Source organism: Amblyomma mixtum, chromosome 4 (assembly GCF_055824585.1).
Source record: "Amblyomma mixtum isolate Tamu chromosome 4, ASM5582458v1, whole genome shotgun sequence".
In the NCBI taxonomy this organism is placed as follows: domain Eukaryota; kingdom Metazoa; phylum Arthropoda; class Arachnida; order Ixodida; family Ixodidae; genus Amblyomma; species Amblyomma mixtum.
Window position 1 is genome coordinate 70324088 of NC_143015.1, and position 144179 is coordinate 70468266.

At 48.5% G+C, this 144179-nt stretch overlaps 2 protein-coding genes and 2 pseudogenes across 7 annotated transcripts; 2 read left to right on the forward strand and 2 right to left on the reverse strand.

Moving 5' to 3' along the window:
- Window positions 1-12949: 12949 nt before the first annotated feature.
- On the reverse strand, window positions 12950-16045 carry LOC149346872 (uncharacterized; annotated as a pseudogene).
- Window positions 16046-27654: 11609 nt separating this feature from the next.
- On the forward strand, window positions 27655-47611 carry LOC149346873 (retinol dehydrogenase 11-like). 2 transcript variants are annotated; one of them, XM_089586739.1, is made up of 8 exons: window positions 27655-27818; window positions 29800-29869; window positions 34357-34527; window positions 37356-37592; window positions 41407-41499; window positions 41989-42168; window positions 43331-43440; window positions 46835-47611. In XM_089586739.1, the coding sequence occupies exons 3-8, from the start codon at window positions 34377-34379 to the stop codon at window positions 47000-47002; spliced, it is 939 nt and encodes a 312-aa protein (XP_089442865.1). In that variant the 5' UTR covers window positions 27655-27818; window positions 29800-29869; window positions 34357-34376; the 3' UTR covers window positions 47003-47611. The 2 variants fall into 2 exon arrangements, with proteins under 2 accessions (XP_089442865.1, XP_089442864.1); XM_089586738.1 differs by lacking the exon at window positions 29800-29869.
- A 149-nt stretch (window positions 47612-47760) lies between these two features.
- Window positions 47761-105254, forward strand: LOC149346874 (retinol dehydrogenase 14-like). 5 transcript variants are annotated; one of them, XM_089586733.1, is made up of 9 exons: window positions 47761-48570; window positions 48654-48687; window positions 54633-54765; window positions 59587-59663; window positions 63833-64069; window positions 69401-69493; window positions 70872-71051; window positions 74279-74388; window positions 104645-105254. In XM_089586733.1, exons 1-9 carry the CDS (start codon window positions 48346-48348, stop codon window positions 104810-104812), a joined length of 1257 nt encoding a protein of 418 aa, XP_089442859.1. In that variant the 5' UTR covers window positions 47761-48345; the 3' UTR covers window positions 104813-105254. The 5 variants fall into 5 exon arrangements, with proteins under 5 accessions (XP_089442859.1, XP_089442858.1, XP_089442860.1 ...); XM_089586732.1 differs by lacking the exon at window positions 104645-105254 and adding an exon at window positions 86854-87576; XM_089586734.1 differs by lacking the exon at window positions 104645-105254 and adding an exon at window positions 86854-87576 and having other exon boundaries at window positions 48436-48570; window positions 48627-48687.
- Window positions 105255-121931: 16677 nt separating this feature from the next.
- Window positions 121932-123250, reverse strand: LOC149346875 (uncharacterized; annotated as a pseudogene).
- Window positions 123251-144179: the final 20929 nt, after the last annotated feature.

Below are 144179 nucleotides of genomic sequence, written 5' to 3' on the forward strand. Positions count from 1 at the left end.
ATGATAATCAGCAGTGCTAGACGTGGCAGCAAACAGATAGCTATAGTGGTTTTCAAACTCGGTAACTATGACATCTGTACTTGTGACCAGGACACCACCACAGTAGAGCTCAGAAATTCGCTTGGCAGCCACGTGACGACGCTCATCTAGCAAGGCCTGTCTAGTAGGCTCCTCAGAGTGCAGAGCACGATTGCTGCGGGATCATACACGGCCCGCACGATAGCGTTCTGCATCAAACTTCTGAAGGTTGCAGCACTAATTTTCTCTGTGTACAAGCCAGGAGCCTCACATTCAAGCGCATGCAGATTATAAAGACTCTGAAGTAACCGTTTCTCCTCACCATGCTTAAGATAAGACTTCACGGAGCCGATCTCAATAGCTATGCTACGAACTTCTAGCTTAAACATCTCCCAAGCTGCAAATAATGGTTTGGTTTGGTTTGGTTTATGGGGTTTAACGTCCCAAAGCCACTAAGGCTATGAGAGACGCTGGAAAAAATGGGACATCCATGACCAAGCAAGATTCCAAAACTGTCATCACTCGCTGCTGAAAATGCTCATCATTTAGAAGATCAGAATTAAGCTTCCACAGTTCCCACTGCGGCTGAAATTTGGGACGGGCGCATTCTCCAATCCGCGCAATGACCATAGCATGATCTGAGAAAGAAACAGGCTTGACATCACATGAAATGTGCCGTTTAAGGAGATCGACAGAAACGTAAATGCGATCAAGGCGTAAATGTGAGGCTCCTCTCATGTATGTGAAGGCGGATGACAATCCGGTAGCAATTAAACGTACGTTTTCGGTAATAGACAATAATATACCAGAGTTCTTATCGGCGTTTTGGTTAGGACCTGTGCGATCGCGTGGGTCGCACACACAGTTGAAGTCACCCATGAAAACGACATAACGATCACATCCTAGGAGAGTTGCAATTGCATGAAAAAAACTGCTCGTTGCACCGGATTATTTGAAGCATACACATTGATAACCCTCCACGACTCGCCATGCAGTCGAAAGTCACAACATATCAGACTCCCTTCTATGTCAACCTGTTACTTAAAGTCAGAAATAGGTAGACTCTTCTTTAGGAAAAGAAAGCAACCTGCCGAAAGTCCCACTGAGTGCGACACACAGACGTTGTAATCTGTTAGGAAAGGTCGCAGGGCTATCTCTGTATCCACTTCACTTTCTATCTTAGTTTCTTGAATACCGACAATGTCTAGCCGATTGCCCCAAAGCAATCGGCGTAACTGTACCTGTTTCTGCCTTGAACGGAGTCCACATACGTTGAGTGTTGCGACAGTCAACTGCTGGTTAGACGCCATGGTGGCTAACTTGAGCTTCAATCAGGCATCTACGATGTCTGGGGGCATCACTCCGGAAGGTGAGGCCCCCCTAGAGTTGACGCCCTTTCTCCTTGATCTGGAGCGCCGAGGAGGTTTCTTATTCTTTGACTTTAGACGGCGGGACTTGTGCTTGGCGGGGACACTGTCCTCCTCAGAGGAGGCAGAACTCGGAGACACACCGCGCTTCGAGGCCACACTTAAAATTTGCTCATCGGCATCACAGTTGCCGTCGGGGAGTGAAGTGCCAGGTTGGCACTCTGTTACCTCTGTGGCACATCCGGCAGGAGCCTCAGAAGATGTAGCAGTGCAGGCACTCGGCGCCGGAGCCACACCGTCGTCCTTGTCTTCCTCTGGCCCACGCACAGCACAGGCACGTGCACCAAGAGTGCCATCACTGACACTGCATATAGCTGGAGCCTGCTCCGCCAGGCATCGACGCTCATCATCTGCAGACAGCTGCTCCATCTGTGAAGGCTGGGTAGGCTCATGCTGCACAGCAGGAACGGGGCCAGACAGCGCGTCAGTAGTCGCTGAGTCAGTGGGCGCAACGGCTGGCGTGCCACCAGCAGCGTCCAAAACTTCTGTTGCGTCCATCAAGTGCTCCTGCAATGCGTCGTCCATGGCACGGGTGCCACCGCGTAGCTTATCAGCATACTACACTACGCACTCCTCTGTAGTATGGCCAAAACGCCGAAAATCATCCCACCGAGGAGTGCGGCAATGACGGCGTATATAGCCAACCTTGTGGCAACGGAGACACAGTGGTGGCCTTCATGGCACTAAAACCAGACATTGTACACCGCAAATTGTCAAAATGTGAGGCACGTCGTTGACAGTGACGCCATCAGCAGGAGTCAAGGCAACGTCTCGATTCAAGGTGCACATGCCCTCCATTTCTGGAACCCTCCAGTGCTCCACTGTGATGGACGTAATCGTTCCGCAGGCGCGAAGGGCGTCCCGAATGTAAAAATCTTCAAGATGTTCTGGGAGCCAAAGTATCTGGAGCTTTATTGTCTTCGGTTCCGAGTCAATCACTAGACAACGGCGGTTTTTCACTTGTAACTCCTGAGTGCTCACGAGCTTAGCTTTCGCTAACGCTGTCTTGCACGTTATCCATACGTGAGATATCTGAAACTGTCCGATAGAGCTGATGTGACAGAGATCAATGACACCCCGTAAGGCATCTCTAAAATCCTGGGACGATAGGGACGGCCAGCAAGGTCCGCATGCAGAAATACGGAGTTAAAAACCAGCTTACCAGCAGGCAGACGGGGAAGAACAGTACGGTAAGTATTACTGGCAGCAGAAGCCGCAACAGTACCTCGGCCTAGGGCCGATTTATCCATTTCTGCGGAGAGCATCAAAAACGCGACGGTTCGGAACGCCGTCTTCGTCTTCCTCAATTCCAATTTTCCGCCATGCCAGCTCAATGGTTTGGAATGAACAAAGGCGCGTCTAGTGAATACGGTGCCTTCGCTCACTCCCATCCTCCTCCCTCTCTTTCGGCGAGGCTTAGGTGTCCACCGAGATATGAGAGACAGATACATTTCCTTTCCTCAAAAACTAATTTACCGATTAGCGAGGCGTAGAACCGAATGGGCGATGGCGTTCTATGGACTCCCTAGCAGCATTGCAAGACGCTGTCACGTTCCGCTCTTAGAGGCGAGGCTTAAGATCTTAACCACACATCACTTTAGGTCAAAAAAGTGCCCCCCCCCCCCCCCCCCCCACTGAGTTCTGACGGCTGTCCACCGAGATATCTGAGAGAGGTACTGCATAATTTCGTTTCCTCAAATACAATTTTCATTTTCTTCATTACGGGCCCTCTTTGTCTTCTTTCACTCCCAATTCCTCCCTTCCACTACGGTGCGGTTCAGGTGTCCACAGAGATGACAGAGAATTACTGCGCCATTTGCTTTCCTCAGAAAGCGTTGCATTCAAAGGGCAAGGCATCGCGCCGAACGGATGGTGGTGTTCCGTGGACTCCCTGGCAGCGCTACAGCACGCTGTCCCGTTCCACTCCTACAGGCGAAGCTTAAGCGTCATTAATTAGCATTTAATTAGTATTCAGACATTAATCAGTGATTAATCATTAATTAGTGGTTTGTCATCGCGAGGAAAGGAAATTACGCAGTAACTGTGTCACATATCTCGGTGGACACCCGTCAAAATTCAGGGGGGCACTTTTTTCACCTAAAGTTTGGTCACTGATGTGTGGTTAAGATGTTAAGCTTCGCCTCTAAGAGTGGAACGCGACAGCGTCTTGCAACGCTTCCAGGAGTCTATAGAACGCCATCGCCCATTCGGTTCTATGCCTCGCTCGTCGGCAAATTGGTTTTTGAGGAAAGGAAATCTATGTGTCTCTCATATCTCGGTGGACACCTAAACGTCGCCGGAAGAGAAGGGAGGAGGATGGGAGTGAGCGAAGACACCGTATTCACTAGACGCACCACTGTTCTTCCCAAACCATCGAGCTGGTGTGGCGGAGTGGATAGCATGCTCGCCTCACACTCCGAAGACCGGGGTTCGATTCCCGAGCTCGACCAATTTCTTACTCGGTTTTATTTACTTATATGGCCTGACTTGAAAAGTTAATTAGGCTAACTGAGCAATTAAGGAATTAACTAAGTTCAGTCCCACTTACTTGGAGCATCAATATACGATCCCTTCAATTGGTTGCCTGGTTACTAGCCGAAGTACAATTGGTCCTGTTTGAAATTCGCGCACTGTGACGTCACGACCGTTTCGACCAACTGAAAAGCGTGACATTTCTGTCGACGACTGCTGCTTACAACGATGAGACATTAAAGGCTTTCGCCTTAATAAGTGCGGCATATTAAGGCGGAAGCCTTTAATGCCTCATCGTTGTAAGCAGCGGTTGTCGACAGAAATGTCACGCTTTTCAATAGGTCGAAACGGTCATGACGTCACAGTGCGCGAATTTCAAACCGGGCCAATTGGACTTTGTTTGGCTAGTAACCGTGCAAACAATTAAAGGGATCGTATAGTGATGCTACAAGTAAGCGGAAATCAGTTTAGTTAATTGCTTAATTAACTCAATTAGCCTAATTAACCTTTCTAGTCAGGCGAGATATATAAATAAAACCGAGTAAGGAATTAGTCGAGTTCGGGAATCGAACCCCGCTCTCCGGAGTGCGAGACGAGCATGCTAACCACTCCGCCATGCCAGCTCGATGATTCGGAACGAACAAAGGCGCGTCTAGTGAATACGGTGTCTTCGTTGACTCCCATCTTCCTCCCTTTCCTTACGGCGAGGTTCAGGTGTCCACCGTGGTATGCGAGACAGGTATTTCGTTTCCTCAAAATCCAATTTACCGACGAGCAAGGCGTAGAACCGAACGGGCGATGCCGTTCTATGGACTCCCTGACAGCGTTGCAAGACGCTGTCGCGTTTCACTCTTAGAGGCGAAGCTTAACGTCTTAACAACACATCAGTGACACAAGCAGCAATTGTAAATTAACTTCTGATTCTCATTGTTGGTGTGGGAAAAAGGAATAAACCATTTTTCTGTATTGCGCATGGTATAAGCCGGTGCAGTTTGAGTGAGGCAAGTCAAGTCTAGAAACCCTCGGTTATTGTATTGTACAGATATTTTTTATATGATTGCTAAGTAATATTGGTACAAGCTATAAATTGGTATAATCTGGTAGTGTGAAAATAAGGCATCGGTAGGAGAATGGTAGTCAACATTGGCAATGTAACGGACAGACTACTTTTGCTGCATGTAAATGCTATGCATATTTGTTTCTGTTGTAGTGCCCCACACCAAAAAAAAAACAGTAGTTTAAACGAGACAAAAAAAATTACCGACGATTACGTTACTTCCTAATGCGAAATTTGAGCGCAGCAAATAAGCTGTTTCACCTTTTTGATAGATTGAGGCAAAGAAATCGAGCAACACATGTATGCGCTATCACAGAATTTTTTTTTTAGCAGACGGAGGACTTCCATCGGTCGTCTCGCTCATGGCTCAGTAAGAACTGGCAGATAATTTCGCAGTGGCGAACGGCAGCGGCAATTTCGGCTCGGGCGGTGCACATATACAGATCCGCCGCCACCGATCTGGCTCTGCACAGGGGTTGCATTGGAGGAGGAGCGAAGAAAGGAATTAAGTTCGAGCCGGCGCTTTGACAACCGGAGACTCGCAGGAAGAGGGGGGAGGGGGCGGCGTGTACACCCAGCGGCAAACGATGGGGGCAGAAGCGCGCGCAGCAAGCGGACAACACGATAAAGGGAGGAGGGAAGAGATAGCAGCGACTGACTGATGCCGCTGACGCCGATAGTGAGTCAACCCCAGCTACGGATGAAAGGGGGGCGGAGCTGGTTACGAGGCCGACGCCGACGACAACGCCGACGACGATGCTGTTAAGAGTGGACAACGTGGTCCTGGGAGCCGGGTGTGACTCATCGCAAAGCAAGGGATATGACGAGGCCTGGCGCCGGCGGCAGAAGCATAGACGACGACGGCCGGGGCTGTTGCACTCCAAATCACCGAACCTCCGAACCGATCGAAGGAGGCTGTCTCCCACGGGCCTGGGAGAAATTACTGTCAGACGAGTGTCGTCGTTAGGCAAAGCTGCGGCGAGGAGCTTGCGACAGCAGCAGCACGGCGGAAGCACCGGTATACGTTGGCCGAATCGACCTTCGGGTCCCCGGACTGGATGATGCTACGCAGGGTCACGCTGAGCGAGGCTGCTAATTGAAAGACGCTGTGTCGAATGGGTCTCGTGCTTCGGCCATCCGGCGGGGGAGTTCGAGAAGGTTCAACCACCTGCGAGGAGACTGCGGGATTCTGCTTTCCCACGGAGGCAACGCACAGAAAACTTGCGGCAGTGGTCAAGGTGACGCATCTGTGTTTGATGACTGTCTTCCCCTTCTCATCCCCCGAGCTGTGAGAGAGCGAGAGAGCTTCAGCACCGCCAGCGTCATCAATGGCCCATCCGATTGGACAGCGTTATTCGAACTAAGTTCCCCAGTCAGGGATCTGGGGAACGCGAACCGTATTTAACGGGATGTCGTTGTGTGATCAGAGCATTGCATTCGATTCCATTCTCTTCTGTAAATATGTAGAATAAACCCTTCTGTGCAGTTTCCTCGATAACGCAGTCCGACATCGTCATTCGGAGCCGGTACCTGCGAGGCTAAACGAGTTAGTCATCTCCAGGACCCCTCCGTCTTCAACTCTGGTTCCAGCGGTGGGATAGAAGCCCCATCTTTAACACTGGTTCCAGCGGTTGGCTTGTGGCCCGTTCCTAACACTGGTTGGCAGCAGCTGGGATGCACCGTGCAACATCGTGCTTTCTCCACGGGTGAGCGTTTTGGCTTTTGCTATGGGATTCGCCAGGCTTTAGATTCAGAGAAAAATCTTGACTGGGAATCAAGGGTTTGTCATTTGAGAAGGGTTATTCTCAAGGCATTTTTTTTGAGTTAGCAGAGTCAAAGCGGAGAAAGCGTCACAATGGACCTAATGAGATTGTTGAAGTCGGACTTGCTGTTGATATGCGAGGAACTGTCAGTGGAAGTTCAGAACAAAGTAACCAAAATTGAACTGGGCGAAATCATTCTTAAACACGTCAAGGATAACGATCACCTAGAAGTTACATGGAACTTGATACAGGAGGAAAAAGCCCGTAAAGAAAAAGCCGAACAGGAGGAAAAAGCCCGTAAAGAAAAAGCCGAACAGGAGGAAAAAGCGCGCACAGAGGAAAAAGCGCGTAAAGAGGAAGCTGATCGGGAGTGGGAAAAAGAGAAAGAAAGAAAAAAATGGGAAGCTGAAAAGGACGAATGGGATCTAAAGCGTATACAGCTTGAAAACGAACTGCGAAGAAAAGGCGGTATTGTGAGAGCCGGAACTCCTGAAAGAGCAAGCGATGCTTATGAAATAGGTCCGCAGGCAAGACCCGCAAAGTCTGTGACCGTAGCCGAGTTGGTAAATCGCGACACCACGAGGGAAGTGGCAGAGAACGTGTGCAACCGGTACGGTAGTCCAAGGAAAGCCGCAGAATCCGAGACCGTGTCCAGTGTAGTTGGACGTAATGCTAAGAGAGAGCATTCCGAGATAGCGTCTCAACGACACGAGTGCGAGGATTCTCCTCCGAGTGAGGCAGGAGTGGCAATGGACAGCTTTGTCGGGACAGTTACGAGCGCGACCCTTTCAGTAGAGTCGATACAGGCGTCAAACCGGCAGAACCGCGTAAAGGGAGATTTTCCTAGCGAGAAAGGTTTCGAAGTTGAAACAGCGGAAACCCCTTTTGAGAGTAACAACCGCGGTAAGAGCGAGTTGGGATGTCACAGCGGCTTCAGTGACAAAGGCTCCGGAGAGGCTACCTTGGTAATACTGGCACAAGAAGAGTGCGAGGCTGCCGAGGAAAAGGATAGCCATAAGAGCCAGGCGGGCTCAGTTGTAGCTGAGCACTGCAGTGCAGAGAATGGCGCGCAGAGCGACAGCCAGGCGGGCTCAGTTGTAGCTGAGCACTGCAGTAGAGAGAATGGCGCGCAGAGCGACAGCCAGGCGGGCTCAGTTGTAGCTGAGCACTGCAATGCAGAGAATGGCGCGCAGAGCGACAGGCAAGCTGGAGAGGACAACTCCCGAGGGAATGAGCTGGGGATCTCAGGGGCAGTTTCATGTCCGTCTGTCAGCTGCGTGGCGCTGGCACTCTGCTGCGAAGGCACAGAGGCCAGTTTGGAATTTGAGGAAAATTTCCAAAGTGCGACTGAGAAACTAGAGGTAGCTAGGTATGATCAGGAGACGCACGCGGTACAGTCTAGGCGCAGAAAAAGAAAAAGGGCAAGAACCAAGAGAAAACAAATCAAATTCAAAGCCCTAAATTTGGTTGCGCGGACAGGTGCGAAAGAAAGAAATGCGGTGGAAGGAAAGGCGAAGCCTTCCCGCGTTGCGCCTCATAGACTTGGAACTGCAGTTAACGATCTGGCGACACGGGCATCTCGTTCGAAGGCTGACTGCAGTAATGAAAAGGGAAGAGCGCGTCTTCCAAGCAAAACTGGCGCGAAGTGCATAAAGGGGCATCGGCCTGCAAGAAAGACTAGACCGCGCCGTCCGGACAAAAAGCCAGTTAGGAAAAAGGCAAAGCGGCCCAAGAGATCAGAAACCGCAAGGTTGCGCGGCACTCAGCGCATGCGAACGCAGGCGTCGAACAACCGAGACGACACATGCAGGCGTGTTCGGCGGGCGCACTTGAAAAGGAATCGTCCTTCACATTTGGCACCGCATTCTAGGAAGCGCGCATCGCGAATGGGTAGCCGAGCTTCCTGCTTGGGGCGAGAGAAAGAGGCACCTTCTCGCGCTGGTCACTGCTCGTTGTCCAGAGCCAGAGTCGGTTATCGACATTGTAGGAGCGACCAAGGTTTTCGGAGAGCCTCGAGGGGGCGCGGAAACGACAGTGAGAGTCGGAGATCGTTTTTTTCTGCAGCCTTTTGTCACGAGTTGACCGCAGTACAATCAGTCAAAGCGCGACCCCGGCGGGCACGTCTGAAAGACTAATCCTTTCAACTCGGCGGCGGGGAGTCAGCTTTCCCCCCCGCGTGGCGATTCGAAGTAGCTGTTTCTTTTTTTATTCCTCTTTTTTTTGTGTGTGTTTATGAAATCAGGCAGGGAAAGGCTACTTTTGAGTTAAAACGAGTTGATCGGAGGTTACTGTTTTTTTTTTCCTTACCTTAGACAAGGGCTATGGCGTCCCTGAGTTAGAAAGGCTATGGTGTCACTGAGTTAGAAATCACAGGTGTCGATTTCCCATGCTACCAAGAGATAAGGGCACTCACAGGAGTGCAGCTCGAGTAGAACTACGATTAACGTCGCGTAGACGGAGCGTAGATCCCTTGATTGACTGACACCTTACGAAAGGGAGCCTCACTGACATACACTGAAATGACCGAAGAGAAAACTCGTCTGAAGGAAGCGCTCGTGTCCCAACCTTTGTTTCAGGCCACTTATTTCAGTAAAGAAGTTCAGTGTGACGCCAGTGATAGAGGACTGGGTGCTATTTTAAGTCAAGTTGGCGACGGCCACGAAGAGCACCATGTTCAGTACATCAGCCGCAGGCTGATATGTAGAGAAGCGTTAAGCGCTTTAGGCAAAGAGCGCGCGTTTGGGTTAGGCGGCACAGATGTTGTCGGGTTACCATAGTTACTTGAACGGCGCAAAGTTCATATTTGAGACTGACCATCGTCTCAAACATGCTTATGACAGTTTTGTCCCCCCAAAAATGGTCGCTTGCTTAGACGGAGTCCTGCTCTCCAAAAACAATTTCTCGATGCGTTTCAGGAACGGAAAACCGCACGGAAATGCTGATGGATTCAGCCGATTGTTGTAGACAGGAGTACTTGGTAGGACCACCTACTGTGTGTGGGTTTTTGTTTTTAACCTTGGTCCAAGCAGTCCGTCTTTGGCGATTTCAAAGGGGATATTTCGCGCTTTCTCGGCACCAAAATTACGCCAAAATTCAGTGAAGTTTTAGTAAACCTTTGTTGTCATTGTGGGAAGCCTGGTGGGTCTTTGGCAAATTCCGAGCGCTTGCTTGTGGGTCAGTGCCCTGTCTCGTGGAACAGTCCACTGATGCCATTCTTTGTTGAATGTTCGAGCTTGGATGTTATTTCTGGAAACCAGCCCTTCCACCCGACTCCGACCTCATCTCTTCCTGCCCAGCGGTCGTGAACGCTGGCCATTCGAGATTTTTCGGGCCGCGGACGAGCTGTTAAGAGTGGACAACGTGGTCCTGGGAGCCGGGTGTGACTCATCGCAAAGCAAGGGATATGACGAGGCCTGGCGCCGGCGGCAGAAGCATAGACGACGACGGCCGGGGCTGTTGCACTCCAAATCACCGAACCTCCGAACCGATCGAAGGAGGCTGTCTCCCACGGGCCTGGGAGAAATTACTGTCAGACGAGTGTCGTCGTTAGGCAAAGCTGCGGCGAGGAGCTTGCGACAGCAGCAGCACGGCGGAAGCACCGGTATACGTTGGCCGAGTCGACCTTCGGGTCACCGGACTGGATGATGCTACGCAGGGTCACGCTGAGCGAGGCTGCTAATTGAAAGACGCTGTGTCGAATGGGTCTCGTGCTTCGGCCATCCGGCGGGGGAGTTCGAGAAGGTTCAACCACCTGCGAGGAGACTGCGGGATTCTGCTTTCCCACGGAGGCAACGCACAGAAAACTTGCGGCAGTGGTCAAGGTGACGCATCTGTGTTTGATGACTGTCTTCCCCTTCTCATCCCCCGAGCTGTGAGAGAGCGAGAGAGCTTCAGCACCGCCCCGTGCCGTGGGTGGTACCGCCAGCGTCATCAATGGCCCATCCGATTGGACAGCGTTATTCGAACTAAGTTCCCCAGTCAGGGATCTGGGGAACGCGAACCGTATTTAACGGGATGTCGTTGTGTGATTGGAGCATTGCATTCGATTCCATTCTCTTCTGTAAATATGTAGAATAAACCCTTCTGTACAGTTTCCTCGATAGCGCAGTCCGTCAACGTCATTCGGAGCCGGTACCTGTGGGGCTAAACGAGTTAGTCATCTCCAGGACCCCTCCGTCTTCAACAATGCGAAACCCAGGAACGGACGCCAAAGAGCTGCGCTCTAAAATGGCGTTATATATATAACTTGACTGAGACAGGAAGGAGGTGTCGGAATTTAGCAAGAATATCAACACACCGTCACAGATGAGCGACGACAGAATCAACTTGGGCGTTCCAGCTCATGGGATTGTGGAAAAGTATTCCTAGTGTTTTGGTTTGGTTTATGGGGTTTAACGTCCCAAAGCGACTCAGGCTATGAGAGACGCCGTAGTGGAGGGCTCCGGAAATTTCGACCACCTGGTGGTCTTTAACGTGCACTGACATCGCACAGTACACGGGCCTCTAGAATTTCTCCTCCAAAGAAATTGAACCGCCGCGGCCGGGATCGAACCCGCGTCTTTCGGGTCAGCAGCCGAGCACCATAACCACTGGGACACCGCGGCGACCTTTTTTCCCAGTGTTTTGATCATGTCTTTGAATTCTATGTTGGTGGTTTCAAGCTTTATGTCGAAGTTCTGAATAACTGCTGATTGCCTTGCATGGAAAAGTAAGGCTTTAGTTTTTTAAGTATATAAGAGTAGTACATTATTTTCACTCTAGGTTTTTATATACTCACTGAGTCATTTATAATTGGAAGAAGAAGCTAAAATTAACTGCCTTGAAAAAATAAACTTGTGTCATTTGCGTAAAAGACATATTTTGGTTTATCATATATTGTGACTATATCAATTATATATAATATGAGCAGGAGAGGCCCTAAAATGCTGCCTTGCGGCACCCCGGTACAAACTGCTTGAGATGATTATAGATGGGACCCTATTTGGACTTTCTGGGTAAAGATGTTGAAGGTAAGAGTTTATAAGGTTTAGGGGCGTTCCGCGTATGCCGTATATTTCCGGTTTCTGCAGTAGAACACCATGATTGAGGCGGTCGAAGTCGTTTGGAAAGTCTACAAAAACTCCGATACAGATTTCCCGATTTTCATTTGCATCCAGTATTATTTCTTTTCGCGTTAATAACGCCGTTTTGATTGATTTCACGTGGATAAAGCCATGCTGGGAAGGGGAAAAAAGATGGAACTTTAAGGAGAAATTAATTTTATTTTGTAGATTATTCTCTCTAATACTTTTAAAAAGGCCGGTAATATTGAGATTGATCGATAATTAGACATATCACTTTTATCTCCCTTTTTTGTAGAGAACTACGACTTTTGATACCTGCATTAACTTTGGGAATAGACCAGTTGATAGGGCGAGGTTGTAAATATACGTGAGATTACACGCTATGCACTCTATTACGTATTTTGTCGGCGCAATTTGAATGTTATCGATATCACAAGATCTGCTATTATTTAAGGAGGCAAAAATACTGCAAACTTCATTTTAATTGGTAGGATCAAAGAACACTGTGATCATCGGCTTTTATATTGGGATTCAAAGTTGAAACAGTACCCTTAAAAAAATTATGTAACTTTTCTGCAAGCTCCATTCCTACTACATTATGACCTTCGAGAGTGAGACTAGTAACACCTGCAGAACTTGATTCGCGATAATTTGTTGATTTTCATCCAGATTTGAGCGCTTTCATCCAGATTTGAGGTTTTCCGGTGCAGTATTCATCTGCAGAAGGAAAGGGTCGTGACACCACATTGTGCAATAAACAGCGTGGCTGATATCTGAGAAGCACGGAAGCCGGAGTCTTCCCGTTGGGAAGGGGAGTGCGCCGATAATGAGAAAGAATGTGGTCCAGGCGAGATTGCAAACTACCTCGCGTGTTTTTGTTTAACCCGTGCTTCACAGTCCGTACCGCCCTTTCCGCCAGACCGTGAGACTGTGGTTTGTAGGGAGCTGTCCGCATATGACTGATGCCATTGCGCTTCATATATGCCCTGAACTCCTCGCTAGTAAACTGCGGCCCGTTGTCCGTCACAAGGGTCCTCGGCAAGCCGAATCGGCTGAACATAGTCTGCAGTGCTTCAATTGTTTTTCCCGAGCTGGCTGTCTTAATTTGAGTGACTTCGATCCATTTGGTATGAGAATCTACCACAATCATCAGCATGTGACCTTCCACAGGACCTGCAAAATCAACATGAATTCTAGACCAGGGCTCCGCTGTTTCTGGCCAAGGCACGGGTTGTCGTGCAGGGGGCATGCTGCCCATTCTATGCACGTTGGACATGCGCTAGCCAGCTTCTCAATGTCTTGATCGAGTCCTGGGTACCAGAATACAGAACGGGCCAATATCTTCATAGCCGCTACTCCTTGATGAGCATCATGCAACATACGCAGCATCGGTAGCCGCGCACTCCTCGGAATTACCGCTCGATGGCCCCAGTACACAATTCCATGGCTGGTCGTCAGTTCGTCCTTCCTGTGCATGTATGCGCGTAAAGGCTCCTGAGCAGGTTGCAAGTATCGTGGCCAGCCGTTCTGAATGTAATCGCGGACTTGCGCGAGTTGGCTATCGTCCGCAGTCATCGTAGCCAGATCGCTCGCCGACAGCGGAGCGGAGTCTAAGTGATCGGTTAGAAGGACGTACTCACTAGCGTCCTCTTCTGCAGCCTTAGCGTCATGCGCCTGCCGTACAGGCAAGCGGCTGAGGGTGTCCGCCGGAATTAACGCCTTCCCTGGCTTAAACTCTATCTTGTAGTTGTAGGCGCTTAGTAGGAGTGACCAACGCTGAATCCGTGCAGCGGCCATGGCTGGAATGGGCTTAACAGGGCTGAAAAGGCCGAGGAGGGTCCTGTGATCTGTGACGAGCGTGAACCGATTCCCGAGTAGATATTCCCGGAACTTTGTAACACCGAAGACCACAACCAATGCCTCTCTTTCGATTTGCGCGTACTTTCGCTCAGCCGGTGACAGAGTTCGTGATCGGAACCCGATTGGTAGATCTTGCCCATTTACTCTGTGATATAGCACTGCACCAACGCCACACGAGGATGCATCGGTTTCCAAGATAAGGGGCTTATTTGGATCGTAATGCACCAAAAACTTTGCCTCTTGTAGCAGCCGCTGGGTTAATCGGAAAGCGTTATCTTGTCTCACTCCCCACTGCCAGCGTGCGTTCTTAGCAGTTCATACAGCGGCTCCAAAACAGTAGCCATGTTTCCCAGAAATGCGCGGTAATAGGTTACGAAGCCCAAGAATGCTCGCAGTTCCGCAACACAGTTTGGCTTCGGCATCTTTGCTATCGCGACCATGTTGTCTGTCTCAGGTAACAATCCGTCCGCACTTATACGATGTCGCAGAAATTCAACTTCTGGTTGCCTGAACTTACATTTCTGCGGATGCAACTTGACACCGTGCTGCCGGAAAAGTTCGAAAACTTGACGCAGCGTCTCCGAGTTCCCTCGTTTCTCCGCGATTACCACATCGTCCAGGTAAACTTGAACGCCCGGAATGCCTTGCAGGATGCCTTCCATACGTCTCTGAAAAATAGCAGGGGCGGAGGCCACACCAAAAGGAAGTCGATTAAAGCAAAACAGGCCTTTCTGAGTGTTTACGACCAAGAGCTTCCTGGTTTCCTCGTCGAGTGGCAACTGATTGTACGCATCTTTCAAGTCGATGGTGCTGAACACTTCACCCCCGTTTAAGTTAGCAAAAACATCCCGTATTTTTGGCAATGGGTACTGCTCTGTGACACATGCAGCATTCGCGGTCACTTTGAAATCGCCACACAGTCGAATGGAGCCATTCGTCTTGATAACGGGAACGAGAGGCGTGGCCCAGTCCGCACTATCGATAGGCGATAGAATGCCTTCTTTAACAAGCCGGTCTATTTCCTTAGACACTTGCTCTCGCATTGCATATGGCACAGAACGAGCTTTGCAGAATCGCGGCTGCGCATTTTCATGCAACCGCAAATGAACTGCGGGACCACCAATGCGTCCTAGGCCTGGTGTAAACAGATCGCTAAACTCTTCTAACAGCGCGCTAACCGAAGCTTGGTGTGGAAATTTCCTCTCACCCGTACTTGCCTCGCCGACAATGCTCAGGACAGCCCTTCCGTTGCGTTCAAATGAGCTGATAACGTCGCGCCCGCACAAGTTCGGTCCGTCACACTGCAGCACGGTTAGCTTCGCTTCCAGAGTTTTACCCGAGTACGAGACAGGAAGCCGGAGCTCCCCCTTCACGGGAAGCTTGCCAAGAAAGCAGGACAACTGCAAAGACGTCTCGCGGAGCGCAGGCCAGGCGTGCCGATGCTTGCAGTATGTCCCCCACGTAATTATGGAGACCGGTGAACCGGTGTCTACTTGCATCTTCAGCGGAATTCCACTCCAGTCGAAGGTGCGATCCACGGGCTTGACCAGGTTAACAGATGCAGTGTACACATTTAGCAGACAAAGCTCGCTGTCGCTCTCTGAAGAATGCTCTTCGCAATGTGCCACTCCTGGTTGTTGCAGTACACACATCTTCGCTAGATGCCCTTTTCTTCGGCAGCGAAAACACTCCGCCCGGGGAAACTTGCATTTCGCTGCTCTGTGCCCAGTGCTACCGCAGCACGAAAAAACAACACCATCGCTCGGTCTAGGTGAAGTATGCAGGCGACTCTTCTGGTAATGCGGTGGACCTCGCAGCTTGCTCTTCAAAACGTGAACGTTGCCTTGACCCTTTGTCTTATCCATGTGATCCACGTTGAGGGCTGCCATCTCTGCCGCTAAAGCTGCCTCCTCTGCTTCTTTGAGTGTCAGCGACGATTTTGGCAAGAGTGCTCGCTGAACTTCAGCGTCACGCAGGCCGCAAACTAGTCTGTCTCGTAGCATCCTGTCCCTTGACTCGCCGAAGTTGCAACCGCAGGCCATCTTACGAATTGCGACAATGAAGTCCTTCGTTGTTTCGTCAGGACGCTGATACCTGGTGAAGAACTTGTAAGACTCCGCTATTTCATTGCCCTGCGGCGCAAAATGCTTAGTCAGTAGCTCGACCATGCAGCTTCTCGTAGGTAAGCTCTTGAATCTTGGCCGGCGCGCAACGCCCCGTTATTCTGCCGACTGTTGCTGTACTTAAAGCTTCCGTTAGAAGCGCCCGTCGCTTCTTCGAATCATCGATTCCGTAGGCTTCAAAATAGGCCTCCAGACGTACTTGGTATGCTTCCCAACTGTCTTCTACTTCGTCGAAACCCGGCGGTCCAACGTGGGCTGCCATGGAGCAGCCAGTGCCCGGCGGTGGGCCGCTCGTCGCCACTGTAGTGAATCGACAAGTGGTTGGCGAAGAAGAAGGAACGAGCTTTATTAGCGGTTAGTAGTTTTATAGCCTCTCGGCTAGTGACGTCACCGGGACCACTGCCGATAACAGATGGCTTGGTCGGTGGGCCTCATAAGATAAGCACGGCACGTGTCAGTAGCGCATTCGGTTCACTACAGAAGGGAACTCAGAGCTGGGCCCAGGGGTACTTCTCAAGTTTTAAGCAGCAGTTAGGCCGTATTTAAATGTTAACATAGCAGGTCTCTCAGTAACGTTGAAACTTGGGCTTATTGGTTCACATTTGCGGTTGCAGAGCATCAAAAGAAAAAGGGCGGTGAACAAGGTGGACTCACACAAGTGCTCAAAGGACAGGTAACTGTGGACGAGATGGACGCGCAAAGAGCATTGTGTTCATCTCATCCACTTTTTCCTCCTGCCTTTTGATGCGCTACAACTGGAAGATCTCTAGGTGTTTCTCATGCGATAGTATTTTATTGCGCCTTTAGGTGTTCTTTTTTTCGTAAAAGATTTATGATACATTGCCTCTCGCTAATGTAGAGCTGGTCAAGCACAGCAGGTATATGTCTACGCGCAGGCTAACACCGAAGTTGACAAGTGTTAACATTATTTAGTTGCATTTAAATTTTGAGTCTCTGCGTCACGCAGGCGCACACGTTGATGACTTTGGCTGGCCGCAGCATGCTCTGGTGCGAAAAACGATGTGTCACACTTCTCCGCGCCGATTTTTTTACGTCATGAGCGTTGTTGGTTTTGCTTTACACGTGATCGGCATTATCGGACAAAAAATTTGAAAATTGCAAAATATTAAGATACTGTTATGAAAATATTGAAGGTAATGGCACATTCTTCTGAGATGTACCGAAATCTTTCTTTTAAGGCGTTTCCATCGACTGCATCCATTCCATAGAAAAACAATCGGGAACGCTTTTGACGGCAGAAAACACATTAACAAAAAAATAATTGCAAGACTGCCGTCGGGTGATCTCGGGATATATTGATTGTTATAGTTAAACCTTACATTATACGAAAAACGTCCGCTCAGAAAAGGCCTCCTGCTCAAAATTTATTTTGTCCAGAATTGTGGGGTGTGAATACCCCTTATGCTGCGTTTCGCGAGTTTTGGAACTGAGCTCAATGTAAGCACTGCCAGTTAAACAAGACTCATGTGACAACGCTCGACAACAAAGAAGGTTACTTTGAGGTGCGCAGAAGTTTTCAGCTAGCCATCTAGAGCACCTTGATTAACGATTATTGATTAACCTAATCATTAACGAGCTGCCTAATTCCAGTGTCGCGCTAAGGTGTAGTAGTCCGTGCAAAAACCTCAGCCAGGTCTAGCCTCAGCTGGTGACCGCTGAAAATAGACTCGGTTTCATTGCTTAAATTTTTCAGCTGGTCATCTTGTGGTCAACTGCTCATCTCGCCATCAAGTGGTCATCTTGGTATGGACTTTCATGTATAAACCTTATCCTACAAGTGATCAAAATTCTGCTGTATTGCTGTGAAGACTCTAGCAATGTTTAGCAAAAAACAAACAGCGCCCTAAGTTCATTTTATTCTCTCATTCTATATTTATGCTTTTACATTTGTACTATATTTAACAAGGGACGTATATTTCACGCAGTGACTCCTAACTAAATCTCCATTCGGAGTGCGGGGGCTGGCTACGTAGAGACCATCTTATTTTTCCAAATATATGTTTGTTTATATAATAAGGGTCTTTTTATATACAATCGGTCTTTTGCTGATAGTGAACGGCCAGAAATGGGACAATACATTTAATGCTATCAGTGAGAAAGTTCTTAAAGCAAGGTGCGATCTGAAGCTCCGGAAGGTAACAGGAGCATGTTTATAGTTTTTAAAGGATGTTTGTGAGATGTTGATCTATCTGGTAACGCTCCAAACAATGACCTAATTTTGCCACCTTGCAAGCCTGTCTCCCTCAGTGCTCCAGAAGCAGTTGCTGAATATTAGAATTTTCATTTTCAGTTAACGTCAAGATCCCGATAAAGATTCGAAGTGTGATCTCGCAGAACTCACTGCATCTGACCAAGGCCAGTTGCTTTCTGCAACACAAGGATGTGAAGGTAGCATTAGCAGACTGTTTAAAGTTTGAGAGGTAAAACATTGTGTTTCAGGTGCACCCAAAGACTCGATCGTTGCTTAAAACCTTCAAGGCGTATTTCTTTAGTTTTCCAGAAGTTACAAAAGGGTGCTGCCCAAACCCTTCAATGCGTCAGCCATAATAACGACCGTGGAGCGAGGGTATTTCAGGCTTCATGGAGGTCATCCGCCGACCATGGATGAATCAGGGCTGCCGTTCAAAGATACAACAAAATCTACCAGAAGCGGGAGGGAGCCTCTGTCAGCTAGCGATCGTTTCGACAACAGGAATTGTCTTCGCCTTGGCTCAGACAAAGTCAGGCCTCTAGTCGAAGCGGTGGTTAGCGAACCGATGATTCCATCCAGACTTTTGCCCATCTTATGTTCTCAAGAATCTTACCTTTGTCTTCGCCTTTGAAAGCTGACTTTCAAGTCCAATTATTTTCTCTTAAAATTCCTTGCCTGCTTCTATTCAAACGAGGCCATCAGGGAGAGTGGCGCGTTCTTCTCCAGCTGCTCCAACTTTCTAAACGCAAACCTCTACTACTGTGTACGTAGATGGTGTATTGTGTCCTTTATGGCGGCGTTTGCTATTGACATCCAAAACGTTTGATTACGTGTGTCATGATGTTGTGAAGTTTTACAATTACGTCCACATTACCCTGCTCAACTTCAATAAACTTCGCCAAGGCGTACCCATTACCATTCAAACCATACCTACCATAAAAGAAGGCACGTACATGGAACGCCGACATCAAAAAGATCTTATCGCCTTAGACACCGACCGCGTCAGCAGCACTCACAGGCTACTTAGTGCATCAGCGTTCTGTTGAACAGTACAAATCACTCCATTCGGCGCTACAGCGCCTTAACACGTACTCCAGAGGCATCATCAGTGGAATATACCCAGATGTCACGCAAGAGATTTTCTGGAACGAGCTGAACATTCCAGGACAAACCACTGCCAACGTACAGAGGCTGATAAAGACCAACTGCAAACTCGGGATAGTCGAAGGTGCAGAACACCCAAGCATGTCCCACTCTTTTCAGTAATCAGCAGCACGTATTCCGAAAGGCGAAAAATCACGCAATGCGCTAGCTGTCAAGAGCTTGGACACCGGCCGGAGACCGTACAAATCGTCCGCTGCTTTCACCGCTGGAAGGAACTACCCCGTGATGGAAATTCTGTTAACCAGGCTCATGATTGTGAGCAATATTGTTTTCAATGCCAGAAGCTTGACATTCACCTGCCTCTCGCACTTGTACGCACAAATACAAAAAAACCAATCAACTCTGCCACGAGCACCAGCAGTTCACAGACGAAGGCATACACGCACCCGAAGCAGGGCACAGAAGCACGGCCGCAGCTCGCACCTGAAGCTTTAAAGACATTGGATCGGTTTGCGCCATTGCAAGATGCCAGTACTACGAGGAGCGCCAGCAGAAGCCGGAGCCATGGAGGAAAGCGACAACGCGACGCAGACCCAACAAAACCTAAACCGGCCATCCAACTTACAGCGCTGCAAGCACGTCTTCACAGTATCAGGGAATGTCGCACTCCAAGAGGTCACACTCAAGCGCACCGCCGGACGATACAAGAACTTCGAGTGTTGGTACTCGGACAGCCTTTAAAGATGCGGAGTTCCATGGGAAGGCCAGCGTAGCAGAGCAACAAAACGTTAGCAACCTAGGCCTCTAAACCTCACAAAACGCCCATTGTACCCAGACACCAACGAATATTCGAAAGCCCTCACATGAAATTCTTATGCAAATTTTTCCTTGCCTATTGCAACAAGCCAGACTATAAGCTTTACAGCAAGCACTATCACAGCTTGGCGCTCGTTTTACTCATCTGGAAAACGCACTCGCATGCATTCCTCAGCCCCCGCATCATGGATAACTGGAAAGCACTTAACGAAACGCACATTTGGCACTGCAACAGTCGCGGCTTGCGGAGAAAGAAGACAGCCTTAAATACCTCTAAGGCTGAGCACTGCCGTGCAGCTACCGCAATGTAGGAAAGAAATAGAGAATACAAAGTAACAGGTTCCGAGGGCTGCACAAAACCTGGCATCGCCAACATACGGCGTGGCCGCCAGTCTTCGCAACCCGGGCACTCCGGTTCAGTAGACGAGCTGTAGTGTGGCGATCATAGCCCCAGTTGAAGTTGGGCTTCTCTCAGTCCCAAGCTATACACTTTCATGCAGACACACCATTTCTCACTATTGAACATAATTTTTGATCACGCGAGGCGGAGTAACCGCTGAGAACATGATTGGAATCCCGACGTTGCCTGGTACAAGAGACTCGTTCCCACAGCTTGGTGCAATGCAGGCAAGGATGGCTGAAGCGCGACTATGTGTGCGCTATTACGCTCAGCACATGCGCTAATCCAGCCCGTACAAAGTCTGCACGCCAAACGGCTACCATGGACTGGTAGAAGGTGCGAAAGAAACTGGATTGCCAGCCCGGCGCAGGAAACAAAGAATAATGGACGAAAAATTTGTGCTCCACTACGCACGAATTCACTAACTCACTGTATGCATCGAACAATATCCTTTCGTAAATAGACATGTGTTTAATCAATTCTATGGGAGGGCCGCCGGAGAATAGTTCAGAGGCTCCAAAGGAACAAGAACAACACCGGTATTCAGAATTAACTGGCAAAACATAACGACCGCATTCAGGCTTGCCCAGACGAATTAGAATGACGGAACTGGCGGAGACATGCGATAGCATTAATGGGCACCTCGAAATCGCGATAATGTGGAAAATGCTCACCGCCCTGCTGGAGCATACAAAACCGCACATCTTGGCAAAAATCCAGCTTGCTTTAAGGCTTAGTGACGATGAACTTGAAAAAGCTTTGCACTATACGTTCTCTCCACAGCCGAGAGTAGACGCGTTTCCAGATTACACGACGCAGAACTACTCTGGCTTCACAACTCAGACTTCACCGCAGCTGAATTTTCCTCCACACTAGCAACCATGAGTGAGAGAACTGCTAAAGGAGCGGATTGAATCACATATTCCGTGCTGGGAAATCTCTCACGGGACCAAGAAGACATCATTCTAAATTTTGGCAAAATCAGGAAAGATGGCACTTTAGCGAAAGATTAGAAAACTGCCTCCCGCTGCGTCATAGCCAAACGAGGCAATACACCGGACTGCCTCATCAACCTGAGACCAATCTCAATAACGTCGTGGAAAACTGGCAGTCAAAAGATACGAACGCCACATAGAGCAAAACAGACTACTAAAATCTACGCTCATTGGGTTCCGCCGACACTTCACATGAAACAATAACTTCACAGTATTGTGCTTTTACACATTACAGGATGGACATGACGTCTGAAAGGCATGCTGTGGAACTAATTTTTACAGGCATGCTGTGGAACCACCAAGCTCCGGGGGTGGAGCTTGGCGTCGAAAAGTCTTGTCGCACAAAAGAAGTTTTCAAGACGGATTTCTAAAAGAACTTCTATTTGGGCTAGATGGTTCATTGTACTCGAAAATGGAAAACCAGTAGCGCCGAAAAACACACACACACAGCTCAAGAACGACGTAGGACAAGCGCTCACTTCATCTGACTTTAATCTCTGAAAAGCTAGCAAATATACAAAAGCGTAGGCATGCGCTGAAGTAACCTCATGTGCAATCAACAGAACCGTTCAAGATATGAAATTTCAGTTTTAAAAAGGTTCACAGACGTATCGCTGACACAACTTTTTCCTCATTTCCTTATGTGGTACGCCTCCAAAACCTCCCGTGCCTTACTATCACCGCTCCTGCCCAGAATCCTTATCCCATCAAGTCGTGGTTCACACTTTTTGCATAGCTCACAATTTTCACGTATGTAGCTCACGTATGTTCTGCCCCTCGGTGATACACCTCGAACTCTGCGCAGTGTTTGGGTAGATGCGCACTTCCTACTTCTTTGAGCGAGCGCGCGGGCTCCGCTGCACGGTCATTGATGCACCTGCCCGTTTGGCCCACACAGGCCTTGCCGCAGGTTAGCGGTATTTCATAGACCACGCCGGTGCAGCACTTCACAAAGTGCTTCCCATGTTTTTTACCGCAGCCATTCCTCTTCCCATTGCTCGCTACGCGTGCACAGATCTGTGCTAGCTTCTGGTTTATGGGGTTTAACGGCCCAAAGCGACTCAGGCTATGAGAGACGCCGTAGTGGAGGGCTCCGGAAATTTCGACCACCTGGGGTTCTTTAACGTGCACTGACATCGCACAGTACACGGGCCTCCAGAATTTCTCCTCCAAAGAAATTCAACCGCCGCGGCCGAGATCGAACCCGCGTCTTCCGGGTCAGCAGCCGAGCACCATAACCACTGAGCCACCGCGGCGGCTTGTGCTAGCTTCTGAGGAGCCGGAAAGACGACAGGCACGCCATATCTGTTTGCCACCTTTTTACGTTGTGGGAAACCCTGTGCACATACGGAACAACTTCAGGTTTTGCGTCTTGCTTCCTTCGCTCTGAAGGCCGCTTAAACATGGCGCCCTTGATTTTTTGTAGGAGGGCTTCAGCAACACCTGTTATTACCGTGCTTGGGAACCCGGCCCCCACTATCCGATCCACTTGCTCGATTAATTCGATTAAAGTCAGATGAATTGAGCGCTTGTACTACGTCGTTCTTGAGTTGTGTGTGTGTGTTTCGGCGCTACTGGTTTTCCATTTTCGAGATTTGTAAAAGCGCACGAAATTTGCCTGCATCGAATAAACGGAGCCTTCTCCATTGTACCTGATAGTGTGAGATTGGGGACGCCCTGAGCAGACTTGATTGCCATCGGCACGAATGGCGTGCTCCACGAAGACGGCGATGCGAGATGATGCCACGACAGCGACGGTCCGTAACAGGTTAAGCGGGAGCGACGCGATAGTTATCGGGGGATGTTTGTTCAAGTACTCTACAGGGACAGATAGAGCGGCTCATCGTGGTGAAGAGCAGCTATTTTGCAAAGAATTATTCGACGCCCGAGTTTGTTCAACTGTGGTAACGGCCAGGTAGGTTTTGCCCTGCTGCCCTGCTGCCCTGCTGCCCTGGTTACATGGGACGGGAGCTGACGCCTGTGCGTCGATTACCGTCAGCGCAACCGCATCATGAGGACGTCTACCCACTGCCTAGATTCGCGTGACCAACTTCCTCGGACAAAAAAAAATTCAAACTTAAAATATGTAAGAAACTGTTATGAAAACATTGAAGGCACTGGTCGGTTCTTCTTATATGTAGCAAAATCATTATTTTATAGTGCTTCCAATGGTCGCGAACAGTTTAGTCTGCAAAAGAAAACCAATTGGAGACGCTTTCAAGGATAGTAAAAACGTTAATAGAAAAAAACGTAACTCTGCTGTCGTGTGATATGCGGATATGTTGATTGTTATATTGAAAGCTTCCATTATGCGAAAAAATTGCGTTCTTAAACGTTCTTGCTCAAAAATGATTTTGTAGAAAATTGCTGGGTATGATGCCGCATTGGATTGCCTTCGCGCAGCCAAGTATTTTTCTTCAATCGATCTATGGTATGTGTACTGGCAAATCGCTGTCGTGATTGCTGACGGCTTATATCAGTTAAAAGTTATGCCGTTCGGCTTGTGCAATGCGCCGCCTACGCCTACGGTCTACGTGTCTTTGTAATTTGACGACTTTGTCGTTTTCTCGCCTATCTGCCGTACAGCCGGGCTCCAGCCCAAATCCTTGAAATGCAAATTCTGTCACCGGCAGCCCACCATTCTCAAACACCCGGCTAATGCCTGAGGCATACGCCCAGATCCCGCTCAAATTCAAGCCATCAATGATTTTGTTCGAACACGTTTGTCCAAGGATTTGAGCAGCCTTGTCAGCCCCTGCTCGTACTTACACCGTTTTATCGAAGATTTCTCTGGTATTCCCGTCCGCTCATCGATGGTCTTAAAATCGACACCCCATTTACCTGTAGCACTGCTCAGGAGAACGCATTTTTTTCGCTCATCCTCTTGCTCACAACTCCACCCATTTGAGTCCATTTCGATCCGTCAGCGCCCAATAAAGTCTGCACCGACACCTCCGGAGGTGGCATCGGCGCCGTGCTCACCCAACGTGACCACGGCCACGATCATGTAGCAGGGTCTTCTGATCCCCAAACGCTCTCCGAGTATTAAAAATGTTTTTCACCACCACCCCCGTGTCATTGCTTAAGCAAGCCGCCTTCTTTCCGATGAAGATAAATTACTCAGTTACTGAACGCGAGTGTCTTGCCCTTGTCTGGGCAGTCGCCAGATATAGACACTAGTGTTTCGGCCGTTCTCACTCAATTGTCATGGACCACCACGCTCTTTGTTGGCCTTGGTCGCTGGGCGCTGCGCCTCCAAGATTATTCATGCAGCGTCGTGTACAAGTCAGAGCGCCTCCACCAAGACGTTGATTGTTTTTCTCACTGCGTTTTAAAACCTTGATGAAACCGTGCGTTCCTTCTTTTAACCTCTGATTTCCTGAAGACCTACGAGGAGCAGCGCCAATATTCTTCTAATGAATACTCTAATGAATACCTCTAATGAATACTTCAGCTCAGAAAGACTGAAACCATTCCTGAAACTGTATATTCTTTGTAACGTAGCTCTCTAACACTGCAGCCTACGACCCGATGGCCTCCGGCTACTGCTAGTCATTCCTCAGCAGCTAGGCTAACCTGTCATTGAAGAACTCCACGATCTGTTGAGAGCTGGCTACTTTGGCGTGTCCCGCACTTATTCTCGGGTCCGGCGCCGCTTCTATAGGCCTGGTGTATATCGTACCGTCAAACGCTATGTCACCGCTTGTGACGTGTGTCAACGTATGAAGAGGCTCTGCACATTGGCTGCTGGCCTTCTGAAACCCATAGATGTTCAGCTGGAACCCTTTTAGAATAGACGTTCTCGGCCCTTTTCCAACATCCCTATCCAGCAAAAAGTGGATTGCTGGCGCAACGGCTCCGTACGCCATCGCACATGCCTTGCCGACAAGCTGCACTGCAGATGTTGTTGATTTCCTCTTGCAAACTATCATTCTTAAGCATGGCGCTTCTCGCCTACTACTCACCGACCGTGACCGTACTTTTCTGTAAAGGGTCTTTGACGACATCCTCCATTCGTGTACCACGCAGCACAAGCTCGCAAGAGTATCACTCACAAACCAACAATGGGCTTACCTAGCTGCTTTACCGAACTTTGACAGACATGCTATTTATGTACGTCTCCCCAGACCACCAAGACTAGGAACAGCGCCGTGCCTTATGGGACCTTCGCTAATTATTCTTCACGGCATAACACAACGGGCTATTTTCCCTTTTACCTTTCGTGGGTTAGGCCCGGCACCTTACCCTTGATCACTCTTATGCCGCCTTCTCCAGTCCGCATCCCACTACAGTGGCCCTTGCCGTGTGGTGCGCAGATTTACTGACACGTCAACTATGAAATCGCTCCCCATAGGTCCTCGCCATTGTCCGCTCGCCCCGTCACCAACATCGCCCCCGTACGCCACCTTAAACACGTCACTCACAGGTCGGCACCCTAACGCCGGGCTTCTACCGCTTCGAGTCACGTCGATGCGACAACGTCGATGAGTAGGCACGTATGCCCTGAGTCGAAGACAGGCGATGACGATGACGAAGCTCTCTCGGTCCGCTCGGCGGTCCTCGTAGCTATCCCAGCTGGCGTCATCTTTATGCCTGTAAATACACGCAAATATATTCTTCACCGTTGCAATTTGAATGAAGAATACACCAGATAGCACACATCGAAGAAATCACAAACGAGTTCAATGAAAAAGAGGAAAGAACAAATTCTTACGGTATGTGAACAGAAGCGAAATCATATCGGTACAGCCATTGTCAAAAATATACAGCACAAGCGGTTTGGTTCCACCCGCATAGCGGGGCTATTTAGCACATTTGACAGCACTAAGCTTAGGAGGATTGAGAAGTTAAGTTCATCCCGCCTTTGTGAGATTAGGGTCCCTGGGTATGCAAGAGGAGCAGCGCTGCCGGGCTCAGGAGCAGACTCCTTGGGCTGTATACTTTTGACAAAAACTGTACATACCACACATCGAACAAGACAAAAATTGAATTTCACGATAACATAAGACATATCTATATTTATCCGATCGTTAGGCAATTAGTTTAGACTGAAGGCAGCATACAACACAACTGTTGTTTGCGAACTGGAGGTTGTTTACGATAATACAACGGTGTATGGTCCAGTAGTTCGACAGTTTGAAGATTAGATAGATTTTTTGTACCCGCTATTTAAATTTGCCTGTGTGACGTTCTCTATATACATGAAATATATTGATTATTTCAGACTTACAGAAATTATTTCTGGCATAGATACTTATGGTTTATTATAAGCATGCCGAACGTACCTTTTAGCCAGGAAGTGACTACGCTGTAAGTTTGAGAGAGAGGCTGTTCCCCCCAAAAATGACAATAAATGAGGTTCGAGCAGAAAAACGTGTTTCACAAGATAATTATATGTATTGACAGAAGATATTTAATTATGCCTATAATACATGTTATTTGAGCTAATTTTTTCGTCATCTAAAGGATACGTTGTTACCAGGTCATATTAAATGAGAGCGTCACACGAAGTGACTTATAATTGTCAACTATTTTTATCTTCAGCGAATTCGTGTCAGTAATTTGTTTTCCGGCCTCAGTATCACTACCCTACCTTTAATTTCATTTATACGCATGTCATTCAGAGGCGACATATAGAATAATACAGTAACGATAGAGTAATGAAAACCGCTAATAGAAAAAAGGTTTGAAGCCTAAGCGTATTCTCTAGGCTTTGTATCGACGAAGCTCAGCTTTGTATCGAGAAGAAGCTGGTCGGCCTGGACATGTTGATGCATCTGCCCCTGCGTGATAACACGCTGTAAACAGACGTGTTCAGTGCGTGCTGAGTACGTAAGAGCATAAGCTATTCCCATATGCCATGGCCGGTGAAAGAAAGCGGTGGGTATTCCTGAACCACCACGCAAATGTCCATTAAGATACCATGTTTTAGTTTCCTCAAAATACCGTAATGTGCACACATTGTAAACGACTTTTTTGCTGTTCTAGGCACTTTTGCTATTGAATTCTTTCGAACAAAAATACGGTACACGGAAGAGCCATTCTTTCGTATCAGATGCCGTTGCAACAAACAAACGAACAAACCCTGACAACTGAGGCCTTCTGACAGCGAGCCACAAACCTGTCTGGCAAAATGCGCAAATTGTCGCTGTCATTTATTTCCTCCTTATCTGGGAGCCTCCCAGCGTCTCCGCGTCACCGGTGTAGCCACGGCCAAAAGGGAGCATAATGCTTGTTTATGAGTACTTGCAAAGTTGAAGGACAAACACAAACAAAAAGAAACACGTGGCCATTTGCGTAGACAAGGAACTCCCATGTAATCGCTTCGAAGGAGTCGCTCTGTCCACCTTGAATGTTCGCACCTGCGTAGGGCAAGGCAGATGCGTTGCGCTGCTCGGTCCGTACGTGTCTACTCGTGCGCATGATTCGAAGCGCAACGGTCTAAAACATCGAGTATTCCTGCATCTACAGCAGCTACAGCAGGCCTATTTGTTTTGACTGTTTACAGGTACGTACTTGCGTGCTTCCTTTTTTTAGGCTGCGTTGTTAAGAGCTTGTTAGTGAATTTTACCTATGCTCACATTTGACATCACGCACAGAGCGCGATGACCGAAGGAGGCGGACTGGGCATTTAGATGAAGTTGATAAAATCGGATCCTGCCGGTTTGTTGGATTGTTTGCTTCATTACCAGTAATTCTGGACGCGCGCGTGACGTTCACTTGGCTGCCACCACATAGCGCGTGACTTCGAACATTCAAAAATAGCGCATTGACACCATCCGTGACGTAAGAAAGAAAGAGATTGACCAGGTTGCTGCCATTGAAGCTCCACAGACCGTTAGGCTTAGCGGCACTAGATTGGTGCTGTCCCGAATTTCTGGCTCATGTAAACGGCAATAGGTCGATCTGAGAGGCTGTAGGGACAGACAGACTGAGTCCAAAAGCAAGGAGTAGGCAGACTCGCCAGGCTCCCTCCGCAGATTGGACTTGATCTTTTTCACGCCGGCGGCTACGATTATCTGAAAGCGAGAACTGCAGCAGAGGCGATCACGCAGTTGTGCTGACTCTTTGGTTACGAGTTCCTGTATATGCGTAGTCCTCGCTCTACGGTGACTTCTCTCAGCTCGACGTCTGACTCACTCAGGGAAATATTTCCGGTAATCTGCTATACCAACTCACCCAATGCGACAGTCGCAAATGCGTTTATTCTTCTGTAATCTCATTTTTTTCATCCTCCTTTTTTATTATTAAGCGTCTTTAATAATTAACCTAATGTCGTCAAGATGTTCTAGAGGAAAGTTATTAGCCAGCAGCGATGTGGCGCGTCTAAAAATTGTAATTTTAAAACTTCAGTCTGATTTCAACCATATTTTTTGTCCTTATGTATTTGAGCGTCATAAGCCCTTCAGCAAAGTTTTATTTATCTCGCGCAGTTTTATAGGAAGTTTCAAAAGTGGGAACAGGAAAGTTTGTGTGCCCTCCTAGCAACGCTGTCCAAGCGCTCTTAGCTCGGAACACTTAAATAAGAACTCGATAAAAGCGAATGTGCCTAATTACAGAACCCAGTTCTATGGTCGCCTTCCACTCAGTTCTCGATCGGGCTTGTTACAGCGTCTTTTGGGGAACATATTCAGTAAAAAAGCCTGAAAAGGGATAACTATTGCTCAGTGTGCGACGTACCCCTTTTGCCAAAAGTAACCGAGCAACAAGTTTTTGATCGCAACAGTATAATTGAGCATTTACGGTACCCCTAAAGATCGAAAGATGTGAAAACGTTGAAAACGTTGCGACAAGGGTTCACCTTACCTTACACAGATTAAGGGCTTAAAAGGACTTCGATAAGTTCTTCGCTACGCGGCTAAGAGGTGGCTCAGTGGTTATGATGCTCGGCTGCTGACCCGAAACACGCGGATTCCATCCCTGCTGCGGCGATCGAAATTCGATGGAGGCGAAATTCTAGAGGCCCGTGTACTGTGCGATGTCAGTGCACGTTAAAGTACCCCAGTTGGTCGTAATTTCCCGAGCCCTTCACTACGGCGTCTCTCATAACCTTAGTTGCTTTGGGACGATAAACATCCATGAACCAAACCAACCTTTATCTGGTTACTTTTGGCAGAGACGGCACATGCGCCCTGGACAACATTCAGAGTGTTCCTTCTTTTTGCTGCCTTGTTTGGGTCTGCTGCTTCAGCGACTTAATATTCCAGTGATCACCACTCTGATTTGCCTAGCGTTCCTGAAGCCAAACGGAGAGAAACCTTTATTTCTAGCATTTCATATGCGCACTCAAAAGCAAAAGGAAAACTGGTCGGGTAAGGCTGCGGAGCACTATCTTCTAGGTGATCCGCTCAGAAGACGCCCTGTGTATCTTGGGCGTACGTTCACACGCCAAAAGCGAGGTAAATGTAGTTGCTCTGTACGCTGTGCATACTGGTGTGCTCTCAGAGGACGTGCAATCCCGTAACATCGCACACTACCACCGCTGACAGGTTCTCGGCGGGCGCTTGCAGGTCCGGTTGCTCCTCCCTTCCTAACATTATACTTTTTCCTGAAATCCAGGTAAATATCCATCTTTTGTCGCACCTTTCATTTTGTACGCTGTGAATTTTGTGTCAGTGAAAGCTTGTTTTAAAACGCGTCCATAATATCTCTTCTAACGATAGCCTTCCCGGCTATGTACCGGCATATATTTAGTCCAGCTTTCAGGTTTTCATGTTAAAGCGGCCGACCGTTGCTCTTAAGCAGCGTATTTTTTTCGGTGCATCGAAGAGCTTGCTATCATAGAACCCTCGATTCCGCAGCGATTTCTTTGCAGACGCTCTAGAAGATTTTTACCGAGAATTTATCTGCGAGTGCTTGTGCACATTTTTGTGTTCTCGTTGCTGGAATTCACGATCAACGGGAGCGATTGCGATTGCACGCCGGTAAAAGTGACGTGGTGAGAAACTAACTTGACTTTAATAAGCCAGAAATTAATTACATTTTTAGTAAAACGTCTCATTTGTTTCCCCCCTCCCCCATAGCTTTCAGGACACAGTGATGTACACCTCGTCGACGAAAGTTTTAGTGGACCACAGTTACTGCTAAATCTAAAGCATTGAGACACCATCTAGATAAACAAGCTAGGAGCCCATAATTGGTGATGCCAATCGAGCGTTGCTTTCCACCGAAGGCTGCACTAGAGGAATCTTACATTATAAAAAATCATGACAAAAGCACTTGAAAGTAATAAAAACACTGCGCACTTGCAACAAATCAATGACATTTCACCGAGATATGGTCTCGTGTTGTGACAGACTGGTAATGGCCCGGATTCAAAGCAAAACGGCCCTTCATTAGTTTATGTGCTTTCCAATGCCTATATAAAATTATAAATCATTGTTCCTTGGATATTGGAGTAGTCAACCCTAACACTATGAGGCAAGGTTTTTATTAATGTCCACCGCAATCTCCTGATCCTTTGCTCCATGGTCGGTCGTTTTAAAGTGGCGTCCATATGCTCATATTCTGATATACGAGAAAGTGCGCTACTCTTAGAGTATATGCAAAGTTCCGTGGTGCATTGCACGCGCCTTCGAATCTACACGAGAGATGACTGGCAGCCTGTGTTTGCTTGGATACCATCATTGTCCGGGTCACTCCACGCAGCTCATTGCATAATATGACACCATCATCTTCCATTTACAGCATACCGCGCCCTTTCCCCCCGAGCGTAGTAGCAGACCGGAGTCCCACGGGCGTCCTTATCACTTTTCTTCTTAATAAAGTTAACTTATCCAAGTCTTCCCGGTGGAAGCTTGTGAATGATCGCCGTGCAAACTCTCTCTTGCGGTCTCAAAGACATACGTCAGTTAGTACTCCAGCTGTCTATTTGCGATAAAATACCACTGAGCGCAATTCTGACCGTTAGGCGCAAGTTAAAAACAGTCCGACAGTTAAAAAAGTCCACCCCATTGAGAGATATGTTTCATACTAAAATGCAACGCAGAGTTGGTTGTGGGTGATTCCCCGCGTTCCTCTTCTGATCTTTTCTTTCTTGCTGACTTCAACTGAGATATCATTTTTTTAAAACTTCATGGACACCGTGTAGCATTTATCAAGGCCAAGCTTGTCAAAAGAAATGCACCATGTTCCTCTGTGATCCCTGAAAAACATCTATGTGCACTGCCTGAAAAAAATGTAAAATCTCATCTTTCAGTGACCAACACTACGTCATCAAAAATAGGTCAATAACTTTGTCTGGTTCCACACTACTTGCAGACAGGTGAAATGCTTCATAGTTGCAGGAAATTGTTTATCGCACCCACAAGACAGACACAAAACAAATGAAGGACGTGTGAAAAGTGATCAGTTTAATCCTACTTTATTTCCGATCCAGGGCAGCAAATTTAAAAGAAGGCAAGACATCCGAAGTATTTGTTCCCGTGAACAACGTCCATTCACACACGCCGTTCAAATTACATATAATCAATTCTTAAAAAGTGACCCACAGACATATCTCTCATATAGAAACTTCCATCCTTCTTATATAATAGGCTTAAAACACATCTCCAGGCTTTTTATCAAAACTTCTGTGCAGAATGTTTGTGCCACCGCAGTGGCTCAGTGGTTATGGCGCTAGGCTGCTTGCCTTAAAGTCGTGGGTTTGATTCCGGCTGCACGGCCTCTGATGAAGGCGACTGATAAATACTTGTTGGGGGGCTAGTTGGTGCATGTTTCCAGAAAATGGTTACAGCGCCGAAACAGACAACACATAGAAAGCTGTCCCGTCTGCAGAAAGCTGCGCCTGTCCCGTCTAGCTTTCTGTGTGTTGTTTGCTTCGGCGCTGTAACCATTTTTTTGGTGAAGGGAAAATGCTTGAGGGCCGTGTACTGTGCGATGTCAGTGCACATTAAAGAACCCCGGTTGGTTCGAAATTAACTGGAGCCCTCCGCTACGGCATCCCTTATTGCCGCAGTCGCTTTCGGACGTTAAAGCTTTTGAAGCCGAAACCGAAACATTTCCTTGATACAACCATGGCGAACACCTTGTGTAATGGCAAATTGCTCAGATAATACGCCTCTCCTTCATCATTCAACGATCGCCGTTTTTCTCCTGCGTAGTCATTAATGCAGCGCCCCGTCTGACCTCCGCAGGTCTTCTCGCAAGACAATGGATTTTAAGCGGACCCCATGCTGAACGCCGCAAACCGTTCGGCATGTTTTTTGCTTGCATGCATTCTTTATTCCATCGGGCGAGACGCGCGAGGAAATCTTGGCGAACGTTTGAGAAGCATATAATACGACAGCTACGTCATGCATGTCCAAGATTTTCGGGGAAAATTTTCAATATTGGTTCAACACCCTTAAGTACAGGTATAGAAATACTGAAGATAATTGTCCATTCTGCCGGTATCAAGCAAAATCCTTTTTTTTATTGTGTTTCCTTCGCTCCCATCGAGCAGTTCAGACTGCCACAGAAAACCAACAGGGACCACTTTTGACTATAGCAAAAACGTTAATAGCAAAAAAAAAAATTCAAGCCTAGTGACGGGAGGTCTGCAGTTGATTAACTGTTTTAGCGAGATTTTACACTATATATGAAAAAATTGCGCACACAAACTCTTTTCCGTTCAAAAATGCTTTTGTCCAGATTTGGTGGGTGTGGTCTGCTCCCCACATTCTTTAGATTACAGGCGACGTTGTGTATACACGGGAAAATTTCGGGTTTTTTTGTCCTTTTCAGAAAATCCTTGCGAAACGTTCCTCGGTCGGAATTTTGGAAGCAGTGCTTGAGCAACTGACATGATGGGAACGCAGGGAAATTAGGCTGAAAGTGAAGTGACCGTTTAACTGACGAGAGCAACCACCTGACGAGAGCAGACTCGTGGCAGTGTATAGCAATGGCTCGGTTTGCTGTCTTAGAGTGCCGGACGCTTGCGCTGCATGTTCCCAACAGGCCTGATCTTCCCCCGAATTATATTAAGGACTAAAAGCAAGGAACCCCGTAAAGGCAGCTCTTTCGAAGAAACGAAATTCTTTATATTTTGCTGAAAGCAAGGCAAAATTCTACCCAGTGAGCCTGTACATGGGAAGTTTACCTGTTTTTACAAAACTGTCAAGAAGTCTTCAAGTTGCATAAAAAATTTTGACACCCCGTCCTATTATTACTTTGTTCTTGTGTGGTCAACACAGGCTAAATATATATTAGAAAGGACATGGGCAATGCAGTTCCAAATGCATATCCCCTGTCTTTAAAAATAAAATTTTGTTTAAAAGAGGTTAAAGGAACACTTACATAAAACTCTAGCATCATCATCATCTCTAGCAAACGCATGAAATTATCGATTCACTCTTGTGATGAGCTCTGAACCTCAGCTGCACTGCTTCTTTCTGTTGACTACCAGATGGAAATAAGCAACCATCGTATCGCACAGAATAAAAGAAATGGTCAGCATCGACCAAAAATACGTGGCCTACGGAAGCCTTACTTACTGGACAGCTTCCTCATCGTGTCAATCACATGCCGGCAAAAAATTATGTTTTACTGGTGTTCGCATTTTTTCGAAACAGTTAGCGCTCCTTCACCATTGATGCGTAATTTTAAATTCTTGCGCTGCTTATCCTTCAACGACACTTATTTAAACAAGCTCAGCGCAGGGTCCTCATGGCTGGACTTAAGACCCATGTTGCTTCCTCCTTCTTTCAGAGATGTAACTGAAACGACCTATGAACCCTCGACCATTCAAACCGTTGTGCACATGACGGACTGCGCACATTTATGTTGATGCAAGAGTTTTCATTGCGCCACCGTAATTCACATTTTTATGCGACTATTTTTCACGACATGCCTGTGCTTCTTTTGTCTATTTATTCCTTGGAGAATAAGTTTTTCGGTTTATTTTTTCAGCGCTCGCTTCGTGTGCATATTTATCCATGCCTATACGTACTATTAGCAAAACGCAACCAATTCATGCAGCCAAAGTCAAGCCTTTGTTTAACTATTGATGGATTGCGCAAGCTTGAAGACGGAGCGTGTTTTGATCAGTCTGAACCGATATATTGCAGGAGCAAGCCAAACCGCCACCATGGTGACAGCCTGGTACCTGTTGTGCCTTCCACTATCAGTTGTTGCACTTTTGCTGATTGCAAAGTTGTACTGCGTAGCAACCGTAGGCAGGTGCAGATCAACACAGGACATGTCCGGGAAAACAGTCATCGTTACGGGGGCAAACTCAGGTAACAGCACCCATTGCTTTCTCAAATAAACTCTTGGCATTGCTTCAATTCTTTGAAAAAGGTGGGTTTCAGGCAACTTTGTCTAAGCTATATCTTTCTGGCTTGACATATTGAGCAAGTAACAGCATTCTATGATAGTACTTCGAGAACGAGAACGAGCTTTGTTCAATACAGCCTTGCTCATGGTAATATCAAAAACGCTGTTTCTCTGACAGTACACTTTTAAATCAGCGCAAAGAAAACACATAATATCATGTTGATTGCATTTGAAGATGAGCGGCGAAGTGAAAATACCGTGTGTGAGCCACCATATAACCCTTCTATAACGGCTGCTACCTAAAACATATCCCAATCACTAGCCCATGAGCGGTAAAAGAGCCTCAGGACTGCCAGCGCATACTGTAGACCCCTAGTTCATGCTTGATTGGTTTTCCTCTCAAGGCCTATAGCTTTCTTCGCTTTTCTCATTTGCGACAAAACCGGGGTGCATCCACTACTTGGAATTAGAGGCAGCGCCCGGCCAATATCGCTGAGTAAAGCCGCCAGTCGTCTTCTGTTCTGCAGCCACTCTAGAATTCTGTTTATTATCTCACAATGATGTCAACGCACTAGTTTTGAATGTTAAACGCCATGCACCACTTGGTGGCAGCCAAGGGAAGTAGAAGCACTTGTTCCGAATTCCTGGTAATGGCTATAATGATGATAGCAAGCTCTTTCAACAGCACTTAGTGAAGCAGAGAAGCTTCAAGGTATAAAGCTTCCAGCTTCCAGGACGTTATCAACAGACTTAGTTTTCTGATCTTCTGCAAGGTCAGAGCAGCGCAATTGATTTCTCTGCATCCAATGATCGTTTTGAGCTCGTCACGATATTACCGCTATCATTGCCACTTCATATCAGAGGGAGTGAAACACCTGTGAATAGCTAGCTATTTTTTAACTTTGAACTTGCTCCACTTTCATTTCTGCACAAGGCATTTAAGTCAACACATAAATATCATTCTGACACAAATACGTTTTGAATGATTGTTCACTAACTGGAATGCTTTGCTCTCTTTGGCGGCAGGGCTGACTGACGAATATCATTCCTTTTTTGTTTTGTTTTGTTTTTCTTGTGTGATTCAAATTAGCTGGTCTCCGCCAAACCATTTAGTTTCATTTCTTTTCGCCGTGTGATTTTACGCAGTACGTACTGGGAACGTCCTTTCTTAAATTCGTTCCTTGAGCCACAGCGTCTGCAACGTTCTGCTGTTAATCTCCACGTGACGGCACAGGGATCGAGCCGCAGTGACCGCAGTCAAAGTGGGGCGAAACGAAAACCCGCTTGTACGCTGTGCGATGTCAGCGCTCTACAGGGGCCCGAGCTAGTAAAAATTATTCGCCCAGTTCCCAGTTCCCAGCATTAGGTTTGTGTTCCCCGCCCGCGACAAGAGAAAGTATAACTACCTTATTTTACAGCAAACCTATAATACACTTAATTCTAGCGTAATTAGTGTTGCCGCTGGCGTGACGCCACACGCAACCATCACGTCACTTCCACCTAGACGGCCATGTAGCATCCGTGACATCATCCTGTGTCTCCATCAAGTGGTCGGTCACGTGGTGTCAGGTGACCGTGATGTCACCGTCGCGTAACCGGCCACGCGGTTTCGGAGAAAACAAAAACATAAATCTCAAAAGTAAACAGCCGCACAGGCCGAACGCATTATTGTAGAATCCTAATCGTGGAGCCATTTTTTCCAGCATTTCTCTTTTTATTGATTTCTTCGTTGCATATGGTGAAGACCCTGTACACTCGCGAAAAGGCTCTAGAGCGGTGGGTTTATCGTTGAGACAATGAGTGATATACTGCCAGAGTTGCAAAGGAGTTGGTTGAACAGGCGAATATAGCATCATTAATGTAATTAGTCAGTACAAGGGCATTTGTCGCAAATGATAAGCGGAGGCTAGTCGCGTTGGCGACGGGGTACACGCCAAAATTTAACCAGAAACTCGAGGGAAATAATGCACTAGCTTAAATAAAACCTGCAAAAATGGCGTTATTTCCATTCGTGTTTAGCATAGTGAGCTGAAGGTTTAGGTCCTGAGACGCCAGTGTCACACGAACAGGCAAGTATAGGAACACGGGAGTTCGTACTTGCGAACTAACTGGAAGTTTTTAGGTGTATACTGAGGCGTCAGAACAAAATACGATGTAAAGAAAAATTCCATCTCAAATTTTAAGTCACTGAAAACAAACCTTCCGGATGTGGCAAAAAATAGAACGTGAAACAACCAAAAGCTTTACCTTTCAGGCGATTTAGGCGGACGTTTGCATTTCCTATTGAATCTACCGTAAATAATACGGGCAATTATAGAAAATATGTGGTCAATACGGGCAACAAATAGTCGAAGGTGGAATACACATCGGCACGACGTGAAATAATGTACATTATGCGGAAACCATAATGAAAGCAAATGAAAACCATACCAAAAACTAATGCAAAACACACGAATCTCACTGTATTTTCTATATCGTGTGAAGTTTTTGTAGAGCAGGGAAACAGAAAAACTATGGAGCTCTTGAGCCTAGGTACCCTTCCCTCTTTTAAATTAAATACTCATCAAAGGCCACACGTGCTATCGTGTGTACTGTCCCGAAAATATGTCACCTGCTGTCAGGTATGGACCCAACAGTAGGTGGCCTTACGAGGACAGGGTCGAGTAAATACATTCTCGTAAAGTGCTGGCCTTGAGCTGAGGCTCTGTCCGGGGAGTAGATATTTCCCTGTAACGCGACTTCCGCGATTGGCTTCTGCTGGCCTATAACTGGGCGCACCTGTCCTTCGCAGGCATCGGCAAGGAGACGGCCAAAGAGCTGTGCCGCCGCAACGCCCGCGTCATCCTGGCCTGCAGGAACCTCGACAAGGCCCGAGAGGCGGCCGAGGAGATTGCCGAGCAGACAGGCGTGCGGCCCGTCTGCATGCAGCTCGACCTGTGCTGCTTTCTGTCGGTCAGAGAATTCGCTGAGGACGTGCTTAAGCACGAAGACCGCCTGGACGTGCTCATCAACAATGCCGGCTGTCTGGGTGAGTGGGAAGACACCAGGTCTCCCCTGCAGCTCTACCCAAAGCTCACTTTAATTGATGGCTAAAATGTGAGGCACTTAATCTAGTTTTTTTCTTGCGGAAAGGGGTGTGCCAAACACAGGACACTTGCGGCAGCACGAGCCGATCACCTTGGGTGGCCACTACTCGAGAGCACTGGGCTATTGCTTTTGGTTTTTCTTTTCTTTACTGCACGGAAGTACAGCCACCCTCGGCCTTTCAGTTAAGATCAAAGTGTAGCATGCTATCGCTGCATATGATCGCGCCTCGTGTTAACACTTGTTGTTGTTGTTGTAGCCTTTGACAGAATGGCACATACCTACACTGGGGGATCGGCCAAGAATCGGGAGGTAAAGGTTGGTATTCACCTGTGCATAGTAAAGGCAAAAGAAAAGCACACGGGAGAGGAACACCGGGGGAGTCTACCACAATAAGGGCAGGGAGAGGAAGAGAAAAAAATATTAAGCATATATATGTATATATAAACGTAATTCGGTTGACACACGGTAGAAAAACAACTTTATTCTAACGTTTCGACCAGGGTCTGGCCTTCGTCAGAGTGCTCACTCTGACGAAGGCCAGACCCTGGTCCAAATGTTAGAATAAAGTTGTTGTTTTTCTACCGTGTGTCAACCGAATTACGTTTATGTTCTACCGGATCCATCCGATCTTCACCCCCTTCTTATATATATATATATATATATATATATAGGAGTTTGAATTGGAGAGAGAGAGATTAATTAGAAAAATAATGAAGCATAAAAAAGAAAATACTGAAAGCTTTAGCAAGGCAGTCGATGAGATTCCAGCAAGAAATTTTGAACAGCGTCACAAACAGACCTGTGGCTGAACACTTTCGCGCTGTGCATTGACATCGTCGTGTTCATCAATTTCCATCTGTGGTGGGAACATATGAGATCAGCTTAACCTCGACCAGAGTTCACCCAGTGTCCAATATCACGTGCCGACAACCAAGAAAACCAAACCATGAGCCAACCGGGCTCAGTGCACACTTTCTGATGTCTGCTCGTTTTAACTACGTTAAAACCCTACTACTTTTTTCTTTGTGCTTCTGTCGGTTGTTGTGAAGACGCATAAAATATGTATTATTTTCATCGCTGTTAAAAAAGGCGGTATTTCTTCCAGCGCATACGTAGGTCTTAGCGCGAAGATGAAGCATTTATTATGTGCTGTAATTAATTATTGTATAGCAATTTTCAACACAGGTTAAGGTTCTTTCTGCCTACAGATGGGAGCAGCAATCCTTCTCTGTGCCGGCAGTTGCTACACTCGACTGTTCCTGCTGGAGCTACGGCTTCAATGGGCATTGCATAGCATAAAATTTGAATTAAGCTTTCAAATAACTGTCTTAGAGCAAAAATTTTCCATTCAAATTGCAGGGGAGTGGGATAGGAAAAACTTTATGCGCCAGAAATTGGCAGTGAACGAGCTTTACAGCAGAGGAAGAAAGGTGAATCCTTTGTGACGCTATCAGCTCTTATTTGGATGAACACCGTCGTGTTGGATTCGTAGCCGGACAAAGAGCAGCCTGGCCGCACCTATGGATAGCGGTGTATGCTTCTTGACGGAGCTCTGCCTATACAGAAGCCTCGGTAAACTTGTTCCAGCATACCTCTCCGCCTTTTCCTCATTAAATTCCTTTCTCTCTCTCTTGTTCCAGCACACGGACCTTACCCGGGCTGTATTTCGCGGCGCATGTTTTAATTTTCTATTCACCCTTGTTCTTTGCGACTCGTTGCGTCTTCTCGATGACGTAGACTGCGGTGAACGACGTCAAGTTGGCTGTGACAGAATCATGCCTAAAATGCTCTGAATTTGCATAGACGCCACCCATAATTCTATTATTCGCATAAGACTCACTGATGAAGAGATTTATTTTCATAAACACGCACCGGTGCCACTAGATTAGTAGGCGTAGTGATAATGAAATGTAGCTTCCTGGCTGGCGACGCACAACTTCGATGAAAAGAATAAAGTCTGGTTCATGGTTTATGGGGGTTTAATGTCCCAAAGCGACTCAGGCTATGAGGGACGCCGTAGTGGAGGGCTCCGAAAATTTCCACCACCTGGGGTTCTTTAACGTGCACTGACACCGCACAGTAGACGGGCCTCTAGAATTTCGCCTCCATCGAAATTCGACCGCCGCGGCCGGGATCGAATCCACGTCTCTCGGGTGAGCAGCCGAGCGCCATAACCACTGAGCCACCGCGGCGGCAGAATAAAGTCGATGGCGTTGTTCAGGTTACGCGCACCGGCTGTCTTAGCGTTGCGTTTGTAGGCTCTGGCCGACCAGAGCCAGCGATGCACAGTCAGCGAGCACGATGGCAGATTTGGTACGCACGGGAAAGATGAGCCAGAAAAAAAATTAAAAGGGACAGTTAATCTCCGCCTTAAGGTACGACGCAATACCTTTAGTGGGTTGACGTTCATGCAGGCGGAATTGATCATTCTCTACTTTACACTCATAGGTCCCTGGGAGTCCTCATACGCCTCCTGGCGCAGTGGTGCGGCGGTTAAGCGATGGCCGTGCGATGGCAGACGTTGCCATTGATGGGGCTTGGGCGACCTAGTTTCTTCTAGGCAACTTCTCGCGAGCAATCCTTAATTTAGCTGCGACCTGCCACGGTTGTCAGTTTGTTCACAGTCCGGTGGGCAGATTGTGATGACGTCACGAGGTCGCTTGACCCAGATGGCCCACCTCGGATGCTTCTAAGATTTTTCGCATACAAATCCGACACCGACGCCGACAATGACGACGATGAATTTTCTACACAACGGGAACCGGACGCTTTCGCGTTAAAGAAATAGAAATAGCATGGCAGATGAGTGCTTGGCTGTCTGCTCCCACAGCCCCCTTTTGATATGACGGCGATCGACACCGCTGTCCGATAAGGTATGCAACAAAGCCAATTGTTACAAAGTACAGCGTCAAGTATCTGAATAGCACACTCATTTTATCTCAGCCAAATTTAAGCCCTAGGCACACTAAACCGGGCGTGCGTATTAGCTTCAAAATCACCATGTACGTAATTTGCAAAAGGAACAAGACAAATTAGACACCATATTCTGGCCGAAAACGAAGGAAAACATGACCAGTTTCATTGTGTGATACAGGTTGTTTCCTTTTATTAGGACTGCCCATATGAGCAGTGTCCTTGGGAATCTCTTACCAGTAGTTTCTGGTTTCCGATGAAAAGTTAGTGTTTTAAAGAAATGAGGATGAGTAGACGATAGAGAGTGAGAGAAAGGTAGAGGAAAGGCAGGGCGGTGAACCAGAAGTTTCGGTACAAAATGATGATATTCCAATAAAAAATGCTGTATAGCGCAGAAAAAACTTTCCACATATTCATTAAGAAAAAAAAACCTGCTTTTTCCTGCTGCTTTGTTTGTGCAGTGCCATGGAAAGGTAAAGAAAAATCGCACCATACGGGCAAAACGGAAGAAAGTTGCCATGAAGAAACTTGTCTCATGCATATACCTTATTAACAGTAGCAGCAGTTATGCCTTCGACCACTCCGTTTATCGCGTGCTGGAACTGACGTTTTTTTTTTATCGCTAGTTCCTCTTCCCCTGTGAAAACCATTTCAAGTTAACATCATCTGAATAAGTAGCACGCAGAATGGGCAAATATGGCTCTGATACTAATCTGATAGCGGCAGCAGTATTTGCATAATTAGGCCTACTGCCGTAATACCACGACCAATTATAAAGTGGAAAAGCTCTAAAAATCTAGCTTGATATACTGCGAATATGTCACTTATGCATTTCCTTTCAGCTCCTCTCAGAAAAACGGAAACGGAAGATAGGCTTGAAGTGACGCTTCAGTCAAACTACTTGGGCCATTTTCTACTCACGAACCTTCTTATTGGTGAGTTCACTATAGTGAAGCGCAAAAATGCCTCACAACAATTAAAGGAGACTAGTTTTGTTAGAGGAGTGAATCAAGTCACGCGCATAATGAACTTGGACAACATAATATGCCATCACAGCCAGCAAACATAGCTATCGTGACCTGCTCTTGAGTTTATTTACAAGACGGCACGGCAGAACATACACCTGAATAATATATCGTTAAAGTAATCGCTTCAAAAACGAAACAGAGGCACTGTGTAGGATGTGCCATTGCAAGAACTATTTCTAAATTGATGCAAGATCAACTCCTAAACCACGAACACTTATTAGAGGAGAGCATGTACTGAGAGATCATTTTTGCGCGTAGTCGGGGATATTTTGCACTGTATGCACAGCGACCGCGCTGGCCTTGCCTGGAACACTAAGGTTTCGAGATTCAGTTTCACTTCAGTATTTAATAGTACTTGTTAATTATCAATTCCTCATTGCTTTCACATCTTCCCAGAGCTTCTCAAGAAGAGCGCACCTAGCCGCATCGTCAACGTGGGCTCCATTACGCATTGGCTTGGGAAGTTCGACGGCGACATCAGTGCCATGCAATATAACAGGCATCAAGTATACGCGAATACAAAGTTATTCAACATGTTGTTTACAATCGAACTAGCTCGAAGACTCGATGGAAGCGGTAAGTTCATCGCATTCCACACAGAGCAAATTAATGTAAACTTTCATTCACAATAGTTCACCCTGCATCCCAGTTTGCTACAGTTACTTTTTCTGATGTCCTCTTTCACGCCTTTTTCATTTGCAAGCCCACAAAAAAGCTGCACTGTGAATATAGCAATCTGATGAACTAAAACACGTGAATTCAGCCAACCATCTCACTGCAATTATTAACGAACTTTCAGCTGTTGTTTTCGAAACCGCGAGCTTATTAGCTCGGTTGTTCCCCACCTTGTCTTACCAGGTAGAATTTTCAGAACTGCCCTAAGCTTAAAAATGGGTGTTCTTATTTTAACGAAGATGGGAGCTTTGTTGACACCATCAAGGAGTACAAGAAAGCAAAAGGGGAGCAAGACAACTTATGGGAAATGTGCTTTTAATCTATTCCCTCGCTTCCTGTCTTTCACGGTTTTGTCTGGGCACCTGAACTAAGGCTCCACCCATTCTGGGCTTAACATCACTGACTAAATTGTACTCAATGAAGTTTCAGCTACCTACCCACCTAACAGCTGCAATAAAGGGTTGGATTGTGGTACGATACTGTGAAAAGCCGCGTTTCCGGCTGTTCACTGTAACCTGTTAATGCACATGACGTAAAAAAAATAGATGTCAGTAAACAAAACGAACAAGCAAAGTCACGAACAGTAGGAAAAATCACAACCGTGTAAGTCGTTAAATTAATTTCAGTTTCACCTCCGTGCTACATCATGCCATATTCAAGAGCGAAAGTTCCCACTGAGTAGTTCACACCGTTTCTCTCTTTCGGGGTTAAGGCATGGATGTTTAACAGTCTTCTGTGGCGCTGGAGAGCAGTAACTGTAAGCACAGAACTAATAGAATAGTCAATTACAGAGCAAGGGAAGGACTTCTGAATCTGACCAACACACAGTAGACGTGCATGGCAATTGCTATTCAAAACTGCAGCAGCGGCTTATAAGGGTTAAAGCATAGATGTTCAAAAGTCTTCTGTGGCGCTGGACAGCAGTAACTGTGAGCGCAGAACTAACAGAATAGTCAATTACAGGGTAAGGGAAGGACTTCTGAATCTGAGCAGCCCACAGTATACGTGTATGCCAATTGCTATTCACATAATCCATGGCCGCTGCTTTGTTTTACTGGCCCAGGAGTAACCGCAAACTGCTGTCACCCGGGAGCTGTGAAGTCCAGTTTGACCGAACGTCATGACGACCTCCTCTCAAGAATAGCTACCTTCGGCTTACGCATGTACGGCAAGGTGAGCACCAGCATTAATTTGAAGAGCGTTGGGCAATTCCAAGACGCCTGCTGGTTGTTTAGTTCCCTGCATGTTCACATCGTTCAGCGAAGTTCGTCGCATCGCCATTCAGCCGCTTCCTGAAGAAACTCAATGGCGATCGGACTACGCCGCGCATGCAACTTATCGTACCACGAACTCATTGCACATTACAAAGCAATAAGAGGCACACTCCCACCACCTCATAAAACACTTACCAGGCAGCAGCAGATCATGTGGAGACAACTACAGAAGGAGGCCCTCCTCAAACCAAACTACATATCTAAATTCATAACTAAGGATATCAATCCCTTCTCCCGATTTTCTGGTGCGAAAGATAACTTCGGCTGTATAATCTGGACATGCGAAGTCCGTAAGCCTACCTCAGAACACTTGCCTGATCCCTCTAAAGAAGCTTCGGGTAAGCTTAGGTCCACCGATCTCTGCGACATTTAGTCCAAGGAGGTCCAATGGGACGGTGTCGCCAAAGGTCTCCACGACCTGCGGCACGCTAGCTAACTTGCCTTAATCCCCTACACTTATGTGGAATAAAGTTTTGTCAGCATCGGGGGCCGAATTACGGAATTATCTTAATCTGAAAGCAGTCTCAAAACAGTCTTAAAACCCCGCAGTCAGGACCGATCAAAGGCAGTGGAGGCTCTGAGTCTGTTCTGAGATTGTCTTTAGATCGGAAGTGTTTCAGAGTTCGCCCCAGTACGTAAAACACGCATGTGTACCTCGGAACGCCGAATATTTTTAGTGTTCTGCCACATGCGCTCGAATGAGCCAGATAACGTGCTCCATGTCACCAGGGAAAAAATAGGAAGAGGAGCCAGGTATTAAGCGCGTTCGAACAACGCGCAGCACTTGGAGTTGGCGGCATGACCAAAGCAATTCAAAGAGAAGTGTTCTCGCGACCCCATTTCGTGGGTGCTTTCCTACTTATTCTGGCAGTACTAGCTGTACGTACTTTCGAGCAGTCTGTGTCATTTTCAGACTGTCAGTTTTCCCTCACCTCTATTCATATACACGTGGGTGACAGCACATGGTGACGGCACCTGACACGATGACGCCGTTGATCAGTGTCTTCTTACCGTGTCCAAGATGGGTCGGCCGAAGCTCTACTAGGAAGAACTTCGCCAATAACGCTGTGAACGCGAGCTCAAACCGGCTACTATGTAAAGAACCCGAGTAACACGCCTTCGAAGTCGAGCTATGACATCATAAAGGTGAGCGGAGAGGACAGTGGAAAATGGAAGGTAATGGAATAATTAATTCCTCAAATTTTGAAGTCTAGTGGTGCTGAATGACGTCGGGACCCTCTTGACCAATCAGAGAATTTCGTTACGTAGAAACGGGGTAGTTCTCGCAAGACGACATTCTACATGCTATAGGATTAGGAATGCCCACCTTCGAAGCCAAAGCCGCCAGAAGCGAGCGACCGCGAAGCATAATGGTAATAACAGGCGTTTGAGCGTCATTTGAACGCCACCTCGCTCGGCAGTGAGCATTCAGTCAGTCAGCATTCGGTCAGAGTAGACTCCCAGTGGTCTTGCGAATTTCACTGGCAGCGGTACGGTTTAATGGGTAGTGAGGACCTATTGAAGTTGGTGTCTATCGATTTTGATACGTTCTACAGCCACCGCTGCTCCTCTAGACGCATTGCCGAGCGAACATGCCGCAACGCTGTATATTTCCTGAGAGACCCGTCGGGAAACTGTGCGCTCCGCATCTGTAATCGTAGTAATTTTGTTATCGGTTTCACGATTCTTATCCCGAACAGGCTGCAGCTTACGCCACTATGTTCACCACAATGACGTTGAATTCAAAGCTTGCTTAGTAGAACGGCCCGTTTTCTAGACGCGCTTACCTTGAAAGGTCTGCAGCAGCCACTGATTCAGGGGGGCACTTTGTTGACCTAAAGTGCGATGAGGCGACAGCCATTAGCGCGGTGTTGCTGCTTGTGTCACTGATGTGTGGTTATGATGTTAATTATGTACACAATTGTTCGTGAATCTCAAATGATGGAAACACTCGAGGGCATTTGGGAGGCATTCGTCTGATTCGACGCCTTTCTGCAAACACTCTCCAGCGTCCTAGACAAGGAGAACTACATACGCTTTGGCAGTAAGTAGCGTAGCCATTAGCACGCTCGGCTGCGGTACGGAATGATGGTGGCTCGAATCCCATCGCCCACAAAGATTTCTTTTCTGGTCTGACTAGGAAAATCGTGACACCTCTGCTGACAACCTTCTGTCGACAACGATGAGGTCTTAAAGGCTTTCGCCTTAATGTGACAATTTGTGGTTAGCTTTGAAGTGGACGGTGTTATTTCTGTTTTTTTTTTATTTGCGGTATCGTGAAAACTAAGGTCTCGAAAAGGGGAGTTGGGTACTGAGTGAAACTCTGCAACATACTGAACCATAAGAAAACACGAAGAAGCTCTTATACGGTCGTGCTTAGCACTGAGTGAAAAGTTTTAGAACGTTACGAAATGAGTTATGTCCTTGACAGTAGTAGGAAGCTGGTTTCAGTCTCTGCCTGTCCTGGAAAGGAAGGACTGAGCCGACTGAGTGCAAGCTTTCAAGAGCTTCCAAGAAGCTCGATTTTTCGCTGATGCTCATAGCCGGAAAAAAACTATATGGCAAAGAATAGTAGTAGTATGTTTATTTGGCTATATTGTGTAAAATATGCCCTCGAGGTGAGGCTAAAGGAGGAAGATTAAACATGCCTCCTAACAAGGCCTACACCCCGATTAACACATTATGGAAACGGTGGCCGAATCGGCAAAAGAGAAAAAACTATGAGCAACATTATCACAATAGAAGATAGTTAATGATAGACAATAATACATATCAATTAACAGTAAACAAAACATTTCATAATATGCACATTTAGGCAATAAAAGGAAGACAACACACACACATGAAAAAAACTAAGTATACAGAGTTAGCTGAAAGTTAACCGGGGGAAAAAGAATTTTCAGTTTTTTTCTTAAATACAGACACACTATAACTTTCTAAAGCAATCTGAATAAGAGACTGATAGGCATTACACAATGTTATAATTTGATAATCTGTTGCTAGTTTACCATAATTTGTTCTGGGTCTTGCAGTAGATAGGGCCATACAGGCCAATTGTGCGATTAGTGGTTGTAAGACTAGGTTTAGCAAAATACGGCAAGACAAAAGCACGCCCGCGGTATGCAGGAGAAGGCAGCTGTAATATGTTTTTCTTGGTGGTCATGCTAGCGCTCTGTGGGATGTTACGGAGGATAAAACATCTCGGCTTATTTTTGTAAGTGCTCGAGAGTCATTACACGTAAAACCTCGTCAACAATGAGCAAACTGCGCCACTTCTTTCCTTCCTCTCACAGAGTTCTGAAGAAGGTGCGCAAACCTCATTGTACCTGGCTGTCTCGGAGGATGTGGAAAACATCAGTGGGAGGATGTTCGCTGACTGCAAGCCTTCATCGGCCCCTGGCAAGCCCGAAGACGCGCGCACACTGTGGGAGATATCTGAGTGTATAACTGGACTCTCCTGACCGGAAGTTGTGCTCGTGCATCAGTGTTTCCGCTACTTTTTATTAGTTTATAACTTATGAACCAAATGTAAGCAGGCTAAGGGCGCTACAGGCACATGACTTTGGACTCCAAGTTCGCTTTGTTGGCGATTATCGCACCCGGTCTTAAGGGGCATCGAACTGAGGGCTCAGCGGTACGATTGGAAGCTTGTGCCCGGAAATTCAATCCTTCAGTATTTCTTCCCAATAAGTACAAAGTCTCTGTAGAGGGTGTTGATAATTAAGTTGTTTTTGGGCTTAATCTGCATGTCAGTTCTCAGAGTACTGCATCAGTCCGAAATCTCCGATTGCTAAACAAAGTGCGATGTGCCTAATGTAAACACGATAAAATAAATACTTCCGTAACATTTCTCAGAAATCAAGACAACACTGAGGGGAACGAAAATCAAGATTTATAGATTTCTTAAAACTAGGCGCTCAAAGAAACGCGAAAACCACCTCTGCACATACGTTAATTGACACAGGGACACAGAGTGAGGTGAGAATTGTCGAGGTCAGTAAGACAAATAACCAAAATCGATTAATAAAGGTTTTAAATTCCTGCACTCAGTAAGTGTGTGTATATTCAAACTTTGAATCAGTCGCATTCCTATACATTTCCATGTGGTAGGATTCTCCTGCTAGCCCCTCGTTTGCGTAATACACAAATCAGTGGATACGTGGGGCGCTAATACGCCCGAACACGCGTGCTCTAGAATTGTACCGAATCAAGCAGCCCAGATATGCGACCGCCTCTATGTTCCTAAAACAAATATTCACGCTAGCCGCAGGGACAAAAATATGCATTAATATGCTTCAGGTAATTACGTTCAGAACAGTTACAGCTATTATGTCACTTAGTAGTCTCATAACTTATGTGATAGGTGGATTTCCCGCACCACTCAGCGCCTGGTTTAGAGAAGTTTTTGAAGCCCCTTTTCGATCACCCTTTATAATCAAAAAGTATAAAAAGAGCGCCAAAAAGTGAGCTTCAGCCTACTGATATGATCAATAAAAGGTAGAGTGTTAAGAGGCGAAAATCTTGATGCATAAACGTCTATTATGCTTTATTAAGCCGTTGTATTGTGGAAGCAACCAACGCATCTTCAAGCCACAGCGTTAGAGCCATGAAAGCAACGTTTCGTCTCTTTTAGCAATTTTTATCGCAGCATATTTTATTTATACAAAGAAAATACGCTACGGCGAAACACCTTTCCTTCATCACCCGAACGCACTCGAATAACTAAGAATCATGAAAGCACGCAAACCTCGTCCTCCCTCGCCGAGCAGGAAGTTTGCACGAACGCGTCTGGCAGGATGCCCAAATGGCCTGTAATTTGTCCTTCTTTCTGCATTTCCTCTCGCCATCTTTCTTTCCCTCTTCGTCACCAGTGCTGACGCCGTCAAAAGGGAAAGGTATCTTGCTTTATGGTCATTGTCCGCATGAAAAAAGAAAAAGGCGATACAAGGCAGCCGGGCTACTGCGTGCAGCAACAATTCGTACAACCTTGAAGGACACGATAGTTGCCATCTTTTTCATCACGCTGAAGGTAAGGTAGCGGTGTCGGGACGTCTACTCTCTATACTGTCGTGTGCGTTGCGACAGGTAACGGCCCCGTAACTCTCTACGCAGCAGGAGCACAGCGATTCGTACTGGGCGCTCACAGGTTCGTGCATCTTTTATTACTTTACGTAACCTCTGTGCTGTCGATAACATCAATGCAAACAGCGCGATTGCAGTACCTCACTCAGAAACGAATGCCGTGCTTTCTTTACCGTAAGCGTATACAGAGAAAAAATTTACCGGAAAGGTTTTCGTTGCTTTTGTGGAGAGTTTTAAGCAACCAGCCCATATAAAAACGCTCTGGTTGATATGAGAGTGGTTAGGGTGACTGCCGGTAAAGAAGTCCACAACAGAATTTTCAAAGCTTGCAGTCAGAGAGCACGTGCCACTAGTTACTGGAACACCACTATTTAAACGTTCAGCAACGAAGACTGAACGTTATTCGAACATTAATGGGAAGCCTCTCTTCTAACTGGCAATGAACGTGATATGGTAGAAACGCATTGTTTTAACTGGCAACAATGTTTTGGTTTGGTTTACTGGAATTTAACATCCCGAAACGACTCAGGCTATGGCGGACGCCGTAGTGAACGGCTCCTGAAATTTCTTCAGCGTGCACTGACATCGCAATTCGTGCACTGACTCCGTCGAAATTCGACCGCCGCGACCGGGATCGAACTCGCGTCTTTCGGGTCAGCAGCCGAGTGCCATCGCCACTGAGCCACCGCGGGCGCCTGACTAAAAACAGTGGCGTATCTCTAAATAGAGAAAAAGTTAAATATCAAAAGTTCCTTTTGACTGAAAAACAGGTCAGACAAAGATACTGAACATTATTTTTTTTTCAATGAATCACACCATGCAGCACCTATGCTGGGTCGAGGAGGAGTTTTACGCTCACTTTGCTCATCTTGATTGCCTTATTGGACGGAGACGTTTAAAATTTATGCGCGAATATTTTGGAGCACGGGCGCGCTATATGATATATACGTGATCGAATAGTAAAGGAGATGATCCGTCTCTTAGTTCTTAGGATATACTTATCCAAGCTAGCTACTGTACCTAGGAATTGGGCAATTAACGGTATTTAATCATGAATAACTCGTTATTATAACTTTGAAAGAAGCCAACCAAAAAAACCAAGCAAAACTTAAGGGCATGTTTTTTTTATTTGTCGTGTTGGTCGAGTCCCAAAAGTTACTGTAATCAGTTGTTTCCTGAAGGGCATCTTAATCGGGATTGCAGGAAAATAACCACATGTTGCGGGTGGGACCGAAACGCAGTTTAGTGACCCAGATGTCTATAATATCGCTCTGGTGAGCTCTTACATAGACGCATGGCTGATTCCGTGAAATGTCTGGCGTGCAAGGCCTTCAGCATAATCCCGAATTAACGATTACACAAAAGAACATTAAAAAAGCATGTTACAAATCTAAGCTACGATCCAAGCACCGACAAAAGGACACCCGGAAGCATCAGCGGGTAACCTACTCCAACGCTGAGTAGATCTTCGAAGTAAAATTCACTTCTCAGGTTTCACACTTAAGTCTACGGGAACACGGGCATCATACCTTTCGCAGATGTCAATCGCGCACGTTGCGATTGGAGTGCAGTGCTTCTAGCTCGCTTCGTTTGTTATCGTGCATTCTTTACGCAAAGAATGCAAACGAAACAAAAGCCTCTTTCACAGCAGGCTGGTCGTCTCGAAATATGAAAGAAGTACAGTTCAAACTTGTCTGTTCGAAGTGATCGACGAGCGTATAGAGTGCAGAGCCAGCGACGAACCCTTATTGCATCTGTGTCCGGTTGTCCAGTGTATCCGACAAATGTGCTGCACTGCACTGCTCAGAGCTGTGCCATTTTGAAGTATATTAGTACTGCACAGCGCCCTTTCTCTTATCTTTCTTCATATATACCTCGAGCGCCTGTCGTAGGGAGTATTATAGCTGCCATATGCTGCCGGCGCATGGTTGCTAGGCGACTGCACTAAGAGAGTTACATAGTGCCGCCAGAAGCGAGTGCACTGCGGTCGTTCTCTACCCCTTTCCCGCCCATCTTTTTCGACACGTGTATGTTTGTAAAAAAATAATAAAGGAAAGCCTTGAGAGCTCAGAGGGAGACATCAGCGTGCCTGGCACAACGCCCAGAATGTTTCTTTGAATGCTTTCCTTCTTTAGTCCTTCTCTCTATTATATTCCAGTGACTACGTCTCATGTTTGCTACCAACCCGCCGTCGTGGCTGCAGTGGCTCTGAAGTCCGGCTGGCGAACCTTAAGTTACGGGCTCGATACCGGCTGCGGCCGCCGTACTTCGATGGAAGCGACCTATAAAAAATGCTTACGTGCTCTACGATGTCAGTGCACTTTAAAGAATATAAGGCGACCTGAATCACTCCGAAAATCTCCACTGCTGTGTCACTCATTGCGCACGTTTCACTTAGAAAGTTTAAACCCAGCAATAGATAATTCACGTTCGCTAGCCTTGCTAGCTGTCACCAAACGATGCTGTGACTGTTCTTTATTAAGGTTTGAAACGCCGATGTAAGGCAAAAATCGAAAGCTCCGGTCCGATATCCTTGAGCACAGTGTCTTCTGGGTGATTGGCGCGGAGATCCCTTTGTGCGCTCTTGTATGCTGTCATCATGTGAGAAACTACGCAAGCATATCGCGGTGTTGTCCGCCAGTTCCGAGGGAAAATGATCTCCTAGCGCAACACGCAGTCGCAGACACCAAGATCAAAACATGGCGCGTAACAAACAATCGAAAAAAATGAAAGGTATGCAGCAGTACCGTCAGCCTAAATATCAAATAGGATAACAATAACATAACAGAACAACAAGAGAACAGGACAGTATTGACTACTAGGGATTGGGTATCAACAGGCTCTTGCAGTTGCCTTCCTTCAGTGAAGTGAAATTGAAATGATTAATAGTAATTCTGTTTCAAGTAAAGTGTTAGGGTTTTTCTGTTTTGATCTCAAGTGTCTTGTTCGCGTTTCATTCGACGGGGACAGTACAACCGCAGTCAAAAACTTATGGACAGCATTATTAACAAGGGCAAGTTCATCGCCGACTTTGCACGCTGCACAATTCTCAACTCGCGAATTACACTAAAGCTCTTCCCATTTACCCCTACACCAGAACCCAACTCCCCATCGACTCGAGAACCGAGCGTCATCCGAAAACTGGCGGGTTAGGAAACCCGTGATTGGTCGAAATGGTGGGACGTCAGCTGAGGGGGTAAAATATGAAATGTGAGCCAGACATGACAGCAACAAAACTGTACCAACTACAAAGCAATATAACTGTAATACAATTCCAGTGCTTTTGTATTGCTCGCGCGTAAGTTGCTTAAGTGCCCAGGTAACGTTTTTGGCGTTGTTTGTCTACTACCTTAATTATTACTATTTTTGTTGACGGTTTTCATGCTTCTGTTTCATACCCAACAATTTTGCACAAAACCATTTTTGAGCGGGAACAGTTTATGAATGCAATTTTTCATATGGTCAAATGTTTAGGGGAATCCCCCAAGGTGGAGTAATTTTCTAATAAGGGAGTAATTACTCATTGGCATCCACCCAAGCGCAGCCATACGGCTACAAAGGAAAGCTATACAGCTTTCTCAGAAACTTCGTAGTTAAAGAAAAATTCGTCCTGGTCCGGGGTTCGAACCCGGAACCACCGCCACACCGGAGCAGTCGCTCTACCAATTGAGCTAACCGGGACGGCAAGCTTATGGTAGGGCGAGAGCGAATTGATCAGTAACTCGAAGTGGGAAGAGTGTTGGTCAAATGTTTAGGGGAATCCCCCAAGGTGGAGTAATTTTCTAATAAGGGAGTAATTACTCATTGGCATCCACCCAAGCGCAGCCATACGGCTACAAAGGAAAGCTATACAGCTTTCTCAGAAACTTCGTAGTTAAAGAAAAATTCGTCCTGGTCCGGGGTTCGAACCCGGAACCACCGCCACACCGGAGCAGTCGCTCTACCAATTGAGCTAACCGGGACGGCAAGCTTATGGTAGGGCGAGAGCGAATTGATCAGTAACTCGAAGTGGGAAGAGTGTTGGTCAAATGTTTAGGGGAATCCCCCAAGGTGGAGTAATTTTCTTATAAGGGAGTAATTACTCATTGGCATCCACCCAAGCGCAGCCATACGGCTACAAAGGAAAGCTATACAGCTTTCTCAGAATCTTTGTCCCTTTGTACTATACTCTTTGTACTATACTCTCTTCAACACTTCGCGTTCATTCACAAAAAGGCTATTGTAAAACGTAGGATTGCACCTCCACAACTACAGTGGCGGTCCAAATTTTTCATATGATGTAAGATTTCACTATAACAATCAATATGTGCGCAGATCACCCCACGGCACTCCGACATTTTTTTGTTTTCGATTAACGATCTTGTTATCGTCAGAAGCATTCCCCGTTGCTTTTCTATGACAGTCTTACTTGTTTGATGCGATCAGTGGAAACACTTTGAAAAAAAATTGCTACTTATCATCAGAATGAACCATTACCTCCAATATATCTACAAGAGAGTTTTACAGGTTTACAATTTTGCAATTTTCAAACTTTTTTTCGAGAATGTTGGACATGCGCATTCCCTTCTATTCCTCTTCCGTGATTACTGCCTGACAGGAATAAAGACCCCGTGTTGCGACTCAGTGCTTTGTGAATTTCTTGCTCTAGTCCCGTCTTCTTTGTACTATACTCTCTTCAACACTTCGCGTTCATTCACAAAAAGGCTATTGTAAAACGTAGGATTGCACCTCCACAACTACAGTGGCGGTCCAAATGAATCTGCTTGGCGACTTCGGGGAGTTCGCTGCTAAGCACATTGGCCGCAAAGACTCCTGCTTATCAGGCTGGCTGCACCCGATATTATTTACTAATTGAATTTTGCTTTTCTATCAAGCGGTCTTGAAAGACGATCATGACAGGAGAACAAACATATTTGTACGATAATACGGAAAGAGAGGAAAACTGCATCAGACAAGGAGTCAATAAGAACAAAACTAATCATTAAAAAAAAATGGAGGACGCTTAAGCTTCGCCTTTAGGAGTGGACCGCGACAGCGTGTCGCAGCGACAGCGTGTCACAGCGCGACAGCGCGACAGCGTGTCCACGGAACGCCATCGCCCGTTCGGCGCGACGGGTGGCCCGTTGGAAACAGTTTAACTAAATTAACAGCTCTGAACGCAGCGCATTTTTTAGGAAAGGAAATAGCGCAGTCATTGTCTCACAGCTCGGTGGACAGCCGAACCACACCGTAAGGGCAGGGAGGAAGGTGGAAGTGAAAGAAGAAAGAGGTGTCGTAACGAAGGAAATGAAAATTGGATTTCAGGAAGGGACATGACGCAGTAACTGTTTCATATCTCGCTGGACACCCGCAGCCCCGATTATAGGCAGCTGGTTCGAATTTCTGACGTAAGCTAGGCTCGAACTTAACTAGCAAGTGTTTGCAGCACAAAACGCTGAATCTTATTACACCATCCGGAACATCCTGCGGCAAACGGCTGGTATGATACGATTTTTTTCTACGCGTGGGGCCGACAACTACAACTACAATTACTACTACTATCACTACGACGCCGACGTCTTGTCGACCGAATGAGCTGCATACACTGGTTTAGTTTATAGGAATTTAACGACCTAAAGCGACTCAGGCTATGAGCGACACAGTAGAGGAGGGCTCCACGAATTTCGACCACCTGGGCTTCTTTAACGTGCACTGACATCGTAAGATACTATGTGACTGATGTGGTAGCATACGATAAATAACATTTAATATTGCAGCAATTTTAATAAATGAGCATTGAAAGCATAGAAAATCATTGTTACCGTGCAGCGCAAAACGACGACCGAGGCGCTGGACTATGAACTGAGGTATAATTAAAAAAAAAAACATTAACAGATTGCAGACGATTACGTTATTTCCCAATGCTAAATTTGAGCGCAGCACATCAGCTGTTCCAGCTTTTCGATAGATTGGGGCAAAGAATTCCAGCAAGACATGTATGTACAATTACAGACAACTTGTTATTGTTAGATGGATATATGTTCGACTTGCGGCACCAACGCCTGGTTCTCAAAGACGAGGTTTGCTCAAGTATTTCGCACGGCTGTCACAGCAGTGGGAGCCGTTACGAGCGGGAGAAACGGGATGTTCACCCGCATAAGTGGTAAGAAATTCCCGCTTTCTTTATATTAACAGTGATGGTAGTGGTGAAAACATTTATTAAGAAGGGACAGGAGGTATGTTTCGATCCGCCCGTAAGGGACCGATCCTTACAAGCACTAGGTGGAGGTCCCTAGTAAGGGACCCCAGTGGCGGTGGCAGCCGCCCGGGCTCGCCCGACAATGGCTTGTTGGGCCTGTAAGTCGTGGCAGCCGAGCAAAGTCACCTCCCAGTCCACCCGGGTTTTGTTGGGGATGGAGGGAATAGCCGGGTTGGAGGGGCAGGCCCACACCATGTGATAGGTGTCCGAAGACACCGCACTACAGAGTGGGCAGCTGCCGTTAAAGGAGGGGTCAAAATGTTTTAGTGCTGTCGGGCACAGAAATGTATTGCTGAGAAGGCGGAGAAGCCGCCGCTCATCCACCTTCTTCAGGCCTTTACACGGGCTAGGGTAAAGGCGAAGACTATTTTGATATTATAGAGCGGATAGTATAGACCGGATTAAAAATCGGGTTCCTGATCGGGTGGGGAAGAGAGAAAAGCCCGGTGAGAGAGCGCGCGGGCGGCTGCGTGTGCTGCCTCGTTTCTTACTAACCCCTGATGAGCAGGGGCCCAATAAGGTAACGGTGTGCGGGGTCCGTATCCCGTATGCAACTTGGTAGATTCGATAGACTAGGACGGGAGTGCAGCCTTGTTCGACGTTCTGACAGGCCGCTCGCGAGTCAGTGATTATGTATTTTGAATCGGAATGTGAGGCCGCGAGAGCAATCGCAACCTCTTCTGCTTGTGTTGCACTGCGGGCTCTGAAGGTGAGGTCGTTAACTGTGTTGCTGTTGTGAACTACCGCGACCGCGTACCATCCCCCGTGGTGAGGACTGGAGGCGCCCACGTAGTATGAACCTGTTTTGTTGCGGTAATGTCGGGCTAGGGTTTCCCTCGTGCCAGGCGCCGACCGTTATGGTCTTCTTGTGACATGATTTGCTGGAAGAGGCCGCACGTTGAGGGCACGTCTCGACATTTCTGTGATTTGAAACCTGTCTTGAATGGGAGTGGTGTGTTGGATATGGAGTCGAGCAAGAAGGCGGCGACCAAACTCGGTTAGCGACAAGCCCGTGTACTGGTTTGTAAGATGCGCCTCCTGGAGCTCCCGGAAAGTATTCAACACCCCAAGGGCCATAAGCCAGCTGTTTAAAGTAGTGATGGGAAGGTCAAGGGCGCGCTTAATAATTTTGCGAGGAATGACCTCAAGCGCATCCTCCTCCTGTTTCCGTAGGTGGAGATAAGGAGTCGAATAGAGAATTCGACTCGTTACAAAGGCATTTGCCAGCCGCAAGGCATCCTTACTTCGTAACCCCCTTCGTTTATTGGAAACCCGGCGGACCATGCGGCCTACCTGGTCTCACGAAGCTTGGCCAATGCAGTGTCTGGCCGTCTGTGTTTGTGGATGTAGAGTCTTAGTACCCGTATGTCATCACTTTCGCGTGTGGGACCACTCTCAAGAGGATGAGAGATTTTAGTTGTGCACTTTTGTCAGGGGAACATTGAAGACCGCAGCGGCGGGCGTAGCGGTCTACTATCGTCGCCGCTGTTTGCAGGCTGGTTTCAATGTCTCCTGTGCTGCCGTGCGTGGCCCATAGGGTTATGTCATCGGCGTACAAGGCGTGCTGCACGCATCATAGCCAGATTGAAGAGCAGCGGGGAAAGTACCGCCCCTTGGGGGGTTCCCTGCGTGCCGAGTAGGTAAGGACCATGCTCTCTGTCTTGGATGTGGATGCAGGATTGACGATTCATTAAAAATTGACATATGTATCGGAATGTGTTGAGGCCACAGTCACTCTGGTTTAGGTTAGTGAGTATGATCTCGTGTGCTACATTGTCAAATGCCCCTTTAAGAGCCAAGGCGAGTACTACCCAGTAATTATGGGGGCATTGGAGGGGGTCAAGGACTTCCCGGTTGAGTTGCAGGAGGAGATCCGGTGCGGATCTATGTGGGCGGAATCCGAACATTGTTCTCGCAAAGACATGTTTGTGTTCAAGATATGCAGATAATAAATCCCGCACCATGGTCTCCATTAGTTTGCCCCCACAAGAGGTGAGAGAGATGGGACGAAGGTTATCTGTGTCAATTGCTTTGCCTGCTTTAGGAATAAAAGTGACCAGAGCCGTTTTCCAGTCTACATTAAAGACCCCCCACCCTGTTACCCTGGCAGGTGGCAGTTAATGGTTGGTCGTGAGAGTTCGGTCACTGTCGTCAGCGCTAAGGCATGCAGCCCAAGCCTCTCTCTCATCACCCCACGTACCTATAAGCGCGATTGAGGCGTCCGCTGACCCAGGGAGCCAGTTATGCGCACTTCCTTTCCTTAAAATGGCACAAAGTTGTCAATGCCCTCATGCAGCGCACATCTGTCACTACCCCCACGTAGCTTAAAGTACGATTGCGGTGTCCAGTGTTCCAAGATGGCAGATTGCGCCTTTTTTTGCTTTGCGAGTTCCCGCTCTATTGGTTTTGTAACCTAAAGCGCGATTAAGGAGTCCACTGCTGGTTACAACGAACAACGGCGACGGCGAGAAACGCAGAAACAGTCGCTGAAGAGCTGTGCTCTAGAATTTGTTCGACAAATCAAGGTTAGATGGATCGATGCGTCAATAAGCGATTAACGGATTATTTTCGCTCTGTCTAAAGTAGGCTTCTCAGGAACCCAGCTGAGCATTGCAACTCATGCGAAGGGTGTTCATCATATCTGTATAGTTCTACCTTGTTATACAGGCACCGAGAGAATACAACCCGACAGGTCGCATGAGCGTTTCAGACATGGAAAGCAGGACTCGTGCTTTAGCAGCACAACCTTGACGTTGCATGAAAAGGAACTGCCTTTTGTTGACAGCTGTTTAATAAATCTTGATCGATCATTGCCATATGTTGTCTAACTTCTTGACTTGCACAACAGCGGTGTTGAAAAGAAGTCTTTGTTGATTAGACCTCAGATGATAGTCCAGCGCCTTGTTGTGTGTCCTCTGCTTATTTGTCTGTCGTCGATGCACGCTGCTCCGCAGTAAACAAATCATTGTAGTTTGGTCGATGCTCCATCAAAATAAAATTGCGTGTTACTGTGCAGAGAGAGAGAAAAAACATTTCAAGAGCAATTCGGGGCACGCCCCAGGGTCGCCGCACGACCCCACTGCACTTAAGTATTTATGTCCCTAAGGTTCATAACACTGGCAGCCCGGCCAATGGCGATGGCCTGCACGGCCGAGTCCTCCGAGCACAGCAGGGTCTCCCAGTCCTACCAGGTCTTGAAGTTCTCTAGGTCCCGCGGGGGAGGGTCCGCCGGGCAGAGGGAAAGGATGTGGAGGAAAGAAGCGAAGAGTTCTGGGCATAGGGCGCATGCCGGAGTGGGGAAGGATGGATGATAGTGGGCTAGGGTAAGGGGTTAAGGGAGAGAGTGTGTCTGTAGTCTGCGCCAGATGTTGCTTGTTTAATATCTAGGGAGGAGTGGGGCGGGGAGTGGAGCTGGCGTGAGGCTCTGCAGGCCTGCGTCAGCTCGCCGAATGAGTGAATGTGCTCCTTCGCGTACATTGAGCAAAGCTTTTATTAAATGAAGGCTTCTAAAAAAGAAATTTTTGAAGCACTTCTTGTTAATATTGGCTGTACTGAAAGACAATGTATATGTATGTACAATAAGAACTCTAGCTACTGAGCATTTTATAGTCGATGTAAATATCTTTAAGTTTGTATCGAAAACGTGTTTCTGGCAACTGATGATGATGAGGATGATGATGATAGTAAATTTTTATGGCACAAGGGAATGTACGACCAAATAGCATCATGGCACAAGGATATATATATGCTCAAGGTGCGGTCAAAAACCCATTTCCCAAGCATTTGACCCAGAGTGAGCCTATCATAATTTTAACCAGTTATTTCTCATCCTTTCCTCTTTGCCCACTTAAACGTAATATGCTGTGACGTCTTCCTCGTTCTCATTAATTCCCTTAACAGTAACGTATCAACGAAAAGCTCTCTAAGCGAACAGCTTGCAAAACTATCAATGAATCCACTGCATATGCTCGAGGGTTGGACTACGTTAAGACGGCCCTGAACTTACACGTAGCAGGGGTAACTCAGGCCACCCTGACGTGGCCAGCATCGTTCATGATGCATTTGGTGCTGACAGCTGTTGTCCTTGTGGTGCTTGCATAGTTTTATTGCGAATGCAATACTACTCCCAAGATCGGACTTTCGCGAAGCGGCGGCCACTTGGCACGTTTGACCTTTAGAATGGCCCCTGACGTCATACCATGCCTAGTGACGTCACAGGAGCGAGAGACGGGCTACCAACTCGGCTCGTCCGGTAACGGTGGCCGCTTGGCACGGCGTGCTGCGCTCCTCCCGCTAGAGGCGCTAGTGACGTTATAGCGTGACGTCATATCAGGAGCGAGAGACGGGCTACCAACTCGGCTCGTCGGGTAACGAGGGCCGCTTGGCACGGCGTGCCGCGCTCCTCCCGCTAGAGGCGCTAGTGACGTTATAGCGTGAAGTCATACCAGGAGCGAGATACGGGCTACCAACACGGCTCGCGGGTAACGGTGGCCGCTTGGCACGGCGTGCCGCGCTCCTCCCGCTAGAGGCGCTAGTGACGTTATAGCGTGAAGTCATACCAGGAGCGAGAGACGGGCTACCAACTCGGCTCGTTGGGTAACGGGGGCCGCTTGGCACTGCGTGCCGCGCTCCTCCCGCTAGAAGCGCTTCATGTGCAATATAAAACCTCTGCTTTCGCAACCTACCAGGCTTAACCAAAGCTAAGCCCCCGCCAATTCTTTTCAGCATGGCTACCACAAGCAAGGGTACATCCGTTCGAGAAATGACGGGGAAAACAGTCATCATCACGGGAGCTAACTCAGGTGACACTATTTTTTGTGTTCTCAAAACATTACCTCATTGAAACGACTAGAAAGCTGTCATGTAGTTGCACGTGTGCTAAGTGTGCTTCGCTTGACATTCGCTTGATCGGCAGGCAGGAAAGCACATAAAGTTCACTTTTCCGGCATGTTTTTTTTTTCTGTTGCCGGTGCTGCCTATAAGTCTGCACACTAAAAGCGGAATACAGAGCAATGGGCCTATTAACCAGGTAGTGTTAAGGAGCCAGTATCACACAATCAGCAGCGTCGTCGCCGTCATCCGTTGTCGGCGTCGGCGTCGCTCACCGAGAGCGAAAAGTAAAAAGTCCAGAGAAGCAACCTACGTGGGCTACCTAGATGGCTCATTAGGCAGCAGGAGGGGCGCTACCTAGGTCACGTGACATTGTAGCGTCGTCATAGCTTGCCCACCGGATTGTGAGCAAATTGCTCACCTTAGCAGGTGGCAGTGAAATTAATGATTGGTCGCGAGAGGTTGCCCAGGAAGAGCGACCGGGGTCGCAGAAGCCCCACCGGGGGCAGCACCTGTCATCGCAGGGCAGTGGAGCATCGCTTAACCGCTGCACCACTGCGCCTGGGGTGGTATGAGGAGTCCTAGGGACCGAGAACGAAAAGTAAAAAGTCCGGAGAAGCAGCCTACGTGGGCGACCTAGATGGCTTATATAGGCAGCAGGAGGGGCGCCACCTAGGTCTCGTGACATTGTGGCGTCATCACAGCTTGCTCACCGGATTGTGAGCAAATTTCTCATTGTAGCAGGTGCCAGTCAAATTAATGATGGGTGACGAGAGATTGCTCGGAAAGAGCGACCGAGGTTGCATAAGCCCCACCGGGGGCAGCACCTGCCACCCCAGGGCAGTGGCGCATCGCTTAACTTCTGCACCACTGCGCCAGGAATGGTATGAGGAGTCCTAGGGATCTATGAAAGTAAAGCTGAGAATGACCAAGTGCGCATTCAACTCATTAAATCTATGACCTCATGCCGTTAAGGCGGAGCATAAATGTCCCTTCAAATTTTTGTTCAGATAATAAGATGTACGGGAGCCTTGCAGTGAAGTGGAGGACTGGGAGGAGCAAGGAGCTTTTTTTCAAAAAAGAAAGAAAAGGAACTGAAAGCTGTCTAGTGCCTGCTCGGAGGGCTCCGTACGTACGGTTGATAAGCCTACGCTGCTCTGCCGGATCCATCGCCCACTAAACCAAGCGAATTCGAGTGTCTAACTAGGTCATCGGACGCACAGTTACAGTTACAGAATTTCAGAAGTAATCCGTGAAGGTTATCCGCTTTGAGAAAACATACAAATTTGAATAGGCTTGCTTTGAGTGCTTGTGTGGTCTGGAGCGGAACTAGCAAAATGACATTTTAGTGCAGTTATTCTTCTATAGAGGCACGATTCTTGCTCAGCTTGGTAAAAGCTTCCTGCGGATACGCGTTGTTGTCACACGCTAGCTGAAATCACAGTTAATGCGCGAAACAACGTCTGAAAATGCACATTCTTGATTCGAGTTTAGTAAGGGGACTTTACGATTGGTGTTCAGTGCCGGGAATGTGACACGGACTGTCGGATAGCAATTCCGATTAGTGCGTTTATGAACGAATTCGAGGGTTTTTTAATATATTAATGATGCCGAACAAGCAGTAACTCTTTTTCCTGCCTACAGCGCGAACGCTAAATCCTTCTCGGAGTAGCGAACTGGGGTCAGGAATCAAAATGTTCTGGAAATAATGCTTCTCCACACGGCTTATGATACACTGCTTGAATTCAAGGAAATATCAAAGATTTATGCATTCATGCTGGCCGCGCTAGAGCGAGACTTTTAGCCAGCATTGCCATCACAGCTTTTCATTTATTATAGCGCGAGTTCTGTGAGTGTCTTTTCCGCGCTCAATACTAGCATTATTAATATAATGGTAAACAATGCCGTCATAGTTTATCTGCTGCCCAAACACACTGTAGCTCCTCGGCAGCATTTTGAAACGTTTCATTTCGTTTTGGTCTATTTGAGCCCCTGAAATATGCTTAAAACCCGGTCACTGGACGTCCAATACTGTAGCGGAAGAGTGTCGTTACCAGTTTTTTTTTTTACACATTTCAAGGCCTTCGTTGAAATTCAGGAAAAAAAAAAGAAGTACGCTGCTACAAAAAAAAACTGTGTCGGTTGTTTCTGAGCCAAATATAAACATAGCAGAGCACGCTGGGGCCAAAAAATAATGTTGATTGCGCATAAATTATCTCAGCGCATTAACTAATCTGGCGGAAATTAAAAATACTTTCAGGTGAGCCGCACGATGGAACAGAATATGCAGTTGGTGTTATACATCGAAGGCGCACATCATTTGTTATGCTTTGCCACATTTTGAGTGAAACACACTGCATATGTATCTACAAGCGTGAAACAAGTGCAGCTAGTTAAAAGGCTCATTGTAAAAGAGGCACGGAATGGAGACAAGAAACACGTGGAAAGAGATATATTGTGCCTAAATAAATTATTATAAGAGAAAAAGGCAAAGGAACGAAAAATTAAAGGTGCCCTACCATGCCTAAGGAATGGTAGGGAAAAAGTCTAAGGAATGTGACGAATATAAGTTAGTTTAAAGCCATCCAAGAACATGGATAGTAGCACGTTCAACCTTAAAGCAAGCTGAACGCTAAATCCAGCTCTAGCAAAAAATTCACGCCTGTTTCAAAATGGTGGGAGCTTTGGTGTCGCCTAAACACAGAAACATGAACAAATAATCTTCTAGTTTGAATGCGCTTAGTGAGAAGCGAAATGGCCAAAGCGTGTAAATGCCAGCAGAAACAAGGCTAAATGACAATGATTTTTGAATCAGGCTAGAAAATTTCTAGATCGACACCTAGAACCCAAAAGAAGGTTTGCAACATATAAAATCTAAACGGATTAAGTTGCGAAAAACACAAGTACAGAACTGGTTGGTTCTCTGGGGTTAACGTCCCAAAGCGACTTAGGCTATCAGGGACGCCGTAGTGAAAGGCTTCGGATAATTTCGACCCCCTGGTGTTCTTTAACGTGCGCTGACATCACAGTGTACACGGGCCTCTTGCATTTCACCTCCATCGATGTACAGAACTGTTGAGTACGAGAACCTAACTCAGTTCTTACAAAAAACCTTGTGAATCTTCAGGACAGATTCATATTGAAACTAAACTAACGTACATGTATTAAAACGGTTGGCGTGCTCACGCAATCGCGCCAAGCCTTCTACTACATGCCTGGTTAGTTTCGCAATTTTCCTATCTATATCTGTTGCATTGATCAGTTCTGTCTTACTATTTGAAACGATCTTCTTTTGCAATTCCTGCAATGACTTTCAAGATGGCTGCTGAATTGTTCCGCACACAAACATAGTATCTGCCCCCGTCTCCTGTTACTGAAGAATCCTCCTGTCAGTCCAATGGGCTGTGGCCCCAGCTCAGTGTATCTAGATTCACGTTGTAGTCAGTGAACTGCGTCTGACGTTGCTTCGTACAACATGTGCTTTTTTTTTTAGTGAAGACTATTCAAGGCCCTCACACGGTGAAGAAAATGACTTCGAAGTAATATCGCGCCGCGATTTTTTGTGTATTTCGTGTGTTTATGTAGTTTCACTGTGACCAATCGCATGAGTTGCAGAATAATGCCAGGACAACAATGTGCCTGTGGTTTCGCTTCCTTTTCTTCCGTTTTCGTTTATTATGAATATGGCTTCTCTACAGCTGTATACATATCTTCTTCCTTATCCTTTTACTCTACACCCTTATCTTTATTTCGCCTCTCTGTCTTCCCCCTCTTCCTCTTATTTCCTTCGGACGCAGCCCAGAAGCTTAAGATAGTTGATAGCAGTTTCCGTGACTGGTTCCTATCCTTTACATCTGTTGTACTATATGTTTATTTTAGATTTGAACCACTGCAAAAACAACAACAGCCGAAGGAATTAGTGCATAACCTATATAGACGATTTTCCTTTGCTTGCATTGCTTTCCTGCTTGCCGCGCTGTTTGTTTTCTTTTTTACTGAGACGTTAATTTTTTCCACAACGTTTTCCCTGGGGGGAATCTTGTTCCTTGAAGTCGCTTTAACTGTCTTTGGAGGCTTTCGGCGATCCGGTAATATCCGCCCTTCCAGAACCCCACAAACCAGACGCACCTGTGCTTCGCAGGCATCGGCAAGGAGACGGCCAAGGAGCTGTGCCGCCGCAACGCCCGCGTCATCCTGGCCTGCAGGAACCTTGACAAGGCCCGAGAAGCGGCCGAAGAGATTGTCCAGCAGACAGGAGTGCGGCCCGTCTGCATGCAGCTTGACCTGTGCTCCCTGAAATCGGTCAGGGAATTCGCTCAGCAGATACTGGAACGCGAAGAACGCTTGGACGTGCTCATCAACAACGCCGGCTGTCTGGGCGAGTGCGAAAGCTTGTCTTCTACCTAACAGCTGCGTCCAAGGTTCCCGACTCTGGATAGCTGGAATTGGCTGCATCATATTTTACAATTTTTTAACTGAAAAGAATGAATAAAAAGACATAGGAGGACTTTAGCCACACTTAAAAAGCGAAATTGTGCTTGCATAGTATGGTTTTATTGTGCATGCATAGGGATGTGCATTCTCATTTTACAGATATAAAGATTTTTTCTCTGGTTACTATCATACAGCTTATTCTGCACGCTAACTGCTGCATTTACTGTACGATATCTGTTCGGTGATTTTAATATCTGTATGTTATTTTGTACGTTCCTTCTTATGAGCAGCCCCATTCCTTGGGCCTAAGGATTAGTAACCTCTACATGAAATAAAAAATAAGATTAAGAAGGTTTTTTTTCTTTGTGAAAGAAAAGAGGAAGCAACTAAAACGTAGTTTTTTTTTTCTCAATGTGGACGCTGTTTACACCATCTCTGCAATTCACGTTACCAGTGCACAGCTGAAGCTCCTAGGAGAGGAGACCACTGCCGCTGCCCGAAATATTTTGTGGTGTCAGGACTTGAGGACAAAGGTTCAGAGGAGAAACCCTGGCCTGGAAGACGGGGCGGAAAGCCGTAAGCGAGGTCGGCAGGTGTCCAGTTTGTGTTCTGCTTAAACTCAGCTCTAAGGTTAAGCGAGATGTGTGATTGTTTTTTTATGTGATTTAGAGGGTTTAACGTACCAAAGCCACACAGGCTATGAGGGACGCCGTAGTCAAGGGCGCCGCAAATTTCGACCACCTGCGGGGTTTTAACGTGCACTGACATCGCACTGCACACGGGTCCCGAGAATTTCGCCTCCATCGAAATTTGACCGCGGCCGGGATCGAACCCGCGTCTTTAGTGGCAGGCAGTCTGTACAGCTGACATTGTTGGGTAGCGCCTTCAAGGGCGCTCTTAGTTGGCAATAAAAACGTTCCAGCATGCCGTCGGCGATAGGATGGTGGTAGGACGGTAGTGATAGTAGAGAGCACACTAAAAGGGGACACCCAGCCCAAAACGGACACCTTGTGCAGTTTCGTTCTTGACGTCTAGAAGGGGAAGCGCTTCTGACTCCTTATAAAGCGGCTCATGCACGTCGGCAGGTAGGCGTTTTCGTTCAATGGAGGCCATAGTCTCGATATCGTTACATGAACTTTGACAAAGTGCTCCTAAGGTAGTGTGCAGCAGTAAGGGGATAAGGGAAGGCGTTGAACCTTGGATTGCTGGGAAGCCAAACAGCTACGGGTCCAGTGTTGACATCCTCGCCAGCTGTTTACCTGCGCACGCCAGAAGTTCCGGGGATAGAGCGAGACAGGGGAGCCCTCATGGGGCGCTGCATGGCTGCAGTGGGCTTTCCTGGTGACGCTGCTGGATTCCATTAAGGGCACTGGTGCAGCTACAAACATCTCGTTCTACCCCAGCAGATGTGGCGAAATTCATCAGCTCTTCAGAGAAAATGCAACAACGTCCTAAAACCATACCCAATGCTCGTGCGTGGAGCACCTTAAACTAGCCCTTCGAGCTTCGACGTCCCATACTTACAGTTCCGCTTCGCACATTATCCCGAGGCAGCCAGCTTTCCATACTCTCTGCATACGCAGCGTTGCAAGTCGTCGCCTATTTGAAATCTTCCCTACTCTTGCAGCTAAATATATGTTGTTTTTACTTTAGGTTTGTTGTTTATTTCCGCACTGTGGCACTTAACTTGAAGGCTCATTGACAGCACTGAGTAAAAGGTTGATCTCCCACTGACATAATAACTGAGTAATTAATTCGGTAATCAGATGGCAGATTGTTTGAACAAGTATATAAGTAATCAACCATTTAATCGTTTAAATGACTTCTTAATTGATGAACAGTATATTCGAATTATTTATTTATTTATTTATTTATTTATTTATTTATTTATTTATTTATTTATTTCATTACCCTCAGGGCCAGAGGGCATTACAGAGGGGAGTGGATTACACAACAAAGTGAAACAAAAAATACAGCTGTAAATACACTTAATAATTAGACATAAATGAAGCCCACAGAAAAAAAAACGAACAAACAGGTTACGTCAAAACAAGTAAAAAATTAGCAGCGCATATCGCAGAATGAAAACAACAACAAAAATCAACAGCATACAATAAAAACAAACGACAAGAGAACTAACATTAAAAAGGCAGTAACATGCGCGCATATAAAACAAGTGGAACAACCGTAAAAAGAAAAAAAAAGATGACAGTGTTAAGGATTCTCGAGTTTATGACAGCAACAGGTTGGTTAAAGCAGATTTAAACATAGAATTATCAGAAATTTCGACGATAGATCCGGGAAGGTGATTCCAGCTTACTGATGTACTTGGGATGAATGAATTGTGATAATGGTTGGTTTCGCATGAAGGAATACCAACCTTATGACGATGGTCCATGAGATGTGAAATGTAAAAGGGTGGTAGCATCATTTTATTCTTAAGAATGGGATTATCGTAATAAATTTTATGGAACAGGCAAAGACGGCATATTTTCCTACGCTGTGACAGCAGGGTTAGTGACAAGCTTGTTTTCATAGTCGTGACGCTGGAGTTGCGATGATAATTTGAAAGAATGAAACGAGCCGCCCGGTTCTGGACGGATTCCAGCTGATAGATGAGCGTCTCTTGACTGGGGTCCCAAACAGATGCAGCATATTCCAGTTTAGTACGAACTAACGATTTATAAAGAAGTAATTTTACAGAACTATGAGCAAGATAAAAGTTTCGGCGTAAATAGCCCAGCATGCGATTAGCGTTGTTAGTTATATAATCTACATGCGTGTTCCAAGAAAGATTAGAAGAAATAAATACGCCTAGATATTTGTAACAAGACACAGATTCGATGCTGCTGTTATTAAGATGATACGTGGGCAGTGAAGTATTACAACGAGAAACACGCATGTGCTTGCATCTCTTAGGGTTTAGTTGCATGCACCAGGTGTTAGCCCAGTCAAGAACATGATCGATATCGGACTGAAGAAGAGTTACATGGCAGAGTGACATAATAACAGACTAGTTGACTAACAAACTCACTGAGAGATTGGCTGACTGACCGACTGACCTATCGATTGTGCCGTAGCACAAATGGGCACTCAAGCAAGCCGTTGTACCATAAAAGAGGTCTTCCTCGAGATCCGCCTCGACAAACGCCTTTACCCTCCACCTCATCCATCACTCACGGTGCCGGAGGCTCGCCTTCTTCGGCACATCCAAAAGAATGCTCTCATCACCCCGTCCCGCCTCTTTCTCTATCGCTATCGATCGGACCCTTCCTGTCCCAACTGCCCCTGTATCTATGCGGACCTGGCCTATTGCCTCTTCTATTGCCCGGCTGCTCAGCAGTCGGGTTCCTACCCCCCACCATCTCTATCCATCACCACCTGGCTCGACTGCCTTGGCGCTGAAGGGGAGGAAGAACAGCGACTTCTGGTCGCCCAGGCGGTCGATATGCTCGGCCTCTAAATTATGGTCGAATAAAGATCTACTACTACTACTGCTACTAGTATTATCGGCATCCTGATGTCCTTTCGTCATAATCAGACTAAATACGTCCCCTGCAGGACAAACACTTCTTCCAAATGAATCTAATTAATGCTGTGCTGTGCCAACTCTTGCCACGCTTTCCCCGCAAACTTGGTAATCTCAAACGCCCACCTGGCCCTGTGGCGACTCCTGCTACGCTTGCGTGGTCTTGAAATTCATTCCGTTATCGTTAACGGGCATCCGTTATCTTCCCTTCGCACTGCATACCTTTTCATGCCCATTCCTTTTTATGCATTTGAACTGCACATATTATTAGCTCGCGCGTTTTTTTAAACTACTGATTTCTCTTCACATCAATTAACTTTACACATATATTCTTTTCCCCAACTTGCTGCTCTGTCTTCAATTTAATTTCAATCCTTGTCGTTAGCCTCGCTCAGTAAGCAAACAATGCAAGAAAGAACTGCTATACACTTTGCTCTTTAGGGTAACTGGCAACCTTATATTCATGACCTAAGAGTACCTGCCGAAGACGCTACACCCCATTCTCATTCTTTAGTTCTTTCACTCTCGTAGTCTGGATCTGCAGTTATTTCCTCTCATAAGTAGAAGTATTCTTTCCCCATGTCCAATGCCGCTCTGCCTATCGTGAACTTGTCTTCCATTCCCATAAAGTTGTATAATAGCTTAGTTGTGTGCGTACTAATGTCTAAATCAACCGTTCTAATTAGCATCTCTAGGTTCAAAGTGAGCGCCTGTATTGTATCCCTGGAGGTATTAAGGAGGCCAGTATCATGTGTTGACCAGAGACGCCGTGAAGTCAAGTATTTGTTCGGACAGCAACACGAACGTAACTGGCAGATATGATTCAGAGGCTTCTCCTGAGTGCAACCCTGGCATGTCATTGGCTACCGATATAATAGCACACGTGCGCAGTAACAGTGTACGTCAGATAGGCGGCGTAAAATAACAAAGGAACAACACTCCTGGTAAAAACTGGCCCCTACACAACAATTAGGAAATTGCACATTTTAGCATATCCCTAATTAACATTAATTCCTACTCTTCATAATCCAATTTTCCGAATAAAACCTCCTATTGCGTGGTAAATAACAGTGTAGAGATCATGTCCCCCAGCTGGCACATTTCCTTAGATTTTATCACTTTCCCTGTAGAGGATTGTGGTCACTTTGCAGCCCTCATAGATTTTACAGCGCGTTTACATACGCCTCGTCCACATCCTGGTTCCTCAATGTCTACATAGTTATTGGTGTTTAGGCTGAATCAAATGCTTTCCCTCAATAATAAAAACTCAGTATAGGGGAGGCTTATATTCTGAGTACTTCGCTAGCACTTCATCTGGCGCTATCTGATAATAAACAAAAAAAATCAGTGGGCGACCGTTTTTTCACATCCCCGTCACAGCCGGCGTCGAATTAAGAAACCGAACCTCACAGCTATAAGGTTTCGCAGTGGGCTTTCAAAGATGACATCAGCAGTGGGCCACTCTGAGACTATCTATTTTCTGAGCTGCCTTGAGCAGAGGAAAGCAAGTCGCAAATATCAGCTGGGAGCTGGGGCACGTTGCATTAGCGTCAATTGGTCTACTAGACACAGCTGAGATTAAATGTAATTCTAACCAACTGCAATATTGTCATGATATTCCAGCAGTGATACCACAGCCTATTATTCTTGTAAAAAACATTGCTTAGTTTACAGTTTTATGCACTGCCCAATTCTCTACAGAAATGTTTGACATGTACCGCTGCACTAACACCCATTTTTTTACAGCTCCTCCCAAAAGAACGGAGACTGAAGATGGATTTGAGGTGACATTTCAATCAAACCACTTGGGTCACTTTCTACTGACGAACCTTCTTCTCGGTGAGTTTTCAGCCATGCACAAAATTTTAAACAAACAAGCATAATTTTAACACAGGATTTATACGAGCCAAGCAGAAAATGACACGAAGAAATGTCACTGCATTACGTGTCATGATACGAAACACTAAGCCAGCCCTCGAGTTACGTACAGTGGAGTAAACAAAACGAGACGAGTAGTTGAGAAAATATCACAAATGGAAGCACTTAAATTTACAGGAAGGCAGCACTGGGAATGTGTAATAATTGGCACAACGTGGAAAAAGCGGGCAGGAGAAACTCTTTCACCATTAATTAATACATATGGGGGACTGCATGCACTAAAAGATAAACGAGTACCCGTACTCACGTGTATAATAGCGCGATAAGACCGGCGATAGCGAAGGCCTCACGTCGTACGGAAACGTGTCAAGAATCAGTTTCATTAGTATTTTCAACAACGCTTCTTAATTATGAATTCACAGCTTCACCAGCGCTGCGACGAATAACAAAGACAGAGAAGGAAGGATAGGGACAAGCGCTTGTCAAGTCGTTTGGTAGACATGTTCCACAGGTAAATGCCGGTAATGATAGAACGAAATATGCGGTAATACCCTACATCCACCAGTTATCCCACGCTTAAGCAGGTTGGCACTAGATATGGGGTTAAAGTGCTCTTTTCGGTCCCTGATAAGCTAGGCAAGGTTTGTGCTATTGTTGACAAAAGAGCCCGGGAACAGAAGCAATAAAGAGGCAAAAGAAAAAATGCATGCCAAGTGGAACATGAATCGCCTTATGTGCCATGTGCAGAGGGAGTGGTCTATGACATACCTTTTAAATGCGGCAAGACATCGGGCAAACCGGGAGCTGCATAAACACGCGCTTACGCCAGCATAAAACATCTTCGAATGTTGCCTCTTCACCAAATATGGCCCTTCATTACAGAGATTGTCATCAGAACAAACCCGGTGTGTCCAAGGTGTCTAATAGAAAACCATGCTTTCCTCTTCTTAACAGGGCTAAGATTAAGTTTAGACATCAAGATCAGTTGACCAAGGAGTTGAGTGCAGCCTATCACATTTACAAGAACAGCGACACGTGCGTTAGCACATCTGTATCCAACCATGAGTGTGAAATTACGTATCTGGGTTGTTAACTTTCTTTTGTTTGCTTTTTTCGCGGGACGCGCAGGCGCTTCGTGTTGTCATTTTACAGCATATAACCTGTATGTTTTTTTAAATAAACTTTCAGTTGTTAGTAGCGCTTGTCCTTGTCCTTCCTTCTCTGTCTTTGTTCCTCGTCGCGGCGCTGGTGAAGTTGTGAAGATGAAGATGTACCAACTAGCTCAGATCACGGTTTTGCTACTAATTATGAATTCTTTATCGCTTCCGCAACTTCGCAGGACTACTCAAGAGGAGTGCGCCAAGCCGCATTGTCAACGTTGGCTCTGATGCCCACTGGTACGGGGCATTCAATGGTGACATCAGTTTCAAACAATATAACCGCAATCGCATATACGCGACTACAAAGTTGTTCAACATGCTTTTCACAATGGAACTGGCTGAGAGACTCGCTGGAAGCGGTAAGCCTACCATGCTCACGCAGAGCGCATTCTTTTGTGCAAAATCACCTGCAGTAGTCGAGTGTGGCTTGCATTTGGTCATTGTCAGTTTTTCCGAGTCGTTCTTTTTCCCCTTTTCTACTTGCAATTCGGCTAAAAACTCTAACAGCGAGAATTAACGAACTACGAACTTATTCGTCTTCATTTTTTTAGGCTGCTTGTACGATAGTATAGTGGATGAAGTTCACGTTGAAGTTTTCAAACAGCAATGAAGTGTTAACATCTTTGCGCACTATTTTGCGTCTGTCACGTGGTTGAACGAGTCCTTGAAGTAGACCAAGGAGAGGCAGACACAAATGCGCAAGAGGTTGCTCTTGCAACTGGTGCCGTTAAGGATACGGTGAATACGAACTAATTTAGTGCATACACGTATTCTGAATGAGGAATCAAGACGTTCCTCAATGTGGACTATGGCTCCCGAGCAAAACTGCACAGAAAGCGAGTATTTAGTTACAAAAATAAGCAAAAAACAAAGAAGAAAATAGTTAGGGGACAAAGCCTGTTTCTTTGCATAACGGCATGCAATGAAGAGGAATTTAGAAAGAATCCTGGTTGTCATTAGGCTAAAAAAATTAAGTTGGAAGGTCCTAGCAGCCATGTAGTAATATGTTGAAACCTCATGTGTGATCCCCTGCCTCCAACTTCGAGTGCTCACATACCACTAACCGCGACTGCATACCTGTAACAAGTCGGCTGACAAATTGTGAATTCGGATGTCAACGCAGTAGAAGCTGCAAAGAGAGCTTCCTTGAAAACTTTTACGCAATAGCGAGAATGAAAAGTCACGTTAACCGAACACCTTTCCTGTAAACTGTGCACACCTCGAGCCCCCTTCCAGTCCCTCTTCCCATGTACCCCTCCCCCCCTCCCCCTCATTCCACCCAAAAAACACAGCCTTTAAGATATTAATGTTTTGGTACTGCTCTTTGCCTGTTGTCCTGCACCTAAAACGCAGGAAAGTACTTATCTGGTCGGGACAGTCCAGATTCTGTTCTGATCACCGTCCATCAGAAGAGAAGAACACATGGGCCCTATACGTTCTGCATTTTCATCTGGCCCATTGTCAGAGCAGCGAGTTGAGATATTAAAAAAGGCAAAATAAACTGGAAGAAGTTCGGTCCCAGGGAAAACTGTGACTAATTTTAGTCATCCATAATAACTTGGCTTATATTAACGCAGAACGGCGTATGCGATTCACTGCGCATTCACCAAATATAAACGACATCAGTTGACAGTCCAGTAGTTTGTTAGGACTTCCTGTCTATCTGCCGGCTCCTTCTAGGCTTCACAAAGATGCCCCACTATGGAAAACAAGCAGTTTTAGCAGTCATCCCTTTTGTTGCAGCCGCTAGTCGTGAATGGTATTTCGGAAAAAAAATTAGCAGGGAAATGTGTTTCTAGGAAGTGCGGCTAAATTAAGTATTTATCGTGTGCATCCACCCAAGCGCAGCCATACGGCGGATATGTGTTCTTGCGTTTGCTTATGCGGCTATGTTGACTACAACACAGAAAGGTGTCTTCAGTAGGGTCCTCACGGTCGCGATACGAACGTTCATTATGAGACGGTTTCCCCGACTACTCCTAAGCACGTTACTGTGCTTATTCGGATCCTCCGCCACAGTTCGCCATGCACCTAGGAGCCATCACAATCTGCGAGCGCCGCATCAATTAAAATTTCACTGTTAAAGATAAGGCCAAAGCGTCACCAAAAACAATCAGACAAAGCATTAACCGGATTTTTCAAAACAAAACGGACGAACAAGAAAAGACGCACCGATGTCGTCTTCTCTTGACATCAAAGATCGTTAGTTGAATACTTTGCAAAACATTCGCCGCTGTATCTTCAACCCCGGAGCACGAGCGACAGCCGGTGGTAGGTCTTACAAAGGAAAAACCTGCACCTGGAGAAGAGTATGTTACGCGTGAGTGCGACCAAAACGGCACGCACGCATCGCGGAAAACGATTGGACCTCGCGGCAGTTCGAAGGTTTTCCTCAGAGCGTTGAACGGTTTTGCGTAAAAAGCTCTATTAGGGCCAAGGAAGAGTTAGACTATGCACTTTTCCTTCTTTTCTCTTCTTTCCTCGGGCTACGACATGCGAGTTTTCGCTTTGCACTAATATTAGTGTTGATTTCTTCAAGCCAACTTTAACTTTATTTTATTTATTCATTTATTTATTTACAATACCCCTAAGGGCCCTCGCGCGAGGGTATTACATAGGGGGGGGGGGGGGGGGGGCAATACAAGCATAAAAATATGGCACAGGGATTTGAACAAAATACACGTAATAATGAATTAAAACTAGTAATGCAAACAAATAACACAACAAACAACGCAGAATAAAATACTCAGTAAATGCACATAATACAACAAAAATACCAAATCTGTTAGTACATGGTTTGCTTTAACGATTGCGGAAATGATTGTAGGTTAACCTCAGTAGCTATGTGTGATGGCAAGTTATTCCAATCAATTATAGTGCGAGGAATGAATGATTTCGCGTAGAGCGATGAACGGCATGTGATGCGTTTTATTTTGTTATCGTGGTCGCGGCGAGGAAAGACTGCAGGGTGTGGCAAAAAGAAGTCGTGGAGGGTGGGATGGTGATACAGTTTGTGAAGTAAGGTTAGGCGAGCGAAATGGCGTCGACATGATAGCGGTTCCAACTCGGCACGTTGTTTTAATGCTGTGACTGGTGAAGCGTGAATAATCTGAAAAGATGAAACGAACAGCACGGTTTTGCAGGGATTCAAGGTTGTTAATGATGTAAGCTTGTTGAGGGTCCCATATGGCAGAAGCATACTCGACTTTCGGGCGGATTAGCGTGATGTAAGCAAGTTTTTTTAAGTGTTTGAGATTACGCCTAAGAAGGCCGAGTGCGCGATTTGCTGATGCTAAGATTCTGTTAATACGGTAATGCCAAGTTAGCTCAGACTGAAAGTGAACTCTTAGGTACTTGTAAGTTGTTGTAATTAAACTCTATCGTTAGTTCAACTCTATCTATCGAACTTAAAGTTGTTCTCATTGTCCCTTTAAGTACTATGAGGCCAGAAAAGCTGTCGTGCTGCACATCATACTGAGCATAAATTACGTGCTTCTTTCTGTTCTTACAAGCTACAGCCATTGTGGCGCTACTAATCAACTAACCCTTTTATGTTTTCATTCTTACCTGTCTCGTATTGGCGCAGGAGTTACGGTGAACTGCTGTCATCCCGGCGTCGTGAACTCCCGTTTAACTGCCGGTCATAAGGACCTCTTCACAAAAATGATTTCCACCGCCGTACGTATATTCGGCAAGGTGAGTGGCAATGTCAAATTGAAGAGTGCTGGACATTTTTAAGGCACCTTGCTGCGTGATTGGGTTCTCGCATATTGCCGGTAACCTTTGTAATATTTACGCTGTAGTGTGAAAGTACCCGTTATATAGAAACCCTGGTTTCGGCGTTGTAGGCGTCTGTGTCAGCGTTGTGAGCGAAAAATTACGAGCATGACTGTAGCCGCGGTGGCTCAGTGGTTACCGCGCTCGGCTGCTGACCCGGAAGACGCGGGTTCGATCCCGGCCGCGGCAGCTGGAGGTGAATTTCCAGAGGCCCGTGTGCTGTGCAATGTCAGTGCACGTTAAAGATCCCCAGGTGGTCGAAGTTATTCCGGAGCCCTTCACTACGGCGTCCCTCATAGCCTGAGGTGCTTCGGGAAGTTGTGTTATAGTCGCCTTATCGCGAGAGTTCCTTGCCACATTTAAATTCAGCGCTGGCGATAGTCACGGCCGTTGGGATCTTCGACGTCCGCCGAGCATTTTCGCTGCTATCCCTGGCGCTCGGTTGCCTCTATTTGCGGGCACAGGTTACCATAACGAGGTTTTCTCGTTCTGCTTCACTATTTATTCTTCTATGAGCCTGTGCTGTTACCACCGGCCGTAGGCAATATGCAAACCATCCAGCGAAGCTGACGACCCCACGCGTTGTCTTCCAGAATCAGCGACCGGCAGTTGCACTCTGCGCACTGTTTAATTTAAGTCGATTAATTTAAGACGGTTAATTAACTATCCATTCATATAGAGATGACCAATCCTGAAAAAAGACGGCACTGCCATTGTCCCCAAGAGAAAAATGTAAAGAGCAGTGAGATATTAAAGCGCTCGTGCAGCCCACAGCAGTTGAAGCGGTTGGCATTGATTGCCATTGTACTTCAAAGCAAAATGCTTTGATGGGCCATATCTTTAGTACTGCGCATTTTTTTGGTAGTCGAAATCAGGAGGGGCCGTCGCAGTGGCTCAGTGGTTATGGCGCTCGGCTGCTGACCCGAAAGACGCAGGTGCGATCCCGGCCACGGCGGTCAAATTTCGATGGAGGCGAACTTATAGAGGCCCGGGTACCTTGCGATGTCAGTGCGCGTTAAAGAACCCCAGGTGGTCGAAATTTCCGGAGCTCTTCACTAAGGCGTCCCCCATAGCCTGAGTCGCTTTGGGACGTTAAACCACCTTACAGTACATTGTCGCCCTTATCCAGCGCCACATGGCGACAATTACAGACAGGCTGCTTTATTTCCCCTTACCGTTTCTCATGCTTTCACCTCACCTCTCCTCCGGGAGAGCGTCGCGTCGGTGACGGGAGCGGTCGCATGCCGCGTCGGCTCCGTGATAGCTCGCAATCAATTGCGATACATCAAGTTTTTCCCCTGTAAGCCTGGTACCATCGTCTCCAGGAACCTCAGCGGCACCCGTCTACACCACGTTTGTAAAGGTGGGGCCAATTTTTGACCACTTTTCGGGCATTTGAAGTCTTCGTCACGCCGCGGTGATGCTAAGCCTAACGGCGCCGGGGCCTGCGATGGCCCCGGTCGGCGATCCCTCGGCCTCGGCGGCTCCAAATCAAGTCACCGGGTACGACCCACAGTCCCTGCGGATCGTAACAATGGATACAAACCAATCCGAGGGTACTACTCAAGGCGAGGATCCTCTACCAACCGAGGACGATTACCTTGAAGATATGGTCCGCGTCTGGCGCGGAAAGAAGAACGCGGCGGCGGCATCGAGGGACGCTGGTGCTGGTGCCACCCAGCAACAGGCGCCGGCTAGCTCTACGAACGCAACCTCGAACGCAACCTCGAAGCGCTCCAGGCAACTCCGGTGGCGGCCGCAGAACACGCCGCGTATCGAAAAAGACGACATCGTCGTGGTGCTGAAACCGCGAAACACGGTCGACCTCAGAGCAACTTTTAGTCCCGGACAAGCCGGCGCTGCAATCCGCAGCATCCTCGGGGACGACGCAAATGCAGGACTTGCGGTGTGGCCTGTTTGGGACCAAAACGTGCTGGTATGTGCGTTGAAATCAGTCGACGCCGCGGAGAAGCTACTCCGGGATGTTGTGCTGCGGGTTGGGGAACGCGAGCTACCGTTCCGGGGACACCCCAAACTCTCCGGTGCGTTCTGTCGCGGCGTCGTGAGTGTTTCGCCTGACGAAACGTCTGAAACCGTTAAAAGAAAACTCTGTGCGGAACCAAATGTGGTGTCTGTGCGCAAGCTGGGGGGAACCCCGGTTGCGGTGATCACCTTCGCGGGGACTAAGGTGCCACGGACGGTGTTGCACAGCTACGAATGGCTCCCTGTTCGCCTGTACAAGAAAACAGTGCCTGCATGCCACCGCTGTGGCACAGTGGGCCATCGGGCCGATGCGTGCCCGCGACCGCAGCCGGGGCGCTGCAAACGCTGCGGAGTCCAGGTTCCCGATGCCACTCCTGACGGCCCGGCGGAACATGACTGCGTTCCGAGCTGCCTCATCTGCGGAGGCGGCCACCCTACCGGAGCTCCTGGCTGTGCCGGGCGGTTCCGGAAACCCATCAAACCCAGCTCCCCATCAGGATCCAAACCGAAGACAAAGACGGGGCCCAAGCAGGCTCCTCCGCCCAAGGCCAAGAAAGCGTCAGCCGATCAGGAAACCAAGGCCAAAACCGGGCCATCGAAACCTGTCAAGTCCGCGACCCAGGCGGCGCCCCCGGTCCTCAACGCCAGGGACTTCCCGCCCTTGGCACCCGTCCAACCACAGGTGAGCAGTTGGAGTAGGGCAGTCTCCGGGCCCACTACCCGTCCCTCCCCTACCCGTCCCTCCCCTACCGAAACCGCCCTACAGCAGCAAGTAGAGGAGCTCAGGCGCCAGAACCAAATTCTAGCGCGCAAAATTCAGGAATTAGAGGCCAAACAGGCCGGGTCATCTGAACCAATGCAAGAAGCTGAGCCAGACGACGAGGATGACGGATCATCCGTAACATCTTGCCTCACTAGCGTCTCGCGGCAGAGCGGGGACACGGTAGTTGGATCAGCTGGTCGCGTCGCCGGCCTAGAGGCACTGCAGCGCCAAACCGAGCAACTGGAGGAGCAAGTGGCGGCCCTCCCGAACCAAATCATGTCAGCAGTCCGCGAGTCCTTCCAGGATATGTTCAAGGCAGCTTTAACGCAAGCACTTCCCGACCTTATGGCCCAGGTCACTGACTCGGTCCTTAAAGCCGTGCAGCCCTGGGTCAGCACCCAAATTAAGAACGCCACAAGCCGCGAATCCCCTCACCTCAAACGTAAGACAGCCTTCCGTCAGGCAGCGGAGGAACATGGTTCAGGCTCGGCAGCTGGTGGATCGGTGCGGCCCCTCACTGGGGTTGCGCCGGCTCCCGGCCAGAGCTATTCCGATCACCCTTAAATAAATACGACAAGATGGCTAGCAGATGTAATAGGAATGCTAAAAACTTTGAAAAATTCCAGATCATCCAATGGAACTTCAGGGGTTTCAGATCTTGGAAAAAGCGGTCACACCTCCAGCTTTACCTGCAGTCCCTAGGTGACATGCCGGCGCTCATTGCCCTATAGGAGCCCGGCATAGACGCTAAATTATCAGGCTACAGCACCTTTCAGGGGGGCCCCTCTACGTGCATCCTGGTGAATAAGGCTTACACCGTGGTTCAGGTCGACTTAGACTTGAGTACCGAGCAAGAATATACAATGGTCCGAGTACTGCCTCTCAGACGCCGCGACCCGTCAATACATATCCTCAACATATACTGCCCTCCGCGTAAGCCGCGCGTAACTTTCAATGAAATCTTCCTTCGCGCGATAAAATTGGCAGCCAAAGAGCCTCTAGTGATCGTTGGAGACTTCAATGCTCCCAGCCTTCATTGGGGCTACCACTTCGAACAGGCAAGAGGACGTAAGCTGGCGGAGCTCATCTCCACCCTCAGCCTCACGTTGCTCACGGACCCGGCGTATCCCACTCGAGTGGGGAATTCGGTAACCCGCGACACGTGTCCAGACCTTTCTCTCGTTAAAAATGCTAGAGCGGCTGCATGGGAGAACTTGGGAGATTCTCTAGGCAGCGATCACCTCCTTCTCCGGATTACACTCGAGGCAAAGGCAGCGCGCAAAAAATGGGGCCAGGCCAAGCTGACCGATTGGCACAAATTCCGGAATCACACTATCCCTCCCGTACTATTTTCCGGCGGCTACGCGGAATGGGCTAACCACATATACAACATTCAGAAACAACACGTCACAACACTACAAACCACCGAAGAGATCCCCGCAGTGGACACCCACCTCCTGCATTTGTGGGAGGCGCGCCGGAGCTTAACTAAACGGTGGAAAAAGCAGAAAACGAATCGCAAATTACGCGACCGCATAGCCAAACTCACAGAGCAGGCTGCAGCGTATGCTGCCGAGCTCTCAGATTCAAATTGGATAGCACGCTGCGACGCCGCAGCTCATCAGATGAGCTCGAAGGGGACGTGGCGTCTCTTTCGCAGTCTAATCGACCCCTCCCAAACGAGAGGGGAGACGCAAAAGCAGCTCCGGCGGGCTCTGCAAGGGTATCAAGGTACGACGGCGCAACTTGCGGACACTCTGTGCGACGGATATCTCTGTCGTATGGAGGACCCGCCTGGGCCACAGTACATGTACTCTGGCAGGCCTAATGAAACACTCGATGCCCCTTTTGAGTTGCACGACCTTAAGGCGGCCTTAGCAAAAATGCGCCGGGGTACGGCTCCGGGACGGGACCACATAACAGTGAACCTGTTGGCGAACCTACCGGACTCAGCCTACCTTCATTTATTAGAATACATCAACCAGATCTGGGACGGGCGTCCACTCCCTCCCGAGTGGAAAACGTCACTTGTGACGTTTATCCCTAAAACAGGTAAGGCCGTGAATACGGACAACCTGAGGCCCATATCACTGACCTCATGTGCGGGCAAGCTTATGGAGACGATGGTACGGGATCGCCTCTCTCCATACCTGGAGAGTAAGGGCTTCTTTGCAGTCACCATGTTCGGGTTTCGCCCTCACATGTCTGCACAGGATGTCCTTCTCCAGCTGCACAGGGATGTAATACGACCCACAACTATGCAACACAATGACAAAGCCATCCTCGCCCTTGATCTGAAAGGGGCTTTCGACAATGTGAAACACGGAAGCATCCTGGCCAACTTGAGTTCTACCGATTGTGGGGCTAGGACCTACGCGTATGTAAGAGATTTCTTGTCTAATCGCCAGGCCTTTCTTCGGATTGAGGGCGAGGAATACGGCCCTTACATGATGGGAACACGGGGTACCCCTCAGGGAGCAGTGTTATCACCGCTCCTGTTCAACATTGCTATGATGCGCCTCCCAAGCCAATTGGCCCGGGTGGAAGGCATTCAACACGCGTTATATGCAGATGATATTACAATTTGGACCACTCAGGGGAGCCTTGGGGACATGGAGGACTGCCTTCAGCAGGCTGCTTCCATAGTCGATGCGTATGCTAATGACTGTGGGCTCCAATGTGCTCCAGCGAAATCAGAGCTTCTGCATGTCAGAGCGAACCCAAATGATAGGACAGCAATACACATCTCCCTGTCAGGAGGTCCTATTAGAGAGGTGGAGGAGCTCCGTATTCTGGGCCTTTTCATTCACCAGAGACTCAGACCGGACTCCACTATTGCGAAACTCAAGAGAGTAGGCGAACAGGTAGGGCGCATGATCCGCCGCGTTTCCAACAAACGGGGTGGTCTGCGGGGCAGGGACGCGCTTCGGCTCGTCTATGCCTTCGTGACTAGCCGGATCCTTTACGCCGTGCCATATCTCCGCACTACTAAGCAAGACGAGGCGCGAATAGACGCCATCATCCGCAAGGCAACTAAGCGAGCCCTGGATCTCCCGGTGGCTACCTCTAATGCCAAACTCAAGGCATTGGGGGTGCTAAACTCCTACCAGGAGCTGCGGGAGGCCCACCTCGTGAACCAATACACGCGGCTCACGCAGACGGCTCCTGGGCGCCGCCTGCTAAACCGCTTACACATCCAACACGACTGCACTCCAGAGGAAGCGGAGCGTATCCCAGTACTATGGCGCCATATGCTCTGGGTCTCCCCGCTCCCCCGTAACATGGACACCGACATGCATGAAAACAGACGACAAGCGCGGGCTCGGGCTCTTGAGAGACAACACGGCTCCCGACCCGGTGTATATTATGTAGACGTAGCAGGGCGATCGCCCACGGGATTTTACTCGGCCGCTGTCGTTCACCAGGAAATGCACGTTGATGGACTCTCCTTTCGAGCCCCGAATTCAATGCGGGCCGAGGAAGTAGCGATAGCGCTTGCTGCCGCCCACGCCAATTCGAGAATAATCATCACGGACTCCCGAAAAGCATGTGAACATTACTTGGCAGGGGAGATCTCCCCCTTAGCTGCTTGTATTCTACGACGGACTGCCACTGATCCAACACCCAAACGAATCATTTGGGCTCCTGGCCACCAGGGCTTACGAGGTAATGAGGACGCTGACGCGGCTGCCCGAGCGCTTACTCACCGGGCTCCTCATCCCAGCTCTTCTGGCTCGGAGACTAACCAGCCGCTGCTGCGATTCAGGGAAATATTAACACATTATAGCGACAACCACCGCCTTTTCCCGGCCCCTGCAAAAGGGCTGAGTAAGACGGAGGAGCGAACTTTAAGGCGCCTGCAGACAGGTACTCTACTCTGTCCTGGGATAATAAAACATTACGATCCTAACACGGATGGGCGATGCCCACACTGTGGGGAGACCTGTGATATCTTCCACATGGTGTGGGCATGTACTCAAAATCCCCACCTCCCCCCCTCCCCTACCCCTTCCAGAGAGGCATGGGAGACTGCCCTCCTCAACTGCTCCTCGCTTGAGTCCCAAAGGGCTCTGGTGAAACGGGCGAGAGACGGGGCCTCGTCGTGCGGTGTCCCGGACTAGGGACGCCGACCATGTAGCGGGGCCACTCTGTGGCTCCCAAACTCTTTTTTACAATATAAAGTTTTCACCACCACCACCTCTCCTCCTGATTGTAACATCTGTGGCGTGCCCAGATCCACACTTTTCCACTACCTTTTGTAATGCCCTTCCCGAAAGGCAGTACCCCCCCATCCCCAAACCCACTCATTCTTCCTGGGAGGCTGCTTTACGGACCTCTCAGCCTGGCGGCCAGAAATGGCTGGTGGATTGGGCCTTACGTGAAGCACAAGAACATGAACTCCTGGACCAATAGGGGACCACCCTGCAAGATTTCTTTTGCGAAAGCAACACTCCGACAGCCAAAGCGAGACCTCAGGTGGCCGCCGTAGCTACGCGTACCTTGTTTCAATTGGACGAAACGGTCGTGACGCCACAGTGCGCGAATTTAAAAGGGGGCCAATTAGTAGCTAGTAGCATGTTAGTAGCAGGTTAGTAGCATGGCTAGTAACTATGCACCCAATTAAACGGATCGTATAGTGATGCTCCAAGTAAGTGGGACTGAGTTTAGTTCATTAACCAATTAGACTTCGTCAAAACTAGTCATACCAGATAAATAAAACTGAGTAGGAAATTGGTCGAGTTGGGGAATCGAACTAGGGTCTCCAGAGTGTGAGAAGAGCACGCTAACCACTCCGCCATGCCAGCTCAATGGTTTGGAATGAAGAAAGGCGCGTCTAGTGAATACGGTGCCTTCGTTCACTCCCATCCTCTCTTACCGTTACGGTAAGGTTCAGGTGTCCACCGAGATACGCGAGACATATAACTTCCGTTCCACAAAAACCAATTTACTGATGAGCAAGGCGCAGAGCCGAACGGGCGGTGGCGTTCTGTGGACTCCCTGGCAGCGTTGCAAGACGCTGTCGCGTTCCACTGTTAGAGGCGAAGCTTAGCGCCTTAATTAACCACGCATCAGTGACTCAAGCACCAACATCGCGCTTATGGCTTTCGCCTAAAAAAACTTTAGGTAAACAAAGTGCCCCACATTTTTTTTTGTCTAAAAGAAGTTGTTTCCATCCATCCATCCCCACGCCTTCGGGCTACGGCCGTGTATCTGTTTTTTTTCAGCCAGCGTCCGCTCCAGCGGACGTTGTTGTCGCGACGCGCGTCTTTACTCTCTCTTTTTCTCTTTCCTCTTATCTTTCAACTCTCTTCTATCTGCACATGGCAGCGGTTGTGGCTCGGCTTGAGCCAGTCGGCAGGCCCGTGCACTTTTCCTTTTCATCCTTCTCTCAGTCGCAACCAATCAACCAACCAACCAACCGTACCTATAAGGCGATTCAGGCGTCCACTGACCCAGTGAGCCGGTTATGCGCATTTCCTTTCATTAAAATGATCGGAGTGTAAAAAGTTGTCAGCGCGAACGCCAATGAACACAACGAACGCCGAAGGCCCGTGGCTTCAGCACCGCGTTTCTGGCACAATGTTTTCAATGCCTGCAGCCAACATCTCTCTATCTCATCATCCCATGTACCTATAAGCGCGATACAGGCATTCACTTACCAAAGAAGCCAGTTATGCGCACTTTCTTTGCTTAAAATGGCACAACATTGTCAATGCCAACGGATGCAGCGCACATCTGTCACCACCGCTACGTAGCTTAAAGCACTACTGAGGTGTCCACTGTTCCAATAGGACAGTTATGCGCCTTTCCTTTGCTTTCCAATATCCCGCTTCATTGGTTTCACAGCTTAAAAAGCGACTAGGGTGTCCACTGCTGGTTAGAACGGAGAGAGAGAGAGAGAGAGAGAGAAACAACTTTATTGCCATAGATTGGAGGGATTTAGGGCAGGTGGGCTTGGTGTGGCCCCCAGGTGGGGGCGACTTCCTGGGCCCACGAAATGAGTGCCAGTTGGATGCTCTTGTCTGGCCTTCTGAGGAGTTGGTTCCATCCGTCTTCGGAGGGAGCTGGCAGTAAGGTTCGAGGGGGCGGATTTCCCGCGCAACCCCAGAGGATGTATGCCTGGGTGGCGATTTCTCCCTGGTAACAATTTTGGCAGACGGGGTCATATTCCCCGTCTGTGATGAGTGAAAGTCTAGAATGGCTAAGGATGTAGTGCGTCTGCAACCTGCGGAGCAAGCTGGCTTGCGCTCGATTCAAGTCGGGGTGTGGAGGCGGGAACTGGCGTCTCATCTCTCTGTAGAGGTTGGTAATTTCGGCAAAGGTCTGGGGAGCCTCGGCAAGAGCGTCTGGATCCGTGGGGCCGGCCGCCCGGTTGGTTAGTCCTCGGGCTAGTCGGTCGACCTCTTCGTTTCCAGAGTTTCCCGCGTGAGCGGGTACCCAGACCAGGTTGATCTTATGGTCGAGAGTGCAGCCGCGAAGGATGCGTGCAGCGGGGTGGCAGATAAAACCTGCCGAGTAATTTTGTATCGCTCTTTTGGAGTCGCTTAGGACTGTGTGCGTACGTGGGTCAGCGATGGCCAGCGCGATGGCGGTTTCTTCTGCCGCTGTCGGAGAGTGAGCTACTACTGTGGCGGCGGTGACGAGAGTAGATTGTGGCGTGGTTGCACAAGCCACGGACAACGGCGACGGCGATGGCGAAGCCGCGAAACGCAGACAGGGGCGCCAAAGAGCTGCGCCCTAAGAGGCTCGGTTTACTCAATGACAATGCCTCTCGTAATGGAAGCTGAAGTCTGACGTCTAATTCATGCTGCATACTGAAGCTGTTCTTTAGCTCTCTCTTCAGACAACGAAATCCTCTGTTAATGCCGCAATATTATCACCGTACGCTCCACAAATGCCAGGGTGTCGTAGGTATAAGCCTGGCGCACTAACTATAATTCAGTGCAGCGCCCAAACAATCTAGAAAATATTATAAAATTTGAGGCCTTCTTAAAATCATTTTTAAATAAAATGCAAGTTGGCCCACCACAGAAAATTAATTGAGGAGGATTGGTTGGTGGATGAAGGTTTATTTCGGGGGATTAGATTGAGGATTATGGGGAAAGCGGGTCTGGTTAGTGCTGTCGCGTAAGATAACCCTAAGAAATGTACTAGGATATTCGTCCTTAAATTTTTAAATTTGGTGCTGATGATGTCATGACCGTCTCGACTAATAATACAATATCGTTACGGAGGAACTGTCGCATCGATAACAAACCGTGATTTCATGTTCTCTTCACACTTTGGGGTAGCTTTGACGGTGTATGAGGGGTCTCGCCGTTCGACTGATGAGCACAAGGATGCTTGATGCACCTCGCTCGCGGCCGCCGCATTTCGTTCAATGAAGCCACCTCTCTTTTACGCTATATCGCAGCTAATTAAAGAACGCCAAGTGGTCGAGATAATCACGACCTCTGCGATGCGGCGTCCATCATGTGTTGCTTCTGCTGCGTGCGTCAAAATGTCTGTCTGGGCCATCGACACGACTAGGTGCATATGTTCGGACGCCGCCAATTTCGGGTTAAAAGGAGAAATTATAAAATGAAAATTGATTTTTTAGGAAATGATATGGCGCAGTATCTGTCTCATATATCTCCTTGGACACCCGAACCAGGTCCTAAGGGAAGTGATTAAAGGTGGGAGTGAAAGAAGAAAGAGAGAAAGAGGTGCCGTAGTGGAGGTCTCCAGAATAATTTCGACCACCGGGGCATCTTTAACGTGGACTGACATCGCACAGCACACGGGCGCCTCTTGCGTTTCACCTCCATGAAAACGTGGGCGGAGTGGTCGGGTCCCAAAGCAGGTACTCAGGCTCAGAGACGAGCGCCCTAACCACTCAGCCACCGTGGCGGGTAAGAGGAGAGCCATCTTGCAAAGCTGCGCACTCTCTGTCAGTAATCGCTGAACCTTTCTCCGATGTGCTTGCACTTTGGCAGGTGGCCACCTGCCGGAGGCTTTGGACAGACAAACATCGGCGAAGTATCAGATTGACATTTATTGCTAGGGCACTAAAACACGAAGAGCTCCAACGTAAGGGTGTAAAACAATATATCCACCAAAATAGGAAAATCTTGCCAAAGAAGCACAGGGTTCAACAGATAAAAGTTATTGATCTTTCTGGTTTCACCAAAAGTTTTGGTTTCAATTTTGCTAAGGTAAGCTGAGAGATTAGTGATTCATGCAAAGCAATTGTGAGCCCTGGTATTTTTACCCTCAGTAAAAAGTAGTGTCGTAGTGAATTATGTGAACATAAATGAGCGCTCAGTTTCTCGACTTATTGCGTTCCTAATGTTTTGGGCACAGTTACCAATAAGAAGACGGAGCCCTAGAGTTTTGTGCACGTTATATTGTATAAAGTACCACTTGATGTCACTTAAAACGGGTTATAATATAGCTGCTTCTATATTATATAGTGGTGTATATGCACAAAATGCATTAAAAGCGCTAGAAAAATATTGCGTACTTTTAGTTCTTTTTTTTTGATCGTGTTAGCTAAAGAACCCCAGGTGGTTGAAATTTCCGGAGCCTTCCACTACGGCGTCTCCATAGCCTTAGTCGCTTTGGGACGTTAAACCCCATAAACCAAACCAATTTTTGAGTTCTTTTAACGCTGTAATCTAGCTCCTTTTTCTATGTCGCATTTGACATCACTGATTACCAGCTGGGGCTCTAATATATAGAGAAGATAGCAGGATGGTCCAGAGGTACGGGTTTTAATGATATATTAGAGCGCAGCTGTTTGGCGCCCGTTTCTGCATTTCGCGGCGTCGCCGGTGCCGTTGCCGTCGCCGTCGCCGTTCTCCGTTGTAGCCAGCTGTGGACACCTTAGTCGCGCTTTAAGCTGCGAAACCAATGGACCGGGAGCTTGGAAAGCAGAGGGTAAAATTCGTAAATTCGTTTTTGAGAAGCGGAGAGGGCGCAGTATCTGTCTCACACATCTGACGAGAGAGAGATGTGGGCTGTATGCGATAGCACTGAAAACATTGAGCGAACTCTCGCGATCAACCATTAACTGCCACCTGCCAGGGTGATAGGGTGGGTGGGGTCTTTAATGTAGATATAAAGAAAACAGCGATTTCTCACCACTTATGCCGGGGAACATCCCGTTCCTTTCGCTCGTAACGCCTCCCACGGCTGTAACAACCTCGTCTATGAGAACCAGGCATTGGTGCAGCAAGTCGAGCGTATGTTTATCTATTTCTCCGACCACAAAGATTCCTTCATGAGAATCAAGAACTGTTAGTGGAGTGCTTCTTGAAGAAGGAAAATGTGTGAAAAATAACAAGTTGTCTGTAGTAGTACATACATGTCTTGCTCGAATTCTTTGCCTCAATCTATTGAAAAGCTGAAACAGCTGATAAGCTACGCTCATATTTCGCATTTGGAAGTAAGTAATTATCGGCATTTTTCTTTTTACGGAGTGAATATGATGACTCCGGGAGGTAAAAGTATGAAATTTCAATAACTATTTCATGGTTGTTACGCTACCTGACATTACGAATTTTCGAACATGTCGCGTTATTTTCAATGTGCTGCTCGACAGTCACTGTACATGAGAGTTCGACCAACTAGAGCAACCTCCTTACATTTCTGGACAGAGTACTGAGGACGGTGCGCAGACATCAGTGCACCTGGTTGTCTCGGAGGATGTGGAAGGAATCAGCGGGAGGATGTTCATCGACTGCAAGCCGGTCAAGGCCCCCGGAAAGCCAGAAGACGCCCGCGCGCTCTGGGAGATCTCTCAGCGTATTACCGCAATGTCTTGATCGCAACTTTCGGCCATGTAAAAAGCACCTTTTACCTTTGATATTGGTGGATCACTTACAAGCGGAGAGCAAACAGACTAACTGTGCTACAGTCACCTGAATTAGGCCTACGTGCTCGCATTTTGTGTTTATTAGCATTAACCCTAAGACTCGTCCACTGAGTCGAGCTGAGCGACTAGCAGAACGAGGATAATTTTATATCAGAGATAAAAGCCTTTTGAATTACTTTGTAATGAGCGCCTGTCTGCACAGTAAGCGCAAAAGAAGCGAAAATATTTAGCGAGGGAAGTAGTATGCACTCCACAAGTATGAGCTAAAATTTAATCTGGTAAACACTGGACGTATTCATAAGGATGTATTCTGAGTGAAGGGAGCTTTCAGAAGTGGGCTCAAAAGAGTTTCTATGTTCAGTACCAAAGAAAGGGGTTGAATAATGAAAATAAAAGTTCTAATCAAGGACCGATTAGTCGAGTGACTGACTAATAAATGAATAATTAAAAGAAAGCACAAAACTGAATTCTGTCTTGTCGACAGCGAGACGGAAAAGCGTCTGAAAAAATTTCAAATGTACCCCACGTTAATTTTAATGCGAAAGCATTTCTAGGCTATGTCGGCGGCAGGGTTACCAGATGGCTCCGACCTCAGGTAGCCAAATTAGCCTCCGTAGTAGCCCAAACGTAGCCAAAAGCGAAATTTTTGCGTAGCCCAAAAGTAGCCAAAAATATTTGTTTTTGGGATGACATTTCTTAAGCATATTGAATTAATTTTCGGCAAGAATATTTACGTATTAGATTTCTTTCCCGCACATGATGTCTGAGGGGGTGCGCACGGCGTGTTCTTTCCGTTGTTACGTTTCGCCTCCGTCATGCGCGCTAACCAGTGCGGCTAACCAGGTGCGCTAACCAGGTCTTAAAGATGGGGCCGCAGTTCCAATTTGCAGGCGCGGCAGTAGGCCATATCACCTGAGGCGGGTGACGACTGCCAGTCTGCACGCGGAAAAGAAGGTGCAATCGCAGCTCTATAGTTTAGGAATATTTCACCTTTTAAATGTTCGCGCGCAGATTAGATACATCGACAGTGAAAATACCTTACTGCATACTTACGCAGCCTCAAATTTTAATTTTATGCTTTAAGAGAAAGGTTCTCACTGAGAGCGTCACCTCAAAGCGTATAGCATGCTCCTTCTTGAAGCTACATTCTACGATATGCATGAGCTCAGAATAAATCAAGGATATACGCCATTAGATGATATTCTATGTCGATTTTATCTTCAGTCTAACAGCAGGTTCAGAGTGATGAGAAAAACATATTACTTTTGAATTCCGGCTCCTTTTCGCATTTCTTTTTGTAGTTCCGGATGTGCATCGCCCACTTGCCCATTCTGAAAGTTCTCGTAGCGACGGATCTAATGGCAAGTCATGCCACTAACTTCCGCCGCCTTCGTTAGTTACAGATGGGTTCCGCGCCGCGCCGAAGGCACGCAGATTACGCAACGGACACGGCGCTCTCGCGTCGCTCGCAATGAATCTTGAGGGCTGCACGTGTGCCTCTTGAGCTGCAGAAAAAGCGTAGGCTCTTGTGAGTGGCGCGCTTGCTGTGTCCACCACGAGAATAAGAAGAAACAGAAAAAGACCTTATTAATTCGTAAGCATTACTTGCCTCATGCGCATCTTGAGCAGAATGTGTCCGCAGAACCAGAATAAGCAAAAAATTCAGGGGGCACTTTGGCTCTCTGAAGTGCTGCAAGGCGAAAGCGTTTCCTGGCGGACTGTTTGTTTATGTTTATTTTTCATATTTTGTTTTTATTATTGTTTATTTTGATCTTTTTCTTATTTTTATTGTTTTTATTTTTCCTTCACTTTATTCCTTTTATTTTATTTATGAAACCCATGCATTCACTAGATGTGCCTTTATTCATGCTCGAGCCTTGAGCCTTCGTGGCGGAGTGGTAGCGTCTCCGCTTCAAATGCCAAAGGCCCTGGTTCGATTCCCACCCTCGGCGCGGTTTCTTTTTAAGCAGTGACGCCGAAAGGCGGACAAATCTGCCGACGCGTCTGTCGACACCGCTGCCGACGCGTCTGTCGTCACCGCTGCCGACAGCGTCTGCTAACGACAGCATGAGGCATTAACATGCCTGGCGGTGGGTTTCCAACCAGCCACCTACCGCAGCCGAAGCGGACGCCCGAAGCCACTCGGCCACGTCTACGGTTAACATGTGAGGATCACGAAACCAGGCAACAGAAGCGAAACAGTAGCATTTAATGCTTACGCATTCGCACCACTTAGGGAGACCTAAGTTCTCTTAGTGTTTTCCCTCTATTCTGGTACCTGGTCACCCGTGGTGCACCGTCAATGGGAGAACGCTCACATGTGCAGACGGCAACAGTCTATGTTCGGCGGCACGCGCGCGCGCGGGTGGCGTTAGTTCGCGGAGGGCAACTTTCACGTAGTGTCCACTCTTTATAAAAGAAATCGAAAGGACATGATCCTTGATCGTCTGGAACACGTAAGTTTTCTCGAACACAGCGTTTACAAATTCTCATTTTGTAGCAGACGCGCTCAATTTCTTTAACCTGCTATCGCCTGCATTTTGATTCCATCATACCTTTTATTTCTGTCACTGTATAATTGTAATAGAGCATATTGTAACTACTTTAACTTTTTTTTTCACGCATGAAAAAGATGTAGCCCAAAAGTAGCCACATAGCCAAAACGAAATTTCTGACGCCAACTCGGACAAAAAGTAGCCCAATTTGGCTATTAATAGCCCAATCTGGCAACCCTGGTCGGCGGGGTTCGTGACACCAAAAACTGGTCCTCGGAAGAGGTAGCATCGAACGAATGGTTGTGATCGATATAGGGCGCTGTGAGGGTGCTGTGCAAAACAATTGTTGATACGATTATTAGTTAATTAGTTAGAGCTAAAAATGTCGAGAAAACATCGAAATAACGCGGATGTCGATATAGTGTGTGGATGAGGAAACCACCGCGGGCGACAAAATAGTGGAACAATCGGATGAATTTAAGTGTAACTGATGAGTGATAATTAATCAAACAAAAAGTTTCATTGCCGCAGAGTAATTAATTAATTATCATCAAAACCAATTGGACGGTTGAATAGGCTGCACCGGGATATAGTAAGTAGACGGAGACGGGAAAGCAACCACGGCGCCAAATTTGCAAGGCCAGAATGGTTGATTGAGATAAAAGAAGATATAATCAAAGTAAATAAATCTTTGAGAAAATATAATCAAAGTAAATAAATCGATCTTTAACTAATGCTTCAGATAATTATGCCACTCCAGTAGTTAAATTAATTAACAAACAAAAAATAAAATGCCAAAGAGAGGCAAAGAGAAGCCCCGAGTGCCGAGGAGGCGTCAGTGCTTTCGTATTTTCCGGAGCAATGCGGGTCGCCGCAGTTATCTCTAATTTTTTTTCCTTGCCGCATCTCACCGTCAGCAGTCTTGCCGCTGCCAAAAGGAAATGTAATTTGATTCATACATATTTAAACACTCATAGAATAATAACAAGGTCGGCAGAAAACAGCCGGGCCACTACGTGGAGAAAGAATTCCTGCCATATGAACTTGAAGGGCACGTTGGATGCGAACGTATGTTTCCTCACGTCGTAGGCAAGGCAGATGCGTTAGTCTGTCCACCCTTCATGCAACATGTAGGCCTCGCAGCTCCACACGAAGCAGCTACGCACCGCTTCGTGCAGGGCTTAATGGTCAGTGTGTTCTTCCTCCGTCATGTACATGACAGCAATGCAAAGGGTGCGACTGCGGTAGATGGCAGCAAAACGAAAGCTTTGCTATCTTTAGCGGAAGTGCGTAAGTCTGAGAAGTTTGCCTCCAATGTTTGGGGCCTTTTGGCGGAGTGTGTGGTGCCACAAAAACGAGTCTATGCAATCAGTCTTTTCAGAAGAAACCAGATTTCTTCACTTTGAAAGCTGGCTAAAAGACGTCCGCAAGCGAATGCTCTAGCGAACAACTAGAGAGCATGTGCAACCTGAACACCCTTCTTTAATTGCTCTACGACAGAAAGCCTGAACGACCTCTGAACCTCTCTGAAAGTTCACCTTTCTCTTTCTTGGTAAAGGTGTAAAAGTAGAAACGCGCATTTGAAGCTGCACAAATGTTTTATTTAGCAACAAAGAAAAGGTGAAGTATCAAATAGCTTAACGTGATCCAGAGAACATCTACAAGTAAAGCGACTTAATTTTGCAAGAAACGCCACATGCAAAAGCTCCTTTGCACCTGAACGAACTTTGCACTCCGCTTGAAGATACTGCTTGTGTCTTAGCTGAAAGTTTGTGGGTGGATATTAGGAATTTTATTGATGACATGGTCTATCAAGACCACGTCATGACCTGCGTAACCGGCCACAAGGCCTTGATGGCAACGCACAGGCGGGCACCGTAGTTCGAGAATACACTCACCGAGCAGGGGCATCCCCTCCTGTCCTATACCCCCTATCTTCCCACTTCGCCACCCGGCTCGAAATCCAACGCCTTAGTAGACGCTTCTACCCTCTCCCTTATCCCTTCCTCTCCTCTGAAGACTCTTGCCTTCTACAGCATCTTCAAAGAAAAACCTACACCAAGCACTTGGTGCGGCGACACCCCAACCCTAACGCATATCACTTTGACATGTCTCCAAAAACCCCACCATTTAAAGTCGCGCAATGAGGCTCTGGAGCTGTGGGGGGCGAAGCTGACCAGTGCACGCCTCGACGACCAGGCAGCGCTCCTTCTCATCGCCACAAGGTCGGCGGGCGCCTCCGGAGTGGCGGACTGAGGGCTCACCCACATGCGTTCCAGCCACCGTCCTCCAATAAACGTATACTTACTCACCTCACTCACTCACGCTACAAATATTGCACCGAATTCATGGTTCATCAATAACCCCGGCACACTGGGTGATTGCAGAGGCCTATTTGCAGTCTCTCAGCGCCGTGCGCTGGAGCGTCTAGATCCACACCCACTGACGGAAATGAAGATCCTCGGCCGCGGCGATCATCGACAGTGAAAGCCTACAAGGCACTACTCCGCTTTTGCGAACTTATGGCCTGCATGATCGGCGGTGACTTAACGAACGCTGACTTTCCATGTGACCAATTTTCTGTTACTCTCCTTTCTCTTTAATTTTTTTTATCCCCTCCCCCCCCCCCCCCCCCCTCCCGTGTAGGGTAGCAAACCGATTATTATTCCGGTTAACCTCCTTGCCTTTACTCTTATTCCTCCTCCTCCTGCTATCTGCTCCGCTGCAGCCGTGTCCAAGGTATTCGTTTCCTTATGGCTGGTACTTTGTGCTCTTAATTTCCCAATTTTTTTTTTTATAAACGGAATGAACCAAAGGACACAGTAGTGCTTGAAGCAACGTTACTTTGGCTTGAAGTGCATTGAGAGTGCGAAATGATATCGAAGCGGAAAGCTTCACTACGCGGGTCAGAGCCGAGCTTCGCGTGAGCCGAGCTGGTGAGTTGTGCGCATGCGTGAAACCAAGTGACGTCACGCGCCGCCCAGGTGATCGCTCCTCGCCGCTGCCGCAACCGTCGCCGCCGCCGACTCCTGGCTGTTTCACATGGTGCGATTGTTGCCGCAGCGCAGTGCGATTTCTGCCGGTGTGCGACAGAAATGTGCGTCGTTCTCGTCGCAGGGCCACTGCGACAGAGTTTCAACAAGTTGGTCGCACTGTCGCAGCGTCGGTGCGATCCAAGCGGTGGTCACAGTAGTCAGCCCATAGCAGCTCAGCGACATGACAGGAAATGACGAAAGGGACACCGTAGAAGTTTGGCATCTGCGTTGTTTTGACTACTTTGCGCTACTGACAGGTCCATAGCAAAAGAAACGGAGGCTAGCACGGTCCCTCTAGGGTGCCACGGTTGAATACTCGGTGTCAAATATCGCTCGCCGGAGGCCTACCCGCGCGCAGCACTTTGCGGCGAGATGCGCGTGCATATCTGCTAACAAAGGCAAAAAAAAAGAATCTCGAAAACGTTTTATTGAGCATTATATACATCACGGATCAATATGATTACGAAACCAACTCCTGCCACGATGTTTTACATTTATTGCAGCCAGGCGGCACCGACGGTAGGTGCCGACGGCACCGACTGTCGTTGGCATGTGAAGCGGCGGCTGCGATTACCGTCGCAACGACAGTGCGACCGGGCCGTATTTTTTTGTTCGCGTCGCACCATGTGAAACAGCCTTAAGTCGCCTGACCTTTCGTCACAGCCGCGCGCTACTGCGCATGTGCGTCGCCTCCTCGCTGTCGCTACAACTGCGCGCTTCGCCTCCTCGCCCACCGTTTGACCTTTCGTTGCAGCCGCGTGTTGCCCACATAGCAGCCGGCAACCCTCCTCACTACATTCCTGCGGGCTGTTTTAACCGCGCCGATTTCCGTCTCCTCCTCCGCTCCCTTACAGGCAGTGTGTGGACGGCCGTCAAACCAAGCATAACTGAAGCTTTTCGCTTGCATATCCAGGCTTAACTAGAGCTAAGCCACAGCCTAATATTTTTTCCTTGGCTAATTTGGTACTATTTCACCTGAATCATTTCCTAGGCAAAAATTTTGAATACTCCCAAATTGTAGGGTATTTTTATGAAAACATTAAAGGTAATGGTTTGGTTTGGTTTATGGGGTTTAACGTCCCAAAGCGACTAAGGCTATGAGAGACGCCGTAGTGAAGGGCTCCGGAAATTTCGACCACCTGGGGTTCTTTAACGTGCACTGACATCGCACAGTACACGGGCCTCGAATTTCTCCTCCAAAGAAATTCAGCCGCCGCGGCCGGGATCGAACCCGCGTCTTTCGGGCCAGCAGCCGAGCACCATAGCCACTGAGCCACCGCGTCGGCTAAAGGTAATGGTCCATTCTTTCGATGTGCAGCAAAATCATTCTTGTGAAATTTTCTATCACTCGCATCTAGCAGTTAAGACTACTGCCATTGAAATCTAATAGGCAACGCTTTGACAATAGCCAAAGTGCTAATAGGAAAAAAATGGAAGCTTGCCGATGAAAGATCAGCAGATATATTGATTATAGTAATGAAATCTTACAATATATGATAAATCTCCGTTTTATAAACTTTTTACCCTACAAAAATATGTTTTGTTTTTTCAGCAAAGCTGTTTATGGTTTTAGTATAGATTTATTTTTCTAGATATAAGGATTTTCTCCCGTTACTAACTAACAACTTATTCTACATGCGGATTGCTGCATTACCTAAAAACAGCAGTGGACTGATTGTTCTTTATGTGCGCTTTTCTTCATTTTACTTGTAATAAAAACCCCTCATGCTGGGTGCCACAAGTACAGTACTCTTGAAATAAAACAGAAAAAAATTAAGACAGTGTTTCCTCTTGGCGTGAGAAAAATGTCTCGCAACTGAAGCGTCAATATTTTTCACCATGCGCAGATTTTGTACACCACCTCTGTAATTCATTTTAGAACGATGGTGTTGAAGTTCCTTAAAAAGCAGACAGCACGTAAACGCTGCGTAAAATTTTTTCTCAACCCTTTCGTAACCTAGTGACATTGAATAAAATATTGTTCGTTTCAATATTTCACCATACGTGCCATTTCAGTAATAAGTAATAATTAAGAAAGTAATTTGAGTAATAAGGCGTACCGTATGTGTCGACGGTAGACGTGAACGACATTTTTGAGCCCATTCGCTAGCTTAAAGAAAAAATTTTGAAAGAAAGAAGTTTATTCCTCCGATGAAATGCATGGAGCAAAACAAATCGGTGGCGTCTGTTTTATAAAGTTACGACTGTTTTAAGCATGAAATGCTTTTAGCTCCCGTTGTCGGCACTGTGGTGACGCCACGCCGAGACCGAGAGCCAACATCCGGGCACTGAATTCGACTCATTCGGGCACTGAATTCGACTCATCCGGGCACTGAAACGAGAACATCCGGGTACCGTACGAGATTTAACGAGACTCATAATTGATCTGTTGGGGCTTTGAGAAAGGGCCGCTTAGAGCAAGAGTGGAGCTCCAGGGCGAGAAGGGAAACTGCTTCCGCGCCGTCCCCAAGAATGGCGCTGAGGTCCCACACTCACGCATGTAAAAGACCGGCTGCTGGGCCTTCTGCTCCTGACGTTTCCCCCTTTGGCGGGCAGATGTATACACGCTCGCGGAGTATTCGAACGCGCTGCATACACATTCTTGTCAGGCCTGCGTCTCGTCGTGTCCGCGTACGCTTCTCCATCGTCCTGCATTTCAATAATGCCGCCACCGTCACAGCTGCTTAAGCCGAGCAATGGAGCCTGATGAAAGGAGAGGTAGGAAGCGTCTTGCGGAAAGCGATCGCTTTGCGTGTAATACGCGACAGCAGAAGACTGCTCGCCCCTGCCGACAACTCCATGATTATGCGGCCGCTCCCGAAAGCGACTAGGACGCCACGGTTCGCGGCTGCCTACCTAAGGCCGCACTATTGCAGGCGATCGCTTCGACGCAACAATAAGAGTGTGGTGTGGTGTGGTGTGTTGAACACTAGACCCATTTCAAGATTTTGACTAGTACCATCTACAACCAATGTGTTATGCCCGTAAACATTTCATGCTTACTCTACTCTCGGTTACGGGAGAGGCAGAGATTTTTTTTTTGTAATCTGCAAATCCTCTGAAGCGCTAGCCCTTCGTTTGCGCGTAGCTGTGGAACGGACAACGGGATTCGTATGGATTCCACAAAAGCAGTTGTTCGTAGTCTATATATTCATTGATGTTCCTAGCGAGGCCAATTGAGGAGAACGCGGTAGACAGTAATTTAGAGCGTGAGAAAATACGCATTACTTAAGTTGGTTGCAAGAGCTGGTTCGAGCTGGCTGGCCGGGATGGGCTGGATTGAGCTGGGCTTGGCTTATTAGCCTTGGCTCCTTTCCGGTTGTCGGATCCGCTCCCTCCCAAGCGAGAAATTTTGCAGTGAAAACCACGCTGAACGCCTTTATTTCTGTTGGAGGGGACATTCCGAGGAATTCGTGATCCCCATAGGGCCTCATCCATTGTACATAACGGCCCCCTACAAATCCGCCCCGAAGGTGCGGTACAAATGCGCAAACCTGTCACTCAACCTTGCAATCGGAAGCAGTGAACCAAAAGATACCTCATTAAAGAGGTTCATAGTATGGTGTCGCTCGCGTAGTGCGCCTTATTACTTAGCATTTTCTCAACCGCGAGAAAGGTGCTGGAGAACTGTTATCTAAGCCACAATGTTAAGTTCTTGTTTTTTATTCTAGGCAACTACACTCATCAAGAGGAGTGCGTGCACACAAGTGCATGCAAGTTCTTACCACGAACGTAAGGAAAAAAATTAGCTGTGGTTCAACTACTGCTGCACATGGTTAGAGAGTGAAAGCTATGGCATATCGGAAAACTATAAGCGGCTTGGCTCCGGACCCTGCATGGGCAGAGCGACCACCCTTCCACCGTGGCAGGTGGCAGTTACTGGTTGATCACGAGAATTTGCTCACCCAATGAACGCTGCGGCCTACTGCAGCAGTAAATTAAATTGGTAAATTGGTTTTTTGAGGAAAGGAAATGGTGCAGTATCTGTCTCACATATATCGGTGGAAACCTGAACCGCGCCGTAAGGGAAAAGAGGAAGGTTGGAGTGAAAGAAGAGAGAAAGAGGTGCCGCATGTCTGCGAAAACGTTGGCAGTCGTAACGCATGGAGCCCACATCTCTCTCTCATCAACTCTCGTTCCTAAAGCGCGATTCAGGCGTCCACTGACCCATGGAGCCCGTTGTGCGCACTTCCTTCCCTCAAAATAAGTTTTCCTCAAAATCAAACGTTGTCAACGCCAATGAATACAATGAACGCTGTTATGAACCTTCGGAACATGAACACTTGAGTGCAGTGGGGTCGTGCGGGGACCCTGGGGCGTGCCCCGAATTCCTGTGTAAATAAAGTTTTTATGCGTAGGATATTGCAATCCCTCAGTTCAGCCCTTGGGCGCGGCCGGGCAGCCACCAAACCACGTGACGTGACGTCACGACAGCCGGAGGAAAAGCTGGGCCCCAACTCGCGCGGTCGCGCGCGGCCGCAGCCACCACCTGACTCCCGCTCCTCCCGCTAGGGGCGCTGCGCCGGCGCGTGACGGCTTGCCGAGAAAATCGAGTGCCGAATTCTGTACGCAGCCAAAATTGATCGCAAGATCACCTTAATTTGGGTCCCAGCACACACATCCGTCCCCGGTAACGAGGCGGCCCACATGTTAGCCCGAGATCTCTACTTCCGGGTAACTGTAGAGCCGCCCGACCCCCAGGGGATGGACGAACGTTTGCAAACGTACGCGGAAATCGCCGTGCACTACAGGTTAGGCAGGCGTCTAATGCCACCACCAGATCCAAACTTAACCAATACAGAGGCCATCGCCTGGCGACGATTACAGGCCGGAAATTTCGTTAACCCTGTCTGGTTATTTCAAACCACGTTAGACGATAAAAAAGGTGACATATGTAAGACCTGCGGAGCGAGAGGGACCCTCGATCATATAATTTGGCAATGCCCTGGATCCCCGGGTGCTGAGGACAATATTAAGAGTAGAGAAGCCTGGGAGGCCCTTCTGCGAAGCGAGGTCCCCGCCGACCAGAAACAAGCTGTCCGCCTGGCGGCTGAAGCCGCGAAGAGACAATGTATCTTCGCCAGTCTTTAGTCGCGGAGGTCCCGTCCCCCGTCCCCTAGGCCTGCGTGCCAGGGACGGGGAGTAGGGGGCCTCCTACATCGGTGGAAATAAAAGTTGTTATCAATCAATCAATCAATCAATCGAGTGCCGCCAAGCAATACCTCGCGCAAAAAGACCGCGCAATATGCAACGCATTCTTCGCTTAACCAAGCTAAGCCTGGGCATCTTTTTTAAGCATGAAATGCTTTTAGCTCCCGTTGTCGGCAGTGTGGTGACGTCACGCCGAGACGTCACCGAGAGCCATCATCCGGGCACTGAATTCCAGTCATTCGGGCACTGAAATGCACTCATCCGGGCACTGAATTCCAGTCATCCGGGCTCTGAAACGAGAACATCCGGGCACCGTACGAGACTTAACGAGATTTAACGACTCTCTCTAAGCCCTCCTACGCGACCGGCATGCAAGCGCCGGTTGGTCTCCAAACGAGACAAAAAATAAGTGCTGCCAGTGCCTTCTCAATGTTTATCAAGTTATCAGTGGAGCTGTGGGTTTGATAATGCACGGAATTATAATTTCCGATTTCTAATAACGCGTGCAAAAAGCACATAAATGCCACGTTACACTTCGTTCTCATACGTGATCCGGGGGAGAAGCGCTGCGTTCAAAGGGCAAGGCATCGCGCCGAACGGGTGGTGGCGTTCCTCCCTTCCTTTACAGTGCGGTTCGGGTGTCCACCGAGATGGCAGAGAATTACTGCGCCATTTCCTTTCCTCAAAAAAACCTTGCGTTCAAATGGCAAGGCATCGCGCTGAACGGGTGGTGGCGTTCCTCCCTTCCTGTACGGTGCGGTTCGGGTATCCACCGAGATGACATTAGGCCCGTAAACATTTCAGGCTTACTCTACTCTCGTTTACGGGAGAGGCAGAGATTTTTTTTTCTCTCTCTCTCTGTCGGCCTCTGGCTTCAGTGCCGCGTTTATGGCACAACGTTCTCGATGCCAACGCATGCAGCGCACAACTGTCACTACCGCCACGTAGGTTAAAGCACGATTGAGGTGTCCACTGTTCCAAGAGGGCAGTTATGCGCCTTCCCTCTGGTTCTGGTGTCCATCGAGAGTTGTGACACAGATGCCATTCCTTTTCCTCAAAAACCAATTTACCCATTTTGCCCTCTGCTATTCAAGCTCCCACACCATTTGTTTCGTTACTTAAAGCGCGACTAAGGTGTCCACCGTGCCGGGGGCGGGGGGGGGGGGGGGGGGGGGGCTATCCTTTGTTTTCGAAGCTCAAGGTCATTTGAAGGTGAAAAGTAGACACACGGTGATCGAAGCACGAGGGCGAGTAGTGAAGCTTTCACTTCAAAAACAACGCAAGAAAAAAACAACGCAAGAAAACAAGAGGAACGTGGCTCAGTGGTTATGGTGCTCGGCTGCTGACCCGAAAGACGCGGGTTCGATCCCGGCCGCGGCGGTTGAATTTCTTTGGAGGAGAAATTCTAGAGGCCCGTGTACTGTGCGATGTCAGTGCACGTTAAAGAACCCCAGGTGGTCGAAATTTCCGGAGCCCTCCACTTCGGCGTCTCTCTAGCCTTAGTCGCTTTGGGACGTTAAACCCCATAAACCAAACCAAACCAAAACAAGAGCAACAATAGGAAAGAACATATCCTGAAAGTATGATCCTATAAATACGTCGGCTTCAAGAATGTTCATATTAGGAGGACTGTATTTAAGTTGTATTGTTCTGTTGATGTTTCCTTTTTATGTTTTTAGCAGGGTTGCCAGATTGGGCTATTAATAGCCAAATTGGGCTACTTTTTGTCCGAGTTGGCGTCAGAAATTTCGTTTTGGCTATGTGGCTACTTTTGGGCTACATCTTTTTCATGCGTGAAAAAAAAAGTTAAAGTAGTTACAATATGCTCTATTACAATTATACAGTGACAGAAATAAAAGGTATGATGGAATCAAAATGCAGGCGATAGCAGGTTAAAGAAATTGAGCGCGTCTGCTACAAAATGAGAATTTGTAAACGCTGTGTTCGAGAAAACTTACGTGTTCCAGACGATCAAGGATCATGTCCTTTCGATTTCTTTTATAAAGAGTGGACACTACGTGAAAGTTGCCCTCCGCGAACTAACGCCACCCGCGCGCGCGCGTGCCGCCGAACATAGACTGTTGCCGTCTGCACATGTGAGCGTTCTCCCATTGACGGTGCACCACGGGTGACCAGGTACCAGAATAGAGGGAAAACACTAAGAGAACTTAGGTCTCCCTAAGTGGTGCGAATGCGTAAGCATTAAATGCTACTGTTTCGCTTCTGTTGCCTGGTTTCGTGATCCTCACATGTTAACCGTAGACGTGGCCGAGTGGCTTCGGGCGTCCGCTTCGGCTGCGGTAGGTGGCTGGTTGGAAACCCACCGCCAGGCATGTTAATGCCTCATGCTGTCGTTAGCAGACGCTGTCGGCAGCGGTGACGACAGACGCGTCGGCAGCGGTGTCGACAGACGCGTCGGCAGATTTGTCCGCCTTTCGGCGTCACTGCTTAAAAAGAAACCGCGCCGAGGGTGGGAATCGAACCAGGGCCTTTGGCATTTGAAGCGGAGACGCTACCACTCCGCCACGAAGGCTCAAGGCTCGAGCATGAATAAAGGCACATCTAGTGAATGCATGGGTTTCATAAATAAAATAAAAGGAATAAAGTGAAGGAAAAATAAAAACAATAAAAATAAGAAAAAGATCAAAATAAACAATAATAAAAACAAAATATGAAAAATAAACATAAACAAACAGTCCGCCAGGAAACGCTTTCGCCTTGCAGCACTTCAGAGAGCCAAAGTGCCCCCTGAATTTTTTGCTTATTCTGGTTCTGCGGACACATTCTGCTCAAGATGCGCATGAGGCAAGTAATGCTTACGAATTAATAAGGTCTTTTTCTGTTTCTTCTTATTCTCGTGGTGGACACAGCAAGCGCGCCACTCACAAGAGCCTACGCTTTTTCTGCAGCTCAAGAGGCACACGTGCAGCCCTCAAGATTCATTGCGAGCGACGCGAGAGCGCCGTGTCCGTTGCGTAATCTGCGTGCCTTCGGCGCGGCGCGGAACCCATCTGTAACTAACGAAGGCGGCGGAAGTTAGTGGCATGACTTGCCATTAGATCCGTCGCTACGAGAACTTTCAGAATGGGCAAGTGGGCGATGCACATCCGGAACTACAAAAAGAAATGCGAAAAGGAGCCGGAATTCAAAAGTAATATGTTTTTCTCATCACTCTGAACCTGCTGTTAGACTGAAGATAAAATCGACATAGAATATCATCTAATGGCGTATATCCTTGATTTATTCTGAGCTCATGCATATCGTAGAATGTAGCTTCAAGAAGGAGCATGCTATACGCTTTGAGGTGACGCTCTCAGTGAGAACCTTTCTCTTAAAGCATAAAATTAAAATTTGAGGCTGCGTAAGTATGCAGTAAGGTATTTTCACTGTCGATGTATCTAATCTGCGCGCGAACATTTAAAAGGTGAAATATTCCTAAACTATAGAGCTGCGATTGCACCTTCTTTTCCGCGTGCAGACTGGCAGTCGTCACCCGCCTCAGGTGATATGGCCTACTGCCGCGCCTGCAAATTGGAACTGCGGCCCCATCTTTAAGACCTGGTTAGCGCACCTGGTTAGCCGCACTGGTTAGCGCGCATGACGGAGGCGAAACGCAACAACGGAAAGAACACGCCGTGCGCACCCCCTCAGACATCATGTGCGGGAAAGAAATCTAATACGTAAATATTCTTGCCGAAAATTAATTCAATATGCTTAAGAAATGTCATCCCAAAAACAAATATTTTTGGCTACTTTTGGGCTACGCAAAAATTTCGCTTTTGGCTACGTTTGGGCTACTACGGAGGCTAATTTGGCTACCTGAGGTCGGAGCCATCTGGTAACCCTGGTTTTTAGTGAGTTGCGTAACAGTTGCTGTAATATAAAAGAAATCCTCAGCCACTGCGGCGGGTAAGAGAGCCATTTTAGAAAGCTGCGCACTCTCTGTAATTGCTGAATCTTTCTCCGATGTGCTTGCACTTTTTAGAGGGCATGCGGGCTAGTTATTGTTTTGTTTTGCACTGCCTACTTAAATGTGCACCTCTTTCGGTGACACCGACGATTTACGGTTAGTTCGCAGGAAACGAAACAGGATCACCAAAACCACCTAACCACAGAGCTCTGGAGAGAGGAAAACAAACAAGCTGCATACGAGCTGGCGACAAAAAAAGCTAATTTAGCATGGTAGGACGAACTGCGAATGATACGCGCTTGCATTTCGGTTTCAACTACGGTTTCAGTTCGAGGGATGCTTTTAAAGGTCATGCAGGATTCATGCATAGATTGGAGAAATGGAACTTAAGTTCGGCCTTAAGCATATGATGCAATAGCGTTAATGGGTTAATATATGCAGTTTTGGTCATTGTCTAATTTACATTCATAGATTCTTGGGAGTCCTAGCACTCCTTGGGCAGTGGTGCAGTGGTTAAGCGATGCGCCGCTGCCCTGCGATGGCAGGTTTTGCCACTTGTGGGGATTGTGAGACACAAGCTTTTGAAGCGAAAAGCTTCACTAGGCTAGTCAACAGTGTGTCTGGTGTGCGCCGTTATCAATTTTAGCCACAGCTGCGCATGCGCGAAACCGAGCGACGTCATGCGGAGGGCAGGTCGTCGCCGCCGCGCGCTGACTCCGTCGTCTGAGCGTCGCCGCTTCTCCTCCTCGCCACAGTTGTACCCTTCGTCGCTGTCGCGCGGTTGCCGCCGCCGTCCGAAGAGGAGAAGGTTCTTTCGCAACGCGTTGCGAGAACGCGTGAGCGGCGGCCATAGAAGAGGCGGCCATCCTCGCCACCACCTTTCGCCGCAACCGTGCGCAGTGCACATTTGAAAGGAGGAGTATATAAGGCGCGCTTGCCCGTAGAACAGGCGCAGGCGAGCGCGGCTTCGGCCGCTTATCTGTTTTTTCAGCAGCGTCCGGTCCGGCGGACGCTGTTGTTGCTGCGACGCGCGTCTTTTCTTTCCGTTTATGCGAAGCATATTAACGTAGGTTTCGGGCCTTCGCGCGACGCCCGGCGGTGGCCACCATTGACCCTGAAGTGGGGTCACGTGACATGACGTCACGTGATGACGTCACACCGGCTGCAGATGGGGCCTCATATCGCGCCGTCGGTCGTCTCCCGGCGGTGGCCACCATTGACCTTCAAGTGACCTTCAAGTAGGTCACGTGACATGACGTCACGTGATGACGTCACACCGGCTGCAGATGGGGCCTCATATCCCACCGTCGGTCGCCTCCCGGCGGTGGCCACCATTGACCTTGAAGTGAGATCATGCATTTACGGACCATAACAGTGTGTTTGTCGGGCTGCAAAGAATAAAGTACGACGATTAACCTAAAACCACGTCTCCGTTACTTAGCCCCATCCACACTGAGGCAGCTGCTTAACATGCTTCGCATCCACTGGACTTAACCTTGATAAACCTCCAATTTTTTTCTCTTTCCTCTGATCTCTTAACTCTCCTCTATCTGCACGTGGCAGCGGTGGTGGCTTGGCTCGAGCCAGTAGGCAGGCCGGTGCAATTTCCTTTTCATCCTTCTCTCAGTCACAACAACAGAACAGGCGCAGACACTCGCCATGGAAGGAGAAGAAGCAACAGTCGGACGGCGCAGAAGCATCGATCCAGAAGTGGTAGCTTGGGAGTTGGCTGAAAAGCAGCGAGAGCTTTTCGCTTATCCAGGCTTAACCTTAGCTAAGCCACAGCCAATTTTTTCGTCCCGAGCAGGCTCTATGTCACGAAGAGGAGCTTAGGACAGACAAACGCCGGAGAAATCTCCTTGGGCTCTTGCCAGGCAAACATCGGCGAAGTCTCAGTTTGAGGTTTATTGCTAGCGCACTGAAACACTAAGTGCTCCAAGGTAAGGGTGTACAACACAATGGACACCAAAATAGAAGAATATTGCCGAAGAAGCACATGATTCAACATATAAAATTTATTGATCTCCCTGGTTTTCGCCAGGAGTTTTGGTTTCGATTTTGCTAAGATAAGCTCACCAATCAGTGATGCGTGCAGAAGTGTTGCGAGCTCTTGTATTTTTGCCCTCAGCGAAAAGTAGTGTCCTAGCAAATTGTTTCAATATAAAAGCAGTTTTCTGAGTTATGCCGTTGTTAATGTCTTGGGCACAGTTGCAGCAAGAAGACGGAGCCCGAGAGTTTTGTGCGCGTAATATTGTATAAAATACTATCCTATCACGTCAAACGAGTTAAAATGTAGCTGCTTATCCCAAAGTGGCATATATGCCCAAAATGCATTAGAAACACTAGGAAAACATTGCCTACTTTTTGTTCTTTTTTCATCGTGATAGCCATTTTATGGGTCCTTTTAAGCTGTATTCTAGCTCTTATTCCTCTGGCGCATTTGGCAGCACTGATTACTGGCTCCAGCTGTAATACATGAGGGAGAAGATACCAAGGTTATCCGCAGGTAGAGGTTTTAATAAGATATTTTACGGAATGAAGATGAAGGCACGGACACCGGGATGTAAAAGCAGGCAGTTGTAATAACCTTTCAATGATTGTTACGCTAGCTAACATTGCGAAGTTACGAATCATGAAACATGCCGAGTTCCCCCGCCGCGGTGGCTCAGTGGTTACGGCGCTCGGCTGCTGACCCGAAAGACGCGGGTTCGATCCCGGCCGCTTTGGCCGAATTTCGATGGAGGTGAAATTCTAGAGGCCCGTGTGCTGTGCGATGTCAGCGCACGTTAAAGAACCCCAGGTGGTCGAAATTTCCGGAGCCCTTCACTAAGGCGTCCCTCATAGCCTGAGTTGCTTCGGGACGTTAAACCCCAAAAAACCAAACCCAACCATACATGCCGCGTTATCTTCAACGTGCTGCTCGACAGTCACTGCACATGAGAGTTCGGCAAACCTAAGCAACCTCCTTGCGTTTCTCGACAGAGTACCGAAGACGGGGCGCATACATCGGTGCACATGGCTGTCTCAGAGGATGTGGAAGGTGTCAGCGGCAGGATGTTCATCGACTGCAAACCGGTCAAGGCACCCGGAAAGCCAGAAGACGCCCGCGCCCTCTGGGATACCTCTCAGCGGATTACCGGAATGTCTTGATCGAAATTTTCGATCACACAAAAATCACCTTTCATGTTTGTTATCGGTTGATTACCCACGAGCCGAGAACAAACAGGCTAACAGTCAGCCGACTTGTGACTGCCTGCTCGCATTTTGTGTTTAATCGCATGATCCCACCGCCTCTTGAATTCAGTCGAGCTCAGCAACTAGCAAAGCAGTACGATAAAAATCTTATATGTGTCATAAAATCGGCTTAAGAGCCTGTCTGGGCAGAAAGTGTCCTCCAAGTAAGAAGAACAACGAAACCAGGCTGAAATATTAAATGAGAGAAGTAGTGGCTCTCCACAAGTATCAGCTAAAATTGAATCTGGTAAACACTGGACGTGTTCATCAGCAAGTGCTGTCAGTGAAGCGAGCTCTCAAATGTGGGGTCAAACGAGTTTCTGTGTTCGTTACCAAAGAGAGGCGTTGAATAAAAGAAATAAAAGTGCTAATCAAGTTTCGATTAGTCGAGTGACTGATTAATAAATGAATGAGACAAAGCAAGCCCGCAAACTAAGACAGCGAGACAGAATGGCTTGCGACAAAATGCCAAATGTGCCTCCCGTTAATATCTCCTTGTTTTTGCATATGCTATGTCAGTAGTCTTGCCGCTGCCAAAAGGGAAAGCTATTTTGCTTCATGCATATTTCCAACACTTGTAGAATAATAAGGACGGCAGAAAACAGCCGGGCAATAGGGGGTATTCAAAATTTCGCAAGTGCGCTTTCCCACATAACTATGTTGCCAAAAACAAGATGGCCGACTTCGCTATAAAGAAACTACGTGGGCTACAGGACAGGCGCTAGAGGTGTGGATAAGAAACGTATTTTGGAAGAACCAAACAAAAAACTAGTGTTTCTTGCTTTGTTTCAGCGGGAAACGCATGGTCAGCCTTCTTGTTTTGGGCAACATTGTTATGCGAGAAAGCGCACTTGCGGAATTTTGAATATCCCCTATTGCGTGGAAAACGAACTCACGCATGTGAACTTGAAGGTCGCGTTTCTCGCGAAGGTCAGGAAGGTATGTTTTCTCACGTCGTAGGCAAGGTAGACGCGTTGGTCTGTCCACCCATCATGCGACAGGTAGGCCTCGTAGCTCCGCACGAAGCAGCAGCGCACAGCTTCGTCCAGTGCTTAACGGTCAGTTCTTCCTTCTTACGCTTAGCCTCCATCGTCTACATAACATTAATGCAAAGGGCGCGATTGCGCAAGGTGGCTGAGAAATGAACGCTTTGCTATATTTAGCGCAAGTGCGGAAGTCTAAGAAGTTTGCCTGCAAGATTTTTGGGGGTTTTGGCTGAGAGTCCGTTGCCACAAAAACGAGCCGACATAATGAGTCTTCTGAGGAGAAGGCAGATTTGAGCATGTTGAAAGCCGGCTAAAAGACGTCCGCAAAAGTATGCACACGCTGAAAAATGTGCTTCCTGAACGCCCTTCTACAACTGTTCTACAACTGCTCTACGACAGGAAGCCTGAACGCCAACCGAATCTCTCGGAGAAGTTCATCTTTCTGCTTCCTGGTAAAGGTATCAAGGGAGAAACCCGCAGTTGAAGCTGCAACAATGTTTTATTTACAAATAAAGAATATTGAGGTATCAAAAGTTTAACGAGGCTCAGAGAACGCCTCTAGTATTAAATCACTTGATTTTGAAAGTAATCCCGCACGCAGCAACTGCTTTACACCTGAAAGAGCTTTGCACCCACTTTGAAGATACTGCTTGCGTCTGAGCTGAAAGTTTACGGGTGGATATTTGTAATTGTAGTGATGACATGGTCCATCAAGACGACGTCATGACCTGAGTACCCGGCCACGAGGTCCGGACGGACACTTTAGTTCCAGAATACATTCACCGAGCAGGGCCATCGCCTCCTGCCCTATAACCCCGCCTTCACACTTCGCCACCGGGCTCGAAATCCAACGCCTTAGTAAACCCTTCTACCCCTTGCCTTATCACTCCATCTCACCTGAAGGCTCTCGCCTTTTAAGACATGTTCAGACAAACACCTATAATGACCTATACTATTTACATAAACTACACCTATCACTTTACGAAGACTAATGTCTATGGTGCGGTGACATCCCAACCCTAACACATATCACATGAACATGTCCCCAAACATCCCACCATCTAAAGCCGCGTAATGAGGCCCTAGAGCTGGGGGGAGGGGGGGGGGGGGGTGAAGCTGACCAGTGCACGCCTCGACGACCAGGCAGCGCTCCTTATCATCGCCACAAGGTCGGCAGAAGCCTCCGGAGTCGAGGACTGAGGGCTCACCCACATTCCTTCCAGCCACCGTCCTCTTCAATAAACGTATACATACTTAACTCACTCACTCACGCTATAAATATTGTAGAACATGTATGTTCCATCAATAATCCCGGCGAACTAGGTGAGTGCAGCGGTTTATCATTTACTCTGCAACCGTGTCCAAAGTTTTCGCTTTTGTATGGCTTGTATTGTCTGCCCAGAATTTCGCATTTTTTTTTATAAATTGAATAGACCAAATGACACACTATTGCTGGCAGTGCATTCTGAGCTCGAAATGATATTTTGCTTGGCTAATTTCATACCATTTCACCTGCATCGTTTCCCATTTTCTCAGCCAAAAATTTTATTACTGCAAAATTGCAGGGTACTGTTATGGAAATATTGAAAGCAATGGTCGATTCTTTCAATGTGTAGCAAAGTCCTTCTTGTAAAATTTTCCATCGCTCGCATCGAGCAATTAAGGTTGCCATTGAAATCCAATAGGGAACGCTTTTACGATACCAAAAGGTTTAATAGCAAGGAAATGCAAGCCTGTCGACGGGAGAACAGCGGATATATAGATGATATTATAGAAATCTTACAATATATGATAAAATTGCGTTTATGAGCACTTTACCGTTCAAAAATATGTTTCGTTTTTTGAGAATAGCTCTTTATGGCTTCAATATAGGTTTTCTTTTCCGGATATAAGGATTTTCTCTCTCTTTACTAACGAACAACGTAATCTACATGCTGATTGCTGCCTTGCCTGTAAAATAGCAGTTTGCTGATTTTACTTCACGCACGCTATTCGCCATTTTACTTGTGATAAACACTCCTGGGTCCCATACAAACAGTATTCTTGAAGTAAAATTGAAAACAATTAAGGCAATGTTTTCTTTTGGCGTGAGAAAAAGGTCTCGGAACTGGAACTGAAGCACAAATATTTTTCACTACGCGCAGATTTTGTGCACCACCTCTGTAATTCGTTTCAGAACGAAGCTGCTGAAGTTCCTTGGAAAGCAGGCCGCACGTAAAGCACTGAGTAAAATTTTTCTCAACTCTTTTATAACCCAGTGACACTGCAGACAATACTGTCCAGTTTCTACATTGCAGCATACATGCCATTTGAGTAATAAGTAATAATTAGGTAAGTAAGTAATTTGAGTAATAAGGCGGACCGTATGTAGCGACGGTAGACCTGACAAACATTTCCTGAGTACATTAGCAGAAAGCAAGTATCTCCGGAAGAAAGTTATTCCTTCCATGAAATGCATGAAGCAAAACAAATCTATGGCGTCTATTTTATAAAATTACGACTGTTTTTTTTTAGTAATCTGCAAGCCCTCCGAAGGGTTAGCGCTTCGATTGCGCGCTGCTGTGGAACGGACAACAGGACTCGTATGGTATCCACAAAAGCAGTTGTTCATAGTCTATATATTTATTGGTGTTCTTAGCGAGGCCAAATGAGGCGAACGCGATCGACAGTAATTTAGAGCGTGAAAAAATAAGTGTTTCTTAAGCTGGTTGCAAGAGCTGGTTTTAGCTGGCTGGCTGGGGTGGGCTGAATTGAGCTGGGCTTGGTTTATTGGCTGGCGGCCACCTTACCACACCGAACTTCTTAATGTTTTCCACCCACAATGCTCTCTGGCGCAACCTGCTATGCTGGCCCTCTCTTGGAATACATTCCGTTATCTAACGGGACCTTGTGCCGTATTGCCTTCGCATTTCGTATTCGGCCCCCGCACATTTTCTCTGCTTGATTTCGACTTTGATATAATTAAATGTAGTTTCTTTCTTGACGCACTTCTCCCTCTTTCTCTGCATCAACGTTACATCTATCATTTTAAATTCCATAGTTCGCTGCACTGTCCTCACTATAAGAAACTTTCGTTAGTCCTCTAGTCGCCGCCGAATCGGTAAGTACTAGGGAGATTCAAATATTTTACATTTTGCTCTTGAGAACAATGGAGAATAAATTTCATTCTCTTAGCAGATGTACTTTGGCAGCCGAATTTCGATGGAGGCGAAATTCTTGAGACCCGTGTGCTGTGCGTTGTAAGTGCACGTTAAAGGGACACAGAGGAGAAATTGAAGTTGGCTTGTATCGACAGAATACCAGCTCCTGAATACAAAAACGCCACTCATACTGACAACAAAGCTCTTGTAAAGCAGAAAAGAGCAAGAACTAAAATACAGGTATCGCCGCCACAGGCTAAACTCGCAAGTACAAGCGTGGTGACGTCATAGGACAAAACAGTTGCTATAACCATTACTAGGACCCGAAAAACCACAAATCACTGAGGCGCAGCCAATGCATGCGCAAATCGCCTTGACGTCGCCAGATGGCGCCACGTCCCTGACAGCTACGCGCGCGCCTGCAGCATCGGGACCAATCAGCGCCTGCTCAACGGCGGTAGGCTGGCTCCCGGTATTCCGCTAACGGTATCAAGGCACGCGGTGTGCTAAAGGTGCCTATTTGCGAGAACTTCATTGACGACTTCGAGAGCGAGATCCATCGTAACGCTGGCAAAACGCCGGTGCAAACGTAAACGAAGCGACGGTAGCGACGGCCGCAATAGCCGATAGATGCCTTCAACGTGCGGCCGGCGGAAGCTTTCTTTTCGGCTGCTGCTAGGCCGCATTGCTGGCCGCAAGAAATCACGGAGTCTGGTTTACGTCATGTGCACGTCATATTTCACGTCACTTAGTCCTGTGTCGTCATAAGAGAATCCCAACTTTGAATCAGAGCGGCGGGAAAAACTTTTTCAACTTCGAATCGAAATTTCTTAGAAATAAATGCATCTTTCGCTGCCGGCCAAGTGGCAACAAAGCCATGAAATGCCTAACTATCGGATTTTGCTTTTTAAAAAATACTAATAGAGCTCTCCTTACTGTCCCTTTAAGGAAACCCAGTCCGGAGCCCTTATCTGCGGCGTCCCTCATAGCCTGAGTCGCTTTGGGGCGTTAAACTCCAATAAACCAAAGCAAACCAAATTTCATTCAGGTTGTCGCTATTCAATGCTATTCAGTCATAGACGAATTCAGTGACTTGTAAACGAAAAAGGAATAGTATCTAATGTAGCAAAAACTTTATAGAAAACACAAAGAATCCCTTTGTCTTGGAAAAGTTTAAATGTCAGAGTTAACAGCTAAAACAAAATTTTCCCACCCGTCGTGAACGAATGCACGAGGTTGAGGAAGAGAAGGCCGACCCCCTTCTACACCTGAATTCTAATAAGCAAATTCGGCCGCCGGGAAGGAAGGGAAAACTTTATTTTTACCAATGCTTATTCCTGCGGTTTGGAGGCATCTTCAGAGATGTCTTGGTTCTACCCCAAGGAGCCTTCTCTGTCGAAGTCGTCCGCCTCTAATCAATGGTCGGTTGCCCTCAGTCCAGGGCTCCGCTGGCCACTGCCGCCCGTTGAGCTCGCTGTACCAGACCTTGTTGGTATTCACAGCGGTCGCTGGACAGCAGAGTCTCCCATTGCTCCGCACTCGTTTTTTGTATTTTGGGGACCATGTCTATGTTTTGGCAGGCCCATGTGATATGATATAGTGTAGGTTTTTCTTCGCACCAGGGACATTTGTCCCGGAAAACCTCTAACCTGCACTCATATCGGTCTGATGACGATCGTTTCTGCCTTTTACATCGAAATGGCGCCATCTCTCGGCAAGGGAAGCGATTAAAAGAAGCGCGCCATGCCGTGGTGTAAGGCGACGTTTTCTTGACAGCGTGTGGTAAAAACAGTGGGATGCGTTGAGCCTCTGGCTACGGCTCCTTTCCGGTTGTCGGATCCGTTCTCCCTCCCAAGCGAGTAATTTTACAATGAAAAACCACGCTGAACGACTTTATTTCTGCTGGGTGTGGGGGGGGGGGGGGGGGAGAGGGGGAGCATTCCGATGAATTCGTGATCCACATGGGGCCTCACCCATGGTACTTAACCACCCCCTCTAAAAGTGGCTCCAAAATCCGCCCCTAAAGTACGGTATAAATGCCCGAATCTATCACTCAACCTTGCGATCCGAAGCAGTGAGATATTATCTGATGAGGCAAGCTGCCTGTGAAAAGTACACAAAGAGAAATTTATTGTGTACAAACGAAACAAATAATTCAGTACACACATATATACACTGGGGAGCCTGCTCCGAACAAAAGATCATACAGTGAGACAAATTACCCTTTTGGGGTTGAAGATAGTCCAATTCACAAAGTATCAGAAAGGCACAGTGTGGTGCCTACACAAAAAGGGGGGGAGAACCTCCTCTCAACGTACACGAACAAGGTGGAGGCCGCCTATAGACAGTTGCATCGCAAGGCAGCAAACATAGCTATCAAACAGTAAAGAATTCGAAGAAACCCGAAGCAACATGTGCTAGAAAAGAAGGGGGGGGGGGGTATCAATATCCCCGGTCCCAACACCAGAACCCTCAACCAGGGTCTACAAAACAATACAATGGAAAAGGAGTATGTTCAGAGACATCTACACTAAAAGAGGGGGGTTGGTATCATCAGCCTTCCGTCGCGGACAACAAAGAAACGCGTGTGCCAGCGCTGCAGAAACCTTACTTCTCTGTCTTGTTCTAAGCGGTCCGTCAGGTAGGTCCAAAGGAGAAGACGCAGGTTTTGCAGCGCTGGGTACATGGCTCGCGCCGGCTGCCTGCGAGCTTTGGCGAGGCAGCGACGGCGCCACAACACAAACAAAACACACTGGACAACGAGTCCCGCGAAAAGGCCCCGCGGGCGCCGGACGCCCTGTCCGTAGCGTACGGAAAACATACGGCGTACAAGCCGCCACATAACTCGAGCAACTGAACATTCAACGGAAAAATGCTGAATTGTCTCTGGTGCCCCGCAGTTCGGGCACTGCTCGTTGGGTACAACACCCCAGGATGCGAGCCGCTGTCGTGTGGGCAAGACACCCCAGCGACGTCGCCACTCGAAGTCCTTGACCGCGGGCGGAAACCGACCTGTGGCCCAGGAACGCCACTTTCTCGCCGCTGTGCGACGCTGGTCGTCTGGCGATAGCCGCGCGCAGGCAATCAGCTGGCTGATCTCTATCGCCGAGGCCTCGCCGATATCTACCTGAGGCAGATCGGCCTCCAACGCGCGCTTGAATCCCGCGGCTTCTGCATAGAACGCGAGTGGCCGTTCGGCCTGCGGTCCTACGTGCCTACCCGGGGCGAATGCTCTACGAGCCGTGCTCAGCCGATAGAGCAAAAGGGGACGTCCCGGGTAGGCGTCGTCGTCCAAAAGCTGGCAAACCAACTTTGTCATTAGAACGCGGCCCACCGTGGCGAAGCATGGTAGTCCGAGTCCTCCTCGGCTGGTCGGGAGCTGGAGTAGGTGGCGCGCGAATGGCGCGGGTTTCCCCTCCCATAGGAAGACGCCCACGAGCGTCGCCAGGCGGGCGGCGGTGCGGCGCGGCATGACCGCGACTCGGGCCACGTAGTTGGCCATGGCGCACGCGCCGTTCTTCACCACGGCGACCTTGGCATCCATGGAGAGGTCGAAGCGGGCCGCCTCCGCAAGTGCGTTGGTCGCCCGATCGACCACGTTGGTCCAGGTGCGCGGAGACACGCCACCTGCCTCGAAGAGAACTCCTAAAACGCGCACGGCGTCCACGAAGGGGACCGGCGCTGGAAGTGCGTCCGAAAAGTTCCCAAAACGGCGCGCGTGGCTCTTCTCCGCGTTGAGCTTGGCTCCGGAGAGCGCTGCGTAGTTTTCAAAGATGGCCAGGAAGGCCGCAAAACTGCCACTGTCCCGCATGAAAAGGGAAATGTCGTCGGCATAAGCCGCAATCTTCATTGTCTCCTGCCCAGTCATCGGGAAACCGCGTATGCGGTGGCTGGAGGCAACGCTCCGCAACAGCGGATCTAAAGAGGGAGCGAAGAGCGCAGGGGAGAGAGGGCAACCCTGCCTCACGCCTCTTGTGACTGAGAACCTCGGAAGAACGGTCCCGTTGAGCACCAGATCTCTCTCGAGGCCCGTGTACAATGTAGCGATCCGGTTGACAAATTCTAAAGGCAAACCGACACACCGCAGCACCGCGAAGAGGTAGCGGTGTTCCACGCGGTCAAACGCCTTCGCTTGGTCCAGAGAGACAAAGACCCCGCCAAACCCCTTAGCGCGGGCATACTCAAAGACGTCTCGCGTCATGGTGAGTGACGCGAAAACGGACCGACCCGGCACGGCGCAGGGCTGGAAGGGGCTGACGAGGTCCGCGAGGAGTGGACGCAAGCGCTGGACGAGGATGGATGCGACTAGCTTGTAGTCTGTGTTCAACAGTGTGATCGGTCTCCATGACTTGGGGCCCGATGCGGACCCTCCCTCTTTGGGGACGAGGACTATGCGACCCGCGTTAAACGAGGGTGCTTTGTACCCGTGCTCAAGGAATGTGTTTACTAATTGCGTTAAGGCTCCGCCAACGGCGTAAAAGAAAGTGACGTAGAAACCGGTGACCAGCCCGTCTGGTCCCGGCGCGGACGATTGCGTCATATTTCGCAAGACGCTGAGAACCTCCTCGCGCGTAGCTGGCGCGCGGAGCACCGCGTCGACATCGCCCGGTGGACTGGGCCAAATCCCGCAGAGGTTTGCCACAGCCGCGTCCAGGTCTTCGACCTCGCCCGACCACTGTGACGTGAAGAGCGTCAGGAAGTGGTTGCGAAAAACTCGCGTTATGTCTGCGGGATCGGCTGAGGCCGTGGCGTCCTCGAGCACGACCTCCTCGACTCGATTAAGGCGATCTCCTCGTGAGTGGAGCCTACGCGCATGTAGCAGGTCTGTCGTGTTCTCGACAGGGAGGTTAAAGTCCCCCGCGGCGCGTGATGTTCGCGCCGTCTCCTCCAGGATGCGGTCGTACCTCACCGGGAGCATCTGTAAGTATTCGCGCATCGCGAGAGTGAGCTCCCCCGCTCCCTGGACGATGCGCATGCGTCGCAACACTTCGTTCAGCGCGGCTGTGTGACACACGCGCCTTTCCCTCCCGGCACGCATAAGAATGGTGCGCCATTCCGTTTTTAGCGCGACCCATGCTTCAGGGCTGAAGCCCTCCTCCAGCGATCGTACGCTTGCGGCCAATTCAGAACTGACTTCTGAAACACTGCGGGGATCGCGTAAGAGCGACACGTCCATGCGCCAGGTGCTGGACGCGTTGGCGCGGCCCGGTTCGCCCCACAAGGTGACCGAGACAGGAACATGGTCACTCAGAGGGAGCACACCTGTTGGAAGCGGCAGCGTTTCACAGGACACTAGGCGTGGCAACAGACCGGGCGGGAGGTATACCCGATCAATCCTGCTCGAAGTGTGCCCTCTCACGCAGGTGCCCTCGAAGTGATCGCCATGAAGCGCGACCCAGGCATCCGAGAGGGGCAGCTGGCGAACAAGTCTGCCTAGCTCCTTCGCGTGATACGTTGAAGCGCCCTGTCCTGGTCCCCGAATATCGCGAGACGAGTCGAGGACGCAGTTGAAGTCCAACAGGAAAATGTGGGGCATCGGTTCTAGAAAATGGGAGGCCAGCGAGCGGAAAAACTCGTTCGTCAACGAGCGCGCGACCGGCGCATAAATGTTGACGAAACGCGTACATCGCCCGCTAAGAAACAGGTCAACCACTATCACACGCCCGTCATGTCCGAACGTGCAATGCGCCAGATAGGTTAGTGCAATGTGGTTCGTACCTCGTGATGGTCTCCGAAGTTGTTCTCTCCAGCAACGTGCGGAATAAGATGCAGCCGGTTACTGCCAGACAAGATAGACGATTTTATTTACATAGCCGGTTATCAGGAGTCTCTCCTTAAGAAGCACACTGAAGCCACATTTTATACATTTTCAATTCCCCAGGTACCTAGCTGGGGAATCTTGGTTGTTCGAACATCGCCAATCACATTCCTTGACGAAACCCGCCCACAAAAGGGCGGAACATCACCCTCTCGCCGATCCTCCCACCGTGACAAAAAGGCGGGACATTCACACTCTCGCCGGTCCTCCCACGCACAGATGGTCGATTTGTGTATTTTGTTCACCCATCGTTCCGTGGAATTAGGAGTCCTTTGGCGGCAACTAAGGTGATATACACATTCTCGCTGTCAAGTCGGAGCCCTTCCGCACCATGATGGACTCCCTTTCGTTGTCGGTCCGCTGTCGGTTTTGAGCGAAGTTGAGAATCCAAACAGACGCGTTTCCGCCGACAGCCGGTTTAGGGGCCTCCGTCCCCTGGTTGCGCCGCCACGCCTCCCCCCCCCCCCCCCCCCCCCCCCCCCGCAGCAGCCGCCGACAAAGGCTGCCGCAAAGGTTAGCCAGCAGTGTCTCTCGGCCGTGAAGGAGGAGGCGACGGCCGTTTCTCGACCTCGAAGGAGAGGGTAAGGGGCCACCGGCGGGCGCACGTGTGCGCGACCAAAACACTTCCCAGAACGGGACACCGCAAGCAAACGCGTACACAAATACACACACACTCAGCGTGCTGAAACCGGCCGTTATTCACGTAACCCAGTCCCGCTGGCGCCAACTGTCGTCGCTGCAGACGGCGCGTCGAGCCCAACACCTCCCCACAAAACTGTGCGGCACAGTCTTCGAACTTGCTGCACTCAACAATCACAGGAGCTCGACGCATTGCTGCCACTTCATCTGTCAACAAGTACCCTTCGGTCCCCCGCCAACGCAGCACCCAACAATGCCATACCTCTTGTAAACCGAGGCCGCGAAAACGGACGACGGTATCTTACTCGCTTTCGTCATTGGCGACCATACGCGACATAGCGTCGGCATTTGCGTTTAGAGACCCCTTTTTGTACTCCACTACAATGTTATACTTCTGGAGAGCCAGCGCCCACCTTGTCAGCTTCGCGCTTAGTGGCGTGGTCAGAGTAAGAAATTTCAAGGGATTGTGGTCGGTAATTACCATGATTCGTGCACCGAACAGCCACGTGTCAAGCTTTCCCAGCGCCCAAATGATGGCGTAGGCTTCTTTCTCGATTGTAGCCCATCGTGACTGGGCCGGGCTTAATTTCTTGCTCAGGAATGAAATGGGTTGCTCTTTTCCTTCGTCATCCAACTGTGCTAGACATGCTCCGACGGCATAATCTGAAGCATCAGTGGCCAGAATGAACTCTTTGTTCAGATCGGGTCCGCTCAACGCTGCGGCCTTTGTCAAACACTCCTTTACCTTTATAAAAGCACCCCCGGCATCCTCCTTCCACGGTATCTTCTGAGGCACGCGCTTTCCAGTCAGGTTCGTCAGTGGTAGCACCACCTTTGAATACTCCGGAACGTAATCCCGGTAATAATTTGCTAGCCCCAAAAAGCTACGCAGCTGCCTTTTTGTTTGTGGTAGAGGAATTTCTTGAATGGCTCTAAGCTTTTCTGGATCTGCGCCGTGTTTTCGTGACCCCACGATATGACCCAGAAACCGCACTTCCTTTTGCGCGAAATGGCACTTAGTGAAATTAACTGTGAGCCCTGCGGCCGCTAGTGAAGCCAGTACCCTTCCGAGGTGTTCGAGGTGCTCTTCCCATGTCTGCGAGAAGACGCACATGTCATCTATATATGCGCACGCATATTCACGATGTGGTACAAGGATCTGATTGATTATTCTTTGGTAGGTGCTTGCCGAATTTCTCAGTCCAAACGGCATAACCTTCCAAGCGTACTGTCCAGATGAGGTGACAAATGCTGTGTACTGCTGGGCTTTTTCGTCCAACGGAATCTGCCAATATCCTCTTCGCATATCGAGCAGGGTTATGTACTTTGCCTGCGCTACCTCGTAAATTAGGTCACCTGGCAGGTTCATAGGAAACGCATCAGGCTCCGTTGCTTCATTCAGCTTGCGATAGTCACAGCATAACCTGACACTGCCATCTTTCTTAGCAACGCACACCACGGGATGTGCATGGGAGCTTTCTATCGGATATATCAAACCCCACGACCTTAGCTCTGCCACCTGTCGGTCAACTTCCTTTCTTAGTGCCATGGGCACCTTGTAAGGGTACGCACGCTTCAGCTGCGCCCCATCTTTTAGCTTGATTTTGTGCACTCCCCAGTTGCAGCGGCCAGGTTTATCACTGAACACCTCACAGTGCTTCCCGATTAGTTCCTTTACCTGCCTTTGCTGCAGCAGATCTAAATGACTGAGAGTTACCCGTTCCAGCTGCTCAACTGCTGTCGTGGTATCTGACCACGCGGGAAGTTCTCCAAACTCCGTGTCGCCTTCAAATACTATGCCTACAGTGTTGACCCTCGCGTTGTATGGCCTAAGCTTATTTGCATGCACTGATCGGCGCGTGCCATCACTTAGCTCAATCGTATAGCTATATGGCCGCACCTTTGCCACAACTGTTACTGGACCTTTCCAGTGTGCCATTAACTTCCCATCGCCTTCTTTCTCCAGCCAAAGAACCTGGTCACCTGGAGAAAATAGTTTGTCGGTGGTCCTCAAGTTGTACCTCCCCACATAAGCCTGCTGCGTGAGCTTGCTACTTTTTGCCGCTTCCCTACTGGCTTCCTCGAGATCATTTCTCAATTTCTCGAGCTAGTCTGCTGCTGGCACTGCCAATGAGCCGGGAACAACCTAGTCTCCTGACCACGTCTTTTGCAATATAGCCAGAGGTCCGACAGGCATCCTACCATACATAAGCTCGAACGGTGATTTACCCGTGATGGCATGTGGCACCTCTCTATAAGCCCAAAGCAGGAATGGCACCATTCGATCCCACTCGCGTCCATGCTCACTTACAATGTGAAACAGCATCCTTTTAAAAGTGCCGTTCCACCGCTCTACCAGTCCATTACTTTGTGGATGATCGGGAGTGGAAAATCTGGGAGTCGCTCCCATTTTCTGCAGCATAATTTGCGTTAAATTTGATGTAAAATTTGTGCCCTGATCTGAGCATATGGTCTCTGGCACTCCCATTCTGGAAAATATCTGGGTGAGCGCGTCACAGGTAGCCTTCGCTGTTAAGGACCTCAAACAAACAACCTCAGGCCATCTAGTATGCAAATCAACTACACACAGTGCGTAGCGATGTCCCCTTGCTGATGGTGGATCCAGCGGACCGATACAATCCATGTATACCACCTGGAATGGTGCACTAGGCCTGGCCAGTGCCGTTATGGGTACGCGGTCCTGTGTTTTCATGGGGGCCCTGATTTGGCACTGGTGGCAGGACTGACAATGCTCCTCGACCTCTCAGCCCATGGTCGGCCAATAAAATGACATTTTTATGCGCTGCAAAGTCTTTCGCTCTCCCAAATGGCCTGCCCAAGGTGAATCGTGTGCCCTCACTAGTGCTTCCTGTCGTTTATGCGATGGCAGCACCAACTGTGTGCACATGCGTCCCACTACGTGCTCCTGGTGATAGAGTAACTCATCCTGGATTATCATTCCATGTGTGCCAGCTCTAGCCTGCTTCCAAGCCTCCTGCAGCGACGAGTCATTTTCCTGAGCCTCACGGAAAACTTGCCGCGCGCTCTGCTTTTTCTCGGCTTCTTCGTCTGCTCCCGTAACCGCCAAGGACGCACCCGTCTGCTGATTTTTATGCTCGGTCGTCTCCTTTTCACCTCCTTCGTTCTGTGTCTCCGAAACAACTTCGTTTACCACTGCCCTTTCTTCAAGGAGTTGTCTGTAGTCTGCGGGAGTTATGAGCGCGTCTATTCCGGCCAACAGTTTGTCTGTCAGCGCAGATAGCAAAGCTCGTTGTGCCTTGTCGAACGAGACAAACGGTGCACTTTCTGTTGCTCTGAGAGGCACATATGCAAGCTCAGCTCTCACTTCATCGCCGAAAGCTCCCCTCAGCTTTATTTTGGAACCAGCTGCCTCATACTTCGGCACTAGAGCTCGCCTGATAACAGTCATTTCAGTCCCGGAATCAATCACAGCATTAATGCTTTGTTCCGAACTTTCCAATGTTACTGTTTCGAGGCAATTCCTACCTACCCTCTCTGTTTCCTGCATGCCAACCTCATTCGCGGGAGCTATTTCTTCCAAATGAGCATTCACTTTAGCCACCACGGCGTGGTCTCCTGGTTTTTCTTGGCCTAGTCTGCTAGCCTTATCCCCTGTCCCTTTGAGAGGGCAATGTCTAGCGAAGTGATTTGGTGATTTGCATTCAAAGCACCGTCCTTTCATTCCTCTTAATGTAGAATTCTCCCCTTGATGAGGTGTTGCACCGGCCCGCTCCTTCTGGTCCCCACTCAGCTTCTTTCGATAGCCTCCCAAATGAGCTGCTGACCCTGGTTTGCATCTGACGCTTTTCGTCGAAACTCTCCGCCAGCTTGGCCACTTCGCCCGGAGAAAGGAACCTCTGATTCTCATTGAAAACAATATGAGCCCGTGCCTCAGCTGCTAAGCACTCCTTCAACCTGTCTGTGACCATTAACTGCTTTAATTCTGCAAAAGTGGTAGCCTTCGAGGTTTTTGTATAGCATTCAAAATAGTTTCCCAGCCGGATTGCGAATTGGCCCCATGTCTCATCTGCTGCTTTTGCCGAGCCCTCAAACATCCTTCTAAGTTCTGCTGCTGACAACCTCAATCCATCTAGAATACTTTGCTTCATTCTTTTATAGTCCTTTCTTTCTTCGGCTGTCAACGTAGAAAGCAATCCGCGTGCTCTTTCACTCAACTGTGGCAAGACAAGCCCGGCCCGCCCCTCAGACGGGACGTCATATGAATCAAGAGTCGCCTCCACATCCTCAAACCACCCGGGCACTAGGAATTCCCGACTCGGCATCGGTGCTAGTACTCCTTTCTATAAGGATGCATATTTTAGGCGCCTATCCTCCTCTGACCTATCCACAGCTAGCGCTCCGCTGTTACCTTCTTCGTGGGACTCAGCCCGCTCTTGGGCTCGCAACTTCTGGCTCTCCAGAATTAAGCGTTGCTTTTCTTTTTCTGCTTCAGCAATTTTAAATCGAAGCTCCAGCATTTTCATCTGCTGCTCCGACGCTGTTTCCGCCATGGCGCTACTCAGATCCCCCACCGCGTCACTGGTCACCGCCAACACCTGCAAGCTTTCCACCCCGTCCGACTCCGCATCTGTGGTGTTAACCTCCCTGTCTCGCAAGTTATATGGCATTGTCATCAACTCCGCCCGACAGGAAACCAAGAGGCACTCGCCTGACTTCTGAAGAGTCGCTCCGTGGTGCTCTCTTCTTCCACAGGTCTGGAGGGACTCGCTTTGGCAGGCCGCTGGCTCCTCAGCGACGTTCTCGGGTCCGCCGTCCACGCCACCAGTCTCGTCCGCCGTCCACCGCTGCTGCTCTCATTTGCCCATCGCTGGAGATCCTGTCGACTGCGCCAGATAGGTTAGTGCAATGTGGTTCGTACCTCGGGATGGTCTCCGAAGTTGTTCTTCTCTCCAGCAACGTGCGGAATAAGATGCAGCCGGTTACTGGCAGACAAGATAGACGATTTTATTTACATAGCAGGTTATCAGGAGTCTCTCCTTTAGAAGCACACTGAAGCCACATTTTATACATTTTCAATTCCCCAGGTACCTAGCTGGGGAATCTTGGTTGTTCGAACATCGCCAATCACATTTCTTGACGAAACCCGCCCACAAAAGGGCGGAACATCACCCTCTCGCCGATCCTCCCACCGTGACAAAAAGGCGGGACATTCACACTCTCGCCGGTCCTCCCACGCACAGATGGTCGATTTGTGTATTTTGTTCACCCATCGTTCCGTGGAATTAGGAGTACTTTGGCGGCAACTAAGGTGATATACACATTCTCGCTGTCAAGTCGGAGCCGTTCCGCACCATGATGGACTCCCTTTCGTTGTCGGTCCGCTGTCGGTTTTGAGCGAAGTTGAGAATCCAAACAGACGCGTTTCCGCCGACAGCCGGTTTAGGGGCCTCCGTCCCCTGGTTGCGCCGCCACGCTTCCCCCCCGCAGCAGCCGCCGACAAAGGCTGCCGCAAAGGTTAGCCAGCAGTGTATCTCGGCCGTGAAGGAGGGGGCGACGGCCGTTTCTCGACCTCGAAGGAGAGGGTAAGGGGCCACCGGCGGGCGCACGTGTGCGCGACCAAAACACTTCCCAGAACGGGACACCGCAAGCAAACACGTACACAAACACACACACTCAGCGTGCTGAAACCGGCCGTTACTCACGTAACCCAGTCCCGCTGGCGCCAACTGTCGTCGCTGCAGACGGCGCGTCGAGCCCAACAGCGCCCCTGCGCGAAACGCCGGGTTCAGAAAGACAACACCCACGACGCAACACCGCGAGTCCGTCAACGAAAAGAAAGCGTCACAATTAAAACGAGAACGAAAAGGAATAACATCTGCAGGAGTGCGGAAATTGCACTCCTGCAAAAACAAAACATCGATACGAAAAGACCGCGCAAGGTGTAGCACCTCCCGTTGCTTGTCGGGAGAGCGAAAACCCTGCACGTTAAAGGAAGCGAAACGAAACATAGCCATCATAATAATAATAAAAAGAAAAACAATTCAACGAAGCTAAACAACGACACAAGTGAACAAACCAAAACGGCGACGGACTCACGGCACAGTTCTGCAGGCAAAGTCTGTTGGTGGGATGAAACACCGGTGCTGAGGGGGTCGCGAGGCGCTGGGGAGGCGTCCCGGGTCCCTGCTGGCCTCCCGGCTGGCGGCCCCGCGGCGACGGGGCGACGATGCCAATCGGTGCACACGGTTGCGCGGTGGGAAGGTCCTACCAGCGCCTCCTCTATAATTTCCGACCGATGCGCGCGGCTGCGGCACAAACACACACGCACCAACACACACCACCGCACAAACACCGTCCATCGTCGCCTGACGCGCCGACGGAGCCAGCGCACCGATAAGATAGTGGCGCCAGCTGAACGCCGAAACGAAACAACGGCGCTCGAGCCACCGCCGAGCAGGGGAGAGGGAAGGGGGCCGTCACGGCCCGAAGCCCTGTGAGGGGGCGCCATCGCGAAGACTACATGTCTTCGGTGAAGTCCATGGCGGCGTTCTCGTCGTCCGCCGTCCGCACCTTCTTCTTAGGTGCTAGGTCGAGCGGGGACGGGCCGCTGCCCTCCGACGAGGAGTGTTGGCGCTTCGGGTCGTCCAGCTCAAGGGCTTTCCTACGCCAGCCCGGACCACCTTCGCGGCGCACGGGGGGCGCGGTTCGGGAGCCACAGGGATATGCCCCCTCTGCGAGCGCGGCTCGCTCGCGCTGTCGCTGGAGTCGCTGCTCTTCACGGGCGTGTGCAGCGCAGCGCCGGAGGATGACGTCGCGGGCGACTCTGTGCCCGGCTCGGCGTCCTGCAGGTGCGCCGCCGTCGGCGCGTCAAAGAGGGCGGCCTCCAGGCTCGGGGGCTCCGACAGGGGGGACGCGAGCAGCGACGCGTCGGAGTCGGTCGAGCCGGACTGCTCGGCATCGAAGACGCCCTCGGGCTGGTCCTCCTCGTTCTGGTCGGCCGAGGAGTCGGTGGTCGCGTTCTCTGCCCCGTCGTCAGTGGAGGCCGCTGCGGCCTCGTCCCGCGGGGTAGCGGGCTCGTCGCTGTTCTCGGGTGCGACGTTCGCCGCCTTGCTCGGACCGGCGGCCGCGGCTGCGGCGTACGAGCGGGGCTGCACGCAGTCGGAGGTCGCGTGCTGGCCCCCGCAGCGCTTGCACACCGCCTGGCAGGTCGCCGTCTCGTGGCCGTAGACTCCGCAGCGTCCGCACCGCGTAGCCGTGCAGGCGGCACCTAGGTGGCCCTCGCCGCCGCACCTCGAGCAAACTCGCGTCATGCCGCAGTACTCGAGCATGGCTCGGTGGCCCGCGACGGTCAGGAAGTTGGGCGGCGCACGCTGCATCTCCAGCTTGACGGTCCGGCAGCCGTTGCGGATGGTGCCCCGGCTCTTGAAAACGGGCTCCAACACTGCCCGCACCTTGCCGTACGCGCTCAGGGCCTGAGCGAGGGCGTCTTCCGAGACGGTGGCTGGCAGCCGAAACACCGGAACATAAACCACTGGCGCCGCCATCTGCGCCAGCGGTACAGATTTCCCAGCGACGAGGAGGCTCCCCGCCGCTACCATTTTAGACGCCTGAGCCATGGAGCTCACGGCACAAAGGAACTTGGTTCCTCCGAGGTGCTGCAGGTACTGCAGCCCCCCGACACCGACGACCGCCTCGATGGAATCAAGTCGTTTGCCGGAACAGGCTCCGGCACTTGGAAATAGAAGCATTGCGCCTTCGTGGGGCGCACTTCGAGGGGCGGGAGAGCCATGTTGCGGAGCCCTGGACACCACGCAGCAGGCCTGGCGCCGGGGCAGGAGCAGCAGGTCCTCCGAGGTCGCTGGAGGGTGGGCGGGATGCGGGGGGGCCGCCCGCCGGGACCGAAAACTACGCAGAAAGCTGTCGCGAGCGGAGCAGCAGCGCGACACGTCCGCTCAGCCAAATGGCCGAGACGTATCACCTCATCCCCGGAATCTAGAGGAGAGAGAGAGAGAAAACTTTATTTACAGAGGAATTCGGGGCACGCCCCAGGGTCCCCGCACGACCCCACTGCACTGAAGTGTTTATGTTCCGAAGGTCCATAACACTGGCAGCACGGCCGGTGGCGATGGTCTGCACGGCCGGGTCCTCCGAGCGCAGCAGGGTCTCCCAGTCCTCCCAGGTCTTGAGGTTCTCTAGGTCCCGCGGGGGAGGGTCCGCCGGGCAGAGGGAAAGGATGTGGAGGGAAGAATTCAAATTCGAATTCGAATTTTATTTTGCCACCATGGTACAGATGATGGCGGGGACCCGTAGTAAAAGCTGCCGTTTGACAGCTTGACAAGGCCACGGGCCCCCACTTTGACAGCAATGCAGTGGTTTTTTTTTTTCACACACACGAAAAAAAAAAGAAAATGCAGGAAATACAGATAACAAAGGAAAAAATACATATAGCAGAGCTGTTATCAGGTTACAGTAGTCAGCATAAAATCAACAGCATTGTCCTGGCTGGAAAGAAAACTTACAATGATGGTGAAAGAAAGAAGAATTAGGTAAACAAATCACAGAAAAAAAGGTTAGGTGTAGTGTAAAAAATACTCGAACAGTTTGTGGCGTGTTGTGTTTTGGAGATCAATATCGTTTTGTGCGAGTTTGTTAAGAAGTCGTGGTAGTTTATTTTCTAATGTTTGATTACCATAGAAAGTTCTGTATGTTTTTACGTTCCATTGTGCTATATTTCTTGTGTTGTACATTGCATCTCGTTTTTCTAAACCAGCTAATTTGGATAGAAAAGATATATTCTTCAACACCTCGTTTTTCACACACTTGCTCAGACGATAGTCATAAAGCTTAGTAATTGGAAGTAAGTTATACTTTAAGAAAAGTGCGGCCGTATGGTAGGTATGCGAAACATTTTCAACAATTCTTAGAAATTTTTTCTGTAACAAGTGTAGTTTCTGAAGATTGCCTGCTGTTGTTGCACCCCAGGTTAAATGGCAATAGCTGAAATGAGATTGTATCAATGAATTATATAGCATTAGCATTACATTTCGCGGCAGTATCTCACGGTTCTTGTAAAGAAGACCAATAATACGTGAACATTTATTTATTACAAAGCTAACATGATCATCCCATGACATTCTTTCATTAAATATTATACCTAATGTTTTAAATGAAGACACAACTTCTAAGGGTACGGACTGAAGGAATATATTCTCAGTGAGACAGACCTTCTTGTTTCTACCTCTGAAAACAACGACTTTAGTCTTTGCTGTGTTAATCAGCAACGCATTTCTGCTACTCCAGTTTTCTATTTGCTTCAGTGCATTGTTTGCAGTATCTGTGAGTTCAGCTGCATTATCTCCGGCAAGAAAAATACTGGTGTCATCAGCATAGATGATAAATTTAACGAATGGAGTTGCATGTACAATGTCATTGATGTAGAGATTAAACAGAAATGGACCCAAAATGCTACCTTGTGGAACGCCACAGCCTACAGATTGCATATCTGAGAGGAGACCATTTATTGCTACTGCCTGTTTGCGATCCATGAGGTATGACTGCACAAGCGATAGTGCATGGCCGCGGAAGCCACAACGCTCAAGTTTACGAAGAAGTATTGTATGGTTCAATAAGTCGAATGCCTTCGAAAAATCAAGAAAAATACCAATGACTATCCTATTATGTTCGAGTTCGTTCAATATATATTCTCGTTGATCTAATAGTGCAAGTTCAGTAGAGCGGTGCTTACGGAAGCCATACTGAGCCGCTGTTATAATTTTGTGTTTTTCTTCAAACTGCAAAAAGTTTCTAAGTATTACTTTTTCTAGTAGCTTAGAAAACACGGGTAAGATGGATATTGGCCTGTAATTTCCGAGCTGGTTTTTATCACCCTTTTTAAAGATAACTGTTACACGTGCAATCTGCATTTTACGAGGAAATACAGCGGTACTGACACAAAGGTTTAAGATATGCGTGATGTATGGTAAAATAAGGTCAAAAATATACCGTATAGGCTTTATCTGGAGGCCATCAATATCAATGGATGTGCTATTGTTTAGTTCGTGGAAGGCTGCCGTTACATCTGCTTCTTCAACCGGTTTGAGAAACACAGTGTCGCTTATATGAACAATATCACTGAGATTGTTATGCGGTACTTGATTTCTAGAAGCACAAACAAAGTGCGTATTAAACGTATCTGCTAATTCTTTTCCAGTTATACTTACACCATCAATATTTAGCATATTTAATTCACCTGATTTGCTATTTCTCCCCAAAATTGCGTTTAGCCGCTTCCACATAATGTCGACACGACCACAAGTTGACGTGAATTGATTTCTGTAATAGGCGTTTCTGGCTTTCTTGAGCTCAGTATTCAAGCGGTTTCGATATTTTTTAAACGCTGTCAGATCACATTCAGCTCTCGATTTAATAAACTTATGGTATAGGATGTTCTTTGTGTTTATCTTTGCCACCAACTCCGGTGTGACCCATGGTTTGCGACTGTGACGCCTTTGTTTTTTTGTTAATATTGGGAAACAGGCCTCGTAAATCGGCTTCAGAATGCTTAAGAATGCCTCGTAAGCATTATTGGCGTCATTTTCTAAAAGGACAGGCCTCCAGTTGTTCTTTTCTACTGAGTTTCTAAATGTAGACAGTGTTTTTTCAGATATAAGTTGGAAAGAATATGTTGAACTACGTTTCTTTTTAGACACGTTTTTAACACACATAAATATTGGCAAGTGATCGCTGATGTCAGAAATTATTACTCCAGATGTGATCATACTAGGGTCATGGTTAGTGATAAACAAATCTATCAGCGATGAAGACGTGACCGTAACACGCGTTGGCATTTTGATTGCATTCAGAAGTCCATGTGTTCTAAGCAATAAATCTAAACTCATTTGGGATGCATCAACCGATAACATGTTAATGTTTAGGTCACCACCAAGGACAATGTTTAAGTGCTGACTGGTTGCAAATGAAATCAGGCTTTCAAGAAAATTCAAGAAAATAGCTACGCAACCCTTTGGTGGACGATAGCACACTGCAAAAATAGTGTTGTTCAAACACATTGTTAAGATTTCATATTCTTTCACAGAAACTGTGAACCGCTCTAACATTTCAGGCCGCCACTTCTTTTTAAATGATATGGATACGCCACCACCAATACCAGCGTAACGATTCAGAAAAAATGTCTCATAACCAGGAATTCGAAAGACATCATAATCACTTGTAGACCAAGTTTCGCTGATCATGATAGCGTCAATGGGAACATTTAGTTGTTGAAAGAAAGTGTCGAAATATGCTTCTTTACGTCTGACAGATCGAGCATTGATATGAAGACATTTGAATGACGTCTGGAAAACCGGGCCAAGGTAATCTTTGAAGTTCTCTGGGAGTAGATAATTCTTTTCTGTTACAGTCTGCATTTTTGGCAGGAAACAAAATAAAAATTCAAAATCAATTCTCCCTTCTTATTGCAGCTTGCCAAGGTCGCAAGAGTGCTGCACTAGCATTGCTGACGCGCCATCAGTCTTTCTTATCAGAATCTTACCGTTGCTGTGCCAGACATACTTGTACTGATTTGTTTTCGCCCATTCTTTCACTTCCCTCAGCAGTTCTCGATTTCGCCTGGTCAGGTTTTCCAACATGTGAACATTGGCATCCGCAGTTGTCAACTCCCGCCTGCTAGCCCACCATTTGTCCCTCATACTCTGTCTCGTGAAACGGCAGATGATGCCAGGCACTTTGTCGCGCTTTGCCGGCAATCGATGAATTGCCGTGATGTCGTGTTCTGATAGCTGGGGCAATTCACTTTCACTGGCGAGAGCGTTAAGTTTTGACAAAAGATTTTCGCCTTCCGTTTGTGGTACACCATGAATTTCTAAGTTCAGTTTCCGGTTGCGCCATTCGAGGTCATCAAGTTGGACACTGAGCGATTCAAGCTGCTCTTTGTTCATTTCCGTTTTTGCGAGCCTAGTCTGGATTGCTTTAATATCTCGCTCATTTTGTTCTGTGCGCGTCATCAGGTCTGTCATCTGTTCGGACATAAACTGCACCGATTGCTCAATTCCATCGACAGTCTCTTTCAGTGGCAACAAAACATCAAGTTTTCGGTTAATATCCTTAAGTACGACCAACATATCTTCTACGGTCAACGGTGCTTTTTCTTTCTCATCCTGGTTAACATGTGACGTTTGTACCCTACATTTCGGGCATTTCCATTTCTGGTAGGTTGATTTCTTAGATTTTATTGTTGCCTCCGACACTCCTGCGCAGCTTCCTACATGGTACGAAAGCTTACATGCCATGCAAGATATACTCTCTTTGGGATCCAAGATTTCTTGTTCACACTCAACACACTCCATACTGACAGAAACAAGGTTCGCTCCTTTGGCAGCAGCAGTGGCTGCAACACAATAACACTCCCCCAAAAAAAGCCACTAACCTGTAACAGTATGCAGGAGCATTTAGGCAAACGCTCTTCCGAACACTGCTGCTGCCAAAGTGCCGTCTTGGATGCGATGCCGCAGCTTTATAGCAGATGCGTCGATGCAAGCGCCACGCCAGGTGATGCCAGCCGGTGACGTCCTTCCTTGATAACTCTTAGTTGATAACCGGGGTCGAAATGCAGCCTCAGAAAACGTGCGCTTCTCGGCGTACAGTGGTGTCGTCCTAGGATCCAGGGTTATCTGTAACAGTATGCAGGAGCATTTAGGCAAACGCTCTTCCGAACACTGCTGCTGCCAAAGTGCCGTCTTGGATGCGATGCCGCAGCTTTATAGCAGATGCGTCGATGCAAGCGCCACGCCAGGTGATGCCAGCCGGTGACGTCCTTCCTTGATAACTCTTAGTTGATAACCGGGGTCGAAATGCAGCCTCAGAAAACGTGCGCTTCTCGGCGTACAGTGGTGTCGTCCTAGGATCCAGGGTTATCTGTAACAGTATGCAGGAGCATTTAGGCAAACGCTCTTCCGAACACTGCTGCTGCCAAAGAAGCGAAGGGTTCTGGGCATAGGGCGCAAGCAGGAGTGGGGAAGGAGGGATGATAGTGGGTTAGGGTAAGGGGCGAGGGGAGAGTATGTGTTTGTAATCTGCGCCAGAGTGTTGCGTGTCAGTTATCTAGGGAGGGGTGGGGCGGGGGGTAGAGCTGGCGAGAGGCTCTGTATGCCTGGGTCAGCTCCCTGAATGAGTGCATGCGATCCTTCGTGAATCCCCGATCCGAGGCCACCTGAACCCGGTTTAAAGAACCTCGGGCTAAAAGGTTGGCGGCCTCGTTTCCGGGATTCCCGGAGTGCGCGGGCACCCATATCAGCTCCACTTGGCGGGGCGGGGGGGCATCGGGCGAGTCCAGTATGCCAACAGCAGGGACATGGACTCGGCCTCGAGCAAAATTTTGAATCGCAGTTTTAGAATCGCTTAAAATGTACCGGGCTTCCGTGCGGGTTATAGCAAGGGCAATGGCGGCTTCCTCTGCAGCCTCTGGGGACGTGTCTGGAGGGAGAGGTAGTGTGAGGAGGGCGGATAAAGTGGAGTCCACCACAGCTGCTGTCGCTTCATCACCCGTGCAGGCAGCGTCCACCCACACGGCGTCCGGCTGGGGGCCGTACGCTCGATGGAGCGCCTTCGCACGGGCTTTGCGGCGCTGCTCATTGTGGGACGGGTGCATATTCCTCGGGAGCGGCCTGATGAGGAGCTCTCGCTGAAGGGATCGTGGGATGGCGAGGAGGGTTGGGTCGTTGGCCGGTATTTTGATTCCGAGGGTGTCCAGGATATACCGACCTGTGGAGGTTTGTGTGAGCCTGATGTATTGGGCCTGTCGGTGGGCCTCTACCAGTTCCCCGATCGTAGTGTGGAGGCCCAGGCCTAGTAATCTGTCTGTGGGTGTGTTGAGGGGAAGGTGAAGTGCTACCTTGAATGCCTTGCGAATCAAAGCACCCAAAGCGTTTATGTCATGTTTGGATAGGTGTAAATATGGGGTAGTGTACAGCACACGGCTGAGGACAAAGGCATGAATGAGGCGACATAGGTCGCGCTCCTTCATGCCTCTATGACGTCCAGAAACCCTGCGGATGAGGTGCCTACAACCTGCTTGAGTTTCTTGAGGGTGGTGGTGTTTTTGCCATCGTTCTGGATGTGCAGGCCCAATACACGGAGGGTTCCAACCTCAGGTACCGGGTCACCATTCAGTTCAATGGCAATGGGGGAGCGGGGCAGCGGTGGTTTTTAGGCCGGATGAGGAAGAGTTCGGACTTCTCTGGGGAGCAGGACAGTCCGATGGTCCGTGCGTAATTTTGGGTGAGGGTGGCTGCTTCCTGTAAGGTGTTCTCTATGTCTCCGTCACTGACAGGGATATACTGCATATGTACTACATTAGAAACCCTAACACGAACGCAGGTATGGCTTTAAAGAAAAGTGAACAAAACGGTTCATATTAGAGTGTCGTTCGGGTAGTGCACCTTGTTACTTATTCTTTCCTCAACCGTAAGAAAGGTGCTGGACAATTGTTAACTAATCCAAATGTTGAGTTCTTGTTTTTATATTCTGAACAACTACTCTCGTCGCAAGGAGTGCGAGCACGCAAGTGCATGAAGTTCTTATAAGAACGTAAGGAAAAATAATTAGCTGTAGTTCATCTACTGCTGAACCTGGTTAGAGAGCGAAAGCTATGGCGTATCGGGCAACCATAAGCGGCTTGGCGTCTGTGACGTTGAGTGCGTTCCAGACACTGGATAGGCATCGCGCCCACCGTGCCACCCTGGCAGGTGGCATTTAATGGTTGATCGCGCGAGTTTGCTCACCCAATCAACGCTGCGGCCTATTGCAGCAGTGTCGCGTGTCTGCCACAACGTTCAGTGCTAACGCATGCAGCCCACATCTCTCTCTCATCACCCCACGTAGCTATGAGCGCTATTCAGGCGTCCACTGACCCAGGGAGCCAGTTATGCGCAATTCCTTTCCTTAAAAATTCAGGGGGCACTTTGACTGTCCAAAGTGCGTAAAGGCGAAAGCGTTTTCCGCACCACTTTCGCTGCTTCTGTGGCACTGGTAGCGTCACATATAATTGAGTACTAATTACTAAGCGATGACAAATCACTAATTAATGGTTAATTACTGATGAATGCCTGAATACTAATCAACTGCTAATTATTTACGCTTAAGCTTCGCCTTTAGGAGTGGAACGCGACAGCGTGTTGTAGCGCTGCCAGGGAGTCCACGGAACGCCATCACCCGTTCGGCGCGATGCCTTGCCCTTTGAACGCAACGTGTTATCAGGAAAGGAAATGGCGCAGTAATTCTCTGTCATCTCGGTGGACACCTGAACTGCACCGTAGAGGAAGGGAGGAAGTTGGAGTGAAAGAAGACAAAGAAGGTCCGTAATGAAGAAAATGAAAATTGTATTTGAGGAAAGGATTACGCAGTAACTGTCTCACATATCTCGGTGGACACCCGTCAAAATTCAGGGGGGCACTTTTTTGACTTAAAGTGTGGTCAGTGATGTGTGGTTAATATGTTAAGCTTCGCTTCTAAGAGTTGAACGCGACAGCGTCTTGCAACGCTACCAGGGAGTCCATAGAATGTCATCGCCCATTCGGTTCTACCCCTCGCTCGTCGGTAAATTGGTTTTTGAGGAAGGGAAATTTATCTGGGTCTCATATCTCGGTGCACGCCTAAACCTCGCCGGAAGGGAAGGGAGGAGGATGAGAGTGAGCGAAGACACCGTATTCACTAGGTAGGTAGGTAGGAAAGACTTTTATTGCTCTAGAAAGGTGCTAGTAGCAGACGAGAAAGAAGAGGTCCATCTTCCTTCTTCTCACAGGGTCGGTGCCCCTATTCCAGGGCTCCGCTGAGCTTCGCTGCTCGTTGGGCGTGCTGGATCAGACCTTGTTGGGAACCCAGATCGCCGCTGGAGAGCCGGCTCTCCCACTATTCTGCACTCGGGTCTTTGCGAAAGTTGTCGTTTTTACTGCATTCCCACGTGATGTGGTACAACGATGGTTTGCTACCACACCACGGGCAAGTGTCCCGATATTGCGTCGGGTAAATCTTGCTAAGGATATGCAGGTTTGGGAATGTTCCTGTCTGCAATCTTCGCCAATACACTGCCTCTAGTTGATTTAGATCAGGATGAGGCGGCGGATAGCGGATCCGTACCCCCTTATAGTAGTTGAGAATGTCTGAGTACGTAGGGCTGACTCGGTCGGGTAGATCGTCCGATTGGGAGGAAGCTCGGCTCGTATACCCTCGAGCTACCTCGTCGGCGCGTTCGTTCCCGGCTATGTCGGTGTGTCCTGGCACCCAGTAAATGCTATGTGTGACTTTTGGTGGGGTCGCGCTCTGGAGGAGCCGGAGCGCGGCGCGACCTATGCGGCCGTTCATGTAGTTACGGCACGCTTCTCTCGAATCTGTAAGGATGGTAAGGGACATGTTGCTTCGATAACCGGCTACCGCCGCTAGAGCTACGGCCAGCTCCTCCCCTTCGGTTACCGTGCAATCCCTCACTGAGGCGCTAGCTAATTCCTTTAAGTTCGAATCAATAACTACCGCCACTGTGCTGTTATGTGAGCTTCCTGTATACGGAGCCGCGTCCGTGTATACCGTTATGGATTTTGTAGCTAGATTTTGTTGTACATATCTCGCCCGGGCTGCCCTACGGGCCGCATGCAAGTTGGGGTCCATGTTCCGGGGAAGGGAGCGAACCTTTAGCGTCTGGCGAATTGCGTCCGGCATGCTCGCAGTACGATTCTCGAATTCCGCAGTTCGGCCTAGCCCCAGTCGCCTAAGAAGCGAGCGCCCCGTAGGAGTCTGCTGGAGCCTAGCTAACTGCGTGACCAGTTGGGCTTTTTTGATCTCTTCGAAGGTGTTGTGAATTCCAAGAGCCAGTAGTTTTTCGTTGGAGGTGTTCATTGGTAGATGCAGGGCAGTCTTGTAAGCTTTGCGGAGTATGGTATCTGCACTATCCACTTCTCCTTTGTTGAGGTTGAAGTACGGGAGGGCGTAACCCACGCGACTGACCACCAGGCTCTGAACCAGGCGCAGGGTATCCCCCTCTCGTATGCCGCTCCGCTTCTGCGACACGCGCGTGATCATTCTGGCGACCTGAGTGGTCGATTGCTTGAGAAGGCCGAGCGTATGGCCGCATCGCTGGTTGCTCTGCAGCCACACTCCCAAGACTCGTATCTTGTCTCGTTCGGGAATTAGCTGTCCTTCGAGGGAGACATTGAGGGACCCTTCCTTGTGTTTCCCTTTGTGGACTCGCAGGAGTTCTGAATTTTCGGTGGAGCAGGCGAGGCCTCGTGCACTGACATATTCTTCCACGCAGGTAGCCGCTGCTTGCAATCGTTCTTCTTTCTGGCCGAGCGACCCAGTGGTAACCCAGACCGTGACGTCGTCAGCGTATATTGCGTGCTGTATGCCTTCGATCTTCTCGAGTTGTCTCGCGAGGCCGATCATGGCCACGTTGAAAAGTAGTGGCGAGATGACGGACCCTTGAGGTGTGCCTTTGTTGGGGGTCGAAAATTTAGCGCTGCGAAGGTCTCCGAGCCCAACCGTTGCAGTGCGGGTGGAGAGAAAGGCCTTCACGTAGCTGTGAATCTTCTCGCCGCAGTGGAGGTTGTCAAGTCCTTCGATTACAGCCGTGTGGCTAACGTTGTCAAAGGCTCCTTTGATGCCGAGGGCCATAACCACGTTCTCGCCTACGCTCGGGACGTTGGTGAGGACTTCCTCTTTGAGTTGTAAGAGGACGTCCTGGGTGGAGAGGTGGGCTCGGAAGCCGAACATACTGTGGGGGTACAGGTCTTCGTCTTCCATGTAGCTTTGGAGCCTCCGAGTAACGACTCGCTCGTAGAGCTTGCCTAGGCAGGAGGTGAGTGAGATAGGTCGGAGATTTTCGATCTGGAGTTTCTTACCCGGTTTGGGGATCATTACGACCTCTGCATGCTTCCACTCTTCAGGAACCGTTCCTGCGGCCCAGTGCCCGTTGAGGAAGGTGGTCAGTTGGTCGACCGCCTCGTCGCTGAGGTTGCGTATGAGTGCGTTCTGGATCTTGTCTGCTCCCGCCGCAGTGTTGCGCGTGCATGCCTTTATGGCAGTGAACACTTCTTCCCTGGTGATCGGCCTGTCTAAGTGGGTGTTCGGTTTCCCCAGGTATGGTTTCGCGTATGCCGCAGGCAAGGTCGTGCCGTAGCATTTCTCTTTGGCCTTATCTAGCAGTTCCTCTTCCGTACCCTCGAAGGTGTGGACGAGTCTGCGGATAGCTTTCCCGCTTTCGGCCCTGGTTTGGGTAGGGTCGAGGAGGGTCGTGAGCATACGCCACGTTTTCGCCGTGCTGAGGGTGCCGTCCAGCGAGCTACTGAACTGCTGCCAGCTCTGCCTGGCCAGTTGGGTCGCGTACTCCTCCGCTATCTTGGTGACTTCTGCGATGTTGAGCTTGAGCTTCCGGTTAAAGCGCTGCTTCTTCCAGCGCTTGGTGAGTCCTCGACGTGCCTCCCATAGCCTGATGAGCCGAGGGTCCACCTCTGGTATTTGCTCGGTGCGATCCACTTCCTGAGTGTACCGCTTCTGGATGTCTTTAAGTTGTTGGCACCAATCATCTATGGAAGTAATCCCCCCTTCCAGGTCCGCGCAAGCCTTGCGGAAAGCCGGCCAGTTGGTGATCTTGGCTGTGCCGAGCTTGCGCTTGATGTTGGTGGCTGCTATCGTGGTCTTCAGGATATAGTGGTCACTGCCTAGATTCTCCAGCAGATTCTCCCACGTTGCGTGCTTCACTCCCCTGACAAACGTTAAGTCCGGACACGTATCCGGGCAGATCGAAGTGCCAAGGCGCGTGGGTTGAAGTTCGTCTGTTAAGAGGGTACATTGGATCGCTTCCGCCGCGTCCTCGACCTGTATACCTTTGTGATTATTAGTGGGGTATCCCCATTGCTGTCCGCGAGCGTTGAAGTCGCCTACAATGAGCAACGAGTTGCTTTTCGCAAGTTTGCTGGCCCCTAGAAAGAGTGTATCAAAATTCGCGTCCCGCTGGCGAGGCGGACTATAGAGGTTTACGATAAAGGCACTCTTTTCCTTACGCTTCTTTTTGGGAATAATTTCCGTCACTAAGTGTTCAATTTTGGTGTTGGGAATTGGGTCATGGGCTATGGCTACCAACTTTTTGCTGACTAAGGTTGCCGTGCGTCCGCTATCGTAGCACGTATATCCCCTGAGTGACGGTGTCGTGTTAGTTTCCTGTAAAGCTATTATATCGGGTGTGGAGCCTTGCGTATGTAAAAACTGCATTAGGAGTCCCTGGTTTTGGCGGTACCCCCTGCAGTTCCATTGCCAGATTTCAAGTGGAGTTTGTTTAGCCATGGTTTTGGGCATTGTTCTGATTGGAGCCTTCAGTTCCGAAACGGCGCTCGTGTATGAGCCTGTCCCGGGCCTCGTTTGTTATCCGTTGCGTATTTTGACTTTTGACGTGGTTGCGGAAACTTTGGTCCTGCAACGCAACTTTTTGCTGTAGTAATGTGACGTTCTGTTCTGACAGGTTGAGTTGGACCTGCATGGCATCTAATCTTGCATGAGTTTGGCGGAACTGTCCTTCGGTGCGAATCATGAAATCATCCATGCGCTGCATGAAAGCTCTTAATTCTTCGGGGTTCACTGCTAAGGGGGTTGGAGGTCGTTGCACTTCGGCCGCCGGGGTCGGGGGCCGCGGTACGTGCCCTGTTCTCTGAGCCTGCATCTATTTAATGAGGTCATCGATTTTTTTTTCGGAGATGTGCATTCTCCTCTCTTAGTGCTTTAATTTCTTTCGAGTTACGCGTAATATTATCTTGATCCGAGTGCGGAATCAGTGGGTTTGGAGAGCCCGCTCCCCAGCTCACCTTGACGCCGCCCTTCTTCTGTTGTTTCTGCGGCGGCTGCTGCTGCTGCTGCTGCTTCGGCTTGGCCGTTGACCGGTTGAGCGGCGGGAAAGAGTCATCCCTGGATCGGCTCTGGCTGCGATCTCGCACGGTGCTAGGGCCTCGGCTCGAGGAGCGGCCATGGTCCCGCTCAGAGCTAAGCCACCTGGGTCGGCGCTCTCGACTCAGGTGCGGGTTCCGCTGCTGCTGCTGCGGTTGTTGCTGCTGCGTCAGTTGTTGTTGTTGTTGCTGCTGCTGCTGCTGTGGCTGCTGCTGCTGCTGCCATTGTTGTTTCCGGGACTGCCGGCCGCCGGTCGTGCTGCCCCGGAGCTCGTCAGTAGTCTTGAGGCGTCGACGGCACTCCCTGGTGACGTGGTCGCCTTCGCACACCATGCATTTGGCCTTGCACGGGTGGCCTTCTGGTGGGTCGTGTGTGCCGCACGTCCTGCAGAGCTTGGTGTTCGGCGTTGGACAGACGTCCGAACGATGGCCTTGCTCTCCGCACACGTAGCAGATCTGCCTCGCAGGACGATATGGGTAGGTCTTGAATTCTCCGGAGCGGTAGATGACCCACTGCGGGATATACGGGCCGTCGAACGTGATGAGCGCCGTTTCCGACTTGCCCAGCATTCTCGCTTCCAGGATCTTCACTCCTTGGGATCGAAGCCGCAGCCTCGATTTCAGTAGGGCCCGTGATTGCCCCGGCATGACGCCGTGGATTACCGCACGCCTCAGGTCGTCCGGTAGGGCTGGAGAGGTGTTGGTCGCATAGGTCTGGTCATTGATCGTGAGCTTTTCGATCTTCCTGAGCACGTCGCCGATGTCCAGGTCGGGCGTGCTCGTAATCATGATGTTCGATCCGGGCCGGAGTCTCATGATGAAGTCTTCTTCCTTGATCTTTCCTCCGCTGGCCGCGACGAGGGCTTGCGTTGCCTGGTCGACACGGATTTCGCTGATTTTTAGGCCTCCCTTGGGGCGATAAATGATCTTGATATCATCCTTCGGTAGCGGCGGCGGACGTGGCCTTATCTGCCGCTGCGCTCCCGCCAGATGTGGTTTTAATGTAAAGCGCGGCACGCCACTCGCTTGCGTCTCTGCTCCACCAGCTGCGGCTGTCGGCGCTATCTTGTTTGCTTCTTCCCGGGGATCGCCTGGCCCCTTCGAGCCTTTCTTCGAGCCTTTCCTTTTTAGGCGCCGTTTGTAAGAAACAAGCTCCCAACGATCCATGTCTTCGTCTTGCAGTGGGTCGATGTCGGCCCCGTCGTCCCGCTGCGGTGGCGAGGTCTCCATGGCCTCGGTCACTGCGTCCCCGAGTCCGGGGCTCGCATTGACCGGCGACGCGGCAGGAGATTTCTCCGTACCTTCAATATTCGCCGAACCATGGGCCGAGGTCCGGGTAGGTTCATTCATGATAGGGTCGTCAGCGTCCCGGGGTTCCGTGCTGGCCGATGTTTAGACACGCAAGCACCGCACGGGGCCGCCCCGGGAGCGCGCTAGGCCTACGCTAGGCTCAGCGCTCCCGGCCGCAGGTGGCCACTCAAAAGTCCGATAAAAGTCCAAAAAATGGGCCTACCGGCTCAAGAGTGGTGTCGCCGTGGTCCAGGTGACGTTATCCGTCGATGTAGCCGAAAAGTTTCGGTGGCCCACGTGAAAATTCGGTCGGAATCTTCGAAAAGACACGGAGCCGATGTGGAGTGCGTCCGTCCACATGCGAACGCCCGCGTTCACCCCCCACCGTATTCACTAGACGCGCCTTTGTTCATTCCAAACCATCGAGCTGGCATGGCGGAGTGGATAGCGTACTCGTCTCGCACGCCGAAGACCGGGGTTCAATTCCCGAGCTCGACCGATTTCCTACTAAGTTTTATTTATTGATATGGCCTGACTAGAAAAGTTAATTAGGCTAATGGGGTAATTAATCAATTAACTAAGCTTAGTCCCACTTACTTGGAGCGTCACTATACGATCCCTTCAATTGGTTGCATGGTTGCTAGCCAAAGTGTACAATTGGCCCCGTTTGAAATTCGCGCACTGTGACGTCACGACCATTTCGACCAATTGAAAAGCGTGACATTTCTGTCGACAACCGCTGCTTACAACGATGAGACATTAAAGGCTTCCGCCTTAAAATCAACGGAGTGTAAAACGTCTACGCCAATGAACACAATGAACGCTTTCGGCCTATGGCTTCAGTGCCGCGTTTCTGGCACAACGTTAGCGATGCCAACGCATTCAGCGCACCACTGTCACTACCGCCACGTAGGTTAAAGCACGATTGAGGTGTCCACTATTCCAAGAGGGCACTTATGCGCCTTCTCTGTGGTTCAGGTGTCCATAGAGATGTGTGACACAAATATTGCGCCATTTTATTTCCTCAAAAACCAATTTAACCATTTCGCCCTCTGCTTTCCAAGCTCCCGCTCCATTGGTTTCACAGCTTAAAACGCGACTAAGGTGTCCACTGTCAAGGGCAACGTTACTAGACCTAGTCTAGTAACGTTGGTCCCGGGGGGAGGGGGGGGGGTAGCTATGCGCCTTTCCTTTTGCTTTCGAAGCTCAAGGTCATTTGAAGGTGAAAAGTGGACACACGGCGATCGAAGCACGAGGTCGAGTAGTTAAGCTTTCACTTCAAAAACAACGCAAGAAAACAAGAACAACAATACGAAAGAACATATCTTGAAAGTATGATCCTTTAAATACGTCGGCTTCATGAATGTTCAAATTATGAGGACTGTAGTTACGTTGTATTGTTCTATTGAAGTTTTCTTTCTATGTTTTAGTGACTTGCGTAACGGTTGCGGTAATATAAAAGAAATCCTGCTACTAACGTGCAATAAAATTTCACCCACAACGTTACCTTTTTAGTGTGTATGTCGTTCCCTTTTCGCTCTCAAGCGTCGGCAGAATGCGAATCATTCCCGGGGAATATAATTATTGACATTGCCTTCATTGCGATCAACTATTCTTGCTAGAACTTGTTTTATGAGACGCCGCCATAAAGTGATTGTCTAGCGGCTGCCAGATGAAAGCCGTAGAGATGTGCTGGGCTGTTTTGCCGTTACCTTGTTGCTCTGGAAGCGAGCACTAGACAACATTAATTTTTTTAAGGCCGGTCAGCCCGTGCGGGCTGCACGTGTGCCTGTGCGTCTGCTCCAAAGAACGAAACTCGAAAAGCGAGGCTTACAAAAAAACATTTATTTATCTACAGGGAAAACAAGTTGAAGAGAAAAGAGCAATCTGCAAATTTAACAAGGGACAGCGAAGAAAACAAAGAGAAACACTAGAACGCTAGAACTTCAACAGTTATGCAATTAAGCACCGACTGTACAAGGGAGACAAGTCTGCAATGTTATAAAATAAACAAGACAAAGAAATGGCTGGTGGAAAGCTTCCACGAACTGCAAGACCGACGCGACGGCTCTGGAGCGTGTGGTAGTCGTTCGGCCGCTCCTTTGGTGTCGGCGGGCGCGGGGCTATAGCTGTTGCGCTTTTCCAGTGCCCTACTTGGGCCCAAACGTGCACGCAACCAGCGACCTGAACCACTGCCGCCTCCGATTTCCTACCGACTTTGCCTCTGCAGCTCCGTGCGTCGCCCACCATATTTCGTGTCCCTTTTTCTCTCACGGAGAGAACTGCCTGAAACAGAAGTTAGTTAACGCCGGCCGGTCAACGATCGACGGGGGAAGGTAAAGGTTAAACAAAATGACCCCGCACTAGCAGGAAAGCTCTACAGCCCAATATTGGAAACATATTGGCAAAGGCGAGCCCTACAAAGGGCCAAAGTGAAACCATCCATTTGCAATATTGGGCTTATTATCTGGACTGCTTGGGCGGTTTCCTTGAGTTCGTGCCTTCCACAACAACACATTGTCTGTGACAGAAAATTTGCCAAGAGCGTAATACTGTGGCCATTTATTTTTATTGTTATCGCGAACTTCTGTCCTTTCATTTTATTGTTTCTTATGTTGTTTCTTTTTGTTCTTTCACTCACGTCACGCTTACGTCGTAACCCCCTTCGCTGTTGCAGTGGATTCGGACGTTGCAGGTTCGCTGTGTCAGTATTACTCGAAATTGGTAAGTTTAAAATACAAAACAATTGGAAAGTGCGGGCTGGGCTTTATCACCCCCCCCCCCCCCCTCCCACTTCCTTAATACTGTGTAAGACATTTTTTTTTCAACTTTCAAAGGCATTTAGGGGGTTAAAGGTGTCTGAGAGATGCTGGAAAACGCAGTTTATAACGTAAGTGCCGGAGAACGTGCTATACATCTTTTTGCATGTTTTCGTTACTTTGAGCAGCAAGTAAGAGTGGCTTTGAAAAGAAGAATACGATGCCGCATATTGTGAAGCAGTTCTGAAGGCCACATGAGATTCTAATAGACGCCACTAAGACAAGCTCTAAAGCGAATTTACCCAAGCTAATCCGGCAACTTCATTCCTTGAGTTATATGTCTTCAAAAATTACTTGAGCTAAAGAGCCTAGAATTATTAGCATTTTATTTCAATTTAAACATTATCTGCAGTAAGCTAGCTCAGTTAGCCACTTTAAACGAACCAGTTGAGAAGCAGGCATTAATTTGAATTTCTTTAAGCGAACGCGCCAAGTTTGTTGAATAAAATTATTGCCGCATGAATATTAACGGCCCTAGCTTGTTTAAGTTACGATAAATAAACAAGCAGCACTCGTAAACAACAACTCTATGCTCTAGACACAGGCGCAAATGCCTTTGGCAAAGCGCCCAGATGTTATCCGCTACTGCATTTCTTCTTTTTTTTCTTTTTCGATCGGCGATTACGCATACTATTCATGGCATCTCTCCCTTTCCGCCCTTGCCGCCGCCAAAGAGCGAGCTCTCACGGTTTATCAAGGTTTCCAAGGGCACAAGAGAAAAAACAAAATACTAGCCCATTCCGCGAGCAAGATTTTCTGACTTGCAGAACGACTTGTATCCATCGTGCCTCCTCTCGTTCGGTGCAATGCGAGGGAAATGCGTGGGGCTCTCCACTCTGCATATGCGTGTGAGCGCTGCAAGAAGTGCAGCATAGGATCTGCAGAACAGCATCAGGCCGCATCGCACCGGGCCTTTATAGGTTCGTACTTTCTTTTTTCCTGGATCGGGATGTGTAGGACATGCGGCGATTTCATAAAAAAAAATCACGCTTGGCTGAGGAATGTTGTTTGGTAGAATTACCTTGTTTAAAGTTTGTTCTATTGAAAAATCTGTGCGCAGTTAATACAAGCTTTCGTGTGGGAAACAAAGAATACAAGCTTAATGGGGCACTCCGAAAATTTTTATTTCACATCAAACCATGAAAACTATTTTCGAAGCGAGCAAAGAGATCGACGACTACGGGCCCAAGTCAAAAGGGCTGTTTCACGTCAATGCATGCAGCACAGCTTCGGAAACATTTTTAAAATCTGCGCGCGCACAAAAAAAAGTTTTTAATTTTGAACTCTGCAAGGTTCTGCGGCTAACTTAAAAGCAGATTTAGTACGAGAAAGTTTGAATTTTTTTTTTACCACTTGATTACCTGGAATTATATTCCGCTCTGGAACTCTCCCCTTGGAGCTGTTGAGTGTAGTTGAATCTTTTTGACATCGTTTTTCGTTGTGGCGCTTCCTTAGTGTGCCGCCCGTCAAAGAATATTACAATTGCTTGAGAGGTCTGTTGACGGTAGACGAAAAACAATTCTGCACAAACATTTTTTTTATCCACTTACGTTCACAGTGCGTTCTAACATTACGAACCTCGTTAAACCGCTGGGGGAAAAACAAGGATTCTTTCCTTGACAAGTACTTACCAAAAGATACCATTGTCCAAAATATAAATGTAATTTATGGCTCTTGCTTTTCGCCTTTAATGCGCACAGAATATGAAAATGCGGGAAAATTTTTTGTAATGTCTGTATAATGTGGCTCTGCCCCGACATTACGACAAATTCAATAAACTGTTCGTTTACCCCACATTTAAAAAAATAAAGCTAGTTAGCGGAACTTGCTGACGTCGAAACCAAAAAGGCAAAGAACTTTTTACACATACTCGGTCGGTGACACAAAATATTCGCAGATATCAAAATCATTCTATCGGAAAGTCGTGCAGCTTTCCCTTTTTTTGAAATTCTAGGTTGTCTGGCCACTATAGCAATTCTTTAGCAGCAATTTGCCTTAGGACATGCATTCTGCATGCCTTGTAGGAGATACTTTTTCTATTCTTTCAGATATCTGTTCGGCTTTGCGACTTGCGCAATGTCATCACGATTTTTAGGTTACTTTGGAGCTGTGAACGAAAACTATTTGCATTTGCACCTTTGTGCTGTACGTAATACTGTGGGTATTCCGTGGTTACCGTACCAGTCCAGGAAGCCGCGCAGCCGTTCTCACATTTCCTGGACTGCGTCTTTCTCGAGGAGGGCAAGGCTTGAAATTCAACTGTCGCTCATTGAATGCCATTGCGTGCCGATACTTTGCTCGTTTTTTACCGACAGGTGCTTCGCTATAGGCAACGGGCGAACGTAACTCCGGCGCCGACGGAGGCGCCTCTCGCGGCGAGCAGCGCAGCGGAGACAGGATACGCTCGCCGTCGCACGCATTGGCAGTCAGCTCCGCATGCTACCTGATCGCCGCGGCTGGGCTGCGTACTCTTTTTGCGAAGAATGCCGGGGTCAAATACGAATGATTCTCCTGCTGTTGTCAATCTGAAATAACAACGAGAGATGCGAGCCAGAAAAATACAAGCGATGAACAGACGTAGCTTACCTCGATCTCCACGCTCTTCGGCGGCGCGTTGATTTTATGCCTGTGCTACACGGGTACTTTCGAATGACATCTGAGTCGAATGGCAGTCGAGACTTGGAATGGCATTCGAACTCGACGGACTCCCGCGGTGCTACACGGCACTTTCCAAACGCATTCGAAATTCTCAGCTCGTTTTCAGTGTACAACGACGACTACGGTCACGCTAGTCCGACAACGGCACTATCACGGTGAACAGCAGCATGTGATTATAGTGAACTATCTAGTTTATTATAATATTATTGTAGTGGCACAAGTTTTTTGGCTAAACGACACCGACGAGTCCGATCAGCGGACGGTCAGCTTTCATGCCCTCGGGAGTTCGGCGGCTGAGCGAAAACGCGCTGATGAGGTGACGGTGCGAATACATGCGCGCTTATACATTATGCGGATTGGAAATAAGCGAAACGAGCGCCTATATTTCACATGTGCACACATGGACACTCACTAGCGACAACCACTTGCCAAATTAATTTCAGTCGAAGACGACTCCGCTCCCTTCAGCGACGACTGGCGAGCCTGCAGGGTTGGATCGGTGATTGTGAAGAACGAATTCACAAGTTTTAGCGAATGCAAATGGTCAACGAGTGTAATTTTGACAAGAGTGACATGAAATCGACTATTGCTTACATCGCAGGAGGCGCATACGATGAACGGGAAGCGGCGGTGTGACTCGGGCTGCCGAGCAGTGCTTTACGGCCAGCAGCAGTCGTCGCCGTCGCTAGCTTGTGGGTATCAAGTTAAGCCATTTCAGTTAACTCGAACGGTCACCAAACATGCTTCTGGATAAAGTAGTTTAAAATAAAGTACGGGGCATGTCGGAGGAAGCCGGGAAAATTAGCGAGAAGCGCCGGTCCTACGCGATGTCAACAACCCGGCTGTCAAGTGTTTCTCAGGCGAGCGATCGTGTCGGCGCTTCCCACAGATTGTCGCACTGCGTAAACAGGCACGGGTACAACCGGTACAGAAGAAAGGAGATTATTTAATAGAACTAAAGCGCATATTTCGTTTTATGTCTTGCAAACCAGTACAAGCTGTTCGCAGCGATGTAAACAGCAGCATGAGTACAGTCGTCCTCATCGGCGCACTCCTGGGCAAATTTCATGCACACGCGGTAAATGTTCGTTGGTGTACTATTATCTGCAAGCACTCACTTAGACGGAACATGAACTATTTGCTAAACAAACAGCAGAAAAAAGCGAGTAGCGGGTATCGAAATGAACAGCCACAGAGCCGAAAGCAGTCGCGCGGCTGTGGGCGGGGCGAAGCGACGGCGGCAGCGACGGCTATAGGCTCCCAAAGCATCGCCGGGTGGCGCTGCTGCGCCTGATGGGCAGCGCCATCTATGGGAGAAAAGTAAAAACTGGGGCGCTGCTCGCTGCTCGCGCTGCTTTCACCAGGCTTCTTTGCACGCGCGCTTTCTTGCACGTGCGCGCGCCAGCGCTGTCGCGATGTGTCGCCTGCATGAGCCACAATACGATCGTTCAGACTGACGCGCAGTACTGCAATGCAAACTTAATTAAAGGAGGGAAACTGATTAGTCGCGTCTACTCTGTGGAGCAGACGATCGACGATGAGGAGGCCCATTTGACTGTAAAATGCGTTTCTCGAGTGAGTATTAACGTCGTACTGTATGACATGTAACTAGAGGTAAGTCCCCTGTATAATTATGTGCTCGAAATATGCGAAGTACTATCAGCTCTGCGAAATAAAGCGAGACACTTGTTGATCGTAGTTGTCAGTTGTTGCATGCGATGCGCAGGGCGATCCGCTTACGTGCAAGTCGAAAGGACATGCGACCAGGCAACAGTTCGTCAACATTCTACTCCACCTTGGGGGAACCCCCTAAACATTTGACCACCATTGTTCACACTTGCAAGTGCGATCTGCGAGTCACCTTCTCGGTTGAAACGAAAACTCTCCGGAATAACATTGCTTGCGCGCTTTCGAGAATTTCGTCTGCTTTGACCGCGTCTCCTGCACTCGCGCTCGGTGCGATTCGCAATGCACTACGGCGACCAGGTGGATGTCGTGACGGTATTGATGT

Coding starts and splice junctions, on each gene's coding strand:
- LOC149346873 (XM_089586739.1), top strand. CDS start 34,377: ATGGTGACAGCCTGGTACCTGTTGTGCCTTCCACTATCAGTTGTTGCA. Junction 37,593..41,406: donor CAACAATGCCGGCTGTCTGG/GTGAGTGGGAAG, acceptor ATTTCCTTTCAG/CTCCTCTCAGAAAAACGGAA. Junction 42,169..43,330: donor TCGAAGACTCGATGGAAGCG/GTAAGTTCATCG, acceptor TTACTGGCCCAG/GAGTAACCGCAAACTGCTGT.
- LOC149346874 (XM_089586733.1), top strand. CDS start 48,346: ATGGCCTGTAATTTGTCCTTCTTTCTGCATTTCCTCTCGCCATCTTTC. Junction 64,070..69,400: donor CAACAACGCCGGCTGTCTGG/GCGAGTGCGAAA, acceptor ATTTTTTTACAG/CTCCTCCCAAAAGAACGGAG. Junction 69,494..70,871: donor ACTGACGAACCTTCTTCTCG/GTGAGTTTTCAG, acceptor GCAACTTCGCAG/GACTACTCAAGAGGAGTGCG.